Source organism: Periplaneta americana, chromosome 2 (assembly GCF_040183065.1).
Source record: "Periplaneta americana isolate PAMFEO1 chromosome 2, P.americana_PAMFEO1_priV1, whole genome shotgun sequence".
NCBI lineage: Eukaryota > Metazoa > Arthropoda > Insecta > Blattodea > Blattidae > Periplaneta > Periplaneta americana.
The window spans coordinates 69,254,906-69,399,084 of NC_091118.1; the positions used below are offsets into that span (position 1 = coordinate 69,254,906).

General features: G+C 35.4%; 3 protein-coding genes and 1 long non-coding RNA gene across 13 annotated transcripts in view; all 4 read right to left on the minus strand.

Moving 5' to 3' along the window:
- Positions 1-2,209: 2,209 nt before the first annotated feature.
- LOC138694319 (mitochondrial basic amino acids transporter) lies at positions 2,210-61,813 on the minus strand. 4 transcript variants are annotated; one of them, XM_069817922.1, is made up of 6 exons: positions 61,637-61,813; positions 39,493-39,717; positions 12,306-12,349; positions 9,278-9,361; positions 8,789-9,040; positions 2,210-7,161 (listed from the first exon to the last, which is right to left on the minus strand). In XM_069817922.1, the coding sequence occupies exons 2-6, from the start codon at positions 39,524-39,526 to the stop codon at positions 6,265-6,267; spliced, it is 1,311 nt and encodes a 436-aa protein (XP_069674023.1). In that variant the 5' UTR covers positions 39,527-39,717; positions 61,637-61,813; the 3' UTR covers positions 2,210-6,264. The 4 variants fall into 4 exon arrangements, with proteins under 4 accessions (XP_069674023.1, XP_069674025.1, XP_069674026.1 ...); XM_069817924.1 differs by lacking the exon at positions 61,637-61,813 and adding an exon at positions 48,323-48,484; XM_069817925.1 differs by lacking the exon at positions 39,493-39,717 and having other exon boundaries at positions 61,637-61,812.
- A 34,429-nt stretch (positions 61,814-96,242) lies between these two features.
- LOC138694320 (uncharacterized) lies at positions 96,243-107,125 on the minus strand. 2 transcript variants are annotated; one of them, XR_011330896.1, is made up of 4 exons: positions 105,481-107,125; positions 105,215-105,318; positions 100,708-103,938; positions 96,243-99,740 (listed from the first exon to the last, which is right to left on the minus strand). It is a non-coding gene; the product is annotated as an uncharacterized lncRNA (long non-coding RNA). The 2 variants fall into 2 exon arrangements; XR_011330895.1 differs by having other exon boundaries at positions 105,215-107,124.
- Positions 107,126-111,540: 4,415 nt separating this feature from the next.
- On the minus strand, positions 111,541-128,576 carry LOC138694321 (zinc finger protein ZFP2-like). Of its 3 annotated transcripts, none has more exons than XM_069817928.1 (7): positions 128,481-128,576; positions 127,308-127,387; positions 124,877-124,957; positions 124,538-124,645; positions 121,868-121,963; positions 120,165-120,241; positions 111,541-114,840 (listed from the first exon to the last, which is right to left on the minus strand). In XM_069817928.1, exons 2-7 carry the CDS (start codon positions 127,374-127,376, stop codon positions 113,703-113,705), a joined length of 1,569 nt encoding a protein of 522 aa, XP_069674029.1. In that variant the 5' UTR covers positions 127,377-127,387; positions 128,481-128,576; the 3' UTR covers positions 111,541-113,702. The 3 variants fall into 3 exon arrangements, with proteins under 3 accessions (XP_069674029.1, XP_069674028.1, XP_069674030.1); XM_069817927.1 differs by having other exon boundaries at positions 124,877-124,960; XM_069817929.1 differs by lacking the exon at positions 121,868-121,963 and having other exon boundaries at positions 124,877-124,960.
- Positions 128,577-136,271: 7,695 nt separating this feature from the next.
- The window catches only part of LOC138694322 (zinc finger protein 260-like), a 72,504-nt gene continuing 64,596 nt past the window's right edge, over positions 136,272-144,179 (minus strand). For 2 of the 4 annotated variants that reach the window (XM_069817930.1, XM_069817931.1), the window contains exon 7: positions 136,272-138,512. In XM_069817930.1, the coding sequence (XP_069674031.1) occupies positions 137,348-138,512 (1,165 nt within the window). In that variant the 3' untranslated portion in view covers positions 136,272-137,347. The remainder of the gene's footprint in view (positions 138,513-144,179) is intronic. The other 2 variants (XM_069817933.1, XR_011330897.1) reach the window with 2 other exon arrangements.

Genomic DNA, 144,179 nt, shown 5'->3' on the forward strand with positions numbered 1-144,179 from the left:
ATCAAGTAATATAAAGTATACACATTAAAACTAAATGATATATCAATCTTCATTAAACTATGGTATTCACTTAAATTTAACCCTTGTTTGCTCCGTTTTTAATAAATGGCGCTTGGCCTACTATGGCTCTGAACCCTTCAATTGTGAATATGAACAAGATAGCGGTATTTGATTTTGTTTACTGTATAGATATTTTTAAAGATTATTTAATTTATATATTTAAATGTGTTAATATTGCACGAATGGAGCTATAAATATGGCACTTCTTCAAATAATTATAAAATCTTTTTCATACGCGATAGACGAAATCTGCCTTCAGATCCTTCAACAGAAGCTAACAATTAATCAAAATCAACCTTCGATATTAAAAATCTTGAACAAAATAAAATTTCGGAACCCTGTGTATTTATTAAAAAAGACAAGACCTCTGTGTCCTTAATGGTTTCCTCTGGTTTACATATGAAAAAAGTTTGTAGTTAACAGAGTTTTCAGTATGAATTCAATAATACCATTTAATTTAAACTATCTTTTACGTGACGACGGAATTTTTCTGTGAATATTCCCGATGACAAAGTTTCCGGGAATTTACCATCACTAACCATGTCTGCTATAAAAGGTAAACTGAAATTTGTCTGACCAGTAGATTCTCTTCACCCTGTTCGAGCACATTATTTTGACGTTGACACGTGTCACCATCTTGCCATCGTTTAGCGAAGAACCCAGTACAATCAGATGATTTTCTCAATCACACCAATTACGGCGGGGAAATTTATTGCAGTAATTATAATTCTTAATTGTGAAGACTTTTTCGGTAGGCATTGACTCAATTGTCTCCAAGTAGCTTCACTACTAGTTCACACAATAGTCAAAGTCTTCCCATACACTGTCAAGCATACCCATCAATGGTTTCTATGGCACCAGCAATACGTTGTCGTAATTTTGGCAGATTTTGTGAAAGAGGTGGCACATAAACAGTGTCCTTAACATGCCCCCATAGAAAAAAATTACAGGGAATAACGTCGGGTGACCTGGGTGGCCAAATGCAAAATGTCATATCACTGGGAGTAGCACCGTCAGTCCAGTAGTGACACAGATGTTCATTCAGGTAACACTGATAACTAGGGCCCGGATTTTTCGAAAATGCATATGCGCATATGGAAGTGCATATTTTGAGGGTTAGTGCATGTTTCGGCATTTATTTAGTTTGTGTATGATCAATTATCTGACATTTCTGGACGACTGTAAATCTAGTAATGAATTTGTATGTTGGACATCCCTTGGCACAACAATAGCCTTCCTATTTCAAGTGAGATGGTAAAGGGACCATACTTCCAGTCTCACAATGCATGCAGATAGATGGACGTTGCAGATCTTATTCACAAAAGGAATTTCTTACATTCCTTTCTCAATGCAGTATCTCTCAAAGTTTGTGTCGACAGGACCGTAGGTGTTCATCTACTAATAGTTTATGCGGTGTTCCGTCAGATTAAACTAAAAATGCCTAAAGATAACTTCCCTAAATCATTTTTAATTAAACATTTGATTTCAGGCAGTAGTGACTATTCAAGTAACGGCGATGTAGTGTGTTGTCAAGAGAAGACTGTGAAATGCGAGAAAAAGTTTAAACTAGACCAGGATTCGAAAAGAACTGCACATCTCAGGTTAAAACAAAAGGGTAAGAACACACAACAGGTACTTCTAACTCAGGCGAAATCACGGTCTGAAATTAGTACATTTTTCGCTGACCTTTATAAAGCTTTTGTATGCAGCAATATTCCGCTGCATAAATTAAATAATCCACATCTACGATCATTTCTTCAAAAATATTGTCTTAATCAAAGGAAAGAAGCATGCATATCATTGGATTAAAATAAAAGAATTCCTTTGGTTAGTGCATATTTTCAACATTTTTAGTTCATATATTTTGCATGCATATTTTAGGTGTTTTCAGTGCATATATATCCGGGTCCTACTGATAACTGAGCGGTGGAAGGGGTATTTGTTGGAGTCCTTCTCTAATTGTGACATTAAGAAGTGCTCAGGCATGTCAAAATGGTGTCTTCAACGAAGAAAAATGCCATAGATTTTGTACCCCTGACCGCAACGCATGCAACAATAGCATTTCTGATCGAACGTAAGAATACAGCGCTTGCGCATCAAGTACGGATATAAACTTTGAAAGGTTTGCTATAATTTGATACCTAACACATTCTTCTATCATAAATAGTTTATTCATACTAACTACATAAAAATTTTTCATTCATTTAGAATTCCCCTGTATTATTAATTCACTATTTAATGACAATATTGCTCATGTAAATATTCCAAATATACGTATTTATAAAATTGACATACAGAGTGTTTCCATGAATGTACGAAGTAACTGGGCTGTGAAAAACAGACCTCAAAACAACACAAAACGTCCATATAAACATGTCTCAACTCTTTGCGAGCTACAGACCTGCATATTTCAGCAGATAGTAGTAGATACACTCCTGTTCGTGTGCTTATTATGGTTAGATACTAACTTGAAGAGTGTTGCTAGTTCCTTTCCATTGTTGACATACATATGGACGCCAAGTGCTGCTCGTACTATAGCCACAGTCTAGTATATACAGTCATGAAGCTTAAGTTGTGAGGGTGCTAGGAACAATACTGTGCCAGTACTATTTCGCATTGTATGCGATAGGGCGATATTAGCGATCCTAGTGGTTAGCAACTATCTATGGATGCATATTTACTATGTATTGAGCTTCGTAACTGTATATACTAGACTGTGCTATAGCTAAAATTAGTTCAGTGTGTCTGAGACATTTAAATGTGCTCCTCGTGGGTATCGGATCTCGTATGCCGTGTGTGCTTCGTGCATTTCAACATATACATTTCAAAATTTTATTTTGAGCAATTTTCAGATCCATACATGCTGGGTGGAATAAGACCTTATTATAATAATAAGGATACACTCATAAAACATGAGTACAATTAAAATAACATAAATAAAATATTTTAAATGGCTATCAGTTCTTGGATATACTTGCTTTATCATAAAAAAATGTGGAAACAGTTACAACACTCCAGAGCAATGAAATGTGCTTCACACACCTCAATAAGGATGGCCCGTTGTAAATATTACACAACTATAACTCTCACGTTTTGCTGATGATATGGCTTTGTTAGCAGAAGAGGAATTGATACTAAAGGATATGCTACTGGAGCTAAATGACACCTGTGAGCAGTATGGGATGAAGATAAATGCAAATAAGACGAATACCATGGTCATAAGAAGAAAAATACAGAAGATAAACTTGCGAATTCTAAATGAGGCAGTAGAGCAAGTGGACAGCTTCATATACTTGAGGTGTACTATAAGCAGTAACATGAGCTGCTGCCAGGAAGTCAAAAGGAGGATAACAATGGCCAAGGAAGCTTTTAATGGAAAAAGGAGCATTTTCTGCAGACCTCTGGAAAAAGAACTAAGGAAGAGACTGGTGAAGTTCTTTATATGGAGTGCGGCATTGTATGGGACAGAAACATGGACATTACGACGAAGTGAAGAGAAGGGAATAGAAGCATTTGAAATGTGGATATGGAGAAGAATGGAATATGTGAAGTGGACAGACAGAATAAGAAATGAAGCTGTGTTGGAAAGAGTGGGTGAAGAAAGAATGATGCTGAAACTGATCAGGAAGAGGAAAAGGAGTTGGTTGGGTCACTGGCTGAGAAGAGACTGCATACTGAAGGATGTATTAGAAGGAATAGTGAACGGAAGAAGAGTTCGGGGTAGAAGAAGATATCAGATGATAGATAACATTAAGATATATGGATCATATGAGGAAACGAAGAGAAAGACAGAAAATAGGAAAGATTGGAAAAAGCAGTGAAAGACCTGCCCTTGGGCAGAACACTAAATGAACTCTCACTTCAACCTGCCATTGGTTATTAATGGAGAAAAATTATCTCCGGCGCCGGGGATCGAATCTGGGTCCCCAATTCTACGTACTGGGCGCTCTAACCATTGAGCTACGCCGAGGCTCAACCCACAACACCGGATTAAATTTTTCTCCTTTGGTATTTTGCGTAAAACTTGGGATCCCGGTTCGATCACCGGCGCTGGAGTGAATTTTTCTCCATTAATAACCAATGGTAACCATAACAGGTAATTCTGTAGGACCAAAATTATTAATCTTTATGTACTGTACTGCCATAGTACATCCACAGCTAGCTTATCTAGTCGTATTAAAATGTAATATGATGAATAAATTTCTTAATTATATACTAAAAATAACTCCTAAATGTGAAGTTTGGAGAAAAAGAAACATCATCAGAGTACTGTATAGAAATCAGAATAATTCATGTCACATAGAAACTATTTCGTAAAATTAAGTAGTTCACTTGATATGGACCCATCAAAGTTGATCCAAAGATTGCTTCATTTTTATGAGATTCACAAAAAGGAATAATAAGTCGAGGAACTTCGTAGCATGAAACGTCTATGTTTCAGGCCTGACTCACATGTCTAATGGACTTTAAGGCAACAACTTTTATTACTTTCACTATGCTGCCATCTAGCGACTGCAAAAAAGTCACGTTATAACTCTTATGAATGAATTACATGGAGTAGTAGCTTGCAACTGTACTTCCTAGCGGTCGTTACCTAGAAAATGCCTTTTTGATAGTGGAGGCTCTGGGAGTTGTTCTCTTTTTACGTTGCCATTTCATAACATGGGAATGGCCAGTCTAATGTAATGATCAGGGGTTTGAGAAACAAGAGAGTAAGATTTACCGTTAGACATGAAAAGTTTAATCTGAATGAATGAATGAATGAATGAGTGAATGAATGAATGAATGAATGAATGAATGAATGAGTGGGTGAGTGAGTAAACGAAAGATAGATGGATGGATGAATGAATGAATGAATTAATTAATTAATGGATGAATGAATGAATGAATGAATGAGTAAACCAAAGATGGATGGATGAATGAATGGATAAATAAATGAGTGGGTGAGTGAGTAAACGAAAGATGGATGGATGAATGAATGAATGAATGAATGAATGAATGAGTGAATGAATGAGTAAACCAAGGAGGATGGATGAATGAATGAATGAATGAGTGAGTGAGTGAGTGAGTAAACCAAGGATGAATGAATGAATGAATGAATGAATGAATGAATGAATGGGCGAGTGAGTAAAACCAAGGATGAATGAATGAATGTATGAATGAATAGGTGAGTGAGTAAACCAAGAGTGAATGAATGAATGAATGAATGAATGAATGAATGAATGAATGAATGAATGAATGAATGAATGAATAAATGGGTGAGTGAGTAAACCAAGGATGGATGGATGGATGAATGAATGAATGAATGAGTAAACCAAGGATTAATGAATGAATGAATGAATGAATGGACGGACGGACGGACAAAAGGACGAACGGACGAATTAATTAAAGGGTAAATGGGTGAAGAAACATTTAAAAGGTACACGATAAGAATCGTGTCCAACAAGAACACATAAAGGTGCTCCTTAACTTTTATGTGAGCTCCTAGCCTAAAGGCCACTTGTCTCACACGTCACTCATGGTACCATGGAAACAGAACGTCATGCCTTGTGGTTTTCCATGCGGTCCGTCTCTCCATTCTTTATTTAATGTAGACTCGAGTTTTTCCACACAAGAGTCAGGAAATATTGGGTATATCGGTTATGAATATATCTGAATATCAACAATGTTACACTATACAGTGTTCTAGAAAGTGCATATTGTATTTCATTGCTTTAATTCGGGCCTAGACGTTTCACGCAATCATTGAGATTTCTAATCCTCTGTCAATTTTGGTTTGTTTTACTTAAATATTTCTTTGCAATGAATGTAATAAGATCTCATTCCACACTGTAAATTCCTGAGAGGTTATCAAACACTGTAGTGTTGAAATTTGCAATTATCACAGCTTTCACTTCAAAAACTGAAGTGTTGATACATTCAGCATTTCATTATGTCCATTTTTCTTCGGAATGATACCTGAAGTTTGAAGATATATACAACAATCAACTCCGTTTGTCTCATTGTACCAGCATCAGGTATAAAAACCACTGTAACAATCTACAGATATAACACAAACCTATTTTTCTAATAAGATAAATGTAAGACTTCTGATTTGTGTATCTGTCTTTGCTACAAGGTATAGCACCTCAACATAAGACCTCATAGTCTATTACACTCTTCATTGAGCATAGGTGAAAGCATTAAACTTAGCTTTGCTGCCTGTTATCTCACTGAAGAATTGTAATAGTCATTTTTGTGTTCGTATGTGTTTGGCTGTTTCTCAGAATTTGTCGTTTCTTTGTGAGATTTCTCGGAATCTGATACATCACTTGATGAAACGCCATCCTTCGCTGACTCCTCATCTTTTGACTGCATCTCATTTCCTTCGGTGACATAAGAATACAGAGACATATCTCCACCAAACTCTGACAGAGATTGTGAATTGTTCATTTCTTTCCCTGAAGAATACACTTGATCACATGTGGGAATTAGATATTGTCTGCAAAATACATTGCTTTCCACTACGTCGCGAAGTACAGTTTTCCTCCACTGAAATAAATTCTTCATATATTTCTCTTTCGACTGCAGGGTTTCCCAAAGCCCAAAAGGTTTGTTTCCGAAAGGATGATCAAAAGGTTTCTTTTGGACTGGCATTTCCTCTGCAGTTATGTCAACAAAGTCTCCTATAATGTAGCCTGAGTTATCATCGATTTGGTTAGCATTGGCCCATCTGATGACCCAGGTAACAACAGTGAAGGTGGCAGCATTGGTGGGGAAGGCTCTGAGGATTGTAGAGTTGAGACCCCTGATCATGACGCCATAGCCTTCAGCCTGGATGCTCTTCTTCAAGCAGTCCACGAAGCCTCTGTATTTGTAGACGCCTCCCATACCGTCTACCTGCAGACGGGACTTGACTACGTCGATAGGGTATGTCAATACCCAAGAGAGGGTCCCGCTAAGCCCTCCGGCCAGCAGCATGTACGCGGTACTAACGGGGGCGCCGGCTGACCGGGTGAGGAACTCGTATGCCAGGAAGTAAGTGCCGAATCCTGGCACCTCCCGGCAGATGGTGGTGCCGAGTCCTCTGAATACTCCGCGAACACCTTCCGTCTTAGCGACCTGCAATCAGATTAATTATCATGTTAATTACAGCCAATATTTTTTTATATACACGTCTTTTTTCATGAAGATAGATGGATTTATTGAGTAATATCATATATACAGATGTTACATTATCATAATTTTCTCTTAAATCCAATGCACGGATCTTCTGACCATACGTGCTTTGTACCTAAAACAAGTCCTACTTTGTAGGTTTCACCCTCCCCCCTCATCTATGATTAGATCCAACCACTCTCCAAAAGAACACGCAGATTAACATAAAAATGGCACAAACAAAACACATTATGTAATATATCTTAACCTAAACAGACATAAAAGTGTATAATTGAGTATTCCTTCGTCAGTTCGCATCACAAACTTCAACAGTTGAAGTTCTAATCTGTCTCGCGTTCGAGCGCTGGTTCGATTTCTGCTTGGGCTTTTTACCTGGTTGGGTTTTTCCGAGGTTTTCCCCAACCATAAGTCAAATATCAGGTAATCTATGGCGAATCCTCGGTCTCATCTCACCAAATATCATTTCGCTGTCACCAATTCTATCGACGCTAAATAACCTCGTAGTTGATACAGCGTCGTTAAATAACCAAGTAAAATAAAATTTAAAAAATTGTGTGTTGTAGACGGCTTGTGTTCATGTAACTCATTATAGATTTTGATTAATGTTTATGATATTGGTGATTGAGACGGTGATGAATCATGACATATAAATTTCCAATCCAGCATTTGTCTTTGTGACTGAAGAAAACCGTGAAAAATTCCAGTCAGATTGATTGACCACGGGGTTTGAACACGGGATCTCCCGAATGCGAGTCTGAAACATTACTGTCTGAGTCAACTCGCTCGGTGATGTAAGTTTTATTTTTAACTTCACTGGTTTCCAATAATACTTTCAGTATTATTTGTATGTGGGTGGATAGGTGAGTGAGTGAGTGAGTGAGTGAGTGAGTGAGTGAGTGAGTGAGTGAGTGAGTGAGTGAGTGAGTGAGTGAGTGAGTGAGTGAAATGGGAGGAAAACATTTAAAAGGTAAGCCAAGATACGTCCTTACAAGAGAAATTGAAGCTAAGTGAAAATTTCTATGTGAGCTCCAAAGCTGTTGACCACTTGTCTCAACCAGACATTTATATTTATCGTTCCATATGAATTAAGATTAAAGAATTTTGAAGGGACAAGCCGAAAATTGACATAACCCAGTCGCTACCACTCCAATTTAATCTACTGGAATGACCTTCCATTACGCGAGCCGACAGCGATTTGATGGCGTAATGTGAAGATGCGTTTAATTGATATCGAGAGGCAAGAGATTGAGCTCCAATGTTCGGAAAAGTCCACACTACATTTACAATCAGATCTCATACTTAATTGAGGGAGGTGTGACTACATAAATTCTTGTAACAAAGACAGCAGAGCAGGTTTAGCGTGGCTAAGATTGGGGGCATGGAAGGGTAATAAAATTGTCAACGAAGAAGGAGAGCTCCTTTGTCAACTGTGCAGAGAAAAGGACTCCTGGACACATATGTTATTACAATGTGTCGAATTGGAACATATCTGGAAAAAATATCTACGATGCTAAGTCAGAATAGGATTGAAGAATTTTCTGTAAATATGTATGTATGAATGTTAAGTGACCTGCGCGAGGCAGTGAAGGGGCCCGTTGTAGCAGTGCTGACCCTGCAGCTGTAGGCGCGTCTTGACCAGCTCCATGGGGCAGCACACGAAGCTCTGCACCAGCCCCGCAGCCGCGCCCGCCATGAAATGTGACGACAGAGCGTCCGGCTGTGGCAGGTGGCGCTGGCAGTGGCCATACACTCCAAACACGATGGCGTTCACGACCGCTACGCCCGCCAGCGGAGACGACATGCCTTTGTACAGCCCTGATACCTGCGACAAAGAACCCCGTCAATAATAATTAATCAACCAAAAGACTTGAGAGGAGAGGACGGTATATTTAATTTTTTTTTGTAATAGATGCACATTTTATTTTATTTCACTTTATTTTATTCTATGTATGTAGAAATGTATTTCACGTTTAATGATGCAACAATGTGTCAAACTCATAAATAGAATTTCGATGGCTATATTACATTATATTGTATTAAGAATTATAAGAAAACTTACAGACTCTTTCTTCAGAGTATTCGTCAAGCAGTCTATGGCTCCTTTGTACTGGGGATTTCTGAAATCTTGCGTCTGAAGTCGAACCTGAAAAAAAAATGTATACAAAAAAAATTTTAAATTATAAAATTTATCGAAAAGAAATTCCACACAAAATGATTTTTTTTTTTTTGTAATGCAAATTTTCCGTTCAGTTTACTATTAAGGGGGTACATCCATCTTTGATCATTTTAAATAAAGATAAAATGAAACATTTTTTTCTCAAAAAAAAACAGGAAGTGTTATTGAACTGAGAATGTCTGTGTGCGCGCCATACCGCATAGTAAGAACCTTATGGTGGGGGTAAGCGAGCTACTGTGCTCCAACCACGAGAAAGTCTCTGCCGGATGAGACGAAGGGGAGTAATGCTGTGAATGAATGTTGATGTCATAAGATGTCATAAGATCACACACGTGGGTACTCGTATCTCTATTGGCTCGCTGTCACAGCACAAACAATAACATTGATACTCACATGTTTATACTACCCTAGTTACAAAATTAGATCACTGTTAATCTCCTGGTCTTTTAATCTCTCCATACAGGAAATAACAAATGCAGGAGAGCGCATGGTTTTTAAACAGACGTTATAACGATAATATTATATATCTACTTCGCTCCAATAGATGACGCAATAGTAAGCACATTCCTTTCACGGTTGATCTCCTGGTTGGAGAACAGTAGCTACAGTGGAAGTGTATCGAGGGAGGAAAGCTTCCCAGTTCAATTCTTCTTCCCCCTTACGCGCATGTAGGTTTCACGGCCTATACTTTTGTTTGTTCCTTTCATTTAATATTTGATTCATGCAAAATTCATCGAGCTTATTGAGAGACTGGAAAATTGTTTCATTCATATTTTGTTGCCCTTCAACATAGCACCTTAATTTCTGGATGTGGTCCGTGGTCTGGCGGTTGTAGTTAATGGTTTCTGTGGATGTTCTGGCCCTTTTTCACCCGACGACAAGGCAACAGTCCGCTCGCGTTATATTGCGGGCTGATTTTCGTAATTTTGGAATTGAATCTAGTTGCATTTCACTTTGAATTATAAAAAAATCGAATTACAGACCTTTTAACATTGCGTTGTATAGGAATGTCAAGGGACAGCGCGAAATTTTCGAATTATTCACGATTTCGAATTTAAAACGTTAGAATTAGACAAGTTCGACTTTATATGCCAAATAGCCACAATGTTACTAACTCAGAATTTAGAAACATTAAAAATGGATTTCCCCAGGGATCAATTTTAAATCCATTAGTTTCTAGTTTACATTAATAATTAACCTCGCTCATAAATAATATAGGTAGGTATACCAGATAGCTAATCTTATTTGCATATTATACAAGTATGATTTGTTTGTTTATTTATTTAGAGTCTGATCTCATATATACGGAGGTTGCCAATCGACACAGAATAGTTCAAAATGAATTTTAGAAATAACATTGAAAAAAATTACAATATGCTTGACATGAACGGAAAATAACTTGTTTTATACAGGGTAGAAGTAAAATAACCCTGCAGATTGAATGGGTTGATAAGGTATACTTAAATAAATAGAAACCCTATATTATGTTTTGCGATTAAATGCACGGTTAATTAGAAAATTAAATTTGAAGTTTCAACAGTCTGGCAACATCGTCGCTAACACACTGCTATTTCTTCTCGTAATACAGAAATAAGAGGTCAACGAACTCAGATCTGTCTACCTAGGTAATCTACGACCCACCTCCCTCTCTGATTACAACGTTGTTATCTGTTCGCATCGTTCAGTGGCTTTAAATTACTGGTTTTTTATTAAATTTACACGAAAACCGTTCATGCTATTGAAATACGCCAGAGGGATAAATAAAATTATTTATTAGATTTTCTATCGATATGGACAAAAATTACGATCCTACGCAGAATAGTTACCGAATAACAGGGTGTTAAACATTTGAAAAAAAAAAAAACTTTTTTTTTTTCTGAGAAAACTATGAACTTCCCACTAATATGGTATTACACTTCTTTTTTTTGCATACAACATGAGCTATTCGCTCTGAATATCTGCAGGATTATTTTACTTCCACTCTATATACTATGTTAAATCTATTTAATTGATGGTTTAGTGCAAATAAACGAGCGGTTAATGTTAATGAATCCAACGTGGTCAAATTTAGCACACATAATAGTGCTCAGTTTCCTAAAATATTACATCAACTGAAACTGTTCTCAAAGAATCTATAAGCACGAAGTTTGTTGGTTTGGAATTTGATAATCACTTGAATCCTAAAACTCATATTGAATATACAGTACGCCAATTAGGTCTAAACTGAGTTTTGTCTCTAATGCGTTAAGATCTTTGTCTTCTATTGACGATATGAACACTGAGCTCATCTTATTCCGATAGCAGTGAAATGTAAAGGTCAACAGAAAGCGGCGCCTTTTCGGAGGAATTCCTTAGCTAGGCTATCATGTGTTTTTGTTTATCTTTAGTATTTAGTAAGAACGGTAGGAGAAAAGGGGAAAATGAAGAATGTCAAATTATAGCCATGATTATTTCTCAGTAATCATTACTGCAGAGAAGATTGACGTTCTCTAACGAATCTGAGTTATCAACAGATCAGATATCACGAACTCTATGTTTTGTGTGTAGAAATAAGAAGGAATATTCTTCAATCAAAAATTTCTTCACATGAACAATCAAGTAATAAATAAATAATGTCTTCGTGTGTGTGCGTGTGCGTGCGCGTGTGCGTGTACGTGTGTGTGTGTGTGTGTAAAACATTTTTACATCTGTTTCAGCCATAGAATTTGCTTATGAATGCAGATTATGACTATAAATTAGCAAAAAATGCAAAACGGAATTTGTTATTTCATGATAAACATTCGTCACATTTACGCGAAAGATTTGGCCTCCCATAACATGTATCAAGGTTTCCACTTGGACTATATCCCATGTAAATGCTAATGCAGCCTTGACTATAATATGACGGACTTTGGGTTTCCTTGTATATTACCTTGACTGTGTCGAAGGGGTGTCCCACCAGAACTCCTGCACAACCTGTGGAGAAAAATAAAACATTATTAAGCATGATTTATATAGGCTACATAATGTAGTAGCATTAAAAACTATTGCACATGCACAAGACTCTCGTTAATCCGGCTCTCAGTAATTCGATCTCTCAATTATCCGGCTCCTTCTAGTGTACTTTTTATCATTTCTATTGTAATAGTTTTCTGAAATTTGCACCTGTGCAATATGTTATACTGTATTACTTATAAACACTTACTTACTTATGCGGAATGTAAAAAGTGCATGTGAAGTGATTGGTGCAGTTTATGACATTTTTAACTCTCTCAATAATCCGGCACTCTCGCTAATCCGGCACCTCTCTATGCAAGGAATGGCCGGATTAATAAAAGTCTACTGTAGTGGCTAAATTTTTTGAGCACAGAATTGTCGAATTCTAAGCTGAAGATGAGCGGATGGTTTATGACAGCCATGTCTTTGGAACGGATCTTGGAAGAATTATAAATTTGTTCGTATTCAGGGACAGAAAGGTGGCAGCCCAACCACTAAGAATCTCTGTGTTACGCTCGTAAGCTGGACAGCGAGGTGAATATCTACATAAATGATTAATAAACCTCAGCAAAAGTTTGGCTGACGAGATATACATTTTATAAGACAATAGCTCTTCCCATATATTAATATGTATGTGGAAAATAAAAAGAAGCGCAAGTCAAATGCATATGAGTAGAAAGGAGGTGCAAGAAAAGTGACAGAGGAACCATGGATCCGAATTTAACTTATAATAACGTTATGAGATTAAAATTAAAATAGTTTAAAATATTTTATCTAAATGCTATACATACAAAGTGGAAGAGAACCTATTACCACAGTCTAGTATATACAGTCACAAAGCTTCAGTTGTTGAGGTTGCTAGGAACAATAGACTGTGCAGATACTATTTCACATTGTCTGTAGTGAGGCGATAGTAGCGATCCTAGTGGTTAGCAACTATCTATGGATGCATATTTATTACATATTGAGCTTCGATGACTGTATATATTAGACTGTGCTATTACATTAATTCACATAGGTAATAGATCAGGTCAATGCGAATAACTTCCGTCAAATACTGTATTATTACTAAACAATGTTGTGATTCATTCATGTGACTTAACAATTTAATGTAATCTACAATATAGTTTACATTACATACATTTGTTGTGAACGTTTTCGCTTTAAGGGGAGGCAGAGGTGAATATTTCAAAATCCACAAAATTTATCCGATTTGTTTGAAATTGATCATGTATACTAAGTATGTTATTAGTAATGGACATACCAAGTTTCAACTTTCTAAGTACAATAGTTCTGTAAATATTAATAATTTTATAAAACTTTATATCGTTTGATATAAAATGCTCCTTACACCATATTGTAAGAAATTTTCAATATTTCTTTTTATTTATATGTTCATAGAAGGTATATAAATAATGATAAGTATTAGTTTATTATGGGAATAATATAGTGATACAGATATCTTGGTTTTAATTCCATACTTTTAAAGGGCACAAAATCAAAAACTAACATCGGAATATGAAAATAAAGATAATAAAAATGGAAAAAACAAAATTTTCATTTTTTCTTCACTTTTGTTCGAAAATTTCACCTCTGCCTCCCCTTAAGTCCAGCATCTTCAGACAACTGAAAAGAATTTAGATATCATATGAAAAAATTGCATAACTGTTCTAAGTGACATATACATATGGTGTGTACAAAAGATTACATGAGCAAAAATACATACTAATATACTTTAGTTATAAAGTGGCAATGTTAAAATTACATGGATTAAAATACATATAAAATGAGTTTAAAATATGGTGCATTCAAGTTAAAACAATGATATTTATATAATGCAAATGATTTAAATTTTACGCCTTGCGTTTTTTATTGATGTGAGTGATTTCACTGGATGTGTTGTAGACAGTGGGCCAAAAAAGACACAGAATTAGAAATACTCTATTTTCGGAAATTCATAACATTAATTTATAATGAATACACTGTTGGAAAGAGTAGACTTTAAAGATGAGTAGGACTTTTTATTATATTTTTTTGATGCTCGATTAAAATCTTATGGAAGTCAATACACAATGATGCGAAAAATGTGGTTTAAGAAGACAATTTATTACTTCAAAATGCAGAAACTGAATGTTGGTAAAATTAATAATAATTCATGATCTTTCAAATAATCAAAATTAAAACTGATGCTCTATATGACCGCCATTTGCCCGCACAACCATTTGTAGGCGTCTTCTCCATTGTCCAATAGCACTGGATATATGTCTTTGATCAAGCCGGTCCCAACATTCAAGAAGGCGTTGTCTTAAATATTCAATATTACGAAATATTGTTTTGTAGTAAATTGCTTTTTGTAGTTGACTCTATACAAAAAAGTCCATAGAATTAAGATCTCGTTCAAAACTCCAGCGGAAATCATCAGAAAACCTGAGACATACGATCTTTCACGCAATAATCTCTCAGGAGGGATATCATGTCCGTATCTTGCTAATAATCGTTGTACACTTGAAAGAGACCATTCTCGCTGAGCGTAGTTCCTTACAATTTGACGGGCAGATAAATTATCATATTGGTGCAAATGTTTAATGAAAATCTTGTCTTCGTTTGTTAAGCGACAAAATGAGAACTCAAAACGGAAGAAAACAAATGATGATAGCAGAACAAACGGCTTGGCCTGCTGAACTCGTAAGACCATAATGCTTAGTTCGGCATAAACGATCTATTTTGCACTGCCTTACAAAAAAAAAAATAAAAAAAATAATGTTCAATAAATGATAAAAAAATTAAATATTACAGTACTTTCCCGGTCTACAAGGACTGTGAAATTTGCCTGTGAAACAAACTTTCAAATGAAATCATTAGCTACTGGAATATAACTGGAATGTAAATTTAATATTGTAATTTTATTTGTAATTGTAACTGTAAATCTAATACTAATTGTAAATTTATTCTTCATATAATAGTTGGAATCTCCTGGTAGAGGGGCAGAGAAGGCCTTATCTCTACCAGGTTAAATAAATAAATAAATAAATAAATAAATAAATAAATAAATAAATAAATAAATAAATAAATAAATAAATAAATAAATAAATAACTAAATAAATAAATAAATACTAAATAACAATTTAAATTTTGTGCCGTTTGTTTTGAGCCACTGTGTGTATTGCGTTACCATGTCTTCAATTTTTGACATCGAGTATATTGACTTTAATTTATAAAATTACGAAATAAGATATGATGCGTATTGGCAATTGTAATCAATGTACATATAAGTTTATATAGATGTTACAAGACATATTATAGCTTTAACAATACATATTTCACATATTATATATACTGTGTATATATATATTTTTTTTTGCGATGTATATGGTCCAACTGACTATTTCACACACACACACACACCCACACACACACACACACACACACACACACATATATATATATATATGCCTAGATGTTACTATATATATATATATATATATATATATATATATATATATGGTTCACATTTTGTTTCACAAAGTTATAATTCAAAAAGAATCTGTGGATATCAATCCCAATTATCAACCGTATGAATGTAAAGATATGATTATGTCGAACGATGTAGCGAAACGTTAAAGATTATTTATAGTTCTGTAGTACTGTGGTTTTACTGCTTTGCTGTCGTTTGAGTAGGTAGTTACGATGTATTTCATTGACAAATATATGAATCAAGTAACATGGAGTTGAACTGATGCTATGTGTGTCAAGTGTGTGTATGGTGTAGGCCTATGTATCTCGTGTTCTGGCTGTGGTTAGACTCAAATAGTTTTGAGAATACGAAATGCAACGTGCTGCAACGCTGTAAACAGTAGCAATGCTCCTGGAGGTCATTGCTCCGCAGTGGAGGCGAATGGAACTCCACTCCGCAAGACTTGCGAAAGGAGAATGTAGACAAAAACGTCTAATCAGACACGTATCTATATAATGAACACTTAACACATCACTTAATATTACTGTAAACTTAATTTCCTTTCCAAATTAATTTTTAACTTCTTCAAAAATAACTTAAATGGAGATTGAATTACAGAATGTGTATTCGTCACAATGTTATTTGGTGTATACATGAAGTGTAAAGGAATCTTTAATGGAAATAGTTTTGTTTTATAGGAATGTACCTTGTTTACTATTTTGTGTGACTACGTAAAAAGCAAAGAAATCAACAAATAATATGAATGTTAAATAAGTTCCATGGTATTTAATTTAGAGTTAAAGAGGTTATAGCGTAATAAAGAATATTAAAAACCAAATAATTTACATAACTAATTCATTGAATACTTTATGTTTTGATTTACAGTAATATGATCTAAACATATCTGATTAAACGTTTTTGTTTACATTTCCCTCTCGCAAATCTCGCGAAATGGATAATTGGAATTACAATCACCTCCATTATGGAGCAATGCAGAGTTGCAATACGTTACATATCGCATTCTCCAAACTATTGGACGTATCAAAAAACTTATTTGATCAAAGTTGCTAGCATTGACTTGATCTCTTACCTCTGTGAATTCATTAAATAGGTTCCCTTTCACCCTGTATTTACAATTATTGTTATTTTATAATATATCGACCTTTAGCTACATTTATTCTCACATTATATGAATACACATTATATATTCATGTCGCGAGTAATCATCTTATCGCTTGTTTACGTCACCTCTTATGACGTCATATTCAATGCCGCCTCAAGGTTATTACCAATTCACGAGCCAAAACTCGAAAACTTTTATAGGCAGTTAAAATCAGATTACAGAAGCCCATGTTTTATTACGCAATATGTAGATCCATCCATCATACTTATACACGGCATGTTCCCAGCGGTGCTAGAGTGTAGAAAACTGTTGCATGCATTTGTTGAAACGATAATAAATAACGTATCTATTTGTGAACTGGTATTGCTGTTACTAAAAACATACTTCTGGACTTCTGGGATATAGGCTAAAGGTTGGTAATATTGTGATAGTTCTTTTTGAGAATTTATTACAATTTTACTGAGCGAGAGAAAGCTCGGTTTTTTACTTCAACCTATTAAGGGAATGTTTGTGAACAAGTTTCTGCACAAAACCAGTTCTTCTCTCGCTCAGTAAAATTGTAATAAATTTTCGAAAAGAACTATCACAATATTAATCTATCACAATATTATCAACCTTTACTCTAGAATGATATTCATCATTTGCGTGAGAAAAACTCCTCAGAATGCTTTTAAAATTCAAATTTATCTATAAGTATTTTGGTTCCTTCCAGCCACAACTATTTTCTAATACAACGTTGGAGAAAATATTAACAAGACCACACTAAATTCTCCATTTAAACAAGTCAGTCAGGACATTTCTTTCAGTGATTCTCAATCATCTTGGAGACATTTGAAACAACCTAATGATTAACTCTCTGCACACTTAAAAGACCACTCCTTTCTTCGGACTATAAGACCAAGTTTTCATTCGACTGACTTCAAGACCTAGGGCCGTATTCAGAAACGTTACTTCAGCTTCAATTTAGACTTTAGTAGGTAGGAAATGCAGAATTTATAAGTCACAACGTAACTTACATTTCAGTCGTAACTTAGCCAAATACTAGTAAGATTCAAGATACGTGAAGATCAACCTTACACCTTAATTACAGCTATAATTTGCCTAAACAACTATTAATGAAACAATTTATTTACTACAATTACGATTTCATCGCCGCTTAAGATGTATTCTGTTGTTAAAAACGGATACTAATTGAATAATTACATCCTACAATTACCAACTAATCTTCTTTGAGTACCGTATGTACAGAGTGTCTCAAACATCAACACCACAGGGAACAGTTCCCTGTACGATGACTTGGTCGACGTGGACCTATCGAATGACCCCCGCGTAGTCCTGACCTCACGTCGTTTATTTTTATTTGTGGGGTCATTTAAAGTCCACTGTGTATACAGAAAGAATGACATCACTTCGCCATCTACAAACAAGAATTACAGCTGCTTGGAGAGAAGTAAACTCTGAAATCTTACGACTCGATGAGCGGGTCATCCGTCTGAATATGTGTATAGAAAAACAGTCAGCACTTCGAACATAATATATATTCTAAACTTAATTTTCACCTGTAGTGCGTGACTTATAGGACACCTGTTAGATCAAAACGAATGTAAAATAGTTATAAAATAATCAACATCTCATAGATTCTGAATAGTCTGTGTGCAGTAGTTCGAAATATACCTTAAATAATTAACTGTAATTGCAAAAAATTATCATCTCATCACTTTTGAATAATATCTGCCTTTCTAAAAGTGATGTTAAATGAAGAGAATTTTAGTATTCAATGGTACAGATTTTGTTCTTGCATTCAATACAACCTTATAAATTGAATCGCTATTTGTTATAAGGACGGAAGTCCAAAAATAAAAATTTTACAGGAAAAACAAAAAACTGTTTTCCGTCATCTGTATGAAAATTGGAACTTTCTTTTCACTGTATTGGGTTCCTTAAAGCTCTTTTAAAATAAATCGATGTGTCTATAGAAAGAGAACACATATCAATAAAAAACGAATTATGAAAAAAAATGTGACTTCCACCCTTTTAACAAATGGCAATTCTATTAAAGAAAGGCAGAAGTGCGTTTCTGTTAAAATCATTCAATATACTCGTATTATTTTATCACTGTACTTTCACAATATAAGATTATGTATGAAATAACAAAATGTATTACTTAATGCAGTCTCTACAGCAGTGCCACTTAACAGTCTGAAAGAATGTTGTAATATTATTTAACATAAATTCCTCCAGCACCACCAAACTCAGTCTCGGTACTGACCTCATAGCCGTTATGTACATATTATCTTTCAGATAACAATAATGAAAATTTTCCGTTTAAAGTTGTACATAAAAGTGAAGAAAATAAACAGCTGCTTTGATAGTGGATGTAACCATCCATCTGCAGACTAAATTCAAACCTCCTTCCTGTCCTTCAATAGGCCTATATTGTTGCAAGTTAATCAATAATGACTACAATATTATACAAAAAATATATTGTATGTAGAGTATTGTTTTGCTTTATATTTTCTTAATATCTGCTGTAACATATTAATGAAAGGCGTCTACTTTTTCAGGATAATATTATATCACTCGTATTTAGATCTTAATTAAAATATATCGTTAATATTGGTTCAATTTTGGAAAATGTAACAAATGTCACTATTCATATTCACTTAATATTAACCATAAAATCTAACATACCCATCATTCCATTCACGACTTTGAAAATACTATTCTATGGAAAAAGGATCCGTAATGCTAATAAGATTGAAAACCACTGCACTACAATATATTTTACAATTTTCTATCAATTTTAATAGCCCTATTTTACCGTTTAGACTTTCCGTCGAAAATTATAGGTAAGGTGTGGTGTACAGATAGCTGAGAAAGACTTGAAAACTGTTCAACAAAACATACTTCAACGGCAGAATGCACATGCCGTATATACGGCAGCTATACACAGGGTGGGCCAAAAAAAGGCACAACATTAGAAATACTCTATTTTAGGAAATACATAACATTAATTTACAATGAATACACTGTTGCAAAGAGTAGACTTTAAAGATGAGCAGGTATTTTTATTATGTTTTTTTGAGGCTCAATTAAAATCTTATGGAGGTCAATACACAATAATGCGAAAAATATGGTTTATGAAGACAATTTATTACTTCAAAAAGCAGAAACTGAATGTTGGTAAAATTAATAATAATTAATGGTCTTTCAAATACTCAAAATTAAAAATGACCATCTCTGTGGTGTAGGGGTCAGCATGCTGGTCTCTCACGCAGAGGGCCCAGGTTCGATTCCCGATCGGGTTGAATTTTCTGGTTGAAGTTTTTCAGGATTTTCCCTCAACCGTAAGGCAAATGCCAGGCAATTCGAGCCACAACATCCCTGAATATCACCGGCCTCATTCATCACCGAATCATATTCATAACAAATCAGTAATACATATACAGTCGCCATCTAGTTCACAACAATAGAATCAGTCTCAACAATAGTACACAGGCCTTCGGATTTCACCCAAAAATTAACTCGCGACATGACCAGAGATGTTAAAACAAGTATAAATAACAGCGAGGATAAATAAATAAGTAAATAAATAAATAAATAAATAAATAAATAAAAATGATGCTCTATGTGACCGCCATTTGCCCGCACAACCATTTGTAGGCGTCTTCTCCATTGTCCAATAGCATTGGATATCTGTCTTTGATCAAGCCGGTCCCAACATTCAAGAAGGCGTTGTTTTAAACGTTCAATATTACGAATTCTTGTTTTGTAGTAAACTGCTTTTTGTAGTTGACTCTATTCAAAAAAGTCCATAGAATTAAGATCTCGTTTGAAACTCCAGCGGAAACCATCAGGGAAACTGAGAAATGTCATCTTTCACGCAATAATCTCTCAGGAGGGATATCATGTCCGTATCTTGCTAATAAATCGTTGTATACATGAAACAGACCATTCTCGCTGAGCGTAGTTCCTTACAATTTGACGGGTAGATAAATTTTCATATTGGTGCAAATGTGTAATGAAAATCTTGTCTTCGTTCGTTAAGCGACAAAATGAGAATTCAAAACGGAAGAAAACAAATGATAGCACAACAAACGGCTTGGCCTGCTGAACTCGTAAGACCATAATGCTTAGTTCGGCATAAACGATCGACTTTGCACAGCCTTACAAAAAAATAAAAAATAATATTTAATAAATGGTAAAAAATTTAATATTACAGTACTTTCCACGTCTACAAGGACTGTGAAATTTTCCTGTGAAATAAATTTTCAAGTGAAATCATTAGCTACTGAAATATAGGCCTAACCATTTAAATTTTATACAGTTTCTTTCGGCCCACTGTTTACTTGAATAACTCTGTACTACAGTTACACTACAGTCTAGTACATACAGTCACGAAGCTTGAGTTGTTGAGGGTACTAGGAACAATAGACTGTGCCGGTACTATTTCGCATTGTCTGTAATGAGGCGATAGTAGCGATCCTAGTGGTTAGCAACTATCTATGGATGCATATTTACTACTTATTGAGCTTCGTGACTGTATATACTAGACTGTGGTTACACTACATTACACTAGATTATATTGCATTACATTTCGTTACAAAGTTCTTAACAGATTTTTCTGCCAGACATTATCAGGGTCAAGGAACTTTGTCGTTTAAGTGATCTCGCTGCTTGGATTAACATGCTTCGTGAGAAGTTATCAGGAATGTGATAATCTAAGCTGGCCAGATGGAGAGATGATCAAATCAATTTCATGCAGCAAATGAGACGTAGCACACGTGAAGCAATGATACCAAGGCACGAGGTCGCCACACCATGTCATGTCAGCCGGATGAATCCAGTTCGTACCTCGTCACGTTTTGTCCTCAGAACAAGTCCTTGGCATTTAGAGGATTCCATATTCAGTGTCACTTCTAGAATTATGTACTTGGATTCCGAAAAAGGTGTCTAAGAATATTTATAGATATAAAAAAATCAATTGATAGGTTAATCACGATACGCTTATATATAAATTACTATGTATTTGCATAAGAGGTAATATCTTGAACTTCTTGCTTTCTTGTCAGGTTATGCATAAGCTCGTAGTGTTTTCGTTCACCATCACAACACTAGGTTTACGTTGTTAGCAGATTCTTTATCATTCATATTTTTTTATTTGGTGTGTTGTACTTTCTTTCATTTTTTTCATTTCATTTATTATATTCCATAGATCTTACATGAGCAATGAAGCTTTAAGATGTGGAACAAGTCAAAATTTTACTTTATGAAAAAAGTGTGTGCTATTTGTGGGCTAAACAAGATGGAGTGTCAAATGGAAAATACAACACTTTCGGCGTAGTGTTCTGTTTGAGATTAATAGAGGAGCAAAGGCAGCGGAGATGGCTCGAAACATTTGTATCGTGTACTTGGAAAATACCCTCGGAGAAAGCACTGCAAGAAAATAGTTTTGTCGTTTCAACACACAACACGCTATACAAAAGTTAGTGTTCATTCGCAGAAGACGGTGTTATGTATATGTCTGGTGGGATAAAGAAGGCATCGTTTTCCATGAATTAGCCTACTTTCCGGGAATGTAACTATAACTGCTGACATTGACTGCCAACAGCTCAGACGCCTTGCGGATGCAATTGAAGAAAAACGACCGGGAAGATTGCAACAAGTGCTTCTGCGACACTATAATGCACGTCCGCACTCCGTTAACATGACGAAAGCAGCTATTCAGGAACTTGGTTGTGGAGGGTGGTGATTCCACATCCTCCATATTCTCCCGATCTTGCGTCCTCAGATTTCCACCTTTTCCGTTTTATGTGAAATAATCTTCAACGGAACTCCTATGATGACAAAGATGCTTTGGAAAGTTGGCTTAACGACTTCTTTAACTTAAACGCTGAATCGACCAACTATCCTAGTGTTGGCAGAATGAATTAGATACTTATTAATTTCTGTCTTGTATTCATCCCAAATGAAACCTTCTCTCAGAGAGAAAAAACGGAAACAAATGGCAAACGATAAACAATCTCCTAACAACGCAGTGTTATGACAAAAGAAACGCTACGAACTTATGCATAAACCCTACAATAATAATAATAATAATAATAATAATAATAATAATAATAATAATATAGTTATTATTATTATTATTATTATTACTATTATTATTATTTTCTTCTAAGCCCCCATTAAATGCTCTTCGAACCTCCAGGAGGCCACGGACCCCTGGTTAATAATCCCTGATCTAGTGTACGCATCATTTTAATGTCGCAGCCCGCCTCTACTGCGTGACTACAAATTTTTTTCTCCATTAATCGTGAATGAACAAACATTCCGGGTTAAGCCATGTTCTATCAGCGTTACGCAACATACTGATACATCACTACTTATTTCCAACCTCGAGGTTGTCAAAGTTACAAATCAACACGTGATCTTCACGTGCGCTAGTCAGAATAAACGGTGCAAGTGTACAACGCAATATTATACCAGATCTGCATAGACAAGATCTCGTTAAAGAAATAAAGACAATTTTTTTTTTCAAAACAGAGTTACATTTTTGTAACGATTAGTATCTTTTATCTACGAGCCTACGCTGGACACAAATTGTAAATCACACTTTGGCACGTAACATCGTAAAATACAAGTAACTCAGTACATGTGAAAGAAAGAGCCAACAAAACCTCTATATATATATATATATATATATATATATATATATATATATATATATATATATATATATATATATACTCAAATTTCGAGAGGTTGTTCATAGACAAAGCATACCAGATAATAATAAATTTAGATAGTAATGCATTAAATATAATGCTAAGTTCAAGTAACTTCAAATTTACAACATTGGAAAATCCTAAACAATAATGTAATTTATTTCATCCCATAATGAATACTGTGTATCACACACTGTTACATACAGAGTTACTGAAAACATGCAACAATTCCTCATTCACCATCTTCAATCGTTTGCCACATATACACACAGGGTGTAAACGATATAAATTGCCAAAAAAAAAAATACTGGTGTTAGAGCATAAATTACTGAACAAAAAAGTCTAATAATATTCTTCTTTAATTTTTGTGGTTTCCCTAGAAAAAAATGTTATCTATGAATCTAACGTTTATGGAAATGCTAGTAGACCGTCATTAATCACATCAGTCCACCACGTATATTGCAACTGTGGTATTCTGTTGTCTCTCTGCTGTGATGGTGTTAGCATGTGTTGGACGGAAGTTAATTGACAATGACGTTCACATTTACTCGAACAGTAAATATTAGATTATTATCAATCCTAAAAACATGATACTTTAGAAATTAAAAACAAAAATTGAAGAAAAAACTAAATGTCACTACACATCCTGTTTAATAGACCGAGATGTACAATCTGTATAATTTTGGTAGTTTGTATTGTTTACACCCTGTATATATATATCCACATATTTATATAGCGAGTAAAATATAAGTACGGGCTCTTCAAATATGCATCCAGATTTTAGTTGCCAAATTCACATATGTATGTATGTATGTATGTATGTATGTATGTATGTATGTATGTATGTATGTATGTATGTATGTATGTATGTATGTAGGCATATGTAATAATAATAATAATAATAATAATAATAATAATAATAATATTTTATTGCCAGAACAAAGTTACATATTGCTTTTTTATATAAAAACACTCTAGCACCCCCAGAAAGAGTTAGATACTCGTGCTCAGGTATTTTATTAAATAACAGAATAAAAATTAAAGAAAAGAAAGAAAAAAGAAGAAGAAAAACACAGGTAACGCAACAATTCAACTTAAATTTTCTCTCTAAACAGCAAATTTTTAACTGATTTTTTTAAATTAGGAGCATTAGCAAATTGTATATTGGGAACTTTATCTATTATCATGTTATAAAGCCTTGGACCGAAGTTGCTACTGTGATTATATGCTACAGTTGTAGTACATTTAGATTCTGCCAAACGTATGTTGTCTAATCTTTTGATTTTATATTTATGTGAGTATAAATTATATAGTTATGTATGTATGTTTCTTTTACAATTCCATTTCGCACACTTAGCCTTCAGAACAAGGAATAAATATAGCAGACATTAAAATATGAACGAACAAACCATCCCCTTCCTTGGCTTCTTCCATTTATCACTTAAAAACCATGATATTTGGTTCTGTAATATGACCGATAAAGATGTTTTCCTTTTTGGTTCTTTGATACAGAAAAATAGCTTACTATGACTCCTAAGCGGAGGAGGGAACTCCAAAGTCTTCTAACTGAAGTACAATTTGTTACTCTAGGATTTTTGGAGCGTATAATACGATTATGAAGTTTATTTTTCTGTTTTCTTCTCTGATTTCAAACCCTAAGCGAGTGAATAGGGATCGAGGGATGGAAAATTCAAAATCCTCCGAGATAAATGAAATGTTATATCATATATGGTTCATTAATACAACGGAACGTTATTTGATGCCTTGACGGCATGGTTCCTGTGCATACTACATACAAAGAAAGTGATTTGACTAAGTTGGTGTAACAATACGTAGTATGTATATATTGCAAATATCCAGGGTCGCCTAACCCACTCCACGTTGCTTTGGTTTACAGTAAATACATGAAACGAAATATAGCACAAACCACTCACTCAGTCATCAGTAGACTTCGTGGAATTGCCACGAGATTCGCAAGGTTTACTGTGCACGCGGTATAGACTGTATGAGAAGGGGACGTGCAAAAGATTGAGTATGCCTCTGATGTAAACACTGAGCAGTATACTGCGGTTACAATAAAACCTGTATCCTGCATTCAAGAAATATAATGAATGATCATTGAAGTAGCAAATATCTAAACATGTAAATACACAATTATTTTATAGTGAGATATATTAACTCTTAAATGTAAGATACGCACATCATCCTTGAATATTGCATTGCAGTTAAGAGTTACATACATTTTGAGCAACTGCAAAGTGAACCTCCTCCGATGGTCATTTAAACAGTTTTTATATTGAGAAAATGTATGTTCAACATCACACGATGTAATACGTGCATATTTGAAGAACGGAAAGTCACTACTTTTTAGTACACCAACTTCAGACATCTTGTCGTGACTTGATAATACATCATTTATAATACGAAGTTGTGAATAGGAGAATTTTTAGCAATAATGTTTCTCAACTTACATTTCACTTTTTCTGAAATTAGTGAATTGTTATTTTGGATAATGGTTTGTGATACTTAATCCACTACATTAAGGGCTTCTGAGAGTTGTAGTTTAGACGATGATTCTAACAGGATGATGCTTTTGGACACGATTTTAAAATTAGAATCAATGAACAGAATATCTTCCAATAGCTGTTCAGAAAGCAATGATTTTACAGTTGCAACAGCGGAACTGTCTGTGCTATCCAATGTATCAATTACCTCCATTATTTTTCCGTAATGTTCTGCATAATAAATAACAGCTTACAACCACGTTCCCCAACGGGTCAAGACTGGCAGCAGGGGTAAGGGTATTCCAGGGGCAATTATTTGGAACAGCAACACTCTCATTGTAGTATGTTTGATTGAATTCTTGTCTGCACTGAACAAATGTTAAACTTTGACTATTCCAACTACAGTAATGCAAAAGCAAGTGCTTACATAGGTATACATTAGCTGTAGCTGCTCTATCTATTTGGACCGGTCACAACTCTTAGCATGAACTGCTTATACTACGAGACCGGGCGGTCGCTCACCTCCTCTATACTACGTACATCGGAAACCTGATTGCATGCTGCGTGTGGCAATTCAACGAAGTCTAGTCACCAGTGTTCAGCGGAATAAAACCAAAGCTCTTTGTAATAGATTATGCGATCCTGAGTATCATCTACAATGTACTACGTATTGTTTATACCAACTTAGACAAACCACTTCATACTATTCACAGGAACCATGCCGTCAAGGCACCAATAACGTTATGTTTATCAGAATTGCCCACTGTGATATAGTTTTCAAAAATCTTGACGAGCTTAACTGAAACATTGAATAATAAATACATAGTTCCATTTTAAAGAAACAATGTTAGTACACATATCTCATTAATAAATAACACTACAAGGTTGCCTCCCCATCAGTATTATTGCCCTCTATCAATAGTACACCTTTTGTATGAAATTGTTTTTCATTTGGTGCTTGCGTCCGAAGTTATTTTGGGTGGCCAAGATAAATGGGACATTCTGTATATGAAATATTAAAGATACTCCCACAAACAAGACACATTCGAAAATAACAAAAAAAAATCCTATTAAATTCAGTAAAAAGACAAAAATAATACATTTAAATTAAATTGTTTATATTTATTTATTTATTTTGTAATAATTGTAACATAAATATAATATCAACAGAAAAACTTTAGTTCGCCCCTGAAAGAGTAGAACTCGTGCTCAGGGGCGGATTCCTGAATTGAAATTAAGAAGTATATAATACAATTTGTCTTATTCTACTACGCAATAAGAATATATAAATTTAAATTTACAATTTTTCAATCTTTATAAAATCCATACCGTACATAACTTTTTAAATTTAATACTAGAACTATTAGAATTGACAAGATTAGGATAGTATATTTAAATATAAATTTGTTATATATTCTTGAGCCTAAATTACTACTAAGATTAAATACTGTAGCAGTGTTGCATTTTGGTTCAAACAATCTTCAAGAATTCATACCTTTGTTTCATAACTACAAGAATACAACTCTAAATTATTTCGATTTTTATGTATGAATTTCTTTTAATACAATATAATAAATTTGTCTTATTTTAAGAACATTGAAGTCTAAAAACAATTTTTGAGATGGAAAATCAATAGGTTTATGAAGACATATTTTAATTATTTTCTTCTGTAATAAATAAAGCGGATTAAAATTGGATTTAAATAAGCCACTAAGTTGGGCCAATCGAATGTGGAACAGTTAAGTCTTAATTAGCAAGAAAAATTAGAGAACGTGACAAATTGTTCTGTTAAACATTTTATTCTTGAAAATAACAAAATATTTTTATTAGTAAATTCCGATGTGACATCATTTATTGTCTAAACAAACAAGCCAATGAATGTGATTAAATTTACACAGAGGTTATAAATATCTACAGTATTACAGTGGCTGACCTATGTTAAAAGGGCAGCGTCCCAGGCAGGATTCGTAGGGAGATGCGCGGCTCTTTCGCAACAGGGAACCATTACGCAACCGCAGTGACAACGATAAAGCATGGGACTCCAGATAACCTCTCGAAATTACGTGCTGTATCAGAACTTCGTCTGACCCGCCGCTGACCTGCTCACATTTCAGCTGGATAGCAGTGTCGGTTCCACTTAAGCACATGGACCAGCCGCGTATGTGTGAATGAACGGGAGAATCCAACACGGATTACTTTTGACGTCACTTATCGTCAAGTGGAGCTTTGCCTACGTTACAAAAATAATTAGAAGCCAAACATATTGTTCATCTAAACAACTTAATAGTCACATCAGCTCAATTGATGACCTGTGTTAATGAAGCTAGTGACACTGTTCTCGAGTTGATCATGTGTCTCTATTTATTTATTTTTTATATATTTATTTATTTATTTTACTGGCAGAGAGAAGGCCATAATACCTTCTCTTCCACTCGACCAGTGCAAAAATACATAGCAAATATAAATATCAGCAATACAGAAAACAATTATTATTATTATTATTATTATTATTATTATTATTATTATTATTATTATTATATAAAATAACAATAATAACAATAATAAAAACAAAATGAACATACGTTTAGTTACATAAGTAATTCTAATAGTTAAACAATTATAATTTTAAGTAAAGTGACGTAAGAAATGAAAGAAGGTGACATGGGAGATTAAGCAAAAAGAGCTATGAGATGAAGTTAAATATATGATGAGGAAAAGTGACGTATAAAATGAAAGAAGATGATATGTGAGATTAAGTAAAAAAGAGCTATGAGGTGAGATAAAATATATAAAGAAATAAAGTGAAGTATGAAATGAAAGAAGGTGACATGTGAGATTAAGTAAAAAGAGCTATGAGGTGAGATAAAATATATGAAGAAATAAAGTGAAGTATGAAATGAAAGAAGGTGACGTGTGAGATTATGTAAAAAGAGCTATGAGGTGAGATAAAATATGTGAAGAAATAAAGTGACGTATGAAATGAATGGTGACATGTGAGACTAAGTGAAAAGAGCTGTGAGTTCAGGTTAAATATGTGATGAATTAAACGGACGTATGAACTGAAAGAGGGTGGCATGTACGATTTTAAATGAAAAGAGCTACGAGGTGAGTTAAGTATGTAATGAAATAAGGTAACATATGAAATGAAAGGTGACATGTGAGATTAAGTAAAAAGAGTCATGAAGTGAGATAAAATATGTGAAGAAACAGAGTGACGTATGAAATGAAAGAAGGTGATAAGTGAGATTAAGTAAAAAGAGTTATGAAGTGAGATAAAATATGTGAAGAAACAGAGTGACGTATACAATGAAAGAAGGTGACATGTAAGACTAAGTAAAAATAGCTATGAGGTGAGATAAAATATGTGAAGAAATAAAGTGACGTATAAAATGAAAGAAGCTGACAGGTGAGACTAAGTAAAAAGAGCTATGAGGTGAGATAAAATATGTGAAGAAAGAAAGTGACGTATAAAATGAAAGAAGATGACTTGTGAGATTAAGTAAAAAAAGAGCTATGAGGTGAGATAAAATATGTGAAGAAATAAAGTGACGTATAAAATGAAAGAAGGTGACATGCGAGACTAAGTAAAAAGAGCTATGAGTTCAGGTTAAATATGTGTTGAATTAAGCTGAAGTATGAATTGAAAGAGAGTGGCATGTATGATATTAAATGAAAAGAGGTATGAGGTGAGGTTAAGTAGGCTATGTGAAGAAATAAAGTAACGTATGAAATGAAAGGTGACATGTGAGATTAAGTAAAAAGAGCTATGAGGTAAGATAAAATAAGTGAAGAATTAACTTGACGTATGAAATGAAAGAAGGTGACATGTAAGATTAAGTAAAAAAAGCTATGAGTTCAGGTTAAATATGTGGTGAATTAAACTGACGTATGAAATGAAAAAAGGTGGCATGTATGATATTAAATGGAAAGAACTATGAGGTGAGGTTAAGTATGTGGTGAAATAAAGTGACATAAGAAATGAATTAAGATGATACATGACTATGAGATTAATTGGAAAGAGCTATGAGATTAGGTGAGATATGTGTAGAAGTGAAGTGACACGAGATGAATTGAAGTGATGTATGAGATTAAGAAAGAAGAGCTATAAGATGAGGTGAAATATGGAATGAGGTGAGATGTGGGATGAAGTGAAGTGGCATATGAGATGAACTAAGATGAAGTTGAGCTTAATTGACATGAACTACGAGATGAAGTGAGATGATATGAGATAGTATGATATAAGACGAGATGAGATATGAGACAAGAAGAGCTGTGAATTTATACACTAAACGTGAAGTTGGTTCCATTTCAGAACATTCATCAACCCCAACCCAACATTTCTATTGACACATTATACATATTGAGGCGACTGGCATGTAGCATGCAGAAGTGCAGATATCATCCTGATATGTTTAGTGAAACTTTGAACTGATGGTGACAACAACTTACTTGTAAATATTAATATTTGCTGTTAAGCTCTAAGTTAAAATTTTTAAACGTTTGTCGGTCCAAAATTCCGGTAAACAAGAATCTAAATAATTAATTATGTCCATATTTTCCCTTGATTGACGACAGATTCAGAGACAAGAATCAATGACGGTTTATCATGCATAAGGAATTGACTTTCTCATTATGTGAAATGTGAAAATAACCCTGACACTGGAAAAGTGGTTTTGGACACATCTGTCCGTATATGTACAATGATTTCTTCAAAACTACTGGATGAATTTTGTTCATATTGACTCTATCGGTAAATTTGTTTATTATTTAACCTGGTAGAGATAAGGCCATCAAGACTTCTCTTCCCCTCTACCAGGGGAAATGATGCACATAAATTATAATAATTTCAGTAAAGAAAACTAAATGATTAATGACAACGTCACGAAAATGGAAACTGTCTAAGTAGTTAAAACTAGAGACTTGTTCAACTATTTTTACTCCTATTTCGATTTTTGTTCTTATATGCGATGTATACCTATAAAGCCCATTATTATTGTTTTATGAGTAGGAGTTTTAACATTTTATTCTTGACTCACAACACTTTCAACACTTGTATAGGCCTACCTAATATAATTTAACGTTTTAACTTGTTGAAAGTCAGTGTCGATGGATTCAATAATAATTTATTAAGTTTCAAAGAATATTGTTTTAACCTCATGTACGTAAGTCTGACTTCTCAATCGGGACTTTGTATGGTTAATGAGACAAATAAATATCTAATATCTAATACTCTTGTCTGGCACCTTGATTATTTCCTCTAGATTATAGAATTTTTGTTTTAATTGAATCGATGAGTTTGAAAACCAGTCATCTCCATCGAAACTAATTTTATAGGAGAGACAAGAAACTGAATTTTTCATTACCCATCTGATATACTGAGCTCTTTTCATTTTTTCACAATACAACATGCTTAGTTACTAAAGATTCCATTGCTATTATGTGATTTATAAAAATGTATTTATAATTTGGAGATGACTTGTTTTCCTACAAAACTTTAAAATGTACATAATTTTAGAGAGAATAATTTTAAACAAATGTAAATATTAAAAACTTTTCGTTCAGAATATGAAATAAGTGTGCTATACTAGGGCATTCGGAAAGTAATGGCAACATAGTTACTGTTGTTACTTTTGGCATTACATACTTCAAATACAGTTCCCTGCCATATCAGTAATACGTTGACAGAGCCTTGCAAGACGACGGACATCATTTGCAGCATCATTTTTAGACATCTCTCTCACTGATCGATCTAAAGCTTATTGGATGTCAACTCTTGATTGAAAGCGAATGCCTCGCTTCCACCGATCTTGCAATAGTTCGTTATGGTAGAACTTCTCTCCCAAAAGCTTCTTGTAATGCCGTGGGTTGCATTTCTTCCTCTTGCAACTTTTATTTTTATGAAGCATCTTTGTTCATACCTACTGAACATTTTTAGGGTGGTATTACTTAATATAAATCAAATCAGTCCCTATATTCACAAAATATGGTTACCTAAAGTTGTTTAATATTTCACATTTATGCAATAATCGCTCCTTTATTGTGTACTAAAAGATTTCGATGCTCACCGATAGGAGCGCTGTTTACAACACTGTTGCTCTTACTTATTGAATGCCCTGGTATAAACCTCAGATTAAGAAAACAGTATTAAAATTGTTTAACTTCTACAGTAATCGGCTGTAGAATATTTAAATCAATACTCAGTGGACAATATGAACCGTTGAGAGCAGAAGTGGTATAAGTCAAAATTGGGTAATGAGTTTTAAAGTAAAAGTTCTGTAAAGTACAGCGCAAAGTAGCAATTAATATGTCCTCCGTGCTTTCCACTGACTAACTACTAATAGTTTAAATAAATTTAATATTAATTGCTGTTTTGCGCTGTATTTTACATAATGTTTACTTTAACCCTCATTACTCATTTTTGACTTACACCACTTCTGCTCTGAACGGCTCATATCGATGTGCACGTAAAGCGTGTGGATCTTTGTGTCACTGAAACGGTGTCAATAGTTAACAAATTACGAGTAAATATGAAAAAGCTGTATGACGCTAAACTAAGTCTGTAGATTCAGAAATCTTCTTCTGGAACATAGTTACAATCTGTGGTGGGACGCGTACAAATTTCTTCGTAGAAAGACAAAAATTAAATTGGGATGTCTTGCTTTTGAAATCAAGCATCAAATCTGAAGTCACCTCCTATGACTGTTGATGATTTTATCAGTATACAGAGTATAATACTGCTTAGGAATGTATATACGGTCTTCCCTTTGGATTTTTTCTTCACGACCTCAAAATCACAGTCGTATGGTTAAACGAATGCCCACGTAGTGGAAAAAAGTGGTGAATCTCATCGAAGCGACCAGTAAGATACATTAGAAATCTCACTATAGTGTGGTTTCGATTCTGCCTGTGCAGCCATCAAAAAAGATATAAAGTATATTTACATTTTCTTTAAATTCCAACAAAAAAGAACAACCTTCATTCGGCCCTATGTTGGCCATTCTTTCATGACAGGAACAGAAGGGTGATCTATTCAATTTGCCAATTTAGTTAGAGAACAGGTCATCTCCAGGACATGATATGTTTGCAAACTAAACAGAGATTTCCCTGCTTGTTAGTTTCTATATCCAGTACGAGGAGATGAGTTATTTTCAGCCTAAAAGGAAACAAATGAAAGGCGCCAAGACTAGCACCAACTAGTTCTGAAGATGGCCCATAACAGATTGAATTATGTTAACCAGGTACTGTAAAATTTAACAAAAGAGAGACATAGGCTATAATACATATTCCGTGTGATATAGTGTCAAACGTTGTGTAACCAGGATGTGTACTAAAATGTATGTCTAACTCAGTAGAACAGGATAGTGAAAGAAACTATATTTTGTAAAAAAAAATGTGGTTTTCGGAATAATTGACATTCAACTGTAGTACAGTAAAACCTCGTTAATCTGGACTTCGCTCAACTCGAACAGGCAAGAAAACGATGAGTTTGGAAAAATTAAAGAACCTTGTTTCAAGACTTAGGCCTACTTTTACACATTAGAACTATGGAATTGCAATATTACACCTACAGCAATAAAACTAAAGAAAATCCATCAAGTTTGCAATATAGTAATAAAATTAAACTATACTTACTTATAAATGGCTTTCAAGGAACCCGCAGGTTCATTGCCGCCCTCACATAAGCCCGCCATCGGTCCCTATCCTGTGTAAGATTAATCCAGTCTCTATCATCATATCCAACCTCCCTCAAATCCATGTTAATATTTTCCTCCCATCTAGGTCTCGGCCTCGCCAAAGTTTTTTTTTTTTCCCCCGGTCTCCCAACTAACACTCTTTATGCATTTCTGGATTCGCCCATACGTGATACATGCCTTGCCCATCTCAATCATCTGGATTTAATGTTCCTAATTATATCAGGTGAAGAATACAATGCGTGCAGTTCTGCGTCGTGTAACTTTCTCTATTCTCCTGTAACTTCATCCTTCTTAGCCCCAAATATTTTCCTAAGAGCCTTATTCTCAAACATCCTTAATCTCTGTTCCTCTCTCAAAGTGAGAGTCCAAGTTTCACAACCATACAGAACAACCGGTAATATAACTGTTTTATAAATTCTAACTTTCAGATATTTTGACAGCAGACTAGATGACAAAAGCTTCTCAACCGAATGATAAAAGACATTTCCCATATTTATTCTGCGTTTAATTTAATTAAACTATACAAACAAATATTATTATCGATTACACAAACAAAGATTTAAAGTATAAGTAAGAGGCAAAAGAGTGTATTTAGATCTATGCCCTTTAAATACATCATAATAAACGTGTTTTGTTGCTATAAACGGAGTTTCAATGCACTTTCTACTGTTCTTTTAGGTTATTTCAGTTTACTCCAGACTTTCGTTAAACCGATCAACTTATCCCCCCCAGCTAGTCCGAATTAACGAGGTTTTACTGTATTTACTTTGAAGTGCTCCAATAATATTCAATCTAAACTATTTTATACGAGTAAAGTGTGTCTATATTCGGAAAGCTGTTAAACATATTCAGCAGTTAGTAGAAAATTCCTGCTTTTAATTTAGGTTTGAACACAAGAACTGCATCTTAGTTTAGACTGTATAAAGTAAATATTGATATTGCCACAGTCAATATGATATGGAACATCGATAATGTAAACGAATAGAAAAGACGTCACGTAAATATCATACTGGCATTATAGCTTTACTTTCGGCTTGTATCTCGTACAGAGAAAATATCTCAGGAAAACTTCTTACGGATGTAAATATTTTTAGCATTTATAATAACGAATAACTCCCTCCGTCTGTCTAGAAGAACTTAGAAAAATACTCAGCACACTATCAAATGAGAGTAAAATTTGAGATCTATGACTCTGATGTAGTACTGATAGGTTCTAGAGATTACCAGACCTGCTTTCGAGTTGGTAGCTTGATTCTAATGCTTCCAGATATAGTCAATAAGGTCTTCCTGAACAGATTATGATACAGAGTGAGTCAGGAGGAAAGGTACATGGTTTGAGGGGTGATAATACTGGTGATTCTGAAGAAGAAAGTTTATATGAATCCTATTGTTTCAAAATCCCCTATATCCACTTTCACAAATTGAAGGATTTTGACAGTAACTGGTGGCAAATAGAGGGAATTTTCAACTTAACAGTGACTTTTAACAAACCTTTTGCTTTAAATTTAGTGACGTTTTGAATTCAAACGATATTAATCATTAGAATTCATTCTTAGCAAGCAATATGTGGGCATAACTCAACTGTGAACAAAATGGTCTTTAGGGCGTTTTGAATCTAAAGGATTCATATGAACCTATGTCCTGTTCTTAGCGGTTTCGAAGGAAACTAATCGAAACAATGAGGAACTGGAAAAGTGCAGGTGGTAGTAGATTAAAACATTGTTCCTTTATGTTCTGTTTAATTGTATACTGTTTAATTGTGTACTTTTCCACCGTCAACTTCAATGCACTTTACAGCTCTCATACAGGGACATCATTTTATTTTTACTTCAATTTTTATTGTACCTGAGTTTTTAATGTACTTCACTCCCACCCCCTTTACTAGTAAACTTCCAACCGTTCTCCACACAGAACCAAGCGTATACAGTAAAAGTCGCCTTTCGCTCATAGTAAACACAAACAGTACTGAGTATGTTCCAGAAATATGTACGCTTTCAATATTGAATCATATTCTCGCACAGGTACTGTCGTCCGTTTGCCTACGTCACATCCCGGTTTCCCCGACCCTCTGTAAAGGCTAGTGGCTGGGCTGTCTTAGCTCTTTTCTGAAAACATTAATTTCTGTTAGGAATTGAACGTCCACGTAATATTATACAACTGTTTAAAATGACTTAAATAAAAAGGCCTTGTTAATTAATTGGCACGTGATTTCCCTCCTTTCTACGACCCTGCGACAAAACCACTTGGACAGTAGATAGCATGTCTGAGTAATTTTATGTTTTCGGATCGAGTAGAAGTGAAGATTGAATTTACAGTAAGTAAGGTACTCTTTTATAGAGTAGGTACAGAATTATTTCAACATGAGCTACTAGTACGAAGGACGAAAATGGTAATTTGAATTAGGTACAATAGTCTATAGTGCGATAATATGCACATTAGAACTGAAGCCTGTATCGAAATGAACGGCCACCATTTTCAAAATTATTGTGCTTAAATATCCATATTATGATTATTTTTCAATTTAATTTCATTCTCTATATTGTACTCTAATGTGCTGTAGACAGTATAATGTACACTGCATAATGAATACGTCCGAATGGATAGCTCAGTTCGTGAGTAAAACTCATTGTTAATACAGTACTGTATTTTGATTAATCAAAAACCTAATGAAAATTATCAAACTCAAAATTGCGATATTTCCTAGTTTACGTAAATGGATGAACTACTTTTCTTCCCTCCTATACATAGTAAAGTAATTTGTTTGTATATTACGCCAGTATCATCGAACTCCAGTAGTGGAAAGGGGTAGCAAACGGTGTTTCCGGTTCTCAACCGTTAATCTAAAGGTATAGCCAGGTTAATATTAGAAATGTTAGTAAAAATAAAATGATGTCCCTATATAAAGCTGCTGTGTTGCTGATCTGAGCTCATTCGGACATTTCTTTACTTGAACACAATCATGTAAAATTCGAGCGAAAAGTTCCTCCCTTGTTTCCACTTTGCGCTTGTAGACTTCGCTTAAGCCAACCCCACACACGGTAATTCAATGGAGTAAGGTCGGATGACCTTGGTGGCCAGGAAATCACTCCAACGCGACCGATCCAACGCCCAGGATACGTTTCATTGATCCTATCACAACTTAATATCGGTTTGGTGCGTCCGCATGTGAGTGCTGACGAAGGACATAAGACTGAAGTGTTAATTGTGATTGTAATTGTTCATTCAATATCTCTTATACAATACAGAGACTATTTAAAAGCCACGAGATGATATTTATAATTACAATTGTTTATTTAATGTATCTTTTCAACTATAAAGGCTATTCTGATATGAGGTTACACGAGTGGTAGACTAATCGTGTGATCAGAATAGAATGGAAGCCGAATTATCAAGAACAATTCTGCTACATGGTTGCTATGTTCATCACTAGAGACCGGATTTTATGTAATATGGAAATGAGAAATATGTACATAAATATGTAGCTAAAATGGCAAAATATGTAGATAAATATGTAATATATAAAAATATGTAACTTAAAATTGAAGCTCTATTAGATGTATTTTTGCACACTAATAAAAAATTACAAGTGCACATGTGATTCAACCTCATTTAAATATTGTATGGAGGAATAATTAATATTTATTTATTTTTTCATATTTTCTGCGGGCATTGATTGTGTCGTCAATGGCAATCTATACGTAGAACCACCAAGTTCAGCTCTGATCTTTTTCGTTGTGTCAGTGTAACAGGAGTTCAAATAATTTTTCCGGAGTGTTGATTTATCCGGAATATTGAAATTACATTATTTGCGGAGGAATGCTTGATACTTTGGCACTCCATGTTTATACCACGTATGTTTGTAGTAACCACTGCCATGCATAAATCTTTATTAAATTCACAGATACAGGGACATCATTTTATTTTTACTTCAATTTTTATTGTACCTGAATTTTTTAATGTACTTCACTCCCACCCCCTCTACTAGTAAACTTCCAATCGTTCTCCACACAGAATCAAGGCCGGGTATGCGGTCATAGTAAGCAGCACTGAGTTAGTGAGTATAGTGCGTTCCAAAAATATGTTCGCGTTTTCCAGTGGCGAAAGAGCTTTCAATATTAAATCATATTTTCGCACAGGTACTATCGTCCGTTTGCCTACGTTGCATCCCGGTTTCCACCGCTCGCTTCTGTTCGCCCCTCTGTAAAGACTAGTGGCTTGCCTGTCTTAGCTCTTTTCTGAAAATATTAATTTCTGTTAAGAATTGGACGCCTACGTAATCCTATACAGCTGTTTAAAATAACTTAAATAAAAGGGCCTCGTTAAGTAATTAACTGTCACGTGATTTCCCCCCTTTCTAGGACCCTGCTACATAACCACTTGGACGAACAGTAGATAGTATGTCTGAGTAATTTTATCTTTTCGGATTGGGCAGAAGTGAAGATTGAATTTACAGTACATAAGGTACTCTTTTATAGAGTAGGTACAGAATATTTCAACATGAGTTACTAGTACGATGCCGAAACTGGTAACTGGAATTAGGTACAATAGTCTATAGTGCGATAATATGCACGAAAGAACTGAAGCTTGTATCGAAATAAACGGACAGCATTTTCAGAAATGTGTTTAAATATCCATATTATGATTATTTTCAATTTAACTTCATTCTCTATATTGTACGCTAATGTGCTGTAGATAGAATAATATACACTGCATAATGAATACGTCCGAGTGGATAGCTCAATTCGTGAGTAAAAACACTTATTGTTGATACAGTACTGTATTTTGATTAAACAAAAACCTAATAAAAATTATCAAACTGAAAATCCCGATATTTCCTAGTTTACGTAAATGGTTGAACTACTTTTCTTCCCTCCTATACCTAAAGTGATTTGTTTGTATTTTATGCCAGTATCATCGAACTCCAGTCGTGGAAGGGAGTAGTAAACGTCGTTTCCGGTTCTCAATCTTTAATCCAAAGGTATAAGCCCGGTTAATATTAGAAATGTTAAAAATAAAATGATGTCCCTGTAGAAGACGAAGAAGATTCCAGCACTACTTGTGTAAGAGAACTTGCTTTTCCACTGAGCGTGTTTTTTATTTGTTACATGAAGTTCAGTTTTTAAATGCTTCTCTAATTGTGACTTCATGGTATTTGTTCCTACTTTATCGTTACTTCTTAAGGGATACACAAACTGTTAAGGAATGTCCATTTTTGTAGGGAATACGTTATTAATTTCAATTATTAAATTATTTGTATGCATCAGAGACGATGAGACAAGCTTTATAAACAATTTTGAAACGTATAACTTATGAATTAAGAAGAGGAAAAATTGATAAAAAAAAAAGAATGTGTATTCTTTCAAAATATTCAATATCCTTCAAAATATGTAATATATGCCAAAATATTTATTACGTACCGAATTATGTAAATATATGTAACTTAAAACTTTGGAATAATGATCCTTTTGGTGTGATTCGCCGACATTTTAGCTTTTCTTATAGCTACACATATAGGAACAGAATATGTAATTACATCAAATCCGGGCTCTATTCATCATAAAGTAGACAATAATTATTAAAAATTAAACTTTAGCGAATGGTAAATATGTTGATGTCACTTACCTCCTAAACACCCGGCGATGAAATCTAGCGCCATTTTTAACTGATGTTAAGATTTTCTTCGGTAGGTAAATTTTAAGGACTTGATTCGTAGACAGTCACCAGGGCGTTTCTTCGGAGTACCTGGCAAATATAGAAAAGCGACGACGAAGAAGTTTCTGCACTTTCGAAGTCTTTACGCCCCTCGAGTCGGCGAACAGCACAGAAGCAGATGGCTGTTTCTCGAATCTACAACGATCAGAATGAAGAATTCATAAGTATTATTTTATTATTAGGATTATTCTACATCACTATAACTGTGACAGAAGTAAGGTTTTCATATAAATAAGAAGAATGATATAGGGTTTGAGGTCACAATATTCGTTTTCAATCATTTTTATTTTGGATGTTTGGCAACACTTACTGTGAAATTCATCAAGTCAGAACTATGTAGCTATATCTGAGTTTTTCCCTTAACTTATTCTTCGAAATGATAGTTCCAACTTCTTTTACATCAAAAACATACAATAGCTCTCAAGATCAAGAACTGTCTACGGCGCACAGTGTACAATTTTTCCAGTCTAGGTGGACAAAAATAAAATTTCGACTTCTTTAGTTACGCATAGGTGAATATGAATTCATGTTCTTTAACATTTGAAGAATGTTGTGAGAAATAGGTTTCACTGCTTTATCAGCGGCAAACTATATTTAGAAGAGTATGAACAATGAGGTCTTCCTAACACTTCTCGCTCCTGTTCAGCCGTAGACAGAGAGACTTCCTATGTGGGTGAAAAAGAGCCAATTGTTAGTGATTTATTGTATTGTGAGACATGGAATCAGTTCAGATAGGTACGTTCTTACTAATGTAACTTCAATTATCAGTTTGTAAAGTATTTTTCTTCTTACAGAAGGTTTTAAACATTAAAATTGAAAAAAATATTATTTTAAAGTTCTCCAAATATAATGTGAGTTTTTATATAGCCGGTCACGTCCGGTTACAGCAATTCTTTTACCATTTAACACAGCATCATTTAGAGTGTTAAATCCCTGTTTTAAAGTTTGCGAGTTTTTGTGCATTTATCAGTAATTAATTTTTTTTTTTCAGTGATGGGGCATACAGTAACTGTTTCATGTTCGGCTTAACAGCAGAAAAGAATTTATTTATTTATTTATTTATTTATTTATTTATTTATTTATTTATTTATTTATTTATTTATTTATTTATTTATTTATTTATTTATTTATTTATTTATTTATTTATTTATTTATTTATTTATTTATTTATTTATTTATTTATTTATTTATTTATTTATTTATTTATTTATTTATTTATTTATTTATTTATTTATTTATGTCTATAACAGGGCAAAGCCCCAATTACAATAGACAATACAGATTTGAATAAACAAGTTTTTAATAACTTCTGAGTGTTTTAGGCCTCCAATATTATTCACATGGCATCGAACATCAGGTTAAAATACATTGGACACATTTTTATCCAACCTTAACAAACGCACAGTGAATCAGAACGCAAATCCTAGCTGGACAAACTTCTCTGCATTCTAACGGATTGTTATGAAACTTTGTACAGGCCTTACAGGTGGCACACATGTTTTGTGTACAAATTCTGATTACATTTGCACAAGAAAAACTATCCCTATATAGCGAGTGCATTTATACATAATTAATAACGTCTCTCCTATCTAACAGAATATTATTAAACTTTCTACAGAAATTACAGGTGGAATATATTTTTGCCTACAAAGTCTGATTATGTTTTATAAGAGGAACTGCCCTTTTATAGTGAAATTAATAACTTCTCTCATATATAATATATTTTTATTTTTATGAAACTTTGTACAATAATTAGGCCTACAGGTAGCATACAGATGTAATCAGAAGTTATTTCCTCTTATGGAACCGTAAATATAGTTTGTACACAAAAAACATATTCTACCTGTAACTTCCGTACAGTGTTTCATAAAAATCTGTTATGTAGGAGGCAAGTTATTATTTTAGTCTAAAACCACCACTTATAAATGGGTAGTTCCTCATCAGAGTTTGTACACAAAAAAAAATGTGCTATTTATAAGGTCTGCACAAAGTTTCATAATAATCCATTGGAATGCAGAGAAGTTATTAATTTTGTCCAGCTATTAATTTTTTTTGCACACTGCGCGGCGGTGAGGCCTACGCAGAAAGGTAAAGGAATTCTGTGGGCTGTAGGGAGTGCAGAGGCGGCCCGCTGGGGCATCTGTAGCGAGGGGGAGGCCTTAGGGCAGCGTCCGTCATTACGAAGCATTAATGATGCGGGCTGCGTGGACAGGACAGCGAGCTATCAGTAGGTACTAGAGTACGGATATTTCATCAATAACCTTAACTTTTCTATCCCTAAGAAAAGTACGAGAACTCAGAAACTTTTCGACAGCAGATATTCAAAATCTCTTTTGCCTGACTATATCTACTTAGATCTATTAAAAATGCCAATTTGTACAAGAGTAAATTTGATTCATGTCATTTATAAACTTAGGATTTTTATAATTTACAACATATTTACAATAGTTATTATTTTTGTTATTTTTACCATTTCCATTAATATTGTTATATTATTGCAACACATCTGCCATCCAATTTATTACTTACTTACGGCTTTTAAGGAACCCGCCCTCACATCGGTCCCTATCCTGTGCAAAATTTATTTTTTTTTATTTTAGTAGGTTATTTTACGACGCTTTATCAACAGCTTAGGTTATTTAGCGTCTGAATGAGATGAAGGTGATAATGCTGGTGAAATGAGTCAGAGTTCAGCACCGAAAGTTACCCAGCATTTGCTCATATTGAGTTGAGGGAAAACCCCGGAAAAAAAACCTCAAGCAGGTAACTTGCCCCGACCGGGAATCGAACCCGGGCCACCTGGTTTCGCAGCCAGACGCACTGACCGTTACTCCACAGGCGTGGACAGCAAAATTAATCCAGTCTCTATCATCATATCCCACCTCCCTCAAATACATTTTAATATTATCCTCCCATCTATGTCTCGGCCTCCCCAAAGATCTTTTTCCCCCTCCGGCCTCCCAACTAACACTCTATATGCATTTCTGGATTCGCCCATACGCGCTACATGTCCTGCCCATCTCAAACGTCTGGATTTAATGTTCCAATTATTTCAGGTGAAGAATAAAATGCGTGCAGTTCTGTGTTGTGTAACGTCCTCCATTCTCCTGTAACATCATCCTTCTTAGCCCTAAATATTTTCCTAAGAAACTTATTCTCAAACCCCTTAATCTCTGTTCCTCTCTCAAAGTGAGAGTCCAAGTTTCACAACCATACAGAACAACCGGTACTGTTTTATAAATCCTAACTTTCAGATTTTTTTGACAACAGACTAGATGACAAAAACTCCTCAACCGAATAATAACAGACATTTCCCATATTTATTCTGCGTTTAATTTCCTCCCGAGTGTCATTTATATTTGTTGCTGTTGCTCCAACATATTTGAATTTTTCCACCTCTTCGAAGGATAAATTTCTAATTTTTATATTTCCATTTCGTACAATATTCTGGTCACGAGACATAATATACTTCGTCTTTTCGGGATTTACTTCCAAACCTATCGCTTTACTTGCTTTAATTAAAATTTCTGTTTTTTCGCTCATCATTTGTGGATTTTCTCCTAAAATATTCACGTCATCCGCATAGAAAAGAAGCTGCTGTAACCCGTTCAGTTCCAAACCCTCTCTGTTGTCCTGAACTTTCCTAATGGCATATTCTAGATCTAGACCGAAGTTCAAAAGTAAATGGTATTATTATTATTATTATTATTATTATTATTATTATTATTATTATTATTATTAACATACGAATATAAACGTCAATAAGTGAATAAATAAATACATTATTATTATTATTATTATTATTATTATTATTATTAACATACGACTATAAACGTCAATAAGTGAATAAATAAATACACTACTATTATTATTATTATTATTATTATTATTATTATTATTATTATTGCCCGTCATGTTTCAGACGGCCTTCCAACGGATCTCCTCTTTCTCCGGCGTAAATAGCGGAGGCTCTACGACGTTTTATTAGCTATATTATTTATATATGCTTCATGATAATAATAATAATAATAATAATAATAATAATAATAATAATAACGAAACTTAATCACAGAATTCTTCAAAGGATGTGGAAACCATAAGTTACAATCATATTAACAGTTCTCACTGCTCTAAAAGCAACATGCGAAGGACTCCAAAATACACAAACAAGTTACCAGGGCTCTATTGCACAAAAGTAAGGTATAATGCATTACAAGTGAATTTACCTGTAATATGCACAAATTATGAAGATTGTGTTCCACAGAAGTATGGTGTAGGATAAAGTTGCCTAATTCCGTGATACGTTTTTTTCACTGAATGTCACGGGATTGGGTAACTTGCTAGGAAATTCGCCGATGTCTCAAAAGTACGTGAAAGATGCACTCTTTCGAGAAAGATGTCTGCCGCTATCGTCGAGCAGCAAAGCTTGACTGACATTCAATTTTAAAAAAGTATCACGGGATTAGGGGTATCACGGAAATAGGCAACTTTACCCTACAATGTACTACTGTATATTACCAGTACATCTTAATACTCTTTATTAGAGTGATTCTTCAGGTCAAACTTATTTGCCCTGATGATGGAACGTGTATTTCTGAAATGTTGAAAATGTTAAGTTACAACACAGAAGTCTGCTTCTCAACACAATCACATCATAAGCTCAAAAATTTATAATTATAACCCTACTTATGATCATCGACCAACTGGATACAGGTTGGCTGTGTACGTAAGTTCGTTTCGTTTATGCTAACTCTAACCGATTTTTAGGCTGATTGAAGATGTCGACCTGTATGACAAATTTAATCGTACAATTACTTCATAAAGAACTCTCCACCAGCCCCAACTCACTTGCAAGCAATCCAGTATTGTATATCAGGGAATAAGCTAGTGACTGATCTGAAAGAAGGAATACTAAGCGTTTGGAGGTTAACTTGCTGATATAACAGTTCGGAGTTACTAGTTCAGTTTGAATGTGTTAAATAGCAGTTACGTGATTCTGAAATCAGAACAGACAAACAATGTTTCATACTGAAACACAAAAACAGAATAAAAATGTAGTACTATTTCTCAGCAAGACTCAAAACAGACTTTCTTCCACTTCAGATTTTGTTGCTGCTACTCGGTCACTGTCATATTACGACTTGTGTAACATGATGTTCTTGTCCACACCTTGGGAGTAACGGTCAGCGCGTCTGGCCGCGAAACTAGGTGACCCGGGTTCGATTCCCGGTCGAGGCAAGTTACCTGGTTGAGGTTTTTTCCGGGGTTTTTCCTCAATCCAATATGAGCAAATGTTGGGTAACTTTCGGTGCTGGACCCCGGACTCATTTCACCGGCATTATCACCTTCATCTCATTCAGACGCTAAATAACCTAAGATGTTGATAAAGCGTCGTAAAATAACCTACTAAAATAAATAAATGATGTTCTTAACTAATATTTTGTGTGAAGAAATCGAAAACCGTCATTTTAAGACATTTGTAGAAAAATACATTGAAATAAAACTTCCTTGTGTAATAACACTGCGTAAAAATCATCTTGTGAAAATATTTTAACTCACGTAAGGGACGTTATGGCAGATAAGAAGATATGGTTTTCGCCAGAAACAACAGATGTAACTGGGAATTCAAAGGTCATGTTTCCGCGGGACCATAACCACCTTATAGGCGAACTACTTAGTAAACTTCGTTGGTCTGCGCATGCGTCAATCTCAAATCATTTTCTCCTTTGTAATTGTCAGCCCATAACGTAAGAAGGCGTTACTTACGTAAAGTTTCAATGAAGCAGAATATTTTCGCATTTTTTATACTTAATAATAAGTCAAAAAGTAGTAGTCAGATTCTAATAAATCAAAAAGAATGTTGAAGAATACTGTTTGCAAATTTTTAAGATGTTTGAGTCACCTCAATATAACAATTTAAGACTTCTTAATTGAGGTTTGTTTTATACTATTGTAGTGTGGGAAAAATGTTTTTCTAATAGAAAAATCAAACAGCGATAAACTGTTTTTCTTGAAGAGATAAGTGGGTAGTTGCAGTATATGAAATCGCCTAAATAGATTAAACTTTGTTAAAAAAACCCCATGTTAATAGAATGAGTCTACAAGATATTATCACTTGTTAAAGGTTTATGTCTGACTGCTCGCGGTCCGTCACGTAGCGCGTACATAAACATTATTTATCTTCAAAACCCAACAGAGCTTTAAAAACAAGCATTTATTGTTTTGGTTGGTTTCATTTACTTTAGGGACAGACTAAAACGTTTAGTCAGTTTGTCTCCAGTCTTTTCAACTGGATTTTTGTAACAGAAATTGGGTTCTCACTAAATGTAAAGGAACGATTGTGTCGCTGCCTTTTCGCAGAATATGGAAAAGACAAGTGGAAGAAATGTGTTGATCACGTTAAAAATAACGAAGAACAATATTTTTCTAGTGCTAATGTAATAGACAGTGAAACTAACAGAATAATTTCGTTAGGAGATTGTTTAACTGATAGAAGTGATGCATCAGATGACTTGCCAATCAGTAGCGACAATGGTTCATTAATGGAGGAAAATTCCGACTCCGCCTCCAGCGCAGCGGTATGGTTTAGTAACCTCCCTTAGCGGAGTTTTGCTAGTTGTTAACCTAGAGTTGTATGACGATGCAGATATATCTGATGTACATTTTCAGTTTCTACTACGTAGTTACTTCCTGGAGATTGAATTAAGTTTTCCTAGATACAAGCATTGTCTAATCAAAAGGAGAACTGTTTCATTCGAAACACTCAGATTATGTAGTTACTTAGTATTGCAATGCCTTTTAACGTGATTGCTAAGTATAGTATATAATTTCGTTTATATATAATGTGCAATTCTACAGTTCCTCCTGTTTTATTTAAATTTAATTTTAAATTTTGGATCTCTTATACTATAATTTGCTTGTATCTTTTCTTTACAATTCTAGGTTGTGATAAATTATTCGATAATGTCAAACATTTACTGAAAGCACCGTTTACAATTGTGTACAATTTATTATGCCAACCGACTGTACCTGCATATATGATACATAAGAGATACGAGAGTACGTAAACCAGCGGTGGCCAAAACTCGAACGACAGTGATTACACGCGAGAGACAGTCTAAGAAGTAAGGAGAAGGGGGAGAGGTACATGGCATGAAAACTACAACCAGTGGTGGTTCGTGCACTAGCATTGAGTTCTTCATCAACCCTGCGAACAAAAATCGCAGTAATGTCACTACTGTTATCAAGGGCCAATAAAAAATATATACAAATTTTCTTGCCTTTTTTAATATTCCTCAATGAACACAATCAGAAATCCCCTGAATTCTCTTCTGAATATTCAGTCGAAAAATGCGCAGTTTTTCAAAATTAATTAACAACTTTCATTGGACAAATTATTTCAGCCACCTTGATCATTACGCTTTTATAAAACTCTCCTTCGTTGGAAGGCTTAAGAGAACGGGCTATTTCGTTCGCCACATTTATTTATGCCACCTTTCTCTTCATAACGATGATTGAAGGCCGATTTCAGTTCTTGGAGTTTAATAGCTCGTTTCATTACTACACTAGCATGTAATATTCAAACAGTTTCTCTATATTATTATTATTATTATTATTATTATTATTATTAGTATTATTATTATTATTATTATTATTATTTATTACTATTGCTGCTGCTACTGATAAAGCTATCAGTATTGTTATTAGTATTATTATTGTTATTATTATTACTATTATTATCATTATTATTAAATCAATAACTAGTAAATATCTGATAATAATAGTCATCAAAAGGTTAAAAAAAATAAATAAAAATGGAGATATGGCGTAGTAATTATTTCATATTCAAGAGAAGATGTAGGCTTATATATTTAGGCACGTATATAGGAATTATGGTAACACATGCTGATAAATAATAATAATAATAATAATAATAATAATAATAATAATAATAATAATAATAGTAATAATAATAATAATAATAAATAGTAATAATACCTGTTATGCCTATGTATTCAGCGTAATGCCCTGTAATGTCGCTTCTATATACTATTATAATAGTAATAATAATAATAATAATAATAATAATAATAATAATAATAACAATATAATTCTATATGCTATATACTATACACTGTAATGTCGCTTCTATATACTACTACTAATTGAACCGTTGAGCAAAGCAACATATTACATTTTCTCCGACAGAACAGCGAATAAATTCCTCTCCCCATTCTGTACGAAACCTTCTATTCCTCCTCATAGAGACAGAGGGTTTGTAGAGCGACGTGGTACCGACACTGCTTACCTTCAGTACGTGAGCGAGACAGAGAGCAATGTACAGGAAACTTCCCTTACTTATATGCATATCTTTGATTACACGATGTAATCACTATACCCAGTTTGGTCACCGCTGGCGTAAACGGACCGTTTCCTCCTTTCCACAGGCTTGGACATACAATCACTGCTTATCTAATTTGAGTTAAGTGTGATTAAATACTGGGCTTTACGCATAAGTAAATAATGTTAACTCAAAAGATACATGTTCGAAAACCTTAAGAGCAAAGAGTATAGTAGATTCAAGGGATTGATGCTGCCCTTGATATTGAAGGAATAATAAAAATATTACAAACGGTATTAAAACGGAAAATTTGTACAATAATAATAATAATAATAATAATAATAATAATAATAATAATAATAATAATAATAATAATTCATATTTTCCTTAACTTCTTACCTTTTCAGATGAAGAACAAAATAAAAACCACAAGCAAAAGAGCAGCTGTCACTAACATGTCACTGCAACTAGAATTCTGAAGTTTCCATCTCTATTGAACTATGTAATATATGTTTACGCTATCAGGCAAAGAACGTCTTCTTGGCAGTATTCGTGAAGGATCAAGTGTTCAACTCTTTATATGGCAGTGTTATCAAGTGCTCCGAGATTTCCTACGAGTATAAACACAGGCTGAAGCCTGGTAATGTGAAGTCAAGCAGATAACCTCTGCTACACAATCCACTCCAATAAAACGAAGGAGCCGATTCAATTTGCATGATATTTCAAAATGTGAACTTCGATCCCAAACCAGCTTATGTGAGGCTGACAGAAGGTCTTTAACGGCAAAGCTCTGCCAAGCCAGCTCGATCCAATCATGTATTGGCAGTTAGATCAAAGCATGTCATCATTGTAAGGAACTTAGAGGCCTGTGGTGGAAAAGAGCTTGTGGAGCAGATTCTCTCTGAGCTCCATTAACATTAATTTGGATTCCACCATTGCTAAATTCCCTGCTGTAGTCCCTCTGATAGCTCAGTACTAGGAAAGTTGTACCTCATGTATACAAAGTGTAACTGAATTATTTTTTCAAAATTTGTGGGGATGTACAGTAGAGCAATGTTCTGCAACCTTTTTATACTCACGACACACCCTAGATGGGCTTAGACTCAACACGGCACACCAAAATATTAATTCCCTCAAAAACATATAATGTGACTCAGTTAATATACAGTAATTACATAATGACTGTAATTATTATTATTATTATTATTATTATTATTATTATTATTATTATTATTATTATAAAACGGAAATCGACTATTGCATTTATTAACATTATATGAACTTTAATTCACTGTAGAAAATACGCATTTTTATTACTAATATTCAAGTAAATAACTTTACTCACACATTAAACGTGATACTTGGGCCTGCTTAGCTGCACAGAGGTGGCTGATCAGTGGTGGAATCGTTGACAGTACTAGCCTAATTTCTTCATCGATGGATCTGAGTCTCTCTCTCTTTCATGTTTTAATTTTCAGTTCACGTCGACAAGCTCAGTTCACACATACCTATATGTAGTTGAAAATGGCAATAACATATTAACTGCCATCTTGGAGATAGCCGGGTATTCACTCCTTATTGACAACCAAAATGTTTCCAAAGATACTTCGAGAAGTTTCAATTTCAATTTTCTCTCTGCTTTTAAGTCTGCTAGTTTCTCTTGTACGAGTATATAATTCGGAAGATGTTTTCAATTCATAACGAATGGGTCACGAACCCAGTCAAAATCTTGAACACTCTCTCCGAAATAATTCTTGAACTTCTGCTGCAAGATTACTAAATGTTCTTCAATTAAGTCCGTCAATACTTTATTACCATCAGCAAGGGGCCATACAGTTGGGAACATCTCAACATTTCAGGCATTAACAACGTTTCAGCTATTATATGTGTTTTTTTTTTTTTTTTTTTTTTTTTGCCTTTACGATAAGTTCGGCTGCCTTATAGCTAGCTTCCTGTACTTTTTGTGAAACCTGTACCGGCATCGTCATGAGTAGACTTCGTTGAATTACCACATGCAGCGTGCAATCAGGTTGCCGATGTACGGTAGTATAGAGGAGGTGAGCGACCACCCGGTCTCGTAGTATAAGCAGTTCATGTTAAGAGTTGTGACCGGTCCAAATAGATAGAGCAGCTACAGCTAATGTGTACCTATGTAAGCACTTGTTTTTGCATTACTGTGGTCGGAATAGTCAAAGCTTAACATTTGTTCAGTGCAGACAAGAATTCAATCAAACATACTACAATGAGATTGTTGCTGTTCCAAACAATTGCCTCTGGAATACCCTTACCCCCGCAGCCAGTCCTGACCCGTTGAAAAACGTGACTGGATGCTGTTAATTATTATTCAGAATATTACGGCAAAATAATGGAGGTAATTGATGCATTAGATAGCACAGACAGTTCCGCTGTTGCAGCTGTAAAATCATTGCCTTCTGAACAGCTATTGGAAGATATTCTGTTCATTGATTCTAATTTTAAAATCGTGTCCAAAAGCATCACCCTGTTAGAATCGTCTAAAATACAACTCTCACAAGCCCTTAATATAGTGGATAAAGTATCACAAATCGTTATCCAAAATATCACTAATTTCAGAAAAAGTGAAATGTAAGTTGAGAAACATTATTGCTAAAAATTCTGTCTATTCACAACATCGTACTATAAATTATGTACTATCACGTCACGACAAGACGTGTGAAGTGGTGTGCTAAAAAAGTAATGACTTCCCGTTCTTCAAATATGCACGTATTACATCGTGTGATGCTGAACGTACATTTTCCCAAAATAAAAACTGTTTAAGTTACCATAGGAGGAGGTTACTTTCCAGTCACTCAAAATGTATGTAACTCTTCACTGCAATGCACATATTCGAGGATGATGTGAGTATATTACATTACATTTTAAGAGTTAATATATCTCACTACAAAATAATTGTGTATTTACATTTTTAGACATTTGCTACTTCAATGATCATTCATTACATTTCTTGAATGCAGGATACAGGTTTTATTGTAACCGCAGTATACTGCTCAGTATTTACATCAGAGGCATACTCGACCCGTTGCACGTCCCCTTCTCATACAGTCTATACCGCGAGCGTAGTAAACCTTACGATTCTCGTGGCAATTCCACGAAGTCTAGTCCATGGGTGGGCAACTCGCGCTCTCAAATTGTGAACAAACTCAGTCAGGCAGAACGAACTCTGTGCTAGCTGCAGTGTACGAGGGCCTTGCAACACGAGTGGTTGTTGGTTCGCTTGCGTCTACAGTGATTGGCTGCTTGTAACTGCAGCGGCTGCCTCGGTGTGTGCTTTTTTGTGCCAAGGTTTTTAGCGCCTTGGGAGTACTAGTTGCCCAGCCATGGCCATGAGCGTCACTTGTTTTTTTTATTTTGTTCCAACAACCGACGATAATAATATACATCTCTGTTTGACAGAAATGAATGTTTTGTTAACAAATGTCTTTCAATTTACTGGGAACCATAGTATTACTGAGATTTTAACCACACACAACACACTTGGGAATTGGGCATGTTTTGTCAACACACCATTTTAATTTCAATTAATTTTCGCGTCACACCTTTCATCTTGTGAAGGCACATCAGTGTGCCACGGCACACCGGTTGCGGAACACTGCAGTAGAGGGTGATATGGTGAAGATTTTTCACCTAGGAACCCATGACCGGAAATGAGAATTGTAGTATATACAGCCATGGAAACTAAATTAAGTAGCTTACAGGAGGAGAGTGCGAAGGTAGGACTGACGGTAAATTGTAAGAAAACAAAAGAGGTAAGAATAAATAGCAATATAAATACCACAAGGAAGTTCCAAATAAATGGACAATGTATTGAGATAGTAAGAGAGTTTCAATATTTGGGTAGTTTGATGAAAACAGATGGTGGTGCTAATGCCCTGTTAGGAAAGCAAATGCAGCGTTCTACAGCTATACTCGATATGGAAGCCCCACGATATTTCCTTACGAACGAAAATCAGAATATTTCAGAGTAATGTGAAAGCAGTTCTTCTATATGGTTGTGAAACATGGAAGATAACTGAAGAGATCTCTAGAAGTCTCCAAGTTTTTATGAATCGCTGCCTTAGAAGGATCCTAAATATTTGGTGGCCAAATACAATTTCAAACAAAGAGTTATGGGACAGAACACATGAAGAGCAAATCAATATACAGCTAAAACGAAGGAAATGGAGATGGATTGGCCAAACTCTTCGGAAAGAAAATTCTATTGAGAAACAAGCTTTAAGATGGAACCCCCAAGGCAGTAGAAAGAGAGGAAGACCAAAGGTTACCTGGAAAAGAACAGTGGAAGAAAAAATACGGAAGGCAGGGACATCATGGTCCAAATTTCCAATATCGCTCAGAACAGAAGACGATGGCGAAAGTTTGTTGAGGCCCTTTGCTCCAGTGGGAGATACAGGAAATGATGATGATGATGATGATGATGATGATGATGATGATGATGATGATGTTGATGAGTATCTACAGCACTATGAGATGTTGCTTTTCCTATTCTGGTGATGATGAACTTTCTACGTTTTCAGTAGGCTAAATGAAACATCAGAGTAGTTTTAAGAGCTTTATTGACTTCTACAATAGCAATAAATGTTCAAAGTAACGACCATAAACTTCATTACATGAGAGTGCAACGGCGAACCATGTTTTGACTTACTCTCTGGAAGATCCCACGCTTCCCTCTTAAGGGATTATGTACAGCTTACAGCAGTAAAATGTTTGGAAATATTCAACATTTTTTCCTCCATTACTCTATCTTGTACAATAATGAAAATTGGTATGTGTAAAACGTTGTCCTTCTGCTATATGAAAAAATGTTTTTACGATTTAAAAATATATATATATTTTTTTTTTCAAAATTCAAAACGGTGGCAGTTCACTGTGCAGTGATGAAGCTTTTCCCTCATAACTCATAAACTTGTTAATTTTTTCAAGTTCTCTCTCTTTTATTTTATTGCTGAAACTCATGTTTACAATTTCATGCTCTTTCAACTACATTCCTTAAAAAATAATATTTTTTTTTATTTTGTGTTTGAATAAAATACTGATATTTGACCATTTTTAAAACGAATTTATTTTTTATCAGACAAAATATCAAAGATAGAGAAGTGATTTTACATCATATTGTGGACATGATATGCATAAATACACACAAAAAAATTCATTACAGAATGTTGGACAGTTTTTGAGTTATGAAGGAAACGCTTCATCACTGCACAGTGAACTGCCACCATTTTGAATTTTGGAAAAAAATATATATTTTTTTTTTTTAAATCGTGAAAATATATTTATCATATACCAGAAGGACAGTGTTTTACTTACTTACTGGCTTTTAAAGAACCCGGAGGTTCATTGCCGCCCTCACATAAGCCCGCCATTGGTCCCTATCCTGAGCAAGATTAATCCATTCTCTATCATCATATCCCACCTCCCTCAAATCCATTTTAATATTATAGGACAGTGTTTTACACATACTAATTTTCATTATTGTACGAGATACAGTAATGGAGGAAAAAAATGTTGACTATTTCCAAAACTTTACTGCTGTAAGCTGTACCTAACCCCTTAAGGTATAGAACGTTGTAAAGTTGCGCTTAGTAAACTCATTTACTGTTTCTACCGGTGTTACAATAGTCTTCACGTACACCCATAGAAAAACGTCAGGAGTGCTGAGATCAGGATAGCGCGCAGGCCAAGAGACTGGGCAGCCCCTTCCAATTACTCTCTGCCTGAAGAATATCTGTGAGATATATGCTTGACAGGCGATCGAAGTGCTCCTACCACATAGCCTACGAGCGTGCAATTGCAAGGGAACGTCACTTTGAACATTTATTGTAAATGTGAAAGCCAATAAAGTTCTTCAAACTACTCTGATGTTTTATTTAGCCTACTGAATGCATATAAAGTTCGCCATCCCAAGAACAGGAAAAGTAACATCTCACAGTGCTCTAGACATTACGATTCCAATTTTCAGTCATGGGTTCCTTGGTTAAAAATCTTCATCATATCACCCTATACATCCCCCAAATTTTGATAAATTCGTTCAGTTACACTCTGTATGAGATAAAGTTTGACCATTTGAGGTTCATTGTGAGCTTAAGAGTGATTATTCCACATGGGCACATGCCATTTGTACACATCTTCCCACCTCTTTAAATAAACACTTTTTTAATGTTCCTCATCATTATAATTTTGCCTTAGATAGGACACTTAAAACACGAATTACTTCAAATTTATCACTTACAGGGTTGTTTCCGATCTCTGATAACGAATTTGAATGACGTCATGTGCGTCAGGAATCACACCGACAGCTGAATTGAGGCGAGAGGTGACAGACCAATAGTGAGTGATTTCATAATCAGAGTGCACGGTGTATCACAGTAGCAATGCCCAAGAAAATCGAGCCTTTTTGGGAGGGGTACATAACAGCTCTTTCCGATGCCAAGTACAGAAAATCATAGGAGCCTGCAAAAAAAACGTGGTTTCGTTATTTCCAAGAAAGGCATCTTGTGTGCAGATTGGCAAAGCTCGGATGGGATTAATTCCAAAGTGGAAAAAGGAAGCAAATCCACCCCCCCCCCCGTCACAAGTCGCCGCACCCCACGAGATGATACAAATTAATTCCATTCCAGCTTTACCAATCTTATTAAGTACACAGAAGATGCCTTTCTTGGAAATAATGAAACATCATTTATTGCATGCTTCTTTTATTTTCACTTAACTGTACTTGGCATTGGAAAGGGTTGTTATGTACCCCTCCCAAAAAAGCTCGATTTTCTTGAGAATTTCTGCTGTGAGTCGCCGTGCACTCTGACTATGAGATCACTCACTGCTGGTCTGTCACCTCGCGCCACAGTTCAGCTGTCGTGTGACTCCTGACGCACTTGATGTCATTCAAATTCGTTATCAGAGATCGGAAACAATCCTGTATTACTTAGACCACACAACAGAAACCAAAGGCACATTTTCAACCGAACTGAATATCCGGATTTCTGCTTTCTCACTGTTGACTATCGATTAGTGAGCAAGTGATAATGATCAAGATTATTTGCATAACAGAGAAAGTTGTCGAACTTGCATGTCTTTTTTGCGCACTCAACAATCAAAACATTTCATGAAGCAGAAGTGGTGTGTGGTGGTTTAATGACTCAGTGGTACAACAGAAAAAAATTGGTACCCTGTGGTGTACCTTCAAAATTTTATTTGGTAGCTCAGTTTTTCATTTTGAAATTTTAAGCTAAGTTTGTAGAAAAGTAAAATATACTAGAATATTTTATAAAAGTATCTTAAAATCCTTTCTCAGTGGATTTCTTATAAATACAACAAAACCTGCTTCAGATGGTAGGTATACATGCAGATATCAGCATTCACATTTTTTGCACTGTATATCCTACAAAAAATCCTTATTAATAATAATGTTTGTTTGGAAAAAAAAAGTTAAAGTTTAACTCCATAAGTCAGGAACACAACTGTAAATTTGTAACTGTACATTTTATAAAGTCCTAAATAGAAGGTAAACATGATTTTATATTGTAAGCAAGTAGATCAAGGATAAAATGAAGCAACCAAAAAACGAGAGAAATAACTTGTGTGAAAAAAGAACCTGTTTTGACGATATAATTTTAAACATTGTTTATTATTAACGGAAAAATAAATAATAAACATAACAGACAATTCTGTTAACTTAAAAATTAATATCATCATATAGTTTTAAACGTTGTGTTAAAAAGCTTTAATCGACGGATATTGTTTTAAATAATTTTGAACACCCTGTTAGCGACTATACTTAATTTTGAAAATCTTTATTTGCACATTTGTTTTCAAATATGGGACAAAGCCTTCGTGAATATTTAAACAGCAAAACATGTTCTACGCATTGGACCAAGCTAGAATTTTCCAGTTTTCAAATTATAGGTTTCAATATATAGATAACATTACAACTCAGCAGTTAATATGTCATGGGCATGAAAAAAAGAGTGGAAGAGAGGAAGCTACTGAAATATATTTCGGAAAGAGAACTTGATGGTAGAAGAGACGAAGAAAAAACATTTGGAAGAAGAGAACCAACAAGGCTGAAGGAGAAAAAGAATCTGTTACAAAGACAGAATTAATTCGAAGTCTAGAATTTCAAGATCTTATGAACACTCAGAGTAAAAATTATTATTATTATTATTATTATTATTATTATTATTATTATTATTATTATTATTATTATTATTGTCTGGAATTCTATTACTTCTACTGGTTCGGTTAAATTGGAAATCATTGGACGAAAATTTATGTCTCTATGTGCTTTTAGGTTTTTACCAAAGTCATTTGTTTTCAATTATGAGGGTACTTGTAAATATTTTACCTTTTCTAGCCTTTATGCTAGACGTCTTTAACTTGACTACATATTCTTTTGTAAGGCCGTAAAGGTGATATTGATTGTGAATCCTTCATAAGCAATATCTACCTTCGAGTCCTTCGAATGGTTTAAGATTTCAAAAAAATGTTTATACCTATAAACCGAAATCTCTTTCTCCAGTTGTCAGATGCATTAAAGCTGCCAGTTTACATTGTATTAATTCGGATCCGTTTAACGTATAGTTTCTTGTTTGGTTATTGTTATATTAAGTATACACATCAAAATCACATTCTTTTCAATTTCATTCGTTTGTGTTGTTGTTGAGCTATTCTGTAACATGTACGTATTTTGCAGTTACCTATTCATTTTGTAATTTATTATTGTCTATTTGTATTTGTCTCTAATTTTAATAATTATTTTTATGCACTGTTGTTATAATTCCTTGTTAACTTTTATTTTGTGCTGAACTGTTATTGGCGCCAGCCTGTTGTACAGTACAATAAATATTAGTAAATAAATAAATAAACTATTATCATTATAATCGTCATTATTATCATTATCATCAATATTATTATCACCATTATCAATGTTATAATTATCACCTCTATTGTTATTATCATTATTACTATTATCATTATCACTATCATTATTTTTCACTATCATCATTGTTATTATCATTATCATCAGCATTGCTATTATCATAATTATCTTTACCATCATTATTAATCATTACATTATTAAGTTCTTTTCTTCGCTCTCCCTCTTTTTTCCTTTTTTATTATCTTCATATTTTACTTAATCATTCGTATCTGTATGCTATATAGTACTTTTTATGTCTTGTAACCCTTATGTATTCTCGTAGGCCTATTAGTATATTCTATCTCAAGTGAATTCGTTATCATCTAATTTTTTTCTATTCTCATGAAGTATTCCATTCGTCTCTTATTGGTATAATATATGTAATCATCGAATTTATCTCGAGCAGTTTATGTCTTACAAATTTATATATTCCTCTTACTGTATATTATGTAACTGATCTTGATCATATGTAATTTTCTATTCTATTTTATGTAATCTCTAATGTATCTCCTTTTGTGTTGTTTTGTATTTTATTTATATATTTCACGTATATTATTCAAACCTGTAGAGTGGAAGAGAAGGCCTTATGGCCTTAACTCTGCCAGGCAAAATAAAACTACTACTACTACTAATATCATAATTATCATTACCATCATTGTCACCACTGTTATTATCGCCATTATCATTATTATCATTATCTACATTATTATTACAGTTATCACCATTGTCATTATCATTGTTATCACCACTGTTATTATTACTATTATTATCAACATTATTATGATTATCACATTATAATTATAATCCCCATTTTTATTATCATTATTATTACCTTTATCATTATTATCACCATAATTATCATCATGCTATCATTGTTATTATTATAATCACCATTGTTGTTAGTATAATTACCATTATCATCATCGATATTATTATCATCATTATCATCATCATTGTTAATATCTATATTTTTATCATTATCATTATTATTATCATCATTATTACTATTGTGATCAACTTCACTGTTATTATTATTATTATCATCACTGTTATTATCATTATAATCACTATTCTTATTATTTTCATTATCATCATTATTATTATCATTATTTACATAATTGTTACTCTACAAGGATGAATTAGGTTAAAAAGATAGATTTTTAGGGTGCTATTCATAGATATTTCGCAGCACGCGCTACGAGCGTACTAAGCTAGCCCCGGCTATCGACTAGTTGCTTGTACAGAATTCAAATCATATCCTATCGCTAACACTGGTTTATGAATACGAAAAACGCTGATCATCCACCGAAAACCCGCGCTAAAAATGTCTATGAATACGGCCTTTAATGAAAAGACCTACCTAATTTAATACAGAGCAATATATCGGTCAGTGATGTAAAATAAGACCATGTGTAGAAGAAAAGAAATCAAACAACATTACTATGGAGAATATCTTCCTATACTTTTTACATCATCATCATCATCATCTGAAACGAAAATTTTGTGCAAAACTGCCTTTATAAATAAGCACACAAACTATCGAAACGACTGATAGAATACGTCAACCGTGCTCTCTAGTTGTTCAAGGAAAATCTCCAAATGTTATGTTGTATTTGGTGTCATGTATTATTGTATTAGAATATTATTCCACACAGAACCTCATTATATATGCCTTGGTCAAATTTCAAACAGATTATTGTAAAAAATGTTTACATTAAGTAAGAATCTTGAAGTTATCTTCCAAATGTCGATTTTGAAGATCAAATTTGTGTTCTTTTCCATATGAATTTTAATTTATTTTATACAATAAAGAGACACTGCATAATTTTGGTATTTTTTAGGAACAACTAAGTAAAACATTTTCAAACAAGAATATTAAGTCATATTTTATATTAGAAAGGATTCTGGTCTCAAAGAATCTATAAACACAAAGATTCTTGATTTAGACTTCTATAATCACTGGAACTGGAAAACACACGTAGAATATATTACTCCTAAATTGAGCTCTTCCTATTGTGCATAAAGTCCTTATCTTCTATTGGCAATATAAACACACTTAAAATATCATACTTTGCATAATTTCATTCTAGAGCAACTCATCTGAAGTTAAACATATTTTTGCTTTACAAAAGAAAACTATAAGGATAAGGCCTATGTGTGCATAAAAGGACATTATGTAAAAATATTTTCCAAAATTTAAAAACATTGACCTTACCTTGCGAGTACATTCTTTCCCTCATGATGTTTTATATTAAAATCCAAGATACATTGAGTGCTAATTAGAACATATTACTTTTAATGCCAGAGACAAATCAGATCTCCATCTACCCTCTGTTTTCTAAGCCGTTATAAAAAAATGTGTACACTATTCATGTATTGCGGTCTTCAATGCATTGCCTAATTGTCTTGAAGCTTTAAAGGACCAAGAAAGAAAGGTTCAGTTCATAAATAACCAAATTTCAGCACACTCATGCCTTGTAATCAACTGGAGAATTATAGGCCTATACGTATGCTTGTAAACTGAATTACACTGCTTGCTATGTATTGTATATTTGTGTAGACTCACCAGCGTAGCTCATTCGTTTACCTGCTGATCCGGAGCTGCGCTCGGGCCTGGGTTCGATTTCCTCTTGAGTTTTTTTTTTTTAGAGATTTCCCCAACAATAAGGCAAATGTCATGTAATCTATGACGAATTCTTGGGTTCACCCCATCTCGCAAAAAATAATTTGTTTAGTTCTAGGCTTCTTTCACATCTTAATGCTTCAATAGTGATATAAGATCTATGGAATACAGTAAATTATATTTTATTTTAGGCCTATATTTGGGTCTGGTGGACTGTAAGAAAAGGGCTTATGGTCTTAAATCCGCCAGTATAAATGAGATGAAATGAATAGAAAAATGCAAACAGAAATTTGAATTGTGTTCATAGGAACCCGTTACATTTAGAGTACGGTACTGTAATTCTTTCCTACCTTGGACTCGCGTTACGGAATGCGCGCTGGTTCGAATCCCCATGGGGGAAGAAATTTTCTCATGAAATTTCGGCCAGTGTATGGGACTGGTGCCCACCCAGCATCGTGATGCACTTGGAAAGCTACGATAGGTAGCGAATCCGGTTGCGAATACCAGCTATAACGGCTGGGGGGATCATCGTGCTAACCAGACGATACCTCCATTCTGGTTGGATGATCGTCCATCTCTGCTTCGGCATGTGGACGTGAGGCCAGCAGCCGGCTGGTCGGTCTTGGCCCTTCATGGGCTATAGCGCCATGGATTTACTTTACTTTACTGTAATTCTTTACTCATAAATTTCTTGTAAATATTTTTTGTATTCCTTCAAATCCTTTGTGTTTTATAACTTCTGGGGTTTCTAATAATATATATTCAGTTATAAATGACGAGTTTATCAACACCTAGACTACTATTAATATTCGTAAATAGCAATGCAATATTACAAGCGATTACAATATATGATGGAGAAGAATGGAGCGTGTGAAATGGACAGACAAAATAAAAAATGAAGCTGTGTTGAAAAGAGTGGGCGAAGAAAGTATAATGCTGAAACTGATCAGGAAGAGAAAAAGGAATTGGTTAGGTCACTGGTTGAGAAGAAACTGCCTACTGAAGGATGCACTGGAAGGAATGGTGAGCGGGAGAAGACAGATGAAAGACGACATTAAGATATATGGATCATATGCGGAAGGGAGAAAATAAATATTGGAGAATGCTGGATTTGCAGTGAAAGACCTGCCCTGAGGAAGAATACTTATGAATGTATAATATATGTATGTAAATATATAAACTACGACATGGAAATCTGTCTACAATTAAATACATGCACCTACTTAAGTAGTAAAATTTAAAAAAATTAAGTCAAATTTTGTTACTTTATGGGTTTAAAAATGTATTTTGAGTGCACTGCTGGAAATGAAAGTTTAGCTTTTCTATAACACGCGACACTGAATCTTCCAACTTGAATTTTTCTAAGTTCTCCGGTGCGGAAATGTGTGGCAGATTACGTTAGGTGCGGTTAGTTTAGGCTTTTGATATGACTTGTATATATGAATCTGTGACAGGTTAGGTTAGGTTAGGTTAGATTAGGTTAGGTTAGGTTAGGTTAGGTTTTTGGTATGCCTGGGATATATGAATCTGTGACAGGTTTGGTTAGGTGAGTTCAGGCTTTTTGTATGCCTTGCATTGTAAGTCATGTAAAATGTGCGTTTCGCGTTATATTTTGAAGTGTTTTACCTCTTCATTTCACGTGTTCAATAATCACTTTTAGGTTATCTACACCGATCAAATCTTTCCAATTTTTACCTATTTTCTAATATGTTTTCAAGTCAACTGCTGTCCTATACGAATTCTTCACATACTCTGAAAATTATGCCACTTTTTTCATAAAAGAAACGTTCAGTGTCGTGTGCTATAGAAAACCCGAAAGTTTTGTCTCTTACATTATTTCAAAGTCTTATGTTTTGTGAATTATTTCTTTAAAGAATGAATTGCATAGTCATTGCTAATTGTGTTGTTCCGAAACGCGTAAAAATTACGCATAATACGATAATATGAGTCATAATATTAATGACTGCAATTTTTTTAATGTTATTCGATAGCTTATGCTACTCACAGATATGTAAACACAACAATATTTTTAAAAGAGTACATCCCCTGAAATAATTGTTTTTCTATTATACAATACATATAAATACGAAAACTATAAAACGCCATTTTATCAGCAACATTATACATGAATTTTACTTACGTCATCGTCAGTTGTATACAAGCGACGATTTGCGATGTTACGTGGGACGTTTCTGAATGTTTACAAGCGAGCAGTCAACAGCGGCTACTGGTGAACCCTGCAAACTGCAGCTTTACTTAAGAACAGACATTGTGCCACATGCCAGCCGCCCTCCTCTGGCTGCTGGTGGTGGCAGCTTCTACTTACGACCGGCAGGGCCCGCTTTCTTTGGTTTTCGACGCGTCCAAAGTCCATCTTCCAGAGTTTTGGACTTGTTTGTCCTTGGGATTATCAAGTAATGACTTCTGTGGCATTTTATCAGTATAAATTAAACATATCATTAGTTCAGCTACGGGCATCAAGAGCATAAGTGACATTTGACTTTAAAAAAATAGGCAAATTAAAGCAATGATTAAGAGTTGGTTTGAAGCAGTGAGAGTTTTATAGGCTATCGTGCTTCAGTCCCATAGTAACGGATCCTCGTGCTCGCAAAGCGGTAATTCATGTAACTTATGCTTTCATCTGAATGGAGCTCACGTGTTTGGCTCCAGTTAGCTATTAGAATGCCTTATGTATGCTTCACTTATCTTATGTAGATGTTATTTGTTTCATTTAACGCATATTATGAATTTAAGCCGTCCATCAGAATCTAAAAGTTGATAACATCCACTGTGATACCTTATTCGCTCCGGAACGCCCATCTCAATAGTATTAAATATGATATATTTAAAGAGTATTTTCTCTGATAATTATGGAGACTAAGAATACTAATTCTTACAATCCTACCATATAATCCAACGTATAAATTCGTTCATTTGTTATAGACAGCTTTCATATGTTATTAAACAATAAGACTGTAAGAAGGACTTTTTTGTGTGGCACTAATGTCTCAAGTGTTGGTACCACTTACAAAATCGTTCGACTGTTGTTGACAGCAAAGTTTTGTCTATAATGGATTATTGACTTCAGCGTCATCATAATACGGATGCAGATGCAATCAGATTTTTTCCGGTTCCTAATTCTAACAATATGTGGATTCAAAATCTCTTTATCAGCACGGAGATTCACAATCTCACCGAAAAAGAGGAAGATCTGCATGCTGAGTTGTCGTGTGACACTGCTTGGAAAAACGTTTTAAGTGAGTGTCAACTTTTTTTTTTTTTTGACTGAAAGTTCATGCAGATCATAAAGAATTCTCTGAACGAGTTTTGAAAATGCCGTTTCCCACTAATAATAATAATAATAATAATAATAATAATAATAATAATAATAATAATAATAGAGAAGGTGGAAATATGGGCTAGGAGTGGTAATATGGGCTACCTCGTTTTTTACTATATATGGCGTTGTTACCTAGCGAAAAAGCTCTAAAAGTACATCTCGTGTCCATCAGTCTGCGTGCACAAAGACACAAACCAGTTGTCTCTGTGGTGTCGATGTGGTGTGTCCTTTGTGTTTTTCATCAATTTAAAAGTTTTTGCTGGCATGTAGTTTCAATTTTATTGAAAGAAATATATTTCGTGTTTAGAAATCAAGCTTGATGTGTTCCACTGATTAAGAATAGCTCTATCTCATGGCATGAGAATAATATTTATTTAGGACAACAATTTACATACATAATCTTAGAAACTTTCATGAGTCGATGCTGCTAATATGGGGTACCGCTATGTATCAAATATGGGATAGGTAGCCCATATTACCAGCACATTAACATGTTCTGTATTTTCACTATCGTGATTTGCGTTATTTGTTACAGAATAATGACATTGATGTGACACGATTTTCCTACTTAAGTTTCTTTGTTTCTTCCAATTTTATTTTCAAAATTTTCTGGTAGCCCATATTTAGACTCCACGACCTATAGAGGACCAATTCGTCTTTCTTTCACAAAGTAATTATATACAAATATCTATTGCAACTATTGACCTTTAAAACTGGAAAAATTGTATATGAATAATTACTTTGTATGCCAATGAAGATTTCCAAGCAATATGCCACACCATTTTCCATTATTATGAAGAAAGCAAAATGATAGCCCATATTTCCACCTTCTCCTCTAATAATAATAACAATGGAAAATTAATAGGCCTAAAAGATAATTATTCAGTACCTACATGATGCGATTACTCTGAAACCTGACAACTTAAGAAGAGGACGTTACATTGGAAACCGAATTTCATTCCAATTAAAAATGACATCTATATGAAACACAAAAATCTGAATATTAATTTAAAATTATAACCTAAATGTAAAATAAATACATATTTATATTTTTGTATTAGCCTGTAATGAATAAAGAGGAAAGTGTCGCCGTGAGTTTCTCTTTTTACATTGCGTAGACCTAATAATGTAAAATGAAACGCAACACATATTTGACACGAAAGCCGTACAGAAGCCTGATAATGGAATGTCACTGATAATGGAATATTCAAATGCGAATATATATAAATGATAAGGGACATGTGCTGCTGATATTGCAAATGCGTAGAAGTGCGAATGGGTATTGCTATCGTGTCACAGCGTAATAAAAATTGTATCTTCTGGCATTAACAAGAGAAGACAGCAAAAGGAAACGCAGTGCCTTAATGGAACCCATAACATGCTCTATGGTTTGAAGATTAGACTCCCAGCACACGTAGGTCACATGGTCACATATTTTCACAAAAGCATAATTATTTGATGCCGTCGTTATGGTTTTGTCTACGCATCAGTTGGAATTTATATAACGTCAGTGCGCTAGCCGTCTGGATAACGCAGTAACCAACAGCGCAAAAGCCTGTAGAATCGAATGACCCTTAATGCTTTAGGTCAGTGGTTCCCAAATTTTTTGAAGGCGCGACCCGCTTTTGGGCGAGATTTCAGTTTGCCATCCCCCCTCACTACTGTACCGGTTCTTGACTTCATTTCAAAAATACAAATCTCTGTAAAATCGTAAACAACTATAACAAAATTTTACTCAAACCCAGTAAATAAGTTACCACCAGAAGTACGATTTTAAAGCTTTTTGAGTATTTTCCGAAAGAAACTCAAAACAATTACTACAGTCATATATGGATACTGAAGCCGTTGCGATCAACTGGCTGAAATTCCAACTACCTTTCCTCCGTCTCCTTACTTCATAGGCTGTCTGTCGCATGTAATCACTGCAGCTCGAGTTTTGGTGTTCTAAGGCATATTTTCTTTCACAAAGAGTAGAAGGATCTATTCAGAAAATCATCTTGCAGATGTTTATTCACTATAAATTCGATAGGACCTTTTCAGACTCGAAATTTATTTCCCTATGGTAGGAAGAATATAAAGATCTTAGAAGTAAATTCAGAATATTAGCCCACAAGTTTTTTTTTTTTTTTTCACCAAAAATGTAACAGGATCTTTCCAGGTTCAAACCAAAGTCCTCCGAACAGACGGTTTCAACGTTCTTGTATATCAGATGAGTAAAAATCGTATAAGGATTTGAACACACTTCATCGCAGCCGATGCGTAGATGGTTCGAGGACACGGCGGACGGAATTTCTCGTATTGATTGCATTTCCGAAACAATCATCGCAAAAATGCGTCATTAAACGCAAACGATGCGGATTCTGCACATCTCGAGCTTCAGTTACGAGTGGTGGGAGTGACAATATTATTCCCTTGCGTCAATAATTTTTTATGTACCAGTTATTTGCTTGGACCGCTACCCGGCTGTAGAAGGTGTCCCACGAACTCCAATTCCTTCGTAACTATTCCAGCTGCAATCCAAACATTAATAAAAGTAGCACTGGGGTTTACACTTATTTCCTATACGTTTTATTATTTAACAATTCCCACGTTACTAACCACATTGTTATTCACATCTTTTTAATATAATTTTGAAACACATTATAGTGTATTGGGTTGACGCAAAAGATCTTAGCGTTTTTTCGCTGTGACAAAAGTTTTTATTTGAGATGCAAAGAAGAAGGAGTTATACCTGAAAGCTTGATTTGCATAATACACGTCACTGTTCGTTAGCAGAAAACCACAATTTAAGTCACACAGAGTTAGTGTGCACTCAATGTTGGTTACTTGACGGTTGTCAGCCCACTTTGAGGTCTGTGGATATAGAGGGAAAAATTGGATCGGTGTCTGGTAGAGCTCCCGGGTAGCTCAGTTTGGTAGAGCGTTGGTACGTTTAACCAAAGGTCCCAGGTTCGATGCCCGGCCCCGGAACAATTTTGCACTCGAAATCATTCAATTAATCAAGAGAGAAATTAATCAGTAATATATTCTCCTACATTATCTATGACTCTCTATCAACGCTGAGGTAGTTTTTCGATTACGCTCCTCAAGAAAACGACTGATTTGGAGTTTAAAAAGTCGTCAAGCCAAGTCTGTAAAACCTTTCCGTTATCAAAGAACTTCTCTTAAAAACTGTTGGGTAGAAAATGGAAAAGACGAAAATCTGAGGGCGCAAGATTGGGAGAACATGGAGGATGTGGAATCACCTCCCAACAAAGAATATAGAATACGATAGAATGTTTTATTTTGGCTGGCAGAGTTAAGGCCATAAGGCCTTCTCTTCCACTCAACCAGCGTTAATCAATACAATAGTGACATACATTATGTATATTTAAAATACACTAAAGATTCTCCAGCAATATTCTTCAGTTACATTTTAATGACTAGTCCATGCTTACTAATACCAAGCTCTTGGATAGCTGCTGTAGTCATATTAGCCTAGTTCGGGCGTGCATTATCGTGTTGCAACAGCACTTGATGAAGTCTTACCGGTCGTTTTTCTTCTATTGCGGCCGCAAGACGTATGAGTTTTTGGCAATAATTGAGGAGTTAGCTGGAAGAAGGGCGAAACTTAGAAAACATAGTTCTGAGGTAATCAACAAAAACTATCTGTACCCCGCATCTCTTGCTGGAATATGACACTATTCATATATATTGTAGGGTAACACGTCCTCTTGTGATTAAAATGAGTTCCATGGCTAATGTTTAAATATTGTACGAGAACGAATCATTCAATTTTTTAAATTACGCCTTTCTTCCATAGAAGAGGGTTGAAAATATTGCAATACTGTTAACTTTTCTATATTTCTATAGGAAAGGCTAGATATTGGTCTGTACTACAATAATGAAGATAATTACAATGTATGTTCTACAAAAAAAAAATAATACGTTCGTTTACTAAATTTTTATCGGAACATTAAACATAATTAATCCCACTTATTTCACGTTATCATTTTAACTAGAAGACCTAGAATATTGGCTTACAAACACTATACCACTTTAAGTGATCTAATAACCTAACATAAACAACATCTAGAATCTTGTGAGGCCTATTGGAGTGTTTGCCTCTCATATCTGTCATTACAGTATCACCTAGTTTCACTATATTTTGTACAGTTATCACTCGTTTGTTAGATATTTTAAACAACGACAGAACAAAGGACTTGCATAAAAATTCTTCTCAGTCATGACACTGTATACCTAAGAACATTTTCGGTGCTGTGTTTTACAGTTGTCTGACGTTGCTTAATGGTCCTCCTCTCCAAATATCCCATAAGAAATATACCCTGTTGGTTTTTTTATTCCAGTTTCCCAAAATTCTCAATAGAAAATGGCTTTTTCCTCTGTAGGCATCTCATATTTCTTCTGGCAACATCTGGATTAAGTGTTTTTCTGCTAACCTGTCAAAAATACGGTCGTTCCTAAATGACTGGCTGCTAGCCTGGATCTAACATTTTATAGCACTGCATACGCCTATATTATTAGTACCTTATATTCATTCTCCATTGAAAAAAATAAATAGTAATACTGTATTTCTTTCACCATTTTTCCTGACGTACTTGTGTAAGCTTTGTCATAATTTCGTCGTCGCTTGCTAGATTATTGTTTCATAGTTTGTTAAACCGTTTCCGTTTTCTACCTTTTCGTTTGTATTTCATTTTCACTAATACTTTCAACATCAGAAATGTTATATTCGCTTCCATTAGGCGAAAGATAAGATAGATCAGAACATTCGTCAGACAACGCGAACACCCTTGCAGTTACCTTCGCCGCTCTTCGAACCACAGTAGTGAGATGGAAGACGGATGCAATTCAATAATACCTCTCCATTGCAATCTATTGGGACAAGAGATATAATATTTTGGTGGTTGGTAGAAACGCCGTCAAAGAACGCATATAGCCATTTTACGGATAAACGCCGTAATTCGAATTACGCTCTTCTTCCAGCCAACCCTTCAATTGTCAGCAGCAAAGCTCGGAACTTGGGGACTTGTGTCTTTGCACGTGGTTAAGCGACCGGACTCCAATATCAACAAACTCCCGCTTCCAGCACGGAGGTACTGTCAGGTCTGATGGAACAACATATTGATGATATTACGGTAGGTTGAAACACGTAATTTTTAGCATATAATATATAATAAAAATAAGCATGAGAAATACTCGTATATCAACTTTACTGTTCTCCTCTGTACATTTTATTACTATGTATGACTACGTACATTCCAAGATTTTCGAACCCATAACTTCTTCGTCTGTTAAACCTGATATGAAACGAGAAAAATTTATTTCCACGTTACATCAATTGATGGGAGCAAACTTAAAATACTGAACGTTTTCACTTTCACTGTTTTCTGTTCGATTTTCAGCAGTTGCTAGCTGATCTCGTATCTGAGAAAAATAAGTATATCCTAAATGTTTCTCGAAAATAGTTTTCAATTTGTGTGTCACTACTAGGGCAGGTCCCTCTACGACTTGATCTATTGCTGTGGACAAATTTTTCACCAATTTAAGGGACTGCAATGTCTTTCAATGAATGCCTCTAGTTTGTGTGTGGCACAACTTACAAAATATAAACTCTCCATTCGAAAACAAATAATGTATCTCCTCTGAATTCATCGACGAAATTATGTACCTAAAGTTTATAAAAGTAATAAGTTAGCAGCTTTTACTTGTTCTACACATTTCCTTAACTGGAAGATTTAATTCAATGTTATTATTGACAGTAATATACCTCTTTTTGGTTTCAGTTAAAAATAAGGATAATATTTATCTAAATATCAGGTCGAATCTTGCTAATATAGCAAAAATTATTCCTAGATTTCCAAAAGCTTCTTTTTTACCTCTTTCTATTTTTAAACTTCTATAATACACTTTTCATATTTTCTAATTCTTCAAACAGACCGTTTACTTGTAATTCTCTGGATGTCATTGGCTTCGAAATGACACAGTTTCCCCATCCGTCTTCCTGTTATTTGATGTGACCACTTTCTTAGTACATACGACTGTCCCTGAGCACTTACAGCGTGAGCTTTGTGTTCGTTGTACCTGTAACCTTACTCATGCACACGACACACAAGTCCCTAAGTTCCGAGCTTTGGTCAGCAATTATGGTTACATTTCTGCGAAGCAATTCGTAGTACACGACGCCTTCTTTATCCCACCAGACGCATAATATCATCATCTTCTGTGGATGGACACTAACGTCTGTACGTGGAATTATATGTTGTAACGACAGAACCATCTTCCTGCAGTGCTTTCTTCCTTGGCATTGTACACGGCACAAATTTTTCGAACTGCCTTTGATTCTCTATTAAATTGAAAAAGAAGACTGTCACAAACTTTTTTGAAATACATAAAATTCAAGACGTACTTACAAGCACAACACTTTAAATAACAAATGACAAACGATAAGCAATCTCCTAACAAAGCAGTGTTATGATGATGAACAAAACTTTACGAACAATTGCATCAACCTAATAAAATGCTTTGAAATTATTAGAGGAACAAAATATTATTATTTTCAGTAATTTTGTTTCTTCGTGAAAGGTTTAAAGACAGTCAACTTTGTTAAATTATTTCATTGTATTTTCTTAAGCAAAAATTGAATTATTATGATGTTTCGTTCAGTGTCGTAGATTAAATAAAATTATGACACATACAGCATTCTCCTTTCTTCCTTATTTTATTTCTCTCTTTCTCTTTTTCTTTGTATGATAACTAGGAGTAGGAAGTGCCACAGGTGCAGCTCAAGCGATAGTTCGTTTGTTTGCTGTTCCGGAGTTGCGGTCGGACATGAGTTCGATTCCCGCTTGGTTTTTTTCCGACGTAATTAATGGAAAATCCTCGACTCCGTCTCGCCAAATACAATCTCGCTATCAATTACATCGATGCTAGAGAACCTAGTCAGTTACAAATTTTTGAAATGTTTATGGACGTGAACAAAGTCAATTTAGTTAACAACTTCGTCACAAGGTGACACTACTTCCCGCAGCATTGGCCATCTATCGCGAGAACTGCCTACCAAATGTTATTAAGGAGTTTCTAAATTTCGAGCTTCAGACGTGAAGTAAAGCAATGACACAATTTTTTATATTTTGAATCTAAATTAACATCTTTAGCTTTACCTTACATCCTGATAATTTGATCGTTCTCATGAATTCACCAACCTCTGTCACATTTGAACCATGGAACCTTGGAATATAGCCGATGATGATGATGATGATGATGATGATGATGATGATGATGATGATAATAATAATAATAAATTATTCATTCATAATTTAGTGCCCAAAAACAGGTCTTTCATTGCAAACTCAGCATTCTCCATTCTTTCCAATCTTCCAACTTCCCCTTAGTCTCAGCCATATGATCCATATATCTTAATGTCGTCTATCGTCTGATATCTTCTGCCCCGAACTCTTCTCCCCTTCACCATTCCTCCCAGTGCATCCTTCAGTAGGCAGTTTCTTCTCAGCCAGTGACCCAGCTAGTTTCTTTTTCCTCTTCCTGATCAGTTTCAGCAGTAGGCCTATTCCTTCTTCACCCACTCTTTCCAGCATAACTTAATTTCTTATTCTGTCTGTCCAGTTCACACGCTCCATTCTTCTCCATATGCTTACATTTCAAATGCTTCTATTCGCTTCTCTTCACTTCGTCGGAATATCCATGTTTCTGCTCCATACAATGCTACACTCCACACAAAGCACTTCACTAATCTCTTCCTTAGTTCTTTGTCCAAAGGTTCGCATAACATGCTCCTTTTTTCTATAAGAAGCTTCCTTAGCCATTGCTATCCTCCTTTTGACTTTCTGGCTGCAGCTCATGTTACTGCTTATGTAGTACACTCCAAGTTTGAAACTGTTCACTTGTTCTACTGCCTCATTTCGAATTCGCGAGTTTATTTTCTTTATTCTTCTTCCAATAACCATGGCCTTCGTTTTGTTTGCATTTATCTTCATCCCATACGCCTCATAGCGTCAATTAATTCTATTAGCACACGCCTTAGTATAATATCCTCTTCTAAATAATAATAATAATAATAATAATAATAATAATAATAATAATAATAATAATAATAATTCCTGATGAAGGTGAGATTTCCTAAAGATCGTACCAGGGGCGATGCGTCATTAAGGGCTAAAGGGACTTATTGTATATAAAGTCATAAGTAGACAGCGGAAAAAAATCAAATAAAAGTCATGTTTATGGTTTACAAGTACTGTACGCATAGACTATGGCATGAAGTGTGCACGCATCCCAAGTAGGTAGGTACAACACGGTACCGTCCGCAGAGAGCAACACTGCTCTGACCGAAAACAACTGCCACTCTGCGTTCTCAGTCAGTCCTCGTCCGTACGTGAACAGAGAACATTGAGATACGTAAACATATTCTTCATTTGTGTTGAGTGAAGTGATCAAAATGCCGAAGACAGATGTTAAAAAACATAGGGTGTATTCTTTAATACAAGAACATGGTGTCCACATTTTTAGTAGTGATACTGGTGAAACAATTAAGTATCGGTTATGTATGTGTGCATTAAAATAGATAACAAAACAATCGATTGAACATCAGTGTATTCACAAGAAACGCATGAAAAATGTTGCTCTTATGTTAGAAGAAAATAAGGGTTCAAGTTCAAATTCCGCCTCAAATATGAAATGTGACTTTTGCCAGGATTTGTGTCGAATGATGATAAGTTGCAATATTCCATTCAAAACGTTGACAATCCTGACTCTAAAGGGTTTATAGAAAAGTACACAAAATATTCCATTACAATAGTTATATCAACGTAAACCAATATTCAGTGATTATTCCGTGTGTCAATTTACATTTCCCTCGTCCTATACCTGCGCGCGCCTCTGTGTACCTACTGTGCTTACGTAAACAACAACCCTCTGATGAGGCAAATTAGCCGCGTTGTAGTTACCTTCACATCCGAATGACTTTTTTTTCCGCTGTCTACTTATAAGCGTAAAAAAAAATGAAAAATAATTAACTTTAAAAACATATTCAGTGCATCTGATATGATTTAAATTTGTTTGTGGTCAAATTTACCTCATTTTTCAAGTTTACCTCAAAGTTTATACCGGGTTTCTCACGTACGACGCAATCAGAGATCTCCGGCGTTGCTCGGCAAGCATAAAGCCTTGGTTTTTCTGAACCGACGCGTGCGACGTGCGAGGTGCGAGGCCCGCCTCGCACAAATCTGGACTACACGAGAGACAGTGAGTGGTTTCTATGGCTGCGAGGTGCGCAATCTGCGGAGGTTCGCAGAGAGGCCTCGCAGCGTCGTCTCGGACCGAATCGCGCGGCCGGATTTGTGCGAAGAGCGCACTGAGAGGCCTCAGCAAATAGCTTTGGTTCTAGAGGGAAGAAACAATGGTGGGTGGTAAAGAAAAGTTGTAAATTCACATTTTTTCACTCCTTAAATTTAAAGGAATTCACAACTTTTCACCTATTCAGGTGAGAAAATAAGAGGTAAGAAGGGAAGCCTACTCGTCGGAGTCGTTACAAATACCTGTTCTACTTGACTAACCAACGATAGAGTGCAAAGAGGGGTATATAAAATACGTAAAAGATGAAAAACAAACATGAGGGTTCACAAGAACGGATATATGAAGAAAATATTGACGTATCTAGAAAAAAATTGAAATTAGATAGCCTAGATAGAGTAGAAAAAGACAGTCTACTGATCGCAAATACTGTGCATGTAGCAGTAAAACCGTATTAATTCACTGACAGTGTTCGTCCCAACGACAGATCCTTCACTGCAAATCTAGCATTATTCACTCTTCCATATTTTATGCCTTCTTCTTAGTCTCCACATACGTTTCAAATATCTTATATTGTGTAACATCTGATAATTATTTCTGCTCCGAACTTCTTTTCCCGTTCACAATTCCTTCCAGTGCATCTTTCAGTAGGTAGCTTCTTCTCAGCCAGTGAACCAACCAATCTGTTATCTGTTCACAGCAGGGATGTTAAATCGCCTGTATTACGTGCTCATACTACAAGCATTACAAATCCAACAAGATTCACTTTTCAGCAAGATAAAGTGCAATCATCGCTCTTAAGGAAATGGTTTGCAGGTTCTTGAGAGCACGCAGTGCAGGCGCTTTGATAGCCCTGGATTACAGCTTTTTAAAATGAGTCCAGTACTCATTATTATTTTTTGGTGTGGATTCTGATTTAGTGGCTTTCTCTTGAAAACTTGCTTCAAATTTTCTTCTTTCTCTTCGTTCTTCAGTTTATCTATATCCAATTTCGTCACAAGAAAAATATTAGAATTAGATACATATAGCGTTGACAAATAGTCTAATGAAGATATCACTGTCTTCTCCACTAACAATGCAGGATAATTTTGGCTTACTCTTTCAAAAGTAGCAAGACGGTGAAATCCATTGGACATAACAAGCGCTCACCAACTGATTCACGCGAATTCGCAGGATGAGAAACCACAAGCTTTTCAGTGTCATTGCGAAAATGGTACGCAGTGTCGGGATTGGTTTTTCTGAACCGACGCATGCGAGGTTCGAGGTGCAAGGCCCGCATCGCACAAATCTGGACTACACTAGAGATAGTGGGTAGTTTCTACAGCTGCGAGATGCGCGGTCTGCGCAGCGTCGCAGAGAGGTCTCGCTGCGTCACCTCGGACAGATTCGTCCAGCCGAATTTGTGCGAGGCGCGCACTGCGAGGCTTCAGAAAATAGCTTTGCATCTAGAGGGATGAAAAACAATGGTGGGTTGTATAGGAGAGATGTAGATTGTAAATGAATTCACAACGTTTCGTAGAATTGTTTTATCTTCGTCATAGGCGAAAAAAGGGGAGTGAGAAGTTGAAGATCAATATGAGAGTTCACATAAACAGATAAATAAAGAAAATAATAACGTATATGGGAAAATAAAATTATTATAATTTAGATATGTTGAGTAGGGAAAACCTCCATTCACGTCCACGTCGTGGTCCCGGGGCAGTGTAATCTGTGGTTACACTGAACAAATTTGTATATATTATCTTGCTCCGAAACAAAAATAGGTGAATATTACTAATAATTATGTGTACCCTAAATCTGAATTTAAAATCCAAATTGCCCCATCACGTACGATTTTCCGCGGAAAATGAATTTAATTTTTAATGAAAAACTTGTTTTTAATTTTTCACTGCTTCTGGTAAAATGACAACACACTTGGGATTCAAAACGCCTCATAATACTTGAAAAATGTTTACTGGACACAAACATGATGTTATATAGTTTAAAACAGAACAACAATAAAAATATTTCATGCATATAATGAAAAAAATTTTAAATTTGAACTTACATTAAACGAATTTTCTGGATCACTTCTGTTTATAACTAGACCCGATATTTTCTTTTACAACGAACCAACAGTAGTCCCCAAGCATCCTGGATGATTATCTTCCTTTATATCGTCTTTCCATTTCAGATATTTCTTGATGAACTCTTTTCCCATGCACCTCGCTTACCACTCCAAGGTTGGGAGAAAAGAAATTCAGATGAGAATGTAAAAAGGGTATTTTGAGAGACAAATTACACCCCATTTTCTCATATGCACGTGACATGGCTTCCACAACAAGTTCTATGTAGTTGTCTGCCATAGAATTTCCAAGGAAATTTCAGCATACATCTTTGAAAGCACGTCATGCCATTTTTCTGTAATGGGAAGTTTTTCCTCAAACAAAGAGTCAGCCATAACTTTGTGAATTTGTGAACCGATGAAAATGCCTTCTTTTAATTTACCTTCACTCAAACTGGTAAACTTTCCTTTTAAATACTGAAAACCACACCCGTGTTTATTCAGTGCGTATACCTCACGTTGAACTGTTCTGAAATTTACTGAATAGAAGGGACCAATATCTCTTAATTTATTACGAGTATAAAATAAAATGCCAACAACCATAAGAAACCGGAAATAAGTTATAAACTCATAAAATGCATTAGCTTTAGTTTTGGTTTACAACCTCCAACCCGCGCCAGACGTTTCCTGGGAGAGCGCTTATCGAAAAGTGAAATCATAGTATCTCTTAAAACCCTTATGTGATACGAAGGAAAGAGATGCATTTTCAGATTCAGCGCACACAAACCATAAGGAACACATTGTTTTAAGTTGGAGCAAAATTCTTATTGTTCAGTGTTATAGAAAACGGGAGAGAATGAGAGCGTGGGTCCGTTCCTTACAAACCGGAATCCTCTGGCTATGGGGTCATAACTAGATAGAAAAGCAGACAGGTTTAGAGGTTTTAAGGTAACAGTCCCACCACGAAACTCACTCATTGAGGGACTAATGCCCTAGTCTGAGGATATTTTCAAATACTCGAAATTTTCAGGCAAAAAGTCGGAAGCGATGGAGAGACCAGCTTTTAATCAGCGTTCAGTCTGAAGCGGAACAGACGAGAAGGCCTAATCCAAGATAATTAATGATGAGGATAGTGATGATAATGACGATGATGATGATGGAGTAGGGAGATAGGGGACCGCGGGGTTGGTAGTCACAAGGGTTGGTTGTCACATGTTCTGTATCTTGGACTGCAGAGGTCGCAGGATGTTACAGTGTCGTCAGGAGTTGTCTTTCTTTGTCAGTAGTGAGTTACAGTGGTTGCTGTTTGGTTGTGGACTCTATTGTGCTTGTAATTTTTGAAACATTAGAATTCCGTTGGATGAGTAAAATATTTTCGAACTGTAAATTTTATTTTGTTACCTGCTTGGTTACTTCTGCACAGTTCACAATAGGGTAGCCTGAAAGAATGTACTTTCAGTTATTATGTGTGATAATTGAGCCACCGCACTCCTTGCCTTTGTGTAGGAAATCCTGTTAATTCTAAGAAATTGACAGAAGGGGCTGGTAGTCACAGTGCAGTAGGGGTTGGTTGTCCCAAGTCGTCTAGTGTGACAATCGACCCCAATGTGTTTTGGATCCCCCGTCTGCGGTTATTGTAGCTCCGTGTACTAACCCTATTGGCATGAAGGTCTATGGGCTCGACTCCCGCCTCCAGACGAACAGATATAGGTCTAAATATAAATATTTCGTAAATATTGGATATAAACAGATTAGTAATATTACGAATATTATAATTATTTATCCGATTGTTGTTTAACTGATGAGTGTTCATTTCGTAATTATTGTTACTTATGTTTCTACGCACGTTATTAATCTAATATTGTTAATATATTAATTTCAGAAAATATGGTTAGAAATTAAAAAAAAAAAAAAAAAAAAAAAGACTGAACGAGGCGAAACACCTCCTGATGCTATGTTGACAGCTGTCAGATGCGTTCATCTAAGCAACGTATCAATTCGTCAGGCTGCAAAGGAATATGTATGTATGTATTTATTCACACTGCAATGGGTATATCCCGGTGGCAGTGGTAACTAATTACACTCAATAATGAAAATAATAATAACATTAACTATAGAACCCTGGCTCGTTATTGCCAAAAGATAACACCAGAGCAAGTTCATGATTCTAGCAGGACTATTCCAGACATTCCTGTTGGCTATATCAAGAACAGGCAAGTTTTCACGCAATTTGAAGAAACTGAATTAGGGGAATATTTATTTTGGGCTCTCTCCTAAAGAAGTTCGCATGTTGGCCTACCAAGTTGCTGTAGCAAATTCAAAGGAAATACCTAAGTCTTGGGAGGAAAACAAGGTAGCAGGTGCAGATTGGTTTTCTGCATTTATAAAGAGACACCCAGTGTAATCTATTAGAAGTCCACAAGCTACAAGTTTATCAAGGTCTGGGAGCTATAACCGTACCAATGTTGATAAGTTTTTCATAATTTGGATACGGTGATGCAACGGCACAGATTACAAGTCCATGAAATCTGGAACATGGACGAAACCGGAGTTACAACGGTCCAGAAGCCAGATAGAGTTGAAGCTCGTAGGGGATACAAGCAAGTGGGTACCATCTTTTCAGCTGAACGAGGAAGCCTTGTGACAGTCGCTGGTGCTATTTCTGCGATAGGAAACCACATTCCACCATTTTTTGTCTTCCAGCGAGTAAACTACAGGGATCATCATAGCAGGTGGCCCTCCTGGATCTTCTGGTTGTGCTAATCCTAGTGAATGGATGCAAGAGGAGAATTTTCTTCAATTTTTGAAGCATTTTCACTCCGTAGCGAAGAGCACTCAAGATAAACCAGGATTGCTACTTCTAGATAACCATGGTTCTCATCTAAGTATAGATGGCTTGAACTTTGCAAAGGCCAATGGGATTATTATGCTCTCGTTTCCGCCACACTGTTCATATCGTTTACACCCGTTAATCGAGCAGTGTTTGGGCCTTTCAAGCGCTATTATAACACCGCTGCTGACGCATGGATGCTCAATAATCCTGGCAAAACAATGACCATCTATGATGTACCTGGCATTGTCAGCACTGCCTATCCTCTGGCAATGACTCCATCTAATATCCAATCAGGGTTTAGATGCACTGGCATTTTTCCTTTCAACAGGGACATATTCACCAATGAGGCTGTATTGGATAGGCCACAGCCAGAAAATAATAATGAAGAACAGCCCGGTCCTTCTAATAGTGGATGCAGTGAACCGACAACTGGGACAAAGTCATCTACCAGCAACGAGAATCGTGAGCCTTCTATGACTGAATTGACGGATCCAAAGCCATCCACCAGCAACGGGAATCGCAGTCCTCAACACCTAACAGTAAGCCCTGTAATTATTAGACCATTGTCAGAAGCGGGTGATAGGAAGGGCACCAGAAACAATAGCCGGACAGCCATCCTCACAGACAGTCCTATTAAGAGGAAATTAGAAGACGAATTCGAGAGAAGAGTGAAAAAGAAGGTTACTGCTGCTCGAAATAAGACACAAAAGAAGAACCAGAACAAGAAAAAGAATGATTCGGTCAATGATGATGATGATGATGATGATGATGATGATGATGATGATGAGTGTTTTTTTTTTGGTGTGTGTTGAGCCCTTTTCGAACAGACGAGCTAAGGAAAAGTGGGTTCAGTAGGGCTCATGAACTATGCACACCTCACCCAAAATGCCCTGTCTATAGTTGCCGTAACTGTGAATCTGACATATCAGAAACTGAATAGGAAAGCCACTGTGTGTAAAGTGCACTGTTATTTTTAAGTAACCAATCTGTTTCACACATGAATAAAATCTAAAGAGTATTGCTAACTTCTTTTTAGCATTTAAAATTCCCGTGACAACCAACCCCGATGTCTGTGACAACCAACCCAAGAAAGGGGCAGGTTGTCACATATGTAAGATGATATTAAAATTTAAAGAATTTAAGTTTTCTGGAGTAAAAGTATCAAACAAAATTTATAATTATGTGCACAAGATATTTATGTATCAGATTCCATGAAGAAAATTTCGTCGTCAGTTTTCTGAAAAGTTGTAAAAATTAAAAACCACAAAGTGTGACAACCCGCCCCGGTCTCCCCTAGTGACTACTGGATGTAAATAACCGTGAATCTAGTAGTAGAATAGCATAGGGAAGCGTAAGTCTGTAGAAAATGTGTAAAAAAAACCGGCACTCATACCTCAGGAAGGTTTTAACTAGGTCGAAGTTTTCAGATGTCCCCATCAAGCAACCGAGTTTAAACCTCCCTGACGTGTGCTGAGCTATCATACAGCAATATTAAAGCTAAATAGAAAATATTACAACGCCCTTTCACGTGATTCGTTTCGCAGTCGAAAGATGTAGGTTAGTTTATTTTACGGCTCTTTATCAATATATTATGGTTATTTAGCGTCTGAATGAAGGTGATAATGCCGGTGAAATGAGTCCGGGGTCCAGCACCGACAGTTACCCACCATTTGCTCATATTTGGTTGAGGGAAAACCCCGGAAAAACCTTAACCAGGTAACTTGCCCCGACCGGGAATAGAATCTGGGCCAACTGGTTTCGCTGCCAGACGCGCTAACCTTTACTCCACAGGTGTGGACCACAGATCATAGAGAACTCTAGTAAGTACATGGGTTGATTGGAGCATGATAACTGGTTAGCAGGCAAATATGCCACTTCAATCCGTGGGAAAGAGTGGTCAGAAAGTTGGTTATGGATATAGTAAATGGTTGGATTATCTGCAGAGAAATACATGGACGAGACTCCCTGGACCTACTTAGAATCCGATGATACTTGGCTGTTCAATATCTCAAGATGTTTTCGAATTGCAAGAGAATGGGGCGCCCTATTTCATCACCTCGAGGAGTGAAATTTGATATGAGGTTTGATAATAGAGGTAATTTCATGGCAAATCGACCCTCTCAGAAACAATGCCGGATGGAATGGTGTAAATGGAGACTAGTAACATTTCGCAAGAAGTGTGATGTAACACTCTGTCAAAGATGCTTTGAGCCTTACCACACTTGGTAAAGATAGATATTACTAAAGTAAGTGTGTTTCATTATTACTGCAGCATTGTATTGTTGCATTAATTACTAAAACCGTCATAAATAAATTTATTTATATTGGTGTAAATATTTCTGGTTATAATACATTAAATATACAAAAAATATATTTACTTTATTGCAAATGAATACGCAGATATCATAAGTGCCCAGCGGTCTATTTATAGACAGGGTGATATTCAACTACTTGGTGCACGGCAGAAGAAACAAAATATATTCTTGACATCTTATGGATTAAATTTTTGAAATAGATACATTGTTCTAGTTTTTTAAATAAAAGCAATCTGGACTTTAATGGATTAATTAAATATAAAATTCTATAGAAGAGATCCCTTGAGACTCCAAAATAACTTTTAAATTTTATTTCACTATCAATCAGATGGCAGTTTACAAGAATATTGTAAGCACCCTCGCTTTTCCTATTCTTGAAGATATCACTGTCTTCACCAAAAAGAATACAGGATCATTTCCTCTTCATCATTATCTTCCTCTTTCAGCATTAGCAAACAGGTGACGAGATCCACCATGCGCTCAGCGACTGATCCACGCGATCTCGCAGCCTGAGAAACCACAAGCCTCGCAGCGTCATTGCGAAGATGGTTCGCAGCGGCGGCCTCGCATCTCGCACGTCGCATGCGTCGGTTCAGAGAAACCAAGGCTTTAGCTTGGCAGGAAGGCAGCACTCGCCGATTGTGCAGCTGTTGGCCTCCCCCGTTTCTCATAACAAGATTAGTCTTGCAAGCGACTTAACTGTAAACAGTGCGTATTACTCAGCCTCGTTCACTTTCGTTTGCTGTGTGATTGAGTACACGTTAGTTCATTCTTATTGCGTGTAGTTTCGTTCACTTTGTTATACACTAGGGAGCAACGAGTGTTTATTGTATTAAACTATGCAAGAACAGAGTCGTATGTGGAATGTCAGCTTGCTTTTATACAGAAATTTCCCGGCGTACATGTTGCCAATAAATCGACAAAATGCAGTTTACTAGAAAAATTTAAAGAGACTGGATCTGTGTTAAACATAAAGAAAACAGAAAACTAACCAAGAAAAAATTAGACGAGATAGGAGCAGCCTTAGTAAGAGGTCCGAGAAAATCGTTGCCTCGTTCAGCATTTCAGTGATTGTGATTTCAAAAATGTCGGCAGCCGAAATTCGTCCAGTGTTTAATAACGTGTTCAAAAGATACCAGACTTATCTAGCATTAGAGGGACGTCATTTTGAGCACCTTCAGTAAATAAAGATAAGCTTAATCTAGTCACATTATTTCTTAATTCACGCACAACTCGGGGGAGACAAGCCAAGCCATGACGCGGTAGCTGTGCTAGGCGCATGCGCTAGACGTGCCGTGGGAAATGCGGGCAGGCAGTTGAATCGTACGTGATAAACCTGTATACACCACAGAGCGTTCAATTATTCAGTATACTACGACTTGTGCAGTTTATGCACGTTTCATTTCCCAACTATGAAGTAGGCCTATAACTTACGGAGAGTATTGGGCTATATTTTGAAAGTTTTACGGGTTGCATACAAATTTTAAAGAAAGGTTAATTCTGACACGTTTCAAATATTTTAGGTAGACCAGGGTAATTGTAAACACTTTTCACTGATTTCAAATATATTTCAAAATTGCACAACTCTCAGTAACGGTAAGCATGACAAAGAAAAATTGTGTTTTTTAGCTCTTTCCTTTCCCTGAAAATGGGTTTAAAATAACAAGGTTGACTTTTTTCACCTTGTAACTACTATTTTACATTTACCCACACTGTTTACATTTGCCCTTTCAGAGGGGGTAATTGTAAACACCAATTTTTTGACGGACTATCAGAAACTGAACATTTTTTGTTCTGTTTCAGAAGAAAGAGCTGTACTCCTTCCAACTCCAATTTTGGTCACTGGTACATTTCATCCCTTTAACCTATGATATACGGCGATATATGAACTCAGTACCTCTCCTGAGCTTCACGACAACTGTAGTTTCCATTTTTCACATCTGTGACAACCCTCTATAAATTCTCCACAGTGTAGTTGGGTGGGGATCTCTTTCTAATATAATTTCTTGGCATTTTGATTACTGAAAAGTACGAAATATAACCATAGTAAAACATGTTTACAATCAGTGGCGTATACTGGTTAAAGGGTTTGGGCTACCGCTGACCCTATTATTACACAAAATATATCTAACAATTACTTTAATTTTAATTACTATGGTAAAACTAATAATACAAAATTATTACATTATGTTATATTATAAACTTTTTCTTTTGTAATTTCCTTGGGCTACCGCCGGTAGCCCCGGTAGCCCGCAAAATACGCCCCTGTTTACAATACACCAAATTCATGTTTACAATTACCCCCAAGCAATTAAAACTATGGGGCAAATGTAAACACGTCATAATTTAATGAACTGAGGTTATGGGAGATCTCAAAAACCATTGTAATAAATGCTAACTACTATACATTACTCATTAAAACAACATATTCTTAAAAAATAGCAGTATACGTTTATTTACGAAGCCAAAAATGAAGGTGAAGCAAAATTCTTTCTCAACTTTTTTTTGTAGACTCTTACAAGATATTCGTTCACAACTAAGCAGTTACTCCTATTTGGCGCCAAACTGCTTTGTAGGTTAGCCAACATGTTAATTTAAATACTCCCCAAATTAAAATTTTTATAGTGACAGTTTTGTATTTCTCACAGCATGTATTTACAATTACTCCCTGTTTACAATTACCCTGGTCTACCTCACTCACAGCATTTTCACATTACAATTGTCTACGTAGACGGCCATATTAACTTCATCTCACGACAGCAGCGCTTTGGCCTTCTATCTAGGTCAGGGATGTCGAACAGCGCTCTCGAGCTGTGAACTGCAGAGCCTTCACTCCTCCCTTACCGTGCAACGGTTGAACACAGATAGCAGGCAGTCCGGCCGAATGATCGTAAACAAAAGCGAAACTACTAAAGCGGCGGCTGGTACTTTGATAACTTTTATACATCTTACCAATTGATTAGGAACTCAGTTTTGATTTGCACTTGATGAACTCTGATAAACAAAGAATGTAGCCTACATGAGGATGAATTATGATGATAATGATGGTGATAATAATAATAATAATAATAATAATAATAATAATAATAATAATAATAATAATAATAATAATAATAATAATAATAATAACAGAGTTTTATCTACTTGGTCATTCTATGAATGTTGTTCTTTAGTGACGGAAATAAATCGTAATAATAATGTTGTTAATATCATGTTTAAAATATCAATTTTGTGTGTTGTAGCAGTGCAACTTCAAGTTCAGAAACGTAAACTCTTTTGATGTATAAAATTAATTATTTTTACCGTGACTTGAAATTTGTTCAAAGTTTTTGTTTCAGATTCAAAAATATTTAATTCTTCTACAGCCTTTTCACGAGTGAAACCGGATAACTTTCCTGGTCCATAAGCTTTAGCATGACATGTAGAATTAAAATGCCTTTTAATATTATGACGGCTAATGTATACGAGTTCTTTTCTACATATTAAGCAATGTGTCTTTCCGTCCTTTAAGATAAATAAATATTTATCTGTCCACTCACTATTGAATCGTCGTTCCATATCCATACCAGCCGCCAGAGTTGATAAACACACTGCGTACAGAACACTGCTACAGCGAGCTGACTGACTGTCGTTTCAGCTCAGCTACGGTAGGAAACAGTATTAATCGTTTCACAGTTTGAGAGCGATGTTCGACATCCCTGATCTAGGTGGTGTTGGATAAATAGCCCAGGCAGGATTCGAACCAATGCTCGAGCACGAGCACTGCTCTCTACCCTTACACCACCCCGGTGCCTTCAGCTTGTTGCTATGCAGAAGTGTGCTCTTGGCATCTCTAACGTACTAAAATGATACAGACCCTTTCTCCTTTAGAATGGAGTGTAAAGGGGCACATTCGGTCCTTCTTCAGGTTAAATTGATTTAAGTCTTCCTGTCGAAAGCCGCACAGGACTCCACGGAAGTACGTAGTACGTGTGTAGCCCACCTTGGAATATTGAAGCAGCATCCCACGAAATGCAAATTCGAAAGAGGCTTACGAATACGAAATGATGGAATAACTTACTATGACCTATCCTACATTCTTAAGTATAGTACAACCTCGCTAGTCCGAACTAATTGGGAATGGGGCCTGTTCGGATTATAGAAATTTCCGAATAAGCGGGAGACTGGAGCGCTCTCTACTATACGTCGAATATCACAGCAAGGCCACACGAACTGATGTTATGTTTATGAAACGTTGGCAAGACTTTGTCGCTTCGTCAAGATGATCTGCTCTTTGTCAGAAGAAGCTGACAGATGATCACAAAAGTATAGAAAAGGACTAATTCATTCACTAGTGATGAAGTAAATTGTACTGTATATTGTACAGGGACATCATTTTGTTTTTACTAACATTTCCAATATTAACCTGACTATACCTTTGGATTAACGGTTGAGAACCGGAAACACCGTTTGCTACCACCTTCCACGACCGAAGTTTGACGACACTAGTGTGAAATACAATACAAATAACTTTACTAGGTATAGGAGGGAAGAAAAGTAGTGCATACATTTACGTAAACTAGGAAATGTTACGATTTTCAGTTTGATCATTTTCGTCGACTTTTTATTTAATCAAAATACAGTACAGTATTAACAGCCTAAGTGTTTTATTCACTAACTGAACTATCCAATCGGACGTATTTATTACGTAATGTATACTATACTGTCTATAGCACATTAGCATACAATATTTACAGTGCATTTAAATTTTTAAAATAATCAAAATATGGATATTTAAACAAATTATTGAAAATGGTGGTCGTTCATTTCGATACAGGCTTCAGTTCTTTTGTGTATATTATCAAAAACGTTTTCAAGCATATCTTCTGAAATTGAATGCATGCTTTCTTGAATGTAATTATTTAAGTCTTCTATTGTTGTAGGCCTAGGATGTTTAGCAAACACAACTGTTTCACAGTAACCTCCCCCCCCCCCCAAATTCAAATCAGGCAACATGGGGGACCCATAATCCTACGCCTGTTGAAATAATTCTGTACCTACTCTATAACAGAGTACCTTACGTACTGTAAATTCAGTCTTCACTTCTGCCCGATCCGCACAGATAAATTTACTCAGACATGCTATCTACTGTCCGTCCATGTGGTTATGTACGAGGGTCGTAGGAAGTGGGGAAATCGTGTGACAATTATTTACTTAACGAGGCCTTTTTATTTAAATTATTTTAAATAGTTGTATTATATTACGTAGAAGTCCAATTCCTAACAGCAAATGTTTTCAGAAAAGAGCTAAGACAGCCCAGCCACTAGCCTTTACAGATGATCCAGCAGAAATAGGTGTGGGAAACCGGGATGCAACGTAACCAAACGGATGCACAGTACCTGTGCGTAAATATGATTCTATAGTGTATGAATGCTCTTTCTTCACTGAAAAATGCGATCATATTTCTGGAACATACTGTACTCACTCTGTACTATTTACTGCGACCGTAAGACGACTTTGAGGCTTTGGTTGTGTGTGGAACTTTGCTACTAGAAGGGGTGGGAGTGAAGTACATTAAAAAACTCAGGTACAATAAAAATTGAAGTAAAAATAAAATGATGTCCCTGTACATCTTGAGCTCATAAATACTGTAGCTTTAAGTCGATTTTCAGTTAAGTACTCTTGTTTTCCTTCCTCTTCTATTTTTTTTTTTTTTGGCATTTTCGGAATACCCGGAATTTTGGATTAGAGGGATTCGGACTAATGAGGTTCTACTGTAATTGAAATTACTTTGAAAGTCCGTGTTGATGTGCATTTCTCTAGTCAAAATTATGGATGCCACCTTTACAGATTTTGTCTGGACTGTCCAGATTTTATTATAGAACCTCGATAATCCGAACACCAATAATCCGAATGTCCGATAATACGAACCTCAATAATCCGAATGTTCGATAATCCGGACGCAGTACCAAATGCACGTGCAATGTTTGAAAGCACAGGAAACGATACAATAATGGAAATGAAGCCCCAATTAAGCTCCGTTCTCTACCCACATGTGGTGTGTACATCGGATAAAAGCGATGTTAAGCAGAATAAGAAAGAAACACAATGTTTCCAACTACATTTTTTTTATATCTATAGTACTGTACAATGTGTTCTTTTTAAGTTCAGGTAGCGTAATTTGATAAACCGAACGAATTGATAATCCAAACTATCCCCGATCTCAATTAGTTCGGATTTTCGAGTTTCTACTGTAATATCCAGCGTCCAGACACTACGCTAAAAACTTCCAGAATTTTGACATCGGTACGTCTATAAGTTCGATCCAGTACTAGGATGCGGAACGACTCTGGAATATAAGTAGAGCCTAAGTACCTGAAAATCTCTCCGTGAAGTTGCGAGAAATTATGTTCAAATTCTGAATTATATACTGATAATTAGACTTCGTGAATTGCCACACGCAGCATGCAGTCAGGTTGCCGATGTACGGTAGTATAGAGGAGGTGAGCGACCGCCCGGTCTCGTAGTATAAGCAGTTCATGTTAAGAGTTGTGACCGGTCCAAATAGATAGAGCAGCTACAGATAATGCATACCTATGTAAGCACTTGTTTTTGCATTACTGTGGTTGGAATAGTCAAAGCTTAACATGTGTTCAGTGTAGACAAGAATTCAATCAAACATGCTACAATGAGTGTGTTGCTGTTCCTGGAATACCCCGCAACCAGTCTTGACCACGTTGAGAAACGTGGTTGGGTGCTGTTAATTATTATGCAGAATATTACGGCAAACTAATGGAGGTAATCGATGAATTGGATAGCACAGACAGTTCCGCTGTTGCAGCTGTAAAATCATTGCTTTCTGAACAGCTATTGGAAGATATTCTGTTCATTGATTTTAATTTTAAAATCGTGTCCGAAAGCATCACCCTGTTAGAATCGTCTAAACTACAACTCTCAGAAGCCCTTAATATAGCGGATAAAGTATCACAAACCGTTATCCAAAATAACAATTCATTAATTTCAGGAAAAGTGAAATGTAAGTTGAGAAATATTATTGCCAAAAATTCTGCCTATTCACAATTTCGTATTATAAATATGTACTATCAGGTCACGATAATACGTCTGAAGTTGATGTACTAAAAAGTAGTGACTTTCCGTTCTTCAAATGTGCACCTACTACATCGTGTGATGTCGAATGTACATTTTCCCAATATAAAAACTGTTTAAGTGACCATCGTAGGAGGTTAGCTTTGCAATCGCTCAAAATGTACGTAACTCTTCACTGCAATGCACATATTCAAGGATGATGTGAGTAGGCTATATTACATTAAATTTTAAGAGTTAATATATCTCACTATAAAATAATTGTGTATTTACATGTTTAGACATTTTCTACTTCAAAGACCATTCAATATATTTCTTGAATGCAGGATACAGGTTTTATTGTAACCGCAGTATACTGCTCAGTGTTTACATCAGAGGCATACTTCACCCGTTGCGCAACCCCTTCTCATACAGTCTATACCACGTGCGTAGTAAACCTTACGATTCTCGTGGCAATTCCACGAAGTCTACTGATAATTATGTTCTGATAATTATTCGGAATACATTGCATGGCTATCCTTACTGATATTCATTGTCTCTCTTCTTCTTTGGTTCTAGGATCGATACGGCATAATAATTTAATGCTGAAACAGTTTCCTTACCTGTATTTTTTTTATTCTAGCGCTAGGCTGCAATCCCAGAAAGTCGACCGACACATCTTCAGGCGAGTTTTGTTGCACCTATAATATCCAAACTACACGACACATTCCAATGAAGTAAAAGGTGATCGACAGACGAAGAATCATTGTGTCCAACGTGACCTTGAGTTGGAGTGGATGACGTCATCTAACAATACGCAGGAGGGGGAGGTTGAAGCATGAATTAGCAGGTCGCGCGGCAGCCGAGGCAGTGTTACCCGAGACTAAAGGCCTGCTCCCACTTAGCGGAATCGAATCGAACGAAACGTCAGCCGGCGTTCACATCTAGTGGAATCAAACCGAATCGAAGCGTATACAGATTAAAATGGATCGCATAATTGCTTTGGTAAAGTTATGTGAAGAGGCAGAAAGAGAAAAAAAAAAAGGTCTGTATCCAAAACAAGAAAAGGAAATACTGGATACATGGAGTCCATGGAGAATGTTCACTTTTTTTTTACTATATTCTGAGAGATGAAGCGGAATCGAACAGAATTTCTCTTCACAATGTATTTAAATGGCAGATAGCACAAAGCGGCGCGTCGAATCGAATCGAATCGAACAGAACAGAATTCAGGAGCTAGAATATTTATTTATTTAACAAAATTTCTTGTTTCGGATATGATCGTAAGTTCTCGTGAAGCCTTCATGAAAAAAACAAATGAACCATATCCACTCTTGGCGGCTTAATTCATTTACTATTGAAAGTTATTGCTGATACAAAATCACAAATTAATGTGAACGAAGAAAAATTAATACAATATATGTAGAATTATCCTCTTTTGTATGACAAAACACAAAAGTATTGTTCGGTTCGGTTCCACTAGATGTGAGCGGCAGTAGACTTTTTGTTTCGATTCGAGTCGGTTCGATTCCGCTAAGTGGGAGCGGGTCTTAATACGGAAAAATATAAATAATTATGAATGGAAAGTTGTAGATCTTCTCCAGTTTCCCCGCATCTTTTACCAACGAATTACCGTTTATTTGTTTTTACTGTAGAACCACTTGGCAAAACAAGACGTCAGAAATTAATTTGATATATTTATGAGGAATATTGAGGGATTTTTTCTCATTTTAAGATCGAACATATTAGCCTAAAGAAATGAGATGTACTACGCTAGGAGAAATGGATAGCTAGCAGTTACGTTTTTTATTAGGTCGTCTCATACGTAATGCCGGTTTTTATGTTTGCTGTTTTATCGGAATTTAATTATTGTTTTTTGTTGAACAATGCAATTTACAGGACGCTATGGTTATTATTGCGTTTTGTGAGCATGTGACAGTTAATTGTTAATATAAAGAATACAGGTGGTAATAAAGTTTGAGATTAGAGTCCTTCTAAAGCATAATTAGAAACAATACCGTGGCTCGAAGGATATGTTCAGTCGAGGGTGAAGGTGCTGTTAGTGAACCTGTAGCACAACGGTGGTTCCAGCCTTTCAATAATAGAGAAGGAGACAGTAAAGATTCACAATGTCATGGAAGACCTAAGGTATACAATACTGAGAATACACGCAGAGTTTTGGGAAATAACGCACAAAAAGTAGCTACTCGTAGATTGTCAGAAGAACTTGGTGTTTCAAAGATACAATACATTGCCACATTAAGATGTTTAGAAAATCATACAGAAGCTGTAGATCCTACCTCTTGAATTTACGCCTGAACAGGCTCAACGCAGAGCGGATGTCTGTCGTCAGTATATCGCTAATTCCATGGATGATAGATATATCAGGAGAATTGTCACATGTGATGAAAACTGGGTATATTAGCGCAACTCTGATACCTGAAAACAGTGACTCTATCTTCGTCAGCCTGCCAATTGTCGTTAAATAAAATCAGTTCGGACCCAAAGTAATGTTATGTGTCTAATGGAATTTTAAAGGTGTGATTCACCGAAAGCTTGTTTCAAATGGATCTTTATTCTCAATGGTTGGAACGAGTTAATGAAGTTTTGAGATAGAGGCACCCGACATTAGTTCATAGAAATAGAATTCTCTTGTAACAGGACAATGCGACACCCCATATTGCTCGAAATACCATGGAAAAAATCCGGGAATTGGGAGCAATCGAACTGCTACCACACCCGGTATGTAGCTCTGATCTTGCGCCTTGATTACTATCTTCTTCGATCCAGGGCCCACTTCCTAGAAAATTTCCAAAACTTGAAAGCCGTTCAAATGGGTAGGCCTATCACCGAATTCTTCGCATCAGAAACCAGAAACTGGTATTGTTGCGGGATAACAAACCTCACTGAAAGGTGGCTCAAGACTATAGAGTCTAACGGTCTTTACTTTGAAGATTAGATTAATTTCTTATCATAACACACTCTAACTTAAATTTTGCTCCAAAACCGGTTATTACTTATGAGTAGACCTCGGATTTTATGTTAAATGCCTATTTTTTTCTGTAGAGATAAACTAAAACTAGTTAAATATCTTGACATTTTATATAAAATATGAACGTTTGAAAGCGGTTTCATGGTGCCTAAAAATGCCTATTTTACCCATTGAGACCTATTTTTAGGGTTTAAGAGCCCAAAATTACCTATTTCTATTTGTTACATATATATATTTTTTTTACATTTTCGTGTAGCAGTGAAAGAGAAAGTTTTGAATGTCATGGGTTGGGTATGCTTCAAATATCCTGTAATAGTTTGGTTGTAGGAATGACGAAATTCCTGAAAGGTGTCTGGTTTTGTTGAGCACTTAAGCAGACAGGAATGTGATGAATTGGGAGGATGTAATTTTACCTAAAAAAAGTCAGCACGACAAATATTGTTAGATTTAAATATACATCCATTGCTTCGGTATCATTGGGAAGAATTTTTTGCGCTCATAAAATGGTCTAAAAAAAAAAAGGCAAAGTTTCACAATAGAAAATTAGAGAAAATCGTTGTTATATATTGCAATGTTAATTATGAATAATGTGTTAATTGTAAAATCATTGGTAAATGTATTAATTTAATTGTAATATGAACACTTATGTATTAGCAGCCTTAGAGCAATGAGGCCAATGAATTCATTAAAAATTATGTACCAGTATTCATAATTTAACACTTAACAAAATTAAAGTTTCTAACCGCAAATTTTTTTACTGTTTTTGTCACTGTATAGGTCTAATAGTCTTTATGAAACACAATGTGTAGCTTACAACTTTCAGTCATCTTTTATTCGTTTTGAAGGCCTGTTTAGGGACCTCGCAGAGTGAGGATGGCTGTGGAGTATTCGGGGATGATGATGATGATGATGATGATGATGATGATGATGATGATGATGACGATGACGATGACGATGACGACGACGACGATGATGATGATGATGTGTTTTGTAAACGAATTTCGAACTCGAATACTGTTCTATGATTATACTTCAATTTCTATTTTTTCTTTGCTTAAATCTTATCCCAAAAATCACATGGTTCTAGTTTCCGGTAAGGAAATTTTCATATGTACTCCTTGGCAATTTGAAGTTGAATGCTCTTAATTATTATAAATCACCCTGTGTTATTGTACACAGAACTTGATTATTAGTATATAGTATGAGTTACTACTGTTTGTGATACCAGTCATTGTCAATGGGAAGATGATGATGATGATGATGATGATGATGATGATGAGGGGGAACAGAACCCCGATAAAACCCCCTCACGCCCGCTTTGTCCACTACAAATTCTTTCATGACCCAGATAGAGATCGAACCCGGATCACTGTGGTAAAAGAGAGCGAGGCTAACTAATCGGCCATGAACAAGGTAGAAATTCGTAATCAATATTAGTTTTCAGCGTAAGTTGTCCTAGGATTTTATGATCAATATTAGTTTTCTCCAGAATACGCCCAGAATTGTGTAATCAATATTATTTTCCAGCAGAACAAGCCATAGGGTTTTGTAATCAATTACTTGTTTTCATTATAAAACGCCACAGGCTTTTATAATCAACTGATTGAGGCAGTGAAACTGGACATCCAAAGTAGGACATTTCCAATCAAACAGAGATGTATGGCAAATCTGTGTAAGCCTAAATAAACTGAAACGTGTCAACATAAAAAAAATTGTGGCAAATTCAAAGTCAATTATTTACTACGACATTAAAATAATTTGATAATAAGATGTAGCAAAATAGAAACCTCACTGATTTTAACGACAATACTTCGATATAATATACATCTAATTGGCTCATGTAATTATGTAAAATAATATGCTGCAAGCCTGAAAGACACGAGTTAGAATCCCGAAGGGGTCATAGACTTTCTCCATTGATTTAATCCTTACGTCTGCACTATGACCACAGTCTAGTATATACAGTCACGAAGCTTGAGTTTTGAGGGTACTAGAAACAATAGACTCTGTTGGTACTATTTTGCATTGTCTGTGATGAGGCCATAGTAGCGATCCTAGTGGTTAGCAACTATCTATGGATGCATATTCCCTACGTATTGAGTTTTCGTGACTATATACTAGACTGTGCTATGACCCTAGAATTTCTATCTATCTATTAATCTCTCTTAAGGGGAGGGGCACGAACTGGGAACTGCCCTCGCACGTAGGCCGCTTAGGTGGACCCATTACTGTACCTGGAATGGAATGATATGCATGTGCTACAGAATCTCTTTACCTTTCCGTGTAGGCATCATCACGCTCCTTCAACTCCCGTCCTACGACCTACCATGAGCCCAAAGGAGAGTTCACGGTACATAGTACTACCACCAGCAACTAATGACCACATACCACAGGGTCCAAGTTCGGTAGGCAGCCCACAGCTGACTCTACATCAGAGCAATCCCAAAATATGGGAAAGAAACTGAGATGATGATGAAAGAGGGGAAATGTAATTATGATGGCGAAATGAATCCGAGGTCCAACACTGAAAGTTACCCAGCAATTCTGCTTTAATTGGCTGAAGGAAAACCTCGGAAAAAACCTCAAACAGGTAACTTGTCCCACCAGGATTAGAACCGGGGCCCACTCATTTCGCGGTCAGATATGCTAACCTTGCTCCACAGAGGTGAACCGTCCTAGAATTTAGTACTCATTGTGTAACAGAAATGAGTGCCAGAATCAATTCCTTGGGAGTAACGCAGCAAGCATGTAGGACCGACATCCCTACTGTTACAAATGCAGATTGTCTAAAAAAAGTTGGGACCCTTAACCTCTCGCTATCCTCTGGGTCTCCTTGATCTACTGTAGGGACATGTAAGAAACAGATATAGGTACCACATTATAACGAAAAAGTTTTTACACATAACATTGGCTCAATACGGAGAAACAACATTTTTCAGCAGAAAGGCCCACATCCATCACACAAATTAAATTTTTACAATTTACTGATGACTAGAAAATTCTGAAATGCTGTCAAATATTTTGCTAACAGTTTATTTTCATATAACTAGAATTCCAATAAACGAGGTAATTTAGTTGAGGTGAGTAAGCCATAAAACTAAACAAAACATTAAACTAACCAAACTTTATCACAGATATTACTATGATATACCGAAGTACATATGATATTTCCATGTAGATATTCTGTGTCGTCATATGATGAAAGATGAGTGGAACGGAGAAAAAGTCTCTCTGGTACCGGGATTTGAACCTGAGTTTTCACTAGATTCCCATCCCGATGTTGGATCGAATCCTCTCAGTTTAAGTTCCACCTCTTGGGTTCCCTCTAGTGGCCTACTCTCATGCACTGCGTCATAGATGTATGACAGTGGCACAATGTCCACACATGTGCAGAGGTGCACTCGTTGTGAGTGACTAAGTGGCCAGGATCCGACAGAATAAGCGCCATCTTAATTCACTAAGTATTATTCGCATATCATATATCATTATGATGTACCGAAGTACATATATTTCCGTGAAGATATTCTGCATCATCATATTATGAAAGATGCTTTAAAATGAGAATCATTCACAGCCAAAAAATATCCCATTCTATCACGAAAATAGTCCATTGCCTTCCTCACAGTTATATGACTGTTCTGTTTCATTTAATATCTACAATGGACTGTTTTCGTGATAGACTGGAATACTGCTTGGCTGTGAACGGTTCTCATTTTGAGAATCTGTGATTAAGTTTGGTTAGTCACAGTGTTTTGTTTAGTTTTATGGCCTTCTCAACACGATTTCACCTACTTATTTGTCTCAAATTTGAAGTCCACGAAACAAGTTTAATAAATAGTTAAGAGTCAAGAAACAGGAGAATGGATAAATTTTCTACGCATTCATACGTAAAATGTAGTGGAGATTCGGAATATGTAATTTTAATATAAGGTGCCATTTACAAAAAATTAGTTCACTGTCACGTCCTGTATGCCTGAATAACTGTTTTCGAACACGACATAATATTGTATGGTTTATCTTCAACAGTTTTTGTATAAAACTTTTTCTTGTAAAATTAAAATTTAAAAAGTTATTAACAATATTCCATACTTATATACCCTGTATATTTTGACTGTTAAGTGAGGTGGATTGCAAAATATTTAACACAAATATTTCTGTGGTAAATAAATTTTGTATAATAAATGTATCGGTAATCACTAATCAGGATGTGTATCTGAAAACAAATAATGAAATGTGTACATAAGTTGACCATCAAGACTTTCACGGTAATCGAGCAAGGTTGTTTTTTTTTTTTTTTTTAACTATGCTATATGTGTAGAGGCATCCAATGTTTTCTGAGCTCCAACTTTTGAAGAACAGATCTAGGTTTCCCAGTTCTCCTTCCCCTATCTTCCCTGATGAGAGCCGATATGTAGTGTACCCCGAAACAGTGGATATCTTCACATCTATGGTCCACACCTGTGGAGTAACGGTCAGCGCATCTGGCTGCGAAACCAGGTGGCCCGGGTTCGAATCCCGGTCGGGGCAAGTTACCTGGTTGAGGTTTTTTCCGGGGTTTTCCCTCAACCCAATACGAGCAAATGCTGGGTAACTTTCGGTGCTGGACCCCGGACTCATTTCACCGGCATAATCACCTTCATATCATTCAGACGCTAAATAACCTAGATGTTGATACAGCGTCGTAAAATAACCGAATAAAATAAAATAAATTCACATCTATGACACATAGGGTTGCAACATTTTTTAGGAAAATACGGGAGACTAAGGAATCGACAAAATCTCATATAGGAAATTGACAAACTGTTCGGTTCAGTTACTAAAAAACAACTTTATTTTTACTTGGGCAGCTAGGCATAAATTAAGAGTATTTTGAGACATTTCGTTTGCATACCGGCAATAGTTAAATTAGACTACAATTTGCAGCTCTGATTTGATTAGATGTGCCATACTCCTGTTTCGAACATCTGTTCAATTATTGTTCATGAGATAAAAGCATCCTCTTTGTATGAGAATTACTACTTGGTAAGCTTAGAACAAAACTAGCCAGTTTTTTCAAATTTATAACATTAACATGGTTTGATTTTAAATGGATAAGCACAACACATTTTTCTGGCAAGTATTACCTTCTAAAAAAGGTACACATTTTAATGCATTTCTTGAACAAAATTCATCACATAAATCATCATTCACAGCAAAATCAAATGTTTAGAATAAAAATGTTTATTTACTTACTTACTTGCTTACTTACTTATGGCTTTTAAGGAACCAGGAGGTTCATTACTGTCCTCACATAATCCCAGCATCGGTCCCGATCTTGAGCAAGATTAATCCAGTCCCTATCATCATATCCCACCTCCCTCAAATCCATTTTAGTATTATTCTCCCATCTATGTCACAGCCTCTCCAAAGGTCTTATTCCCTCCAGTCTCCCAACTAACATTCTATATGCATTTCTGGATTCATCCATACGTGCTACATGCCCTGCCCATCTCAAACGTCTGGATATAATTTTAAAATGTTTATATTATGCAAAAATAAGGGAGAAAAATGCTCGAAGAAATTAATAATATGGGAGCCGGGAGTCTGTTAAAAATTAGGGGCAAATACGGGAGATCCCGGGAAATACAGAAACATGAACAATATATAATAATTGGAATCACATAGTTCATGCTGATAAGCTAAATTTGAGAGTAAGTTAAATGTCGAGATATTTCTACTGTGTAACTGTACCTGGTAATCGTTCTCCATGTTTCTCTCCCCTCAATATCCGTAATGTGGATGCAAAAATCTAGTGCCACTGCAAACGGGGGCAATCAAATGTTGGACGACTTACACAAGTGTGTTCATCGGTTTACAAGACACGTAGGCTACTATAAATGAAGAGAGTAAACAACAAAGAATATAAGTGCACAAAAGAAAATGTTTCAGAAGAGACGTTTTTCTCCATCCAAATTACTGTATATACTAGCGGTGATAACTTTACTGTGATTGCATACATTAACTAGGGTCTACTTCCACTTCGAATTTCAATGTATGACTTTCATAGGTAACTGAGCTTCACACATACAACCTGTTTTAACAATCACTTAAACAATGACAAAAATGGCTCTTACAACCGTCGTTGTTTACACTCACAAAATATAGAAGTAAAGTTTGGTTTGCAATATGTAGAATTTCAAGGTTAGTGTTTTAATGGTAAGGCTGTCACATTGTAGAACAGTACCGTACTGCCTCAATATAGCAGACTTCACTTCAGCATACTTTTTAGTTTTGTGTACATATTTTTTTTAAATCCCCTAACATTATAATGCAAAAGATATTTCATTTTTACAATACCATTACTTATGATCATTTCATTATTATGTACGAAAATTTTTAAAGTTGATATTGATGAAGATTTTTGTAACTTTTGCTTCTTTATTTCATCTATTGTTGACTGCAGATTTTGTATAATATACTGTATGTATCTGTTGTTATTCTGAGTATTATTTTAGCTGAAATGTAGTATTGTATATAAAGTGTAGCATCTTGTGTACATACGATTTTCGTCCTATGTTGTTTTTAGCAAGAATTATCCATTTTATTGATTTTACAGGAGACACATAGCTGAGGGAAGCAACAGCACCCAAAGTCTGTCTTATTATATTATTACTTTGGGGTTTTTGACTACCTAGTGAAAGTTACAAATGTCTCCACATTTTTATTCAAAGTTTCAAGTCAAGTAATTCTAAGAACTGTATCCGAAGTGTGCAGCTATTAATGAAGTCTTGAAGGATGAAATCAAGGTAAAAGAAAAAAAAATTGAATTATGTAAAAACCATAAGCTTATTTTTCTATCAGTATTTATTAATCCATTACACTGTCAGTTGAAAATTAATTAAGAATTACAATCATTTTTCATTTTCGTCAATGATTCTGAAGCAAGCCTCATTATTAATGTCTTGTCTTGTCTCTTGTTTTGTGTCTTGTTTCTTGTATCTTGTGTCTTTAGTCTTGTCTTGTCTTGTCTTGTCTTGTCTTGTCTTGTCTTGGTCTTGAGATGTAGTATATTTTAAAGCAGATGTTCGTGTCAGCTTGCCTAGAATATTATGTTGTGCAGAAGCATAATACAATCATGAGAGGACGAGGACAGCTTGGATTGCTCATTGAGGAGGATGCATAAGTGGAATATGAAGAATGAGAGGATGAAGGCTAGTTCAGACTGATCCTTGACACAAAGGAAGGAACAGAATATTAAGAACGAGAGGGAGAGGACTTAATTGAGTTGTTCATTGCAGTGGGAAAAGTGCCCCACATGCCAATACTGCGAAAAGTAAAAAAAAAAAAAAGTTCCCTTAAAAAAATTGATAAAGTAATAGTAGTTGAATATTGTCCTATTGGAGAAAGCACATGATGCATAATGCCCTCCAGCTAGCCTCCAGACTCTCTCTCTCTCCCACTTGGTGATCTTCGGAAGAATCTGCTCCATTCCTCCATTGTCCAATCTGCATGTTCATGGCCAAATCAAAGACAGCTGCTCGATGGTCTGGGGTCAATGCTGGACCTGTTACAGGTGTGCATGATTTTAAGGCTACTTCCCCTAGACGTCTCCGAACTATCCTTAAGCTTATGTTGACACCCATCACATTCTGCAGTTGATTTCGGGCTTCCATCGAGGTTGTATGACAATTTCTTAAAATCTGCAGCACCATAAATCTCATCAAGGTCTGTAGTTTTCCATTTTCTGCTAGATCCAGGCTTCCTAGAGTAACTTTGCATTTCTTTGTACCTTTTTTTCTGCATCTCTAACCATTGGGATGGTGCAACTATGGCAGCAGCAGCAGCATAGCACGAACTACGATCATTATCAATATGGACAACAGCTTTTGAAATTATTTCTGTTCTCAGCGGCATTCTTGCAAACAAATTTAATGCTGAAATGAGGAAATCAACATTCATCAACAACGTTCCTCACAACAAAAACAGAACAGAAGCAATACAACTTTTGAAAAACGTGGAAAAGATTATGATGACGAAACTCATATGATTTGAGCAGAACTGCAAAACTGAATTTTGGCCCTTAATTTTGAAAGGAAGTGCAGATAAGAAAGAAATTTCACATGCAGCCACTAATTAAAAGATGTAAAAAAACACTTCACCACTCATAACTATACACAAGTCCAAGGGGCAGTTTATTTATTTACATAAGAACTCTCTTAATTTTAATGTAAGTTTCTTTTTCTGTGTAATTTCTATGAAATAAATGAAAAAATATCAAACTATATCACAGACACACTGATTGCTAAAACTCCAGTTGTAAACAAAATTCCTCCATGGAAATGGGCGATTCCAGAACAAAGCATATAAATTCCAGGGAATCATTCCAAAAATGATTCTCCATACATTCTTAAGTTAGATGCCATGGAACTACTCTGCAGCACATATAAGCATCACCTTCAAATTGATAGAGATGGATCTCTAAACACTGATGATGGGAGATCAGGAGCAGGTTATTATATTCCAAAATATCAAGAAAGTTACTTCATACCATGTTCATCCTCCTCCAGTCTTGACACTGAATTGCTAGCTATTGATGCTGCTCTTCAGTGTGTTACTCAAATTTCTGAAAAATCTATTTGCATACTTACCGACTCCCAGGGGGCTATATTTAATATAACTGAATCAATCGAAGCTAAAAGAAACTAAGTAACTTTTCACAACTTTTCAGGAGAAACAGAAAACCTTCCACTAATAACAAAAATATTATATTTTTATATTGTAGAAGACAAAAGAACATTTAAAAGTCTTAGTTCCTTCTTCCACCGTTCGATACACATGACATTCGTTGTTCAAATTGTTGCATAACACAAAACTGCATATTTGACTTAGTTCCTTTTAGCTCTGACCGATTCAATTAAATATGTTCCAAACCTATACGCACATAGAATGATTCAAATTCAGAAACAACTAAGTAAACTAAAAATATTCCAAAAGGAAATAACATTTCAATAGGTACCTATCCATAGTGGTATACCTGGGAATGAGAAAGTCAATAATATTGCAAAACAGGCAACATATTTGCAACCAAGACCTCTTCAAGTGGTATCTCTATTCAGTGCTTTTGCTTCAGTAAAGTCTCATTTTACAAACCTATGGATCAACAATTGGCTCTGTTCTGACAAAGGAAAAATTTTACAGTCTGTACAAAAGAAACCAAAATGACCTTGAAATGTACAAAAACTTGCCCAGACATGTTCAAACATTTTTAACAAGAGCCAGAACAGGTCACATTGTCACACAATTGTACCTACACCCATTTCACCTTTCTGATAATCCTACTTGTCTGTGGTGTTATAATCATGATGAAGATCTGGAACACATTCATCTATACTGTCCATCCATAAATCACAAAAGTAGTAAATTAAAATCATTAATACCAGTTGCAGAAGACAGCCCTGCAGTATATATTGACTACACCCCACCTCTGGCTACTAGCAACAGGCATCTATAATGAACACCGATCAAAATACCCCTCATTTCTCGTGAAAAACAACAACTGAATAGACTACAGTGGACTACAGTGGACTTTATGTTGTCAGCAAACAGCTGGATGCATTAAGAAGATTGATTGATTCTTTTGCCTCTCAATGTATCTTCAGCTTGCTAACTGCGTACTGACTGGTGAGAGTGTAGAGGACATGCATGCGCTCGCCATCTGCTTCCTTTGAGTCGGACGCCAAAACCTGACATGGAGCACATCACCAGCAAGGGAGGGCGTGGCAGCAAGGTGAGTCAATCGCTCTTGAGGGTCGTCTTGACTAGAGTGTGGAGACTGACAGTTTTGCCAAAAATTAATGCAAACCATGTTATTGTATCATTAATAGTTAGGTACTTTATAATAAGCATATGAAAGTGTCTCTATCATTCAGGGAAGGGAAAGAAGAGGTGTAAGTTAGGAAGGAGGAGGGGGAAGACGAAGAGAGAGAAAAGAGAAACAAGAGAGAGTGGAAGTGACCTACAACTGAAAGTATAATTTCCATAATAAAATTATTATAATTTACAAATAAGTACATGCAACATACGGAAAGAATGGAAGAGGACAAATGATATACGTATTCATTCATTCATAGTTTTCTGTCCAAGTACAGATCTTCCACTGCAAACCCAGCATTCTCTAGTCTTTCCTATTTTCTGCCTTCCTCTTAAGCCTGGTTCCCACAGTGCTTGTTTCTGTGAAGGATTTCAAGCTGGATGGCTGCTCTGCATGCTTACTTGCCAGAAATAATGCGCTCTGGTGGCTGCTTTGGTGGCTATCATGCTGGATTTCGAGATTGGGCTGCTTGCTATTTTTGGTGTTGGCTTGCAGGCTGGAACCAAATATGATGATATAGTATCACCGCTGAAACCACAGTTTAATACATACAGTCGCGCAACTTATACATATAAAATATGCCAACATTTGACAGCTGGCGCGACAGTAGCGCTCCAGCGGCAGGCAAGTTAAATGTGTGTAGAGTACATATGATAACACAGCAGAGAAATGATACTGTGTAGTTTAATATTTTTATACCATACAGTAACTGTGTATGGTTGGTTCTTATTAATTTTATTTTAGAAACCTACAAGACTTTTACACCCACTAAAGGGGATGCCAAGTAACATAGGTGTAACATTCCACATAAGCTTCTTACTTTCAGCATCCATTAACATAGGCCTACACTCTTCAAAATGAAGTGAACACAATGTGATATTATTGTAGGCCTACAAATAAAAATAATCGAAACTTTTGTTCATTAAATCTAATCTTCTAAAATTCATCAGTATTTTCTACTTCTGAAAAAAAAAAAATACAAGAATTAAGGTGGACAAGTAGGTCTAAAGACAAATAACCTGTATTACTTTAAAAGTAATATTACACCAATAGATAAATGATAATTAATAAATGTTTTATAGAACATAATACTACCGTGTTGGTTATGATTATGAGTTATGACCTTATGGCTCTCTTGGCCTTTAAGGAATCTGAAAAACTACAGACTCGGAGAGATTTTAGTTTGTTGTTACTACAATGTACAAGCACTATACGCATTTATTTTATTCAGAGACATTATTAAAAGTTATTAACAACCCACGCCCTTTTCATAAGAACATGCTGGCATTAGCAATACTGGTCTGTGGTAGCAATCCTATGACCTATTGCTACAATTTAGTTGTTAATTGAAATTAAAATTTCTCCATCAAACCTGTGTATTCCTTTGTTTGCACGTACGTCATATTAGCAGTAAGTGCATGTAAATGTATCGTATAAGTAGGGTAAGTTAAAAGTATGCCTACTTTTTCTGGTTGCCAGCGGTTGCTCAAGCACCATGTTGCCCAGCAGCCGAAGAATAAATCGGTACTTATCACTGGAACGCTCTGTAAGATAATAAAGGAAATTTTATTATTGCAGAAAAGGAAATTTTATTATTACAAAAAACTGTAACTAGAACTTAAAAAAAGTCGCAATGAACAAACTCCTTGACAACCATTGTTTATAGATGTAGGAATTTTAACAGTGTTATATATTTTAAATATCTTACTTTTAATGCATAACTTCTTACATCATTTTAGTGTAAGAAGTGATCAACACAGTTATCAGACAAGACTTAGGAATAAGAGGTGAAGCTTAAAACTGAGAGGATTCAATCCAGCATCGGAATTGGAATCTGGTGTGGCTTAGTGGATAGAGCGTCAGCACGTAAAGCTGAAAACCTGGGTTCCAATCCTGGTGCTGGAGAGAATTTTTCTCCGCTCCACAAACCATCCTTTGTCTTTCTAGTTGACATAACAGAGAAACTCAATGAATTTAATCTCAATCTTCAGAGCAAAGAGAAAATCTTGGTGGAGATATCTGATATGTAAGCATTCTCCAATAAACTTAAACTCTGGGAGAAGAAATTCAGCAGGGGAGATTTAAAACACTCTCCTTGCGTGAAAGCCGTATTGAAAATGAAAACGCTCTTAATCTCTATACTGGTGTCAGTCATCTTGAGAAGATATTTTCAGCACTGCTTCATGGGCTCCAAAAAATTGATTTTCTGGCACAGTTTGTATTGCAAGTCTTTTCATGAACATTGATGTTTAATTTTCTAATCATGGCACAGAAATGTTCAAAGAAGATATCGAACCTCCTAAAATAGAACTGATAACATTTCAGAGTGACTTATCACTGAAGAGCAGTGGCGGTGCGTCAATAAGAGCACAAGGGCACGTGAACACCTTGTTTCCATTAATTCACGACTAGTTTTATTATTTAATACCGTATTGACGTAGTGGGGATGTATAATATCAGAATCAAGTACTCTAAACTTCCCGCATCTTGCATAAACTTCTTATGTAAACTTGGCAACATGCGTTCACGTACAAGCCGTGCTCTTTTCAAGGATGTTACAGGAATTACACGCAAGCGCGGGAGGAAATTGTCTTTCGCTGGCCGCTTATGACTTGTCAAGAGCACAAAGCGTTAAGTGAATAGTGAATCTATCTTACAGATGTCGGGTGCGTCGATGCCTATGGTCACATGCTATATCTCGAGAAGGAAATTTAATAGTCTGTATTTTAGCCTGTAGGTGTCAGCATTTCTCACTGTCAGAGCATTTACTTTGTGTGTGTGTGTGTATAGTGCTGCTACAAGAGTGTAGTTTGTGAATTATTATACTTAGTGTTAGGATAATAGCATAGTTTGGTAAATATTTATCCATGGTTTGGCTTTCAAACACGTGGTGACTGAGTGATAGTGGTATGAATTTAAGTATCTGTATGGTAATATATAATATTTAAGAATAATATTTACTGGCACGTATTTATAGTAATCAATCTATGCGAATGGGATTACAATACTGGTATAGGCTATAGTGTATCAGTCTGTTGTGAACCAAAATTTAATTTAATTTATAAATCTTCTCACCATTCGTGAGCTGCCAAAAGGGACAAAGAGTACTTAACCATATAAATGTTTACAAGTTCATTGAACCAATGATTTTGATTTAACAATGAAACTCCTAGAAGTACATAGCTGCACATACATTTTGAGATTAGTGGAAATATACCTGATTTTAGAGAGGTAAGTGTTACAAAAAAGTAAAGAATGCTAATGAACTTAGTTTGATTTCGAATATAGGTGATGCTTCAGGAGAGTAATTGATCCTTTCAATGCATTTAAGGTTACAACCGCAACACACGCTTTTGTAAATAACAGCACTGTGGTATGTATTAATTTTTAACAAACGTAAACAATGAATTCTGGTCAATCAATTTTGAACAGTAAAGAACTGGGTAAACTGACTTACCAGGAAAAATTGGAAATAAAAAGACTGGGTTTCATCATCATCATCATCATCTTCATCACTATTATTATTATTATTATTATTATTATTATTATTATTATTATATGTTTTGAATTTATATACGGTTTTTTCAATAATGAAACATTGGAATCATAATATTTCATATTAGGCTAAACGTACAATTTCAAATTCTTTTCGGTTTTGCAACACAAAATTGTGAACACACATAATATTTTATCACGAGCCACCACTGTCGAAGAGTGTGGCTGCATCAAGTCCATTGTCTGTCTGATCCCTTAAGGCAAAACAGAAACATTCCATCTCAGTACGGATAACTTTACAGATAAATACTTTGTTGTGAGTAATCTTTTTCTATGAAACTCGTCAAAAACAAGTGCCGAAATTGACTGACCAATTCTCACCTGAACAACTGCATCATAATGGCAGTCATAAGCTAAACCCACATTAGAAAGAATGCACAGGAGTGTCACTCTTCCCACTAACAAGGTTATGCTAGTCGGCTAGTCTTCACAATATTTCATTTCCCTTACGACCATTTTCCAAAGATCAGAATGATAATTTCCATGTAATCTAAAGGAGGTAATTTTTTTCTAAACACAATTATTATTTGAATAATTTCAAGGGAAAAATTGTTCTAGGGCCGGGTATTGAACCTGGGAGCGCATCAATGCTCTACCGACTGAGCTAACCAGGAACTATACCAGACCCCGGCTAAATTTTCCCCTTATATCCACATACCTTAAATGGGTTGACAGAACGTCAGAGCCCAACATTGAGTGCATACTTGCTGTGTGACTTAAATTTGTGGTTTTCTGTTATTGAAACAGTATCGCATATTATACAAATCTGGCTTTCAGGTATAGGTCCCTGTAAAGCTGACTTGAAAATTAAGCCGGAGTTTGGTATACTTCCTGGGTAGCTCAGTCAGCAGAGCATTGGCGTGCTCAGCCAAAGGTCCCGGGTTCGATACCCGGCCCTGAAACAATTTTTTTCTTAAAATTATTCAAGTCAGCTTTACAGGGAGCTATATCTGAAAGCCAGATTTGTATAATTATTATTTGTCTATCAGCACATTTGTCTATAGTAGACGACAGTCAGATGAAAATTTTCAAAGTAGCTCCTATGTAAAGATAGTTTGGCAACCACTGGTTTAGAGATATGGGATTGTCCATCGTACTGTGTGTGAAGTGAAAGATGCACCGATGAAGTTGGCAGAGATCTGTAAAGAGGAACAGTTAAGGGATGCTGTAGACAATGTATTTAATACCAATTAGACGAAATTTGTGTGAAAGTTAATGCCAAGTGTACTGACGGAACAACAATGTAATCTGTGTTATTACTAGAACTCGGATATTTGGGCAATTTAGGCTTACTTTAAGCTTACTTAAAGCTTACTTAAAGTAAGCAGGCAAAAAGGCAAATGAAACATACAAAAACACTGTAAATTAAAAAAAGCACAATAGGCAGTCAAAAATATCAATTAGAACATGAAAAAAGCACTGTAAATTAAAAAAGGCACAATAGGCATTCAAAAAAGTCAATTAGAACATGAAAAAGACACTGTAAATTAAAAAGGCACAATAGGCATTCAAAAAAAAGTAAATTAGAACATAAAAAAGACACTGTAAATTAAAAAAGGCACAATAGGCATTCAAAAAAGTCAATTAGAACATGAAAAAGACACTGTAAATTAAAAAGGCACAATAGGCATTCAAAAAAAAGTAAATTAGAACATGAAAAAGACACTGTAAATTAAAAAAGGCACAATAAGCATTCAAAAAAGTCAATTAGAACATGAAAAAGACACCGTAAATTAAAAAGGCACAATAGGCATTCAAAAAAAAGTAAATTAGGACATGAAAAAGACACTGTACATTAAAAAAATGCACAATAGGCAGTCAAAAGAGTCAATTAGAACATGAAAAAGACACTGTAAACTAAAAAAGGCACAATAGGCATTCAACAAAGTCAATTAAAAATATGCACTGTTGCTAGAACAATCTACTTAGAATATATCTGTTATAATAACAATTAATATTACAGGAGAAAAATTCGCTCCGGCACTGGGGCTCGAACCCGGGTCCTTGGTTCTACGTACCAAGCGCTCTCACCATTAAGCTATGCCTAAGTTCAATCCACAGCACCGGATCGAACTCCCCTCCTCCAGTGTTTTTCCCTTTGTGGCCTGACTCCAAGTTGGGCATGTATGTTGACATTTTATATTAAGTCAACTGCCTTTATACAAGGAGCGCACTTGATGGCCGGGATTCCACAGTAATCTGTATAGAAACATTTGTTGCCATGATGAAAACAGATTTTCCCTCACAATCCAGGTCTTTTCTCTCATGTAATCCTTACAACAAAACCCATACCAATGGCTATTCTTATACAAACTGGACAAATTTGTTGGTGTCAAAACATACGTAGAGTGCAGGATCACAAAAAAAAAAAAAGAAAAGAAGGACGACATAACTGCACTGTGTGGACGCCAGTACCTAAATGCTCTTGAGTTGTATATTCCTTTGTGTGATGTCCCACCATCTCTGTTTCACCAGCAGTGTGTGGACATCTCCACTTAAACCAATGAGTTGTCATCTTCCTGCAAAAAACCCAATGTGTAGATCCAGTCAATGAGTAAGGCTATAATGATAATTAGATCTCTTATACTTCATTTAAGAGCTTAGTTTATCATTAGATCCTCTTATACTTCATTTAAGAGCTTCGTTAAAAAAAATGTTATGTTTTATTTAACGACACTCACAACTGCTAAGGTTATATCAGCATCACTGGTGTGCCAGAATTTTGTCCCACAGGAGTTCTTTCACATGCCAGTAAATCTACTGACATAAGTCTGTCGCATTTAAGCACACTTAAACGCCATCGACCTGGCCTGGTATCGAACCCGAAATCTCGGGGATAGAAAGCCAGTGCTATACCAACTGCGCCGACCAGGCTTCGTTCTGAAGTTCGAGGTATTCAACTGGAACCATCTTACTGCTCAGAATCACATACAATATTACAGTAAAATATACACATTCTTATTCTACATACACAATTATATTTCTATACAACTTCACTGTAAACAAGATGTAGTTCGGATATTAGATTGTTTGGATAAGCGAACCTTGAACTTAAAAACCTAAAATTTTAAGGTTTCTGTAAGAATATGTCATTAAAATGCATACGAAGTACAGTACTTAAAAGAAAGCACACATTCCCTTATTGCGTTGATTTTTCGTTGTTCAAATGTACTAATGTAGACCTTCGTTTTCTAGCGGTGAGATCTCTTGAGCAGAAGTTGAGTTGGGCAGCATTCACATTGTCGTTAATTGCAAAATGTTTTTTCGATTCCGTTTTATATCAGAAATAGTGGATTTTCCTATGTTATATAGAGTGTTCACATGAAATCTTTAAAACTTCAGATGTAAATGTTATGCCCCAGGGCTAAAGAATACCCTGTAGTATGATTTCCTGTGGAGTGTTAAATTTGAAACAGTCCAGAAACAGTGTCAGCGGAATACATGGTTTTAAGTAGACGCGCAATGCAATCCCAGCTTGTGAAGTAAACAGATGCTTAGCCAGTGTTATAGAGTTATGTCGCGCGTGTGGTAAATGTGATATTCTTAAGCCAAGAAATCACTGCTGGACTAATTGCATTGGTCCAGTGGAATAAAGCATGCATTTTAATTGGTTAAATTAAATCACTCATTGTTCGAACTCTTTTTTTACGCGTAGTCTCATTACAGCGACTTATCACTCTATTGCACCAAATCTAATTAATTGTAACATGTTTGATTAAGACATCTTTAAGCACATAGAATCAAAAGGGGTTTAAAGCTCATCTCACCTGTTGGATAGCGTGGGTGGTAACCCAGTCGGGGAGCCGATAAGAGAACATAAAAAGTGATGGTGAGAAGATTGGTGGCAGACAGTGATACAGTCAGTGATAGAGTCTAAGGATCGTAATGGCGTCAGCAGAGACAAGAGACATACTGGTACCTGTAAGTAACTCATATTTTGTATACATTTAATAAATCAAGTATAGTCCCATTCACAACTAATTCAGTCTAGAACCTAAGTTCAGTAACCATGTAGTTTTCCTATAATATCCTGAGAGCCCCAGCTCTTTCAGTAAAATCGTTTCTTTTCCATGTAATGGTGGTGTCAGAAATCCTGATAAGTGTGAGCAGGAGTCGAACGCAGTAGTCATCTGTTCAGCAAGTTATCCAACCTAAGTTGACGGTTACACAACATAAATAACAAATTATTGAGTCACAGAATCAGGATTGTTTTTCAGCATGTAAATCAGAAACTGTCAAACTTTTTATGGGAATTTTGTTGGATTGTTGAAATGTGTTTTTTGATTGCAGGTGTGAATTTTGGTGAAATCTGAAATCTGAAATCTGACAGTGAAGGAGATGTGGACACCGCAAGAGATGGCACAATGGGTATCCTGGTTTATCGAGATACGATCAGATACACAGGTGCAACGTCATGTCCGAACCCAATATGGAAGAGAACTGTCATCACGGCCAACAATCTGGGAATAGCACCGAAAATTTATGCTGCACAAAGGGCAGTTGGTGGCGAAACACGAGTGTGGAGGATATTCAACGTGTAAGTTCATTCACAGTGCCGCCAGGGAACTGAACTTGCTGCATTCGACTGTCCATAAAGTCCTTCACAAGAATCTGAGGCTGTTTGCGTACAAAGTTCAGCTAGTGCAAGCTCTTCAGCCAGATGATCGTCCACGCCGCACAGCATTTGGTGTCGACATGCTGGCTAGGAAGGATTTCTTAGGACAAATGTAATGTACTTTGCATACGTTCAATGTTTTCCACACTTGTGCTTCACTGCCCATTGTCCATTTGCTACAGTACACTCCCAATCTCCATAAATTTTGATGCCCCTCTCCAATTGTTGGCTCAGATGGCAGATCTCTTTCATATTGGGTCCGGATGTGACGCTGCACCTGCGTATCTGATCGTGTCTCGTTAAACCAGGATACACATTGTGCCATCTCCTGAGGTATCAACATCTCCTTCGATTTCAGATTTCACTAAAATTCACATCTGCAATCAAAAAACACATTTCAACAATCCAACAAAATTGCCATAAAAACTTTGACAATTTCCTATTAACATGCAGAAAACCGCATCCAGATATCATGTCTCAATAATTTTCATCTGAAGTTGTAAAGGTTTCATGTGGACACCTTGTATATTTCTTGCCAGAAAAGATCTACTTTCTCCTTTTGCTAGACGACTTAAAATTTCTAATTTTCTATCTATTGTCAACACATTATGATTTTGTTTAATAGAAGACGCCATGCATCGTAATATATGCAGCACATTCCACAAAACACGAAGTTAGAAAACTTCAGTCCACAACACAAGAGAACACAACACGACAATTCAACTAACTTTTTCAAAGTGAAAATTTTGTTCGCATTTATCTAAGTCTAATGATGCACAAACAGTGAGACTAAGTTTTGTAAATTAGCCACTGGCGTGGCTCAGTTGGTTAAGGTGCTTGCCTGCCAGACTGAAGTTGCGCTCGGGCGCGAATTCGATCCCCGCTTGGGCTGATTGCCTGGTTGGGTATTTTCCGAGGTTTTCCCCAACCGTAAGGTGAATGCCAGGTAATCTATGACGAATCCTCGGCCTCATCTCGCCAAATACCATCTCGCTATCACCAATCTCATCGACGCTAAATAACCTAGTAGTTGATACAGCATCGTTAAGTAACCAACTAAAAAAAAAAAAAATTTGTAATAGACTAAAAGACTGTGAAGTGAACTTGGATTACCCGTAATCAACAGACATTCCGAGAGCGAAATGTATTTGACCAGGTTTATAATAGGGAACACGAAAACTTGCATGGGGAATTTCTGAGAAGGGACTACAGCAGGTAGATTATACAAAGTCTTACAAATGGTTAAAATCGCAAAACTGTTATTCCTGTCAACTGGGATCATTCTCAATCTCTTATAAAGTGATAGAAATATAAATAGATACTGTACTAAGTATTTAAAAAAATAATGGACTAAAAATATAAATAGAGAAAATGAGGGTTCGGATATCTGACATTTCGTGTAACTGACATTTGGAAATCGACATTTTGGTGTACTAATATCGAACACTTAAACTATATCTATATAGATATAAATATATAAATGTATGCTTATTTTACTCAACATATACCAGTGGTGTGCAGATCTTGAGATACTACCCGCCACACAGAGGAGAGTTTGTGTGGTAGGGGAATGTACTTAACCCCTTTCACATGCAGTGGCAAACTGTAACAGAAACATAACATAAGGTATGAACACACATTATCTCTGCCGTGTGTTAAGCAAGCTCTCATCAATGTTTTACAATTAAATTAATTCTACACATTTCATTACAAGAAGTTGATATAAAAATAAATGATAATTACCTTAAGATCCATGCTGATGGAGCAATGTCCGAACTTTCATCTAAAGCTAGTGAAAACACTATGAATTGGGAAATACTAGATTTTAATTGCTCATCCACCAGATATTTTCATATTGTTCCTTTTGTTCAGGAGATACAACACTCGCCACACTTATTAAACATGTTTTAACAAATTGCCCGTCACTAAAAGTGTTCAATGATTTTATGACTTCCCATGCAACTATGTAACTGGAAAAAATTTCCTTTTGTTTTTAAGTCAAGGCATTCGTCTCCTCTAAATTCTGGTTACTTAATATTTAAGTTTTTAATTTTTCAAGCTGCTCCGTATGTTCCAGGCCTATAAATTGAAATAGAGAGAAATAGAAAAGATAGAGCGAAATTTTGTTTAAAAATTTGGGAAAACAGAAAAATGATTTGGCTAATATTATTATTTTAGCTTATTGTGAAAGTATTAAACTTCAAACTACGATTATTTACCTATAATTAAGCTGTGATTCTTAAGACATGTATATAATATCTGTGTATATTGCTTCTGTGTGTTCCTATAACGATTTTGTTGCATAGTAAGCATATCATGTTTTCTCCATGAGCACAACAGAAGAAGTTTTCTTCCCAATGTACTTGGAATGGGTGTTTATGAGTATTCAACATCGCAAAAAGAATCTGTCACATCGACTAAGGGTCGCTTACAAAGGGGGTGCAAGTTGGTGGGAGGAACGTGACGTCAGAACCCTCCCCCCTACTGGATGTAATCATGATTTACAGTTTGCCCGAGTCTGACATACACAGTAGTTGAAAAAGTGTATAATATGATAAGGGAAAATTTCCGTAAATTTATTTACGAGAATTACTTTTGTCTTGTTCATTGTACAAAAAATGAAATCCTCCTCTTTGTATGAGCGTTTTCGTAAAATTATTTCAAACCTTACGTAAGCAAAAAAAGAAATCATTTTTTTCAGGTGGAATTTAAAAATTCTCCATATTTAACCCATTATAGAAAAGTTTTCACCAGCATCCCCCGGGGGAGGAGGAGGGGTAATAATTGTCATCTGCTGATATTTCACTAGATTTGGCAAAACTGGGATCTGATGAGAATACAATCTAGATCTGAAACACGAAACCACTAACTTAGCCAATTAATACAAACACTAATATAAAAAGAAAGTACTCGCATAGATTTCTAAAGCATGTAGTCAATGATTTGACTTATACATAAGAATATTAATGGCAATTAAATAGTGGAAATCAGTGGTGATTCCTCAATATGAGGATGATCCTACAGTTTAATTTCGTGCCTCTAAGGATAGAAAATATATGTTAACTCCTGCGAAAACATTTTAAATACAGATTTTGATTTTCAGTGCTTCCCGACATATTAATTTCCTTTAAGCTTCCACTTTCTGTCGTGAGTTGTCACCATTGCACAGCTTAGAAATAATTTTCGAGGACCCATCCAAATATCTTACAGCAAACGATATTTCTAACAGTTAAGTAAGTAGACAGGGGAGGGTGTGGAGGGCGTGGTATGGCTTGAGAATAATAGCGTTTGAGGATATGACCGCGTATCCTAATACTACGACTCTTCTTTCTGGGTGATGGAGACCCTGTCAGAGACTACAATAAGAATTTTCAAGTACCCTTATAGCCTCCTTAAATGCAATTCATTGGTCGTTTTAAAAGAATAGAATAAATGGAATAATAAATAATTTAAAATGATATAATATGAAAAATAAAATGAATAAAAAACAAAGTTACATAAAATAAATAAAATCAGCTATAATAAATACAAGAATTAACAGGACTTTCAGATGACAGGACAGCCGAAAGATTATCTGAAGTTGTATTTTATCATTTAGAATAATTTAACTGTAGCAAGAAATTAATTGCACAAACGTACGACAGAACATCGGTAAATATCGGGCAGTACAATCGCTTAGGAGAAATCATCGCAACTAAAAGGAGAGGAGAATCGAACTTCACTCCTAATAAATTGCCAGCTCCAGAATGAGTCAAAGACTAACATAGGCCTACTTGTATTGATTTTGCATGCTCTATTATTATATTATTACTAATATTATATTATTATTAATATTAGTTTCTGTCTTGGTTATCAGTCGTCAATGTCATATTCTACATACAAAAAAATATCACGAGTCACCACTGGTGGAAATAGTTTTAGAAACTGGCGACAAAGGCATCACAGCATTACCGACAACAAAACAGACGATTTTACAGAAAAATGACGCGTAAATAGAACATTTTAGGACCAACTCAAACTGGGAATCCAAACAAGGAAATATAAGGAAACAGGAACCAGAGATACTAATTTCTTTAAAAATCTTAGATCGGCATTAAGGGTTTTCACAAAATATTACCACTGAAAATATAATTAGATAATATATTTTGTGTAAGAGTGACATATTATCTGGTCTGTAGTGCTAACTCTGAGCTTACACTTTTAGATCCTAATATCACCAAATCTCAACAAATGGAATGTTATTAATTATGAAAAGTACATAAAAGGTTAAGAGCACAGATAACGAAATATTTAGCCAAACATGTTGGGTGAAATTGCTTCAAGACCCATTCTGCTTAATCATACTTGATGGTACATGACATTATTTCTCGCTGTATCAATTCAAATGTTGGGCAGCTTTAAAGACTTTGTGGAAAAGAAGAACGAACAGTGCAAGTTTCATTTAAATATCTTCTTTTCTATCAAAAATTGCATTGAAGGTTCAATATGTTCGCGCCACTGTAAACGAATTTTTCACAATTTTATCACTGACACACACATTTAATTTCTTATTGCACTATGTATGGGATGTTTGCTACGGTACATTAAAGTACTGACTACAGCACAAAGCGGACTTCAGGAGCAAAATGTACAAATAATGAGTAGGCCTAGTGGTTCGAGTGAGTCGCCATTCTTGGCATGCTTTCTGCTTCATACACGAGAAAAAAAAATTGCAACTGCGAAGGTTATATCAGTGTCGCTGGTGTCCTGGAATTTTGTTCCGCAGAAGTTCTTTTACATGCCAGTAAATCTACTGACATGAGCCTGTCGCATTTAAACACACTTACATGCCATCGACCTGGGCCGGGATCGAACCCGCAATCTCGAGCATAGAAGGCCAGCGCTATACAAACTACACTACCGAGGTCGATTTCATCCACTAGATGGCTCCTGACTTAGTGTAAGAGGGACGGCAACATTCAAACACAATAGATTACATAAGTTATATAGTATTATTTGAGAGATTAGATTGGGTGTGCAGTATTACGTGAGAGGTTAGATTAGGTGTGCAGTATTATGTGAGAAAGATTAGGTAGTCTAGATTAGGTGTGTAATATTATGTGGAAGGTTAGGTTCATATAATATCCCGCGCACGCCATTCTCCACAGTAGGTAACATTGAAATTCCCGTCATTCTCTTCCTCATATTACATCGCATTAAGGAAATATGGCGGTCTTCTTCATTCACGCACGACGAATTTCGTATACAACGTATGTATTTGAGGCGGGCTGGATGGGTGGGAATATAGCTCTTCTAGTGATCACATCCAATTTCAACTACTTCGTAATATAAATCCTAGCGATTTTCAAGTATTTTAGGAATGTTTTCTAGTGGCGCATACATACTGAATCTTTACCAATTATTCTTTTCGTAATTCTTTATAGTGTTAAAAAAAGCCTTCAATATTTGAGAGATGGTAGTATTTATCAAAACAAAAAAAGAAAAATAATAAATATGGGCTCAAAAATGAATACCTTCCGAGATATGAGTAGGCCTACTTGTACATCAACACATAAGAGGTGTTCAATGAGATTTCCATAAAAAAAGAACATTCAACATTCTGATATATGGTAGTAGTCATCAAAACAAGAAAAAAAAGTCTAATAAACATGGATCCTAAAATTAAATGTTGTACGAAACAAGGGCCTTGAAATTAGTATTGTAAGAGCAGCATATCTTCTAATGCGAATTCTTTGACTGTTTCTTATTGGGTTTACATTATCATATTGGAAATGCATTACACAAAAGGGTAACAACGTGAGATTCCCTAAGACGCAGGGCAGAAAGATGTTATAATTAACAAAAATCAAATTGAGCATCTCCTATTATGTTCATGAACAAATATTCATATCACGGAAGATATTACTTTTAGGGCCCACGTCTATAAGACTTTTTGTATTATTTTGAATACTAGCACCTGATAGAATACTGGTTTCTTCTTCTTTTTTTTTTTTGGGAAGGGGGGCGGAGTGGAAATCACATTGAGCATATCCTACAATGTTGATGAACAAGTACTCATATCTACGAAAATATTGAACTTAGGGATCATGTTTTTTAAACTTTTTAACTTGTTTTGATCAATACTACTACTACTCAAAATAGTGAATGCTTTTTTTTTACACCCTGTATATTTGAACACGAATGCAAGCAACTGCACTCTGGAAACTATGCACCGCTAGTCCTTATCAAAAACTTTTCCTCACATGTGTTATTTTATCTTGTTCACAGTACATTTTATCATCGTAACTTTTAGTACATATGAATACGATTGTGTCTTTTAAGACTTCTTCTCAAAGGAAAACCTTTCCCACAAATTTCACATATAAATGGTTTGTTCCCTGTATGCATACTAACGTGACTTGAAAGAGCACCACGGCCTGAAAAACATCGTCCACATGTATCACATCTATAAGGTTTTTCTCCGGTATGAGTACGAATATGAGCTGTTAGATGAGTACTTCTTGAAAATCCTCTCCCACAAATCACACACTTATAAGGTTTTTCCCCTGTATGGACACGAATATGCGTTACAAGGTGCTCGTTCGTTATAAATTCTTTACCGCATATCTCACATTTAAAATGTTTTTCACCCGTATGCATCTTCATATGAGGACCCAAGTAACCTTTGGAAGAAAAACATTTGCCGCAGATTTTGCACTGAAACGGTTTCTCACCAGTGTGTGTCCTCATGTGTTGAACAACGTGACCACTACGAGCGAATTTCTTTCCACAAATCTTACAACTATAGGGTTTTTCACCGGTATGAATTCTCATATGCGCAGTTAAGTGACCATTACTTCCGAAACTCATTCCACAAATATCACAGTTGTAAGGTCTTTCCCCGGTATGAATTCTAAGATGCGTAACTAGGTGACTCTTTTTCGAAAAATCTTTCCCACAAGTTGTACATTGATAGAGACTTTCTTCAGCATGAATTGGTTTATGTTTAACAACTTCGGCGTAACTTAGAAAACCTTTTCCACAAATCCTACAGTTAAATGGTTTTTCACCTGTGTGCATTTTCACGTGTTTATTAAGACGGGAAATTCGAGAATATTCCTTTCCACAAGTCTTGCATTTGAATGCCTTCTTGTCGGTGTGGGTCTTCACATGCGAGGCAAGAACTACTCTTTTAGGATATACTTTACCACAAACTCCACATCTGAAGGGTTCTTCGCGGTAATGAACTCGTACATGTGAATACAAGAATTCTTGCTCTGTAAATCCTTGACCACAAATTTTGCAGCTGTAAGGTTTGTTGACAGACGGAACACACTCATGGTTCGTTAAGTAAACTTTGGATTCAAAATATTTTCCACAAGCGTTGCATTTGAAATCAGTCTGTTTCTCTGAGATTCCATTCCTGGTTGTGTTAGGGCTCTTGCAACTGCAACAGATTATAATAACTCATGTTATATAGAGTCCTTAATATACAGTGTGTTTCAGAATTCAACCGAAGAAATTCATCTGGTTACAGTGAAGTTATAGACAAGCAATTTGAGACAGGGAGCCTAAGGTCTCTGACGAAAAATATCTGAGTTAACACTCTATTATTTAAGTTCTTTTACATTTGATACTCATAATCCAATATTAAAATGAAATACAGTAGAGCATCGATTATCCGAATACCTATCAACCAAAACATCGGTTAACCGAAAGCATTCCAGTCGGAAAATTTGAATTTGCGTGTACGCCATGCAGAAGTTTCACTAGCGTGTTTGCGAGATTTAGTGGCAAAAAAAAAAAAAAAGTCTCAGCTCTGAAGCAAAAAAAAAAAAAGTTTGGACCTATTTTCCTAAACTGTAGGCCTCCTTTAATGGCCAGTTTGAAATTTTCAAAATAGACTAGTCAGTTTTCTGTGTTGTTTGTAAGACGTGTGATACAAAATATGTGCTGTATGGCCTACAGTTTTGTTTATCATCAATGTGTCTCTGTTTCATATTGCTCCTATGACACTGGTACAATTTGTTTTCGTAATTGATCGGTTATCCAAACAACCCCCTGTCCCCAATTGTTTCGGATAATCGATGCTCTACTGTAGCAGTATGGAGTGGTATAGGATAGTTTCAGACCTTATTACGGATCAACCAGGTTTTCAAAATTTAAAAACTATACAGTGTGTTTCAGAATTCAACCGAAGAAATTCACCTGGTTACAATGGAGTTGCAGACAAGCAATTTGAGATAGGGAACCCAAGGTTTGTGACGAAAAATATCTGAGTTATCACTCTATTGTTTAAGTTTTTTTTATATTCGATAGTCATAATCCAGTATTAAAATGAAATAGGAGTATGGAGTGGTATGGAATAGTTTCAGACCTTATTAGGGATCAGTCATGTTTTCAAAATTTAGCTTTTACAGAATCTGTAAAATTACCGGCAAATAATCAGATAATATGCCATTATAGATGTAGCGGATAACATGTGAGACCTCAAGCCAAAAGAATCTGTAAAATTTCTGGCAAATAATGAAGACAGTACGCTAATGCAGGTGTAACGAAGAACATGTGAGACTTCATCCTAGAAGTTAGTACATTCAAGTCCCACTGTGGTAGTTTTCCTTAAACTCAATATCACTTACTTTATTGATAAGAACTCTGAATTCTTTCTTTTCTGAACCACCGAAATACGTATTGTAGTACAGTATTTATTATCAAAAAAAGTACCAGATGAAGTTTCAACATCTGGTCTCATTCTCTGACAGAAACCAACTAGTGTTTATCAATTCTGCCATAGAGACATACCAATATTGTATCTGACACATATCCAAACGTATCACTATACCAAGTGCAGCTTCAATCAGTAGCATATTAGTCCAAAAAATATTTCACGCCATTACATGCAAGTTTCAAGCTGCATACCAGTTCCCTATCTCAAATACTCACCTAGGATCTTCAACTTTCTTCATTGAATTCTGAAACACCCTGTATATGGCTGCTGAAGCATAGGATCTAGCTCCCAGGCAACAGGTCGACCATCAGCCGGTAAAATGCTGTCTATAATGACGACAGCACAATGGAATATAGAACCTAACTTACAGTAGATGTTTCTTTTTAATTTATTTTACGACGCTTTATCGACGTAATCTAGTGTCTCAGTGAAATGACGATGATAATGTCAACAAAATGAGTACAGGATCCAGCGCCGAAAGTTACCCAGCATTTCATCCTAATGAATTCAGGGAAACCCCTGGAAAAACCTCAACCCAACCAGATTTGAACCCAGGCCCACATGTTTCATGGTCAAACATGCTAACCACTACTCCACAGTGGTGGACCAGTAGATGTTGAAAGTGTCATCCTTCTGTTCGTATACAAGTTTGATATTGCGAGAACATATTGTCACTCATTTCAGCCCATCAACTGAAATTATTATTTCATGCTCAATATTAGCCTGGAATTCCTACAATGAGGTCATAACCCCTGCATTATTTTTGTAAACATTTCCACTGTGGGCGATACCCTCTTCTTATAGCACTCATACACTGTACGTCGAAGTAAAGTCACAAGTGAAGTTAGTGATGAGGTGTAAAGGTGCATCTACATGATTCAACTTTTCTTTCAACTTCACACATTCAAACAATGCATGCAAGATATATATATATATATATATATATATATATATATATATATATATATTGTGAATTTTATTAGTAACAACAATGTAATTTATTCGCCACAATAATTCCTTTCTACAATCCACCTTAAACGCTCTCGTCAACAATTGGATCTTCACTCAACACAGTATTCGTTATAGCACTCCACCGACGACAATGACAAGTTACTTGGACTATTACGCACAACAATGAACTGTTAATCTTAACTAATATTTACACAGTACTATTTACAAATCAGAACTACCAGTTCTCAGTTCACAGTTCTTCTATCTCAGTCACTCGAGTTCACAGTATCTCGAACCACAGACCTTCAGAGACAGTTCACTGTACTCGAACTCGGGTCCCTCCAACTGCGGTCCACTGCACTCGAACTCAGGTCCCTCCAACTGCGGTCCACTGCACTCGAACTCAGGCCTTCGGATGCTGACGCAGATGCGGACGCACACTCGAGTCGAACTCCGGCACACAAGTCTGGCTTGCTTGCTCTGGCTTACTCACTGACTGAATAACTGAAAACTCTGCTCTAGTTTGCTGGCGCTTCTTCTTTTATAGCAAAATCATAGTTGCGAGAAATTTCTACAGGTGTGTAGAGAATTATCTCGATATCTCCACTTCGACGGACTTCTCGAAGAGTCGGGAAGGTCCGTTTCCCATTCACTGCGTTAAGTAGAAGCTGCGTGCGCAGCCTCCCCTCGCGTGTAGGCCCCTTTCCCCACTACTCCGCCGCGCGCCGTCCCCGCGCGATCTGCTTTCTTGCGGGACGCTGGTCGTGAGTTCGAATCTCACGTCGCTGTCACAATATGTAGTGAAGATTACGTTCAAAATGGCGCACCATGTAGACACAAAATCTTCATGCACCTTAATTGAATGTGCGCAGTGAGAAAAGTGAGATGGTATGTGCTGGTTTCTATGGCCAGAAAACATACTGTTAGTGAAAAATGACATACTGTCACTGAAGAAAATGCGATCTGTAAAAAATTGTTTATACATTCTTTCACAGCAAAAAGTGCTGTTTGCTTCGTAGATCTAAACCACAGCCTTCTGGAACTGTATTCAACGCATATTTAGAAACATTTATTTGATAAGTCAACCCCCAGAACGCTTAACAATGGTAGCATTTCAAGTATAGAAGGCTATGACCTGTATTTTGTGGTGACCATTGTTGCCAACTTAGTAATTATGTCATCAGATCTTATTCTTTTAAAATATGGTTACTTATCTATTATTTAAATAGGGTTACATACAGTAAAAATATTCGCACTTTGAAGCTTTAACATTATTTTAAATAAGTCTCAATGGACATTGCAAAATAATTTAGTAAATAACTGAAGTAACTTGAAATTATTTGATTAAGAAATTTAATGTGTTGCATAAGCTTCCAGGACTCGCGTTACTGACTAAATGAAACTATTTATTGTATATATCAAGTACGTGTATGTTGTAAAGGGAGGGGGGGGGGGGTAGGCCTACGCCTTTTTAAATCGAGGTATGCCAGGGGAAAATCTTGGGGTAGCATACCACCTCTGGTTTTTTCCCCCACTTCCCTTCCTGAATGCGCGTTTTAAATTTAATTCTTTCAGTATTCTTCCCACATTACATGCGTACATGAATGGAAAATTGAATCGTGTAGATGCAGCTTAACGGAGTGGTATGAGAGAAGGCTGTCAGGTTCTGTCATCAACTATAACACTTCTTGAAGAGGGGCACTGCATTGGGATAAGTTTCAATAAACCCTCTTCGAGCACAACTCTTTTTTTAAGTAACTTTTACGATGGAAAACATGAACAGTTTTAATGGAGGAAAGACAAAGTATTTCGCATAAATCCGCAACAATAGAGAAACTCCAGGGCAATAATGAACATGAAATAATAAGAAATTCAGATGATGAAATTAGACGAGTAAGTGAACAACATATTCTCGCTATATCAAGCTTGCATAAGAGTGGAAGGATGACACTTTCAACATCTACTGCAAGGGAAGTTTCATAATCCATTTCTGTTTCTGCGGTTGTGGGCAGCATTTTACCGGCTAATGCTCAACCTGTCATCCAGGAGCCAGATCTCATGCTATAGCAGCTGTCTATATTAAGAACCTATAGTAGTTATAATAATAGCAGACATGCGATAAAAGTGAAACTTAAGCTGTAAATGTGCAATGAGATACAATAAATTAGGGTAAAATTAAACACTTTTATACTCCTTACTCTTCCGAATTTAAAAATAAAACAATTGGTTCATAAGAGCTAAAATAAAATATGAAAACTCTACCCTGCAATCATTCCAAATATTTGATAAGCACTTTCGATTTAAAATTTTAATGGTCATCTATGATTTAATTCTAAATCACTGACACCAGTTGGATCAGGTATTGGATGTTCTATGACACAGTGCAAAAATCCAAATATTTCGCACAGCGATTATCTCCTATTGTGAATCTATAACAACATAATGACCATGCTCGGAATGGCTGGGACACTTTTAGTCTAGTTATGAAAGAATGCTTGAATTAATACTACAGTATTTTTGTTTATAACAATGAAGCACAGATTTAAAAACCAAACTGATTTTGTTCTAAAAAAATCCTGCATTGCACATTTCACAGCCTGTCTCAAAGTTAACTTCACACTTCTGATCTTTCAACCAGGGAAAAAGATGGAAGTCGGAAGGTGCGAGCGGGCACTTAACTAATTAGAAATCATATTAATGAATTTGTATTATAACAACACAAACCAGTGGTTTGAAGTATTGTCTTGATGAAAAAGAAATCTTGCAAACATATATTTATTCAAAGAATCAGTAAAATGAAGTCAAAAATATTGATAAGAAAGCTTCAATGTTATTACAGAGATATCAAACAAAATAAATACAGACAAAAAGGATTGATGTTATTGTCTAGTATGTAAAGCTTAGAACGTTTAAACCATCCCTTGAAATATTTAGAAAAAGAAAATATGAACACTGTTTTATTAAAGTTTTCAAATGTGTAGTAAAGTTACTGCCATTACATTTTCAATACTCTGACTGTTATTTCCCTTTCTAATTTCGAATACTTCAGGACTATGTATATCCCTGACTTCTTATAATGAGTGTTAACTCACCGCTTGATTGCTATTTGTCCCTTCTTTGCTTTTGCTTCTGTCGATCCTTCCTTAACAGTAGTTAAAACACAGGCATCCTTGTAAAAGAAAAATATGGGTTTTTTAATATAAAGATCATAATAAAATAATTATTATTTAGAGAAAAAATATCTACATCAAAGAAAGTGAACAAAAGTCATTATTTTTATATTATAAAATACTGTTAATAATAAGTATTAAAATACTTGTACAGCAAAACTTGTTCAAAGCAGAATTACAAGAGAGTGAATTTATTTTTCAAATTGACTGCTAATGGCTTCATTGCCAAATGCAAGGCACTAGACAACAACATTTTTCAAATTGAACAAGTTTTCGTACTATACAAAATTACGTAAGTTTTAACAAATTTTATTAAGAACATAATAATAAAATTATTAGATACTTGTTTATGAGTGAAGCTCTGCAACCTAGCTAATGGGGGAAGGCCATAAACATTAATATTATTATTATTATTATTATTATTATTATTATTATTATTATTATTATTATTACTACTCCTACTATTATACTACATTTTACTATACTAAATATTTACACACTTAAAATGTTCCAGTGAGAGCATATTGTACAGTGAGTGGTCCCAAAAGAAAATATGCCAGCTGGAATTTTGTTTCAGAAAAACACATTTGCGCATGCATGAGAAAGCCTCGGCTGAGTTCATAAGATAATATGTTTTCAAAGTGTCATGTCTTAATAAGGGAGGAAGTAACTGGTCATCCTATCCCAGGCATGTCAAAGTGAGCCATAGATGGCATTTGCCATAGCTATGGTTCGACACTTCTACAGTGGCCACATGATTGACAGATCTGCTGAGAGTTCGATTGCTTGTCTCTTGTCATAGTAAGCATACTAAAAGCATTGACTGTAATCTGTTTCAGAAAGCATAAAGTTTTCTTTTTTGTTTTTATTTTACTATTGATTGAGTTTACTTTTTTGAAAGTGTATCATTATTGTAATATTATAATACCTTTTTCTAGTGGAAAGAAAAATTACAATCTTGATAATTTGTGAAAACCGAAAGTTTTTTTTTCAAGTACAATTATATGTTGTACTGTACAATACTTACAACCGAGGTAGATATTTTCTTGTGCAATATTTGAAGTGTGCCATATGTAATTTCAGTGATTTTAAAAATCGAGTGTTTATAAACCTGTTTTCCATATTTCAAAATATAAAAAATATCATAGTTTAGAATGAATTCATTACGTGAGGGGAAAAAATAATATATTATGTAATTAGCTAATTAGATATTTTACAATAAGCATGTTCAATATTACAGTTTCGGAGTAAACCGGTTGTATTAATCTATTTCAATACCAACATACTGTACACAGAGTTCTGGATTTTACTTTATTATCATAAATTTAACATCTAATGTAAAAACGTTGAACATACATTTGAAAGTATCCCAAGGTTGTAGTTCGTAGTAGATTATTTTTTATAGAAGACAGTTGCTACGATTGCCACATGAGCCACAACCCTCTCATAGTGGTCACTGATCTCGACAAGACTACCCTACCCCATTACCTCCTGGCTTAGTTACCTTATTGGTGTCACTTATGAGGTGCAAACCTGTCTTCGGACAGTTGGCTAAACAACAACGTCTTCATAGTTTCAATCTAGGTATGCACTAATAAGGGCTAAATCATTTCTTTCCAACTTACTGCATTGTAAGAAAGCTGAATGTCCCGCGCTGTTGCGTCATGGTCTAAGGCATCCTGCTTAGGACTCGCGTTACGGAATGCGCACTGGTTCGGGTCCTCATGGGGGAAGAAATTTTCTCATGAAATTTCGGCCAATGTATGGGACCGGTGCCCACCCAGCATCGTCATGCACTTGGGAAGCTATGATAGGTAGCGAAATCCGGTTGCGAATGCCAGCTATAAATGACTGGGGGGATCATCATGCTAACCACACAATACCTTCATTCTGATTGGATGATCGTCCACCTCTGCTTCGGCATGTGAGCGTGAGGCTGGTCGGTCTAGGCCCTTCACGGGCTATAGCACCACGGATTATTATTTATTATTATTATTATTATTATTATTATTATTATTATTATTATTATTATTATTATTATTATTATAAGAAAGCTGAATTCTGGCAAAAAAAAAAACTAACCAACTGCCTATTACAGTAGGTTTACTTATGCGAGTGTATATTAGTTGATATAAATCGACCTTGGTTTAGGACACCAAATTATGGTAAATGAATATGTGAAATATGTTAGTGAACATGGTACTTCCTTTTATATTGATTATTTAATTATGATATATCAACTGCGATGTTATGTAGTATCCCAGGTAATTAATATTTTCATACGATGAGTGAGAGAATTTGTAATGGGATTACCTAGCATTCACTTCACAGTTTGGAAAAATGTTGGAAACAACTCAATCCGATAATTAGTTCAGGTGGGATTCAAATCCAACACACGCGCGCGTAACTTCAAAGCATAATCATGCTTGGTAACCTCTAGACCAGTGGCTCCCGAACTGGGAATCGTGTAAAGAGCTTGGGGGGGGGGGGGGGGAGTCGCTAGATGCTTTACAAACTAAAACAAAAAACGTCTTACTAACACAGATTTACTGTGTATTCAGAAACATAAACAACATTTAATAAAAATATAAAAAAGTTTCAGTAGTTATATACTAAAACAAAAAATAATTTTATTAATGTGACAAATGTGCCTGTTTTTTAGAAAGTAGCTCTCAAATCTGGACTTTGTATTCGATACTTATATAGTGTTGTAACTTTCAATTCCAATGAGATTTCTAGTCTTTGTTTTCATGGCAATCATAGACGAGAAGCTTATTTTGCTTAATATGAGACTGCAAATGTTATAAAAATTTAAGAGCTTCTTTTGCAAACTCAGGGTATTCTTGCATTCTTTTGTACCAAAACGTGTTGTACACTTTGCGAAAAAGCCTAGTTTTATATATATATATATATATATATATATATATATATATATATATATTTTACATTTTCACACAGTGCAACGCAACTGTCTAAATATGGATTTAGTATCCATCTGCGACTGTCATATTGTTTGTAGTGTCTTCTTTAGAATTGTGCGAACTTACTTGCATATTTGCAAAAACAAATTCAGTATCTGTCATATCATACGTAGCTAAATTTTCTACGAGTTCAATACACTGGAATTCATCACATTCCTTTCTGTCAAGTGATGTCTACCAGAAATCAAGTTTCTTTATAAATACTTTGATTTTATCCTTGGCTGTTACATTAACATTTTGGCCTTGCAAACTACCATTCAAAGTGTTTAAGTGTTCGAAAATATCAGCAAAGCAGGCTACTAGAAATGATGTTCGCGTCACTGTTGCACTTTATTCTTCTACAGTAGAACCCCTATTATCCGTGACAATGAGAGGGGTGGGCTGAACGGTTAATCGAAAAAATCGGATAATCCTTACCATAAAAGATTTTCGTAAATTTAGTGAATAATGCTTACACTTTCGTAATTTCCTCTATGGTCTCGTATTGAACACGCTAGGTAGTGGATGAGAAGTTCACTGATATGTCTGGTTGCTAACGGGATTTTAGGAGACAAGGAAAGTTCTTGTAATGGCTATCTGTGAAAAGATAGGAATAGTAGAAGTCTCATACTGTAGATTTACATAATTTATATACGTCATCCTTGATTTTTATTAAATTGCACACAGTTGTGACTCCAATCTCGTATTCTGAAATGAGCCACAGTTTCTTATTCCTCAAACCACTCAGTTATTTGCACTTTTGATATTCATGGAAGACATTTTATATAGAAGTTATAGAGTATGATAACTCGAACAGTAGACATATTGTGTAAGAGTAAAGTCTTGTAATAACCCTCTCTAGAAAAAAATAACATGTTAATATAATGTACAAGAGCATACTCCATATATTTCTATATGAAAAAAAGCGAGAGAAAGAAAGTCAGGTAATCCACCAATCAGTTAATAGGGTGATGGATAATCGGGGTTCTGCTGTATTTTGGTCTTTCTTTGGGTAGTATCCACTAATTTTGAATAAAATCAAAGTGTTTATTTTACAAGGATTTTCATTTTTCGAATAGGTTAAGTACCCTAAGAGTTCAATAGTGGGGGTCGCATAAAGTCTTGTCCAAAAATGGGTCGCACTTTCAAAAAATTTGGAAACCACAGCCCTAGACCATGGCGATGAATCTGTGGATGTTATGTACTGGTAATAAGTTAATAATAACTAGACACATATATTAAAAATTAAGAAGTAATTTACTAATTCCAGATAAAAATCTAACGAATACATTATGAACATTAACATCAGCTAAAATAACACATTTCTGAGCTCACCTCTGTCTCCAACTTCACCACAGGAGTCATCAGTTGCAAGAAATCATCGTCAAGATTGGAAGGATCTGCAGGATTGTCACGCAATGAGGACACTTTCTCACGTTGAGCCTGAAAAATATTTGTAAAGAACAGTTATATTTTACAGGAGAGAATAAATAAGCTAGAAATATTGATATATTAACAAAAAATGCAAGAAATTATAGTTAAATAAAATAAACCATCATCATCCTCTGCAACAGAAGAGGGTTCAGGATTAATTTAGTCCCCCCCCCCCCCCCATAACACTAAAATCTTTCTTTTCTCTTCATCTCCTTAATCACAGTAGCAACCTGAACTCACGTGTGTTTCACTCTTAAGCTCTGGACTTGGTGATTCCTCTTCAGCTTCAGTAAATGACTCGGAACTGCTCGATTCTTCAGCCTGCTGGTGATTTAAATTAATATTATTATTTCAATGGAAAAGCAGCAAAATATAAAAATATGGTTCTGAGAAATGAAAGGAAAAAGCAATTCTAAATTAATGATAACTATCAGAGATGACAGATTTTTCGCAGTAAAACTAAATGTGAAATATGCCCTTATGCTGTCAAAATGAGTAGTTTTATGTTTAGAAGCATGTTAAGTGTATTACTGTAGATTTTTAATCCGCGATAAAAAGCGAAATTGAATATAAAACGTAAAATGTACGTGTTTCTGAGAAATAACGAAATTAATATTTTATTAGATAATTTTATGTTTTTGTAAAAAAAAAAATAGAATCTATTTGAAGGTCCCATGACATACAGTTTCTTAAATTTTTTTCAATTAGTGTGCTCACCATTCCATGTTAGCTAGATGTCATCCTCTATAAGAAATTTACTCCTGCCAATAAATGGATCTGACAACCTGATTGCCTCACTAGCAGTAAATGGAGACTAGCTCTCAAAATGACAGCTAATGTTTGTCCTCTATGTGCTATACCAGGAAGGTTCCAAAACGGAAACCACTGTCATCATTGCATCAGCGATATTGAAACTCTTGGTCACACTTTGGATGCCTGTCCTTTCAGTGAGAGACTGTGGAACTCTAGGCATCACAGAATCAGGTCCATGATTGCCAAAGCCTTGAGGAAGTAAGGTCTCACTTCATAAGAAGAAGTCCATGGCATCTCTCAAGAGGGATCCTGTCGGCGAATTGACATGCTTATCATTTCACCAGGCTCTAAATCCGCCTACATTATATACCCGACATCAGGTTCGAGGCACAGGAGCAATAGCCACTGAAGTCCACGCAGAAAAATGCAGAATTTATGAGCCCACAGTTCCATTCTATTTGGAGAAATATCACCTCACCTCAATTGAAGTAGTTGGGCTAATGGTTGAAGCGAGGGGCACAATATCTCGCCTCTTTGTCAGTTTCTGCAAGAAGTTCTAGGTGAACTTCATTTGTGATGTTTTCCTTACTGCTGTAAGAGGATCTCTTGCCATTTTAAAATACCACCTGTAATTTGTTTCCTAAAAAGGAAAAACTTTTGTTTGAATGTCTTATCTGTTTTTTTACTATGTTTATTATATGCTATTATCTCCCCTGTTCTTAATTTCCCTTTTTTGTTCGTTCCCTACATTTCTCTTTTGTGATCTTTCCTGTCTAATTTCAACTTTATTGTGTTTGTTATGCTTTGTCCAATGACGCAGTCCTATTATTGGAAAAGCTGAAAGAGTGTCTTTCTAAATAAATAGCACAGGAATACGACCTAACTGATACCTCTTTGTTGTATCTGTACCACTATTTCAAATTTAAAATAATCTGTCTGGTGCTGCCTATGCGATTCCTTTAAACCATGTGGTAGTGGATGACTGTGATTGAGTAAAAAGATGGGTAGAGATAAAATCACATATCTATTCGCATGTTTCTTAATGTTCACAATTTCACTGTAATTTTGTATGTTCCTTCACATATTCACTATTTCAAGAATTTTAACTGCAAAATCTAGAAAATACACCTGTTAACACTTTGATGACATTGAATTTCTACTTTCCATAAAAAAAATGTTCCATCCAAAAACGCTAAAAACTGCTAAATTCTAACATAGAAAGTACTATAAAATGCTAACTTTGATTTTTAAAGTGCTAATTTTTTTTATTTTGATTTTTAAAGTGCTACTTTTTTATTTTAAGTTTCTAAAATCTACCACCTCTAATGATAACTAAAATGGAATGTATAAAGTAAAGCGCAATTTGACAGAAAACAGCAGCACATGAGAGAAGATATGTGATGAAACATGTTTCAGCTGAAAGCTCGCTTTGGTCAAAAAGTGACGTTATTCTAGGAGCCCTTCAAATATATAGCCAATTAAAGTAAATGTTATCTAATGAACTACAGTACCACTACAGCTTACTTTCTAAACAATATATTCACCTAAATAACCACCTAAAATAAGTATCTGAAGTGACCAGTTCAATAAAATGAATAATAATTGAAGGAGTGATATTTTATAAACCACATAAACAAGATTTTACAAGAGAGTGTATTGAAAGTTTACAGTTCAGTGCTATTAGGTGTGGTATACATACGTCATTTGTTGAGTAATTTTGTGTAATATTTTACTAGCAGCTTCCTCATATAATTATGTAAGAAGTGAACTCGCAAAAAAAAAAAAAAAAAAAAAACCAAACAAAACAAAACAAAAAAAAAACATTTTTGTTAAAAGTGTGGCTTTGCACTGACTCATTCTCACTCCTTCAATTAACCAATCAAACAGTATGTAAATAAATTTGTGGCTCCACACTTACGTCAGCTTCACACTTCACCGCTGTCAGTGCTCGTTTCTCTGTATGCCTTTTAGTTCTGCTTCCATCCATCACAGCACCAACTATGAGCAATGAAGCAACCAACCACAACTTAGATTCATTTCTTCTATATATTAGCTTACAATGCATTTAATTTTCTTTAAAACATTAAATAAAACACTGAATCGTGAACTATAATTAATGTAGCTTCAAAGACCAACATAATCTCCAACGTATTTTCTGTTCTAATATTTTAGAAGTAGTTTGACTATATTTTTTCCATTAATGCTAAAACATGAAAATCACTATATTTCGAAACTCGGTTTTTATACTTAGCTGTAAAAAAATGTAAATTATTGAAATTTGAATTGTTTACTGTTTCTATATTATAATATTAGTAGACATTTATCCCATGGGCAACGCCTACAGCGGAAAAGAAATTACTGCTTCACGAGTCGCTCATTGATGGAAACGCTTGGATGAAGACATAAAGTACCTGCCATTATAATGGATAAAAAAAATAATTTTGGAATGTCAAGCGACTTTTGGGCCACCCTGTGTATTCCATATTCAACTTTACGTCCAGTCTTCGAAAATAATCCAATTTTATTGTTCGTGATTAACGGGTTAGTCAGTAGGCCCACATAGATTCAAAATATTGCAATTGGCTGTTTCTCCACCCATGGCATGAAAAACAAAAAAAAAAAAAAAAAAATCCTTCAACAGGTTGAATTCTTAAAGTCTTAAATCTCACGTAAGTAAGTATTTTTCCATTCACATTATCATGAAAATAATGTCATAACATACTGTGATCTTCCAATGTAAACAATTAAAACTGAAATTAACTCTTTCCTTAAATAATAATTTCTATAGACAACCAATTTAATGTTGACAGTTTACGTAGCTTTTAATTAATTTAAAAAATTGACGATCGTAGCGAAATTTCGTCAGTAACTTTTACTGATCTTAATCCTGAAAACAACTTTGACATGTAAATGTTTCAAAACAATATGAAATTTTGTCAATGTAGCGGGGTAGTAGATTGCATAACATTTCAGTCACGACAACAGAATGGATTAATTTAAAAAAACATGATAAACTCTTAATTTATACAAGATTCAAATGCTTAAAAATTTCACAAACTACATCGACAATTTGTACAAAAATTATACGTACGAGAAAAATATAAGATTCCATCTGTGATAATGAAGTTTCACATCATTTCATACGTAATATCCAGAATACCGTGATGACAACTTAAGCACTGCAATTTGATACTAGTTCGTGCCGATTCAAATAACATTATAGTATGAAACGAATATCATTCATCAGTTTGACTTTTGTCCCATTCCAGTTCATAAAAATGATAGCCATTCATAACCAAAATGACTACAATGAACTATGTTGCTAGTCAGTTATGTATGCGATGGAAGGGGAAAGGAACTGGCCACCTTAGCCCATTATCTCCTGGCATAAGTTGCCTCATGTTGTGTAGTTAACTCAAGGCTTTCGAGTCAACTGTTCGAAGACAGGTCTGAACCTCACAAGTGTTACCAAGGCAACTAGGCCAGGAGATAATGGAGTAGGGTGGTCAGTTCCCTTCCCCCCTCTATTGCATACATCGCCAACTAGCTACTATTAAACTAGTCAGACTTCAGATGTATACAAACAATTGTTCTTCCTCTGAGACACATTGTTGAAGTGAGATGTACTGCCTGATAATATATGTACATATCAGGCAGAACCTCACTCGGAGGAGTTGCCTCATGAGTGATGCCTAATTGGTGTCACTGAGGTTCCAACCAGCCTTCAGACCAGGGTTGCCGGACATCCTGGATTTCTCAGGATTGTTCTGGATTTTAAGGGTGTGTCCTGTGTCCTGGATTGAGTTATATTTATCCTGGAATGTAAAAAAAAATTGTTAAAATACAACTTTTTGCTCATTTCTTTATAATTACTTTTAAAATTCCTTGTCCATCTTTTCAAGACTCTGTCCAACTTATGTAGAACATCATCGTGAATGCCACCCAGCGCCTCCAATAGTTTTGTATTTAAATAAAAACGATATTACTATAGTGTGTAAATACGTATGGGATATTCCTAATAATGTCTTAAATTGTAATTTTACAAACAAGTTTTATACAAAAGTTAAAGATGAACCATACAATATGACACCAGTCTCCGAAAGAAGTTAGTTATTCAGGCACACAGAGTGTGATAGTAAACTTTATTTTTTTTTAATTTTAATATAAGGTGTCATTCACATATTCCGAATCTCCATTAAATTTACGTATGAATGTGTATGTCTTTTAACTTTTTATTAAACTTGTTTCGTGGACTTCAAACCTGAGACAAATAAGTAGGCCTACAGGTACGTATGTAAAATCATGTTGAGTAGGCCATTTTAAACAGAACACTTTCACTAATCAAACTATACAACAGATGCTCAAAATGAGAACCATTCATAGGCAATGTCCCAGACTATCACAGAAACAGTCCACTTTCTTTCTCACAGTTACATGAGTGATCTGTTCCATCTCATATCTACAATGGATCGTTTTCGTGATAGACTAGGACATACAATAACCCAAGTAAAAAAAAATTCGTACAAAATGACAGGGGATTTACGGACAAATGTTTCAGTCTATACTTGAATTAATGTAATAACTAGCCTCCGGATTTTAGGTAAAAACCTATTTTAATCCTTAAATGATAAGTGCACATTTCACAGAAAACTATGCCTAAAATTGGTATTTTTATAGAACATAAAAAATGCCTAGTATTTTGGCGATTGAGCCTAGTTTTGCCTATGGTATTCAGCATCCCCCCCCCCCCATTAAAGGTCAAAACAACAACTTTTTCTTCCAGAAAATGCATATTGTAAATTGCAAAATTTATTTTTCAGTTCATATTAATTTTTAAACTTCTCACCCCTAATTTTTGTGGACCATAACAGTCTTTCTGGGACTATAACTTGTATGGATGATGATGATGATGATGCCTGGACGTTATGATTCAGCAGCTTAAAGTATGCTTTGAAAGCATGAAATCTCAGCTAAATTCTTGCTGCTCCTGCCAATAGAACTCAGCATCTTAATAAAAAATGAAACGATCGAAAAAGCCAACATACTTTGTGAATATTATGCTACAGATTTATCTCCTACTTTCCTCAACAACTGATTAGTTTTCGATCTACAATGATGGAAGAGATTCGTAAACTTTCAACAATAAAAGAACTGGCCCAATTCTTAACTGAAGAAAATCCTGCTATTGGCAGCAATGTTCCTGATCTGTGTACATTCTACAACTTTTCCTTACTTTAGCAGTCACTACAGCAATGGCCGAGCACTTATTCAGTAAGCTAAAACTAATAAAGACTTAAGCTGTGTAGTACAATATCACAGATGAGACTCCGTTCATTACTTGAACTCGCCACTGAAAGTGAAGAAAGCAGGGATACTGAATTCAAGAAAGTTGTCATTGAGTTCCTGTCGACAAAGCAACGAAGTTTTGGAAAATTGTGAGGCAAGTCCGTTATTATATAAGATCAGTTACACATACACAAGCCACAACAGAAACAGGGATTCAACAATAGTAACAACAGCAAATTAGTGGGGAGGGGGGGTGTCCAATGGAAATTTTTGCAGGAGGCTCATACTTTCGTAGTTACACTACTGTCAACATCACATCCCTATTGGCTAACGTTTTCATTTGCTAGACGTGACTCCACATTAGAAACAAACATCACATCCCTTTCAGTCAAGCTTAGTCACATTTTCGGCAAACAAATAATAAATTACAATATCAGGTTTGTAACTGGATTTTTGTTTCGATAATTCATTAGCAAGATTTTGTAACATTTTGCTACTTTCCAAATTGATGCTTTGTTATTGGTGAGGCATTATACAGTAGATTCTACATTTTCTGTGTCTATTTGGATTAGATTTTCTTGATACTGATGATTTATAATACTAAGGTTGGGATTTGAGTTGAAAATGTATTTGTTTTTGTCTTATTTGTACGTATTATCCCATAATTCTGTTCCTGTCTAAAATACGAATTTTTAAGAAGAAGCAAAAAAAGAAATTAAAGTTCGCTGTCTTGTTTGAAATACGGTATGCAAAAAAATAAAAACAGGCTGTTTTAGGCACTGTTTTTTTTTTACTTGGTTATTTAAGCACAATATCACATGGCTCAGAAACAGGTATTTGAAGTCAAGAACAGTAGCAAAACTACGTTCTACAGAGATGGAATTCTGGTGGAGATCTGCAAGAGTATCAAGGAAGGACAAAATTAGAAATACTGTTATAAGAGAAAAAATTAAAGTGCAAGAATTGCTTGTAGAATCTATCAAAACAAAACAATTACAATGGTTTGGTCATATGAAGAGGATGACAGAAGATAGATTGCCGAAGATGTATGAATGGCTTTCAACAGAAAGAACGAAGAGGATAAGATCAAAATTGACATGGATACAAGAAATAATAGAACACTGAGAGAAAGGGGATTGGAAGATGGGGTATGGGAGAATAAAGAATGGAGAAAGGCTATAGAATCCTGAAAATGGATACAGGAAGATATTCTAGGATATTGTAAAACCTGATAATAAATATCTCATGACGCTGTATCAACTGCTAGGTTATTTAGTATTGACAGAATTGGTGAAAGGGAGATATTTGGCGAGATGAAGTCGAGAATTCACCTGACATTCACCTTACAGTTGAGGAAAATCTCGGATAAAGCCTAACCAGGCAATCAGCGAAAGTGGAAATAGAACCCACGCCCAGGTGCAACTCCAGAACAGCAGGTAAACACACTACTGCCTAAGCTACGCCACTGGCTCATTAGGCACTGTTAAGTAGCTTCTTTAAGTATAAATGTTGATGAAACATGTAAATATGTAGTTACTAACAGAAAAGTAAATTTTTACTTAAAGACCTGTAGACTAATTATCACTGTTAGTTAAGACTCTTGCCACACTGTTGGTACAAAATTTAGAAGTGCCCTAAGTTTGTCACCAGCATAATTTAGAGTGCGAATATTGTGGAACGCTTGAGAATTTAAGCATTCTTATCATTTACATCCACCACATGCAAAAAAAAAGTTAGTATCTGTCACAGTGATGTAATAAATCTTCATGAACTTTTCTTTATGTTGCAACATTTTATATTTCTGGGTTTAATTTGTTTCAAAGGTTGCAAAACACCTTACATTTAACACCAGTATATTTAAAAGCCTACTTTTACAATTTTTAATTTAAACATTATTATACCTAATAATTTGAGAAAAATTCGTTTGGGCACTGGAAATCGAACCCGGGACCTCTCAGCTCTGCGCGCTGAGCACTCTTTCCAACTGAGCTATGCCGGGACATGATCATGTACATGTTGACTACAAACACAAAATAGTAGTCGTGATTATTCAATGATGTTGGCGAAACCTCATATATATGAATATAAGTATATATCAATGTTAACAGTATTCAATAAAACTGTTGTTAAATATGGCCATAAAGTCATTTAAATATGTGCTCCTGCATATATGACTTATATGTCTAAAATGCAGGTAGTACGCCATTGGTGATATGAGGAGAGTTCGGCCGGAGCTGTGGATCATGTCCCGGCATAGCTCAGTTGGAAAGAGCGCTCAGCGCGCAGAGCTGAGAGGTCCCGGGTTCGATTCTCGGTGTAGGAACGAATTTTTTCAAATTATTAGGTATATACATGTTGACTACTAATACAAAATAGTAGTCGTAATTATTCAATGAGGTTGGCGAGACCATATAAACTTTATTACGTGTATCAAGTACATGGAAATAAAAACGGTTTGGTCATAAAATGTGCCTTAAAAGTAATATAGCAAATCTTATTACAGTGTAGTAGTTCATATGTCTTACCTTCATCTGAATCCAATGGCTGCACACCCATGTCGAAATCAGAGTCATCTTCAAAGTTGGGCATAACAGGGTATACTGCAACCCAAGTTTAATCGGTCTTGAATTCTAAATCGGTCCGGATTGGTTACAAAACTGGCAAAACACAACAAAGTAATAACTGGGTGGATGCCAGGGCATAAGGCAATTAGAAAGCAGGTACCCTTGCAAGGAAAGAATCTACCGAAACATTTACTGGACGTGAGCCAATATTTGGCATTCCTATCTCCACAATTTGTAAATTCATTGATGAGTAGTTTAACATAACCAACAGCAGAATTACGTGTGGAAGGAAATCGCCATAATAAATGATGAAGAAATCCATTTTATCATTTACTGTGGATCTCCTAAGATTAAAGAGACCCCGAGAAATGCAGTATGACTTCCAATGGGTCATTGTGGTCTGAGGAAATATTTGCACACAATGGGAATTCTCAAGTGAAATCCACTCTACAGACTTTATGTTAAAGAGGATGAAACAGCCTCTCACATAATCTTAAAATGTTAAGTATTGGTCAGAGGAGGAATGAAGTCCTAGAAATTACTAACCCTGAGGAGAATCTTCCTGAAAAGAATCTCATGAACAGACTCTTCAACCTAATATGGGGTAAAGATTGGTTCAATTAGAATCAATGAAGATAGGAAATAATACAATAGACCTTCAAGGTTTCAGTGTTACAGAATTATTACCAATCCTATCTTTAAATATATCTAATCTAATCTTTCTTTCTTTCTTACATATGGTTTTTAAAGAATCTGGAGGTTCACTGTCGTCTTCACATAAGCCTGCCATTGGTCCCAATCCTCAGCAAGATTAAGAGGTTAGGTACAGCTTACAGCGGTAAAATTTAGGAAATATTCAACTTTTTTTCTCCATTACTGTATCTCTTACAATAATGAAAATTAGTGTGTAAAACACTGTCCTTCTGCTATATGAAAAAAATACTTTTACGATCTAAAAAAAATTATTTATATATTTTTTCAAAATTGAAAATGGTGGCAGTTCACTGTGCAGTGATGAAGCGTTTACCCTGTAACTAAAAAACTATCCAACATTGTGATGAAATTTTTTGTGTGTATTTATGCACGTCATATCTACAATATGATGCAAAATCACTTCTCTACCTTTGAAAGATTGTCTGATAAAAAATAAATTCTTTTTAAAAAATTGTCAAATAGCAGTATTTTCTTCTAACACAAAATAAAAAAATATATTTATTAAGGAATGTAGTAGAAAGAGCATGATATTGTAAACATGAGTTTCAGCAATAAAATAAAAGAGAGAGAACATGAAAAACTTAAGTTTATGAGATATGAGAGAAACGCTTCATCACTGCACAGTGAACTACCATCATTTTAAATTTGAAAATAAATAAATAAATATATATATATATATATATATATATATATATATATATATATTCATATAGCAGAAGGACAGTATTTTAAAAATACAAATTTTCATTGTTGTACAAGATACAAGATGGAGGAAAAAAATGTTCAATATTTCCAAAAATTTTACTGCTGTAAGCTATACCTAACCCTTAAACCAGTTCCCAGTATCACAGCCCACCTTCCTCAAATCCATTTTAATATTATCCTCCCATCTACGTCTCGGCCTCTCCAAAAGTCTTTTTCCTTCATGTTTTCCAATTAACACTCTATATGCATTTCTGGATTCATCCATACATGCTACATGCCTGCCCATCCTAAGCACCTTATTCCCGAACACCCCTGACCTCTGTTCCTCTCTCAAAGTGGAGTCCAAGTTTCACAACCATACAGAACAACTAGTAATATAACTGTTTTATAAATTCTAACTTTGAGTTTTTTTTAAGCAGACTGGGTGATAAAAGCTCGTCAACAATCTAATCTAATCTAATCTAATCTAATCTAATCAGGACAGATGTCTCTGGAAATAATTTGAAGATTTTAAGTAACTAAAATAATAAGCAAAATATTCGAATATTTGGAATTAACACAGTAAATATCTAGTTTATTCTAAGTAGATTCTTCGAAAATAAAAAAAGAAGGCTAATATATCAAACAAAAAATATTTAATCAATATACTGGGAATTAGATTAGTTTACTTATTCAATATGAATTATTCCTACTAATCACTTGAGTCTTTTTATCTCAATAAAACATAATCTCTGGTTTTGCTTATGTAACATTAAGATTTACTATATCTTGCAGTCTTTGCAATCACTTTTTTTTTTTAAATATTTAACTTTGTTAATGTCTTTGAATTGCACGGCCAATATATTGCAAGTTCATTCATATAGCATATGTTTTAATTAACACATTGTTCCTTCACGTGGTTAATACTTCACAAAAACATGACGTAACTTCTTTATTATTTGTACACAGGTCATTATGAAAAATATCTTAGCACACAGGAATGCCTGCTCACAAGTCTTTTCACTGCAATTTACAATTCTTAAAGTACGTAGTATTCTTCGTAGATTTTTTAAAGCTACTAGAAATATTTAACTGTATAAAGTCCTCAAATAACTGTGTAAAAATTAAAACTTGAGAGACTGACAAGCTGAATTTTATCAACACATTCTCTCGTAACATTTCTGGATTAAACTAGTGCTGAGTTCATTCCCTTCCTATCCCGCTTATGCACCTTAAACTGTCTTACCAGTCATACCAACATAACTTAGGTGACATTACTACAGTTTTGCCCTAGTGTACACTCACGCTATGCCTAGGATATATGAATTTGTGCAAATTTTCAAAGTCTGGTGATTTTTGTTTAGTGATGTCAATACTGGCTAGCGTAATGGCGAACATACAAACGAAGTTACATAATGGAAACTGTGTTTATTTAATTAATTATTATTTCGTCGGTTTACAATACACATTAAATACACTTAAACAGAAACAACTTTATTTTGAATCTTGTGTACACCACTTTTAACACTTGAATATAATTAATTGATGAACTAGTGTTCTTACTCGTGTTAAATATGTAATATTTGTCCGGCTTACAGCTGTTTCAGTGCATCACGCACCATCACTCTGATGATGGTGCGTGATGCACTGAAACAGCTGTAAGCCGGACAAATATTACATATTTAACACGAGTAAGTCCACTAGTTCATCAATTAATTAGAAACAACTTATTAGAAATAATATTATTTTGAGGAATCAGTTTTGTCAGAACAAAAACACCTTTTTCTCGTAAGTAGTAATTTTGAATTAGTGTTTTGCTTGTAAACCGAGGATTTGTTGTGCTTCACTATTTTTCCGTGTTTATTGAATTAATAAAAGTTTCGCGTCCTTCACATTACATTGCATCATGTTTCACATCCCCATATTCCTTTCCTTCACTAGAAGCCACGTTTGCACTTCCATTACCAAGCACCTCTCATGTCAGGCGTAATTGACTACATTTCCGAACAAATTCCTTTCCTTAAAATATTATATTCGTATAAAATTCTCAAGTTTTCAAATCCATTTCCACAAAAAATCCCTTACAAATTCAACCATTTTCACTGGAACTAACTCAGCGCTAGTTTCACCCATTTCTGTGCCATGATATTCCAGTTAGAAATGAACTGCACAAAACAATATCCGTGGTCATTTCCAAAGCTTGAGAAAAAAACTCACTCTACGCAATGTAAGTCTTAATACAAATTCTTTCCTGCACTATAAATTTAAAATTATTCTTTACAACAAATTAATAAAAAAATTACTAAGTCATTTTCTGGAAACAATTATTAGAATGCTATCAATTTGCATGGAACAAATATATCTCAATTTTAGAAAATCGTTTAACACCACAAATTTTAAAAGAATGTGAAGTCGAATTTGGGTTTTGTAATCATAATTTGAGATGTAAAATCTCCAGTATTTCAAGACAGATTACAAGTTTCATCATCAGAGTTCAGTTGCTCGTGCTAGCCAAGCAAATCGAACACAAATAACTGGGCGACCACTGTAGATCTTGGATACAGCACCAATGATAGAAGCTGTGGCACAGGAACACTGGGATGCATAGTCTATATAAAACAAGATTTTAAAAAATCCTTGCAACTCAATCACAGTGAAAGCTCAAAATCTCCTATTTTCAAGAGATGTTTTACGTAAATTTTAAAAGTCTTTACGTTGAATTATTTACTACTTCTTCCTCGTTTTCATGAACACGTGCATGTTTCAGGAGCTTCCGTCTTTCCGAAAAGGCTTTATCACAAGTATCGCATTTGAATGGTTTTTCCCCTGTATGAATTCTTTCATGCCGTACAAGGGTTCCCTTCTCAGAAAACGATTTTCCGCATGATAAACAATTAAAAGGTTTTTCTCCAGTATGGATTCGTTCGTGTCTCACAAGCACTCGCTTCTTTGAAAATCCCTTTCCACATGATAAACAGTGAAAAGGTTTTTCTCCAGTATGGTTTCGTACATGTTCTACGTAGCTCACTCTTAGAGTGAACGCCTTTCCACATACTCCACATTTAAAAGGTTTCTCCCCCGTGTGAGTTCTTTCATGCCTAAGGAGGTTCCGTTTATCTGAAAATGCTTTCCCGCAAGATAAACAACTAAATGGTTTTTCCCCCGTGTGAATTCTTTCATGTTCTATTAAGCTTCGTCTTACAGAGAATTCTTTGCCGCAAACTTCGCACTTAAAAGGTTTTTCTCCAGTGTGCACTCTTTCATGTTTTTCTAGACTCATTTTGTCGAAGAATGTCTTTCCGCAAGTAACGCAATTGTAAGATTCGCCTCCTACATGAAGTCGTTCGTGCCTAACAAGATTTCGCTTTTCTGAAAACGCTTTTCCACAGAGTACGCATTTAAAAGGTTTTTCCCCGGTATGAATGCGCGAGTGCTCAACAAGACTTCTCTTCTCCAGAAACGCCTTCCCGCACAAAGAGCATTTGAAGGGTTTTTCCCCGGTGTGAATTCGTTCGTGCTTAACAAGATTGCGTTTCTCAGAGAATGCCTTGCCGCACAGTAAACAGTGGAAAGGTTTTTCCCCTGTGTGGACTCGGGAGTGTTCCAGCAGGCGGTGTCTTTCTAGAAATGATTTGTCACATGCCAAACATTTGAATCGCTTGTCTCCTGCATGCATTCGCTCGTGTCTTACAAGACTCCGTCTTTCTGAAAAGTCATTTCCGCAAAGTTTGCATTTGAAGCGTTTTTCGGGTATGTGAGCAGGAGGAGATTTGTTTGAAGTATCCTCTCCATAGTGAACCTGGGGTGTGTGAGATGGTGAAATCCGCGTGAAGGAGTCAGGGTCACTGTTGTAGGCATCAGAAGATATGCAGCAACTGGAAAGAACAACAAACAATTAAACAACAGTGCAATCGAAAGTCGAACAAGATATGAATAGATTATATCCACTGTTACACGACACAAACAGAAGGTAAGAGAAAAAGAGGGAAGAAAGAATTTATGAAGAGACAAAAGAGAGAAAGAAATAAAAAAACAGAAAAGATTAAAGGTCTGCTCATACCAACATGGGACATGGGAGCGACAGCGAAACTTGTAATCCTGTGATCTGTGTGAAATTCGTCATCTTCACACCAAAGCGGGATGCAGTCGCGAATAGGATTCATCTGATGAAGTATTTCTGCTCCTTGCAGTTGGCAAAGATGATCATAGGTTCGTTCATATACTACTACACTCTTGCTGTCACAGTAGAACCTTGGTTAACCGAAACTCCAGTTAAGAGGACAGAAATTCTTTTTTTCACACTCACTGCAACGACGTTAATACTCGCCACAGTGTGACGAATTGGAACATATTATATGACTAAACTCAGATTCCCTTCCTTTCTCTTCACTTTTGTCTTAACAGGAGTAGTCCTTTTTTTTGTTCCACACCATGCACCATCTCTTGCTGCACATAGCAAACTCCGACCTATTAGCCAATCTGTCTCCATCTAGGAGATAGCAGAAAAATACTTTGTCTTTCCCTCCTCTTTCATATATTGCATTTCTCCATTCCTGCCTATCTCACATCCCGTTTTCCAAATGTATCCACCCACCATAATCTAGACACACGATCACAGCACTCCTCAATACTATCCATAACCTCCCACCGAACATTCTCATACTCACTTCTTTCACTGTAACTGTTTCTCCACTTTGGAGACTATTGGACATCAAATGAATTTAAGAGTAAGTATTTTCAATTAATTCTTGTTAGCAATAGTAATTGTTCAATTTTTTCGATTTCCTTTAATGTTTACGCATATAAAAGGTTAAATATTTAAATTACCTCTTATTATTATTAATATTATTATTATTATTATTATTATTATTATTATTTATTTACTTACTGGCTTTTAAGGAACCCAGAAGTTCATTGCCGCCCTCACACAAGTCCGCCATTGGTCCCTATACTGAGCAAGATCAATCCAGTCTTTACCATCATATCCCACCTCCCTCAAATCTAATTTAATATGATCTTCCCATCTACGTCTCGGCCTCCCCAAAGGTCTTTTTCCCTCTGGCCTCCCAACTAACACTTTATATGCATTTCTGGATTCGCCCATATGTGCTACATGCTCTGCTCATCTCAAACGTCTAGATTTAATGTTCCTAATTATGTCAGGTGAAGAATACAATGCGTGCAGTTCTGTGTTGTTTAACTTCATCCCTCTTAGCTACAAATATTTTCCTAAACACCCTATTCTCAAACACTCTTAACCTCTGTTCCTCTCTCAAAGTGAGAGTCCAAGTTTCAAAACCATAAAGAACAACCAGTAATATAACTGTTTTATAAATTCTAACTTTCAGATTTTTTGACAGCAGAGTAGATGACAAAAGCTTCTCAACAAATAATAACAGGCATTTCCCATATTAATTCTGTGTTTAATTTCCTCCCAAGTATCATTTATATTTGTTACTGTTGCTCCAAGATATTTGAATTTTTCCACCTCCTCGAAGGATAAATCTCCAATTTATATTTCCATTTCATACAATATTCTGGTCACGAGACATAATCATATACTTTGTCTTTTCGGGATTTACTTCCAAACCGATCGCTTTACTTGCTTCAAGTAAAATTTCCGTGTTTTCCCTAATCGTTTGTGTATTTTCTCCTAACATATTCACGTCATCCGCATAGACAAGAAGCTGATGTAACCCGTTCAATTCCAAACCCTGTCTGTTATCCTGAACTTTCCTAATGGCATATTCTAGAGCGAAGTTAAAAAGTAAAGGTGATAGTGCATCTCCCTGCTTTAGCCCGCAGTGAATTGGAAAAGCATCAGATAGAAACTGACCTATACGGACTCTGCTGTATGTTTCACTGAGACACATTTTAATTAATCGAACTAGTTTCTTGGGAATACCAAATTCAATAAGAATGTCATATAAAACTTCTCTCTTAACAGAGTCATATGCCTTTTTGAAATCTATGAATAACTGATTTATTGTACCCTAATACTCCCATTTTTTTCTCCATTATCTGTCGAGTACAAAATATCTGATCAATAGTTGATCTATTACGCCTAAAACCACACTGCTGACCCCCAATAATTTCATCCACACATGGAGTTAATCTTCTCAAAAGAATATTGGACAAAATTTTGTACAACGTCAACAAAAGTGATATTCCTCGAAAGTTACTACAGTTAGTCTTGACCCCCTTCTTAAAGACGACTTCCATTGTTCTGGCACAATTTCGTTTTCCCAAATAGCAAGTACGAGCTTATAAATTTCGTTAGATAATGCGCTTCCACCCTCTTGTATTAATTCTGCTGAAATTTGATCGATACCTGGAGACTTATAATGTGTCAGGTTTTCTATTGCAATTTCGACTTCAGAAAGTGTGACTTCAGGTATAAATGGCTCAAGAGTTTGTATTTCAATTTCATCCCAATCATTTCTATTTGGCCTATGTATATTTAGTAGTTGCCCAAAATAGTTTTTCCATTTGTTCAGGATTGAATGAGAGTCCGCAAGGAAGTCACCATTCTCATCCTTTATCACGTCTACCCCTGCCTTATATCCACCATTCTTAAAATTCTTTATGCCCTTATATAAATCTCTAATGTTTTTATTTTCACTATTTGTTTCTACCTCATTCAGTTTTTCCTTCAAGTAATCTCTCTCTTTATTCCTAAGTGTACCATTTGCTTCCCGTCTCTTATTGAAATAATTATCTCTATTCGCCTCAATTGGATCCTGTAAGAATTTCAATTTTGCCTGTTTCCTTCTTTCTACTACCATGCAACAATCTTCATCAAACCACTGTTTCTCTTTTTAGTTTCATAATAACCTATACTCTGCTCAGCTGCAATTTTGATATTATCTCGGATATTTTCCCACACCTATTAACATTTAACTCTTCAACTTCATTGGAACTTGCTAATACGGCAAACCTACTTGAAATTTCGATATGATAATGTTGTTTAGTTTCCTCGTCCTTTAATTTCGGAATATTGAATCTTCTAATATTAACTTGTTGCTCTGCTCGCTTGGCTACTGATAATCTTTCTCTTAGTTCTCCAATTGCCAAATAATGGTCAGAATTTCTGTCTACCCCCCTGAAGGTTCGAATGTCTACTATACTAGTATGTCTTCTTTTATCTATCAAGATGTGATCTATCTGGTTATGTGTCGATCCATCTGGAGAAGTCCAAGTATATTTATGTATATCCTTATGGGGGAATGTTGTACTTTTGACAATTAAATTTTTTGATGTGGCAAAGTTGCCTAACCTAACTCCATTATCATTACTAGTTACGTGTAGGCTCTCTTTTCCAATAGTCGGTTTAAAAATATTCTCCCATCCTACTTTAGCATTGAAATCCCCCAATAAAATTTTCATGTGATATCTAGGTAACTGACCAAAAGTCTGTTCAAATTCCTCATAAAAGCTATCCTTTATATGGTCGTCTTTCTCTTCTGTAGGGGTGTGAGCATTTATAACTACGATATCGCACCATCTACCCTTAAGTACTAAATACGATAAACTATCACTGATAAATTCGATCTTTTTTACTGCTGATTTTATTCTTTTATGAATAAAGAATCCTGTTCCTAATTGGTGATTATCGTTGCCTTCCCCATCATACAACAAGTAATCTCCTATTTGTGTTATGCCGTTCCCATCTATCCTAACCTCCTATACTCCCACAAAGTCTATTATATATCTAGCTAGTTCTTTTGCTACTAATGTTATCCCTCCTGTTCTATATAGACTTGTAACATTCCAAGTACCAAATCTCATAACCTTATTCCTTTGGTGTGGTTGTGCCAGAGAATCAGTTCCATTCCGAGGCTTATTTTCAGATTTCGTAACAAGCTGTTTTTTTACGGTGATGGGTTATTAGCCCTTTGCCCACCCCCAAGCTGGAGGACCACCCCTCATCGACTGTCCGCGACTGCTTATTCAATATATTCACAGCTACCCTCCATTTCTGGAGGCCGTCTCCTCGATCCGCAACCTGAGGACGCGCCATGCCATGGTGATAGGGACCTACAATACATGGATTATTATTATTATTATTATTATTATTATTATTATTATTATTATTATTATTATTGTTATTATTATTATTATTATTATTATTATTATTATTTCCATCAACTAACAAGGCTCTGGGTACCAAATAATGGCGGTATAACTACTCCATCTAGTATAGAGGAAATGCTGTACCATCACTACACCTGTCCAGAGACTAAAGTGGCAGCCCCACCACTAGACTTATTTCCTCCAGCCAGTAACCTGTTGGGAGGACATGTTTTTACTAAAAAAATCTAAAAACACTTAACACGATTAACTACAAAACTACAGGCAAAACTGGAAATCATATGTGAACAGAATGTTTTGATCTAGAAATGCATGCCAAATGTTCAATTATCGGCCTGTGGGCAAGAGACCCTTGGTCAGATATTTGAAACCTTGGCAAGAGACTGTAGTGGGCAACCAGGCCCAATACATGAAAGGATGATGATGATGATGATGATGATGATTATTATTATTATTATTATTATTATTATTATTATTATTATTATTATTATTTTCTATCAATGTTTATCACTGTTTCACTAATACTGCTCATCTAATTTTTATTATTCAATTTTACTCCTATTATCTCCTATATTATTACTCCTTATCATATTACTATTGTATATTCTAGAATATTATTATAATTATTGCTGCAATAGTGTAATTGCATTCAACTAGAGGCTGGCTAGACAGAAGAAAAGATCTGCTGACCTTAGGTTAAATAAATAAATAAATATTATTAATATACTTCCTCTTAACTGACTACACAAGGGTTGGATCTGGAATGGATTCTTGCACTTAGGCTGTTTAGGCTCATTGTTCGCACATATGTGATGACCAGGGGGCAGATGTTGATGATCTAAAAATCTACTTAAAATGATCATTAAAATGCCCTAAATTAACGGAAAAATGACATAAAATTAAAAGAAAATGACATTTAAATATTATTATTCACCGTACTCGCACTACAACTTCTTAAAAATTAGTCACCTTGTTTCAATGACTGCCCTGCAAATCTCGGAGAGAGGAGGCAACTTATTGGAATTTGGCTAAGATAAAGAAAAATAACATGCAACAAAATAAAGGTTTTTAAGGGAAAACTATAGATTTTAATGAGGGTTCATAATGTGTTTCAACCAGGGGTGGTCAATGCCAGTGCCTTCATTCTCTGTCTCCTCCTCCTTCCGCGCTTCACTTTTGTTACCAGATCTTCCACATGAGGGAGTGTGAATGACAAAACAAATTGTGAGCGCAGAGTGCATTCTTGCAACCTTTGTGTTAAAAATACTGTCTACTACAGTAGATATCTCTTCCGAACTATGTTCAGGACACAACGTCCTGTCCAGGACATGGTGAAAGTTTCCCCCCTTCCAAACATAAATTCTTAAGACACCCTCGTACCGACAAAAGAACAGTAGCAGTCAAAGCCCTCACTTAAACTAAACTGTTGGCAAGCATTTCATATTACTTCC

Bases quoted from the DNA above. Each gene is read 5' to 3' on its own strand.
- LOC138694319 (XM_069817922.1), bottom strand. From the start codon at position 39,526: ATGGCGCTAGATTTCATCGCCGGGTGTTTAGGAG. The intron at 9,362-12,305 runs GTAATATACAAG...TTTTTTTTTCAG, and splicing joins ACCCCTTCGACACAGTCAAG to GTTCGACTTCAGACGCAAGA. The intron at 7,162-8,788 runs GTCACTTAACAT...ATCTGATTGCAG, and splicing joins CCCTTCACTGCCTCGCGCAG to GTCGCTAAGACGGAAGGTGT.
- LOC138694321 (XM_069817927.1), bottom strand. From the start codon at position 127,376: ATGGATGGAAGCAGAACTAAAAGGCATACAGAGAAACGAGCACTGACA. The intron at 124,961-127,307 runs GTAAGTGTGGAG...TTAAATCACCAG, and splicing joins CGGTGAAGTGTGAAGCTGAC to CAGGCTGAAGAATCGAGCAG. The intron at 124,646-124,876 runs GTGAGTTCAGGT...AATATTTTTCAG, and splicing joins AGCTTAAGAGTGAAACACAC to GCTCAACGTGAGAAAGTGTC.